This window comes from Amblyraja radiata, chromosome 10 (genome assembly GCF_010909765.2).
Source record: "Amblyraja radiata isolate CabotCenter1 chromosome 10, sAmbRad1.1.pri, whole genome shotgun sequence".
NCBI lineage: Eukaryota > Metazoa > Chordata > Chondrichthyes > Rajiformes > Rajidae > Amblyraja > Amblyraja radiata.
Genome location: NC_045965.1, coordinates 69,166,460 through 69,310,638, shown reverse-complemented (window position 1 = coordinate 69,310,638; position 144,179 = coordinate 69,166,460). Strand labels below are relative to the sequence as shown.

At 44.8% G+C, this 144,179-nt stretch overlaps 3 protein-coding genes across 4 annotated transcripts in view; 2 read left to right on the top strand and 1 right to left on the bottom strand.

The window, feature by feature from the left end:
* Positions 1–18,582, top strand: part of rabggtb (Rab geranylgeranyltransferase subunit beta) — a 33,546-nt gene extending 14,964 nt beyond the window's left edge. Inside the window, exons 4-9 of one of the 2 annotated variants that reach the window (XM_033029104.1) lie at positions 6,586–6,691; positions 8,006–8,058; positions 10,880–10,990; positions 14,191–14,316; positions 15,233–15,382; positions 17,296–18,582. In XM_033029104.1, coding sequence (XP_032884995.1) covers positions 6,586–6,691; positions 8,006–8,058; positions 10,880–10,990; positions 14,191–14,316; positions 15,233–15,382; positions 17,296–17,436 — 687 coding nt within the window. In that variant the 3' untranslated portion in view covers positions 17,437–18,582. The remainder of the gene's footprint in view (positions 1–6,585; positions 6,692–8,005; positions 8,059–10,879; positions 10,991–14,190; positions 14,317–15,232; positions 15,383–17,295) is intronic. The other variant, XM_033029103.1, reaches the window with a different exon arrangement.
* Positions 18,583–29,237: 10,655 nt separating this feature from the next.
* msh4 (mutS homolog 4) lies at positions 29,238–117,761 on the top strand. Its single transcript, XM_033027855.1, has 20 exons — positions 29,238–29,556; positions 30,867–31,058; positions 38,806–38,966; positions 44,893–45,003; positions 46,287–46,402; positions 47,963–48,136; positions 49,027–49,199; positions 50,952–51,019; positions 51,300–51,374; positions 60,371–60,435; positions 62,493–62,662; positions 68,660–68,796; positions 72,360–72,463; positions 77,856–77,980; positions 83,299–83,499; positions 96,059–96,177; positions 111,783–111,911; positions 112,359–112,533; positions 114,598–114,686; positions 116,834–117,761. The coding sequence occupies exons 1-20, from the start codon at positions 29,238–29,240 to the stop codon at positions 117,026–117,028; spliced, it is 2,898 nt and encodes a 965-aa protein (XP_032883746.1). The 3' UTR covers positions 117,029–117,761.
* An 88-nt stretch (positions 117,762–117,849) lies between these two features.
* asb17 (ankyrin repeat and SOCS box containing 17) lies at positions 117,850–127,818 on the bottom strand. Its single transcript, XM_033027854.1, has 3 exons — positions 127,430–127,818; positions 122,805–123,081; positions 117,850–118,166 (listed from the first exon to the last, which is right to left on the bottom strand). Exons 1-3 carry the CDS (start codon positions 127,816–127,818, stop codon positions 117,960–117,962), a joined length of 873 nt encoding a protein of 290 aa, XP_032883745.1. The 3' UTR covers positions 117,850–117,959.
* Between the last annotated feature and the right edge of the window lie 16,361 nt (positions 127,819–144,179).

Below are 144,179 nucleotides of genomic sequence, written 5' to 3'. Positions count from 1 at the left end.
TTCCTCGGGTATGTGGCCCAAATTTGCTCACAGCGGCCTGACCAGCGCCTTATAGAGCCTCAGCACTACATCTGTTTTTGTATTCCAGTCCTCTTGATGTACATGCTAGCATGAACTTGCCTTCCTTGCTACTGATTTGACTTGCAAATTAACTTTGCGCCTCCGTTTTCTGGATTCTCTCCATTTAGAAAATAATGTAATAATGGCCTTCTGCCATCCAGCCAACCTGCTATCCATGCTAGTATTTTCCCTTCAATACGAGGATAGGCTCTCATCTTCCTAAGCAGCCTGATGTGTGGCACCTTATCGAAGGCCTGCTGAAAATCTAGGGAAACACCATCTACAGCCTCCCCTCTGTCTGTCCTGCTATTAACTTCCTCAAAGAACTCCAGCAGATTCATCAGGCAAGATCTTCCCTTCACAAAACCATGCTGACTTCGGCCTATATTATCATGAACTTCCAAGTACTGCATAACCTCTTCCTTTATAATTGACTATAAAATCTTACCAACCACCGAAGTCAGGCCAGCCGGCCTATAGTTTCAGCTTTGCTCCCATCTTGTACAGTGAGGTGATATTCTCATGATAGATACAAAATAGACAATAGGTGCAGGAGTAGGCCATTCGGCCCTTTGAGCCAGCACCGCCATTCAATGTGACCATGGCTGATCATCCCCAATCAGTACCCCGTTCCTGCCTTCTCCCCATATCCCCTGACTCCACTATCTTTAAGAGACCTATCTATCTCTCTTGAAAGCATCCAGAGAACCTGCCTCCACCGCCCTCTGAGGCAGAGAATTCCACAGACTCACAACTCTCTGTGTGAAAAAGTGTTTCCTCATCTCCGTTCTAAATGGCTTACCCCTTATTCTTAAACTGTGGCCCCTGGTTCTGGACTCCCCCAATATCAGGAAATGTTTCCTGCCTCTAGTGTGTCCAAACTTAATAATCTTATATGTTTCAATGAGATCCCCTCTCATTCTTCTAAACTCCAGAGTGTACAAGACCAGCCGCTCCATTCTATTGATATGACAGTCCTGTCATCCCGGGAATTAACCTTGTGAACCTACGCTGCACTCCCTCAATAGCAAGAATGTCCTTCCTCAAATTTGGAGACCAAAACTGCACACAATACTCCAGGTGTGGTCTCACTAGGGCCCTGTACAACTGCATTGTGACAGTGGCCAATACAAAAGCCGGAGTAACTCAGCGGGACAGACAGCATCTCTGGAGAGAAGGAATGCGTGACGTTTCGGGTCGAGACCCTTCTTCAGGGTGATATTCTCAATTTTTACAATCTTCAGGAACCACTCCTAACTCTAATGATTCTTGAAATTATTACAACTAATGCCTCCACAATCTCTGACACCACCTCCTCCAGAACCCTCTATAACCTTCTCAATGACATGCTGACCAAAACTGAACACAATACTTCGTGGAGCTACAGATGCTAGAAAAATCGAAAGTAAACAAAAATGCTGGAGAAACTCAGCGGGTGAGGCAGCATCTATGGAGCGAAGGAAATAGGTGACGTTTCGGGTCAATGCTGAGTTTCTCCAGCATTTTTGTCTACCTACAATACTTCAAGTGTGGCCTCATTAACGTGGTGTACAACTGTAACATGACATTCCAGCTTCCCTGACAGATGAAGGCCAGTGTGCCCAAAACCACATTCACCACCCTGTCTACTTGCGACACTACTTTTGGTGAACTAAGTACTTGCACTCCAAGATCTCTCTGCTCTACAACACTTCTCTGGGGTCCTACCATTCACTGTGAAAAGGATTGTAAAAATATAAAGTAAAAAGAGGGCAGAATCTTCTTGGTGTGATCATGAGAACTTATAGAAACATATAAAATTATAAAGGGACTGGACAAGCTGGATGCAGGAAAAATGTTCCCAATGTTGGGCGGGTCCAGAACCAGGGGCCACAGTCTTAGAATAAAGGGGGGGGGCATTTAAGACTGAGGTGAGGAAACTCTTTTCACCCAGAGAGTTGTGAATTTGTGGAATTCCCTGCCACAGAGGGCAGTGGAGGCCAAGTCACTGGATGGATTTAAGAGAGAGTTAGATAGAGCTCTAGGGGCAAGCGGAGTCAAGGGATATGGGGAGAAGGCAGGCACGGGTTATTGATTGGGGACGATCAGCCATGATCACAATGAATGGCGGTGCTGGCTCGAAGGGCCGAATGGCCTCCTCCTGCTCCTATTGTTTATGTTTCTATCTATGTTTCTAACTCTCTTGACTGGTATGTTGGTGGCCTGTTGAGATAGGAGGCATCACTGGAATTGTTACGGGGAATGAGTTGAGAATTTGGAACCAAAATAAGTGGGGGGCACCTTGTGGGATCAACAGTCAGACCAGTGTAAGGATTAGAATGGGCATGGAAATGGGTCTGGACTCTATTAGAGTTCAGGCATCATCAGTGGCATGAGAAGAGATACTGGAGTCAGAGATGAGCATGCACACAGACCAGGTACAAGAAAGACTACTTCATGCCAGAGCTCACTGTGTGACCAGGGGGAAAGTATAAGTCACAATGAAGAGGCAATCGCCATATGTCGAGAAGCAGGCTGTTTATTGAAAGTCCAGAGAGGAAGTGAAAGAGGAAATGAGAGGCAAACAGGGTGTAGTACAGAAGATTAGTGGCAGATATCGATGCTTTCTATACCTTCAGTTTCTATACCCACATCTTCCCATCTCCACCCCATTCTGCTTTACGCAGAGACCGATCCCTCCGCAACTCCCTGGTCAACTCGTCCCTTCCCACCCAAACCACCCCCTCCCCGGGTACTTTCCCCTGCAACCGCAGGAGATGCAACACTTGCCCCTTTACCATAGAACCATATGACAATTACAGCACGGAAAACAGGCCATCTCGGCCCTTCAAGTCCATGCCGAACACTTATTTTCCCCTAGTCCCATCTACCTGCACTCAGGCCAAAACATTCCATTCCTTTCCCGTCCATATACCTATCCAATTTATTTTTAAATGATTACCTCCCCCCTCGACTCCATCCAAGGACCCTGACAGTCTTTCCAGGTGAGGCAAAGGTTCATGTGCACCTCCTCCAACCTCATCTACTGTACTAGATGTACAGTATCTAGTACAGTCTAAACCTACCTGATCACCCGGTTGCTCAGCACTTCAACTCCCCCTCCCATTCCCAATCTGACCTTTCAGTCCTGGGCCTCCTCCATTGTCAGAGTGAGGCCCAGCACAAATTGGAGGAACAGCACCTCATATATTGCTTTGGATAGCTTACACCCCAGCGGTATGAACATTGACTTCTCTAACTTCAGATAGCCCTTGCTTTCCCTCTCTCTCCCCTCCCCCTTCTCAGTTCTCCCACCAGTCTTACTGTCTCCGACTATAGACAATAGGTGCAGGAGTAGGCTATTCGGCCCTTCGAGCCAGCACCGTCATTCAATGTGATCATGGCTGATCATCCCCAATCAGTACCCCGTTCCTGCCTTCTCCCCATATCCCCTGACTCCGCTATTTTTAAGAGCCCTATCTAGCTCTCTCTTGAAAGTATCCAGAGAACCGGCCTCCACCGCCCTCTGAGGCAGAGAATTCCACAAACTCACCACTCTCTGTGAGAAAAAGTGTTTCCTCGTCTCCGTTCTAAATGACTACATTCTATCTCTGTCCCGCCCCCTCCCCTGACATCAGTCTGAAGAAGGGTCTCGACCCGAAACGTTGCCCAGAGATGCTGCCTGTCCCGCTGAGTTTCTCCAGCATTTTGTGTCTATCTTCGATTTAATTGAATTGAATTGAATCCTTTATTTGTCATTCAGACCTTTCGGTCTGAACGAAATGTTGTTGCCTGCAGCCGTACATATAATAGTAACAACACACAATAAACACAAATTAACATCCACCACAGTGAGTTCACCAAGCACCTCCTCACTGTGATGGAGGCAAAAGTCTTAGAGTTACTGTCTCTTCCCTCCTCTTCTCCCTCTGTGCCGAGGCGATACCCCACCGGGCGATGGTATCAGTCCCGCGGTTCAAGCTCCGCGGCCCGGGGGTGGTCGAAGCTGCCGCCCTCCAGTCCAGCGGACGCAGCTGTTGCAACAGGAGCTCCGGAAAACAGGCACCAGCCTGTGACCTGCGAGCTCCCGACATTGTCATCCACTGGCCCGCGGCCGAGCCCCGGATCCAGGTCACTGCCGCCAGAACGTCGCCTCAGCCGCCGGAGCACCGTCTCCGCCCCGCACTGGGCCGCCCACACGGCAGCGTCTCAGCCCCGCACCGGGCTGCCCCCACGGGAGCGCCTTCTAGCCGGGAGCCGGTCCGCCCTCATCGGAGCGCCTTCCAGCCAGTAGCCAGGCCACCCACACGGCAGCGTCTCAGCCCCGCACTGGGCTGCCCACACGGGAGCGCCTTCCAGCCAGTAGCCGTGCCGCCCGCACGGGAGTGTCTCAGCCCCGCGCCGTCCGCCCTCACCGGAGCGCCGAGTCGTGCCGCTACCCGGACGTCGCCACAGCTCTACCTCCGGACCCTTGAGGTCGGTCGCAGGTTGGAGGCCGCCAGCTCCGCCATTAGGGCTCAGCGCAGACGGGGGAAGAGAAGGGGGATACGACAAAAAGTCGCATTCCCCCGAAGGGAGAGACAGAAAGCCCTGTTTCACCCTCCTCCCACACACACAACACCACCTAATAACCAAAAAAATTACTAAACTAGACAAAAAAAAACAACACAAAAAAGTAAACACAGACAGACTGCAGGCGAGCCGCAGCCGTATCACAGCGCCGCCACTTCCGGAAACCTTAAACCAGCATCTGCAGCTCTTTGTTACACATGCTTTTTGTAGTGATGTAACGAGCAAGAGGAGAGATGGGGCCAGTCACACACAAATCATTGAAAGGTGGAAGGCATTGTGACAGTGGCCAATACACTATACACATCTGGGCTTGATCAATCAGAGGGACAAGGTATGGAACATAACATCTGTTGCAAAGATGATAAACTAATCTTGCCTGCCTGCACGTGATCCATATCCCTACACATATCCATCTGCCTAACTAAAAGCCTCTTACACGTCACATTTGTATCTGCATTCACCACCATCCCTGGCAGCGTGTTGCAGGCACCCACCACTAAAACCTACCCACCCATCTTTCCATTTGTGACCATAAAGCCATGCCCTCCGGTATTTGACATGTCCAATCTGGAGTAAAGGGGTCCTGCCTGTCTACCCTATAAACACCTCATCATTTAATATACTTCTAGTCGTTCTCCCTTAACCTCTGATGCGCCAGAGAAAACCTGGAACTCTTCAAAGCTGGGGGTGTGTGGTGGAGGCAGATTTATTGCAGAGTTCAAAGAGAAATCAATGTGAATGTGGTAGCAGAGTGTTTGCAGGCTGTGGAGATAGATAACCCTATCTCTGCAGCAGGCTGTGGGGACAGGGCCAGCAGGCTGTGGGGACAGGGTTAGACTGGGGACAGGGCCAGCAGGCTGTGGGGACAGGGCCAGCAGGCTGTGGGGACAGGGCCAGCAGGCTGTGGGGACAGGGCCAGCAGGCTGTGGGGACAGGACCAGCAGGCTGTGGGGACAGGACCAGCAGGCTGTGGAGACAGGGCCAGCAGGCTGTGGGGACAGGACCAGCAGGCTGTGGAGACAGGACCAGCAGGCTGTGGGGACAGGGCCAGCAGGCTGTGGAGACAGGGTCAGCAGGCTGTGGAGACAGGGCCAGCAGGCTGTGGGGACAGGACCAGCAGGCTGTGGAGACAGGGTCAGCAGGCTGTGGGGACAGGGTCAGCAGGCTGTGGGGACAGGACCAGCAGGCTGTGGGGACAGGACCAGCAGGCTGTGGGGACAGGGTCAGCAGGCTGTGGAGACAGGGTCAGCAGGCTGTGGGGACAGGACCAGCAGGCTGTGGAGACAGGGTCAGCAGGCTGTGGGGACAGGACCAGCAGGCTGTGGGGACAGGGTCAGCAGGCTGTGGGGACAGGACCAGCAGGCTGTGGGGACAGGGTCAGCAGGCTGTGGGGACAGGACTAGCAGGCTGTGGGGACAGGGTCAGCAGGCTGTGGGGACAGGACCAGCAGGCTGTGGGGACAGGACCAGCAGGCTGTGGGGACAGGACCAGCAGGCTGTGGGGACAGGGTCAGCAGGCTGTGGGGACAGGACCAGCAGGCTGTGGGGACAGGGTCAGCAGGCTGTGGGGACAGGACCAGCAGGCTGTGGGGACAGGACCAGCAGGCTGTGGGGACAGGGTCAGCAGGCTGTGGGGACAGGGTCAGCAGGCTGTGGGGACAGGACCAGCAGGCTGTGGGGACAGGACCAGCAGGCTGTGGGGACAGGGTCAGCAGGCTGTGGGGACAGGACCAGCAGGCTGTGGGGACAGGACCAGCAGGCTGTGGGGACAGGACCAGCAGGCTGTGGGGACAGGGCCAGCAGGCTGTGGGGACAGGGCCAGCAGGCTGTGGGGACAGGGCCAGCAGGCTGTGGGGACAGGGCCAGCAGGCTGTGGACAGGGAGCAGCTGGGTCACTGCTGCATGGAACTGGTGCAGACACTGGTGGGTTGGCTGCTGCATTCTATCATCTATCACTGATGTGTTTTTTACCCAGATCCTTTCTCTCTATGATAGTCTCCATGTTATTGATGTTGATAAAGTTGTTGAATATGTTAAAGGCCTCCAACAAGAAGATGGTTCCTTTGCTGGTGACAAGTGGGGTAAGTTGCTCCTGTCTCTCTCGTGTTTGAAGCTCTGCTTGTTTTGGGGCTATGCCTACATTGCTGTTCATCAACGTAATGAAGCTGTCACCTGCAGAATCTAATGCCCACATGTGGCAATGATGGTCCAACATCACTAGTTTTGTCTGGACCATTCAGTAACCTGCTCTACCAGTCAGTACATGGAGTTCCAGGCGGGCTGTCTATCTGGGGGTAGATTGAGACGGCACAGTGGTTGCTGCCTTATAACACTCCAGACCCGGGTTCAACCCTGACTATGGGTGCTGTGTGTCTTTATGGAGTGTGTACGTTCTCGCTGTGAATGCATGGGTTTTAACCCGGGTGCTCCGGTTTCCTCCCACATCCCAAAGACATGCAGGTTTTTAAGGTTAATTGGCTTCTGTAAATTGTCCCTAGCGTGTAGTGAGCTGGTGTGCGGTTGATCGCTGGTCGGCATTGACTTGGTGGGCCGAAGGGCCTGTTTCCATGCTGTATCTCTAAACTAAACTAAACATGCTGTTTGGCCACTTTCCTAAGGGTTAGCAGGCACCTTTTAATAAGGAGCGAAACAGTCCCCAGAGCCTCAGAGTCTGTTAAGTATCTCCGTGCCAACTTTTTGTATCATTGATTATTTAAGTTTGTAGCCAAGAGTAAAGATATTGTGTGAAGATCCACTTACTGCAATGGATCGGAGACTTGCTGCCATTGGTTTCACTGCCAAAGAGGGTTTGCTAGTTTGACTGTGAAGCTGAGACAGACTTAGCTACGCAATGTCAGTCGTGCAGCTGCCATGTTGAGATTGAGTTCTAACCTCGTCTCCACTAATTCTGGCCTCTGATATAATGGTCCAGCATCATAACTGTGACACGGCAGCCCCACACACACCACCTACAGTTGCCGGCCCACCCACCAACATTGACGATAGGCACAAAAAGCTGCAGGAACTCCGGCACCATCTCTGGAGAAAAACTATGGCTGACATTTCAGGTCTGAAGAAGTGTCTCAACCCGAAACGTGACCCGTTCCTTTTCACCACTGGAGTAACCTGCTGAGTTCCTCCTGCAAATTGTGTTTATCTTTGAAACCATTGATCTTGATTCACCTTCTTGTCTGCAGTGTCTTGGTCTTCAGTCAGTAATGATGCAGGTACGCCATTACTGAAACACAAGGCTGTGTCAGCACCATGCATATTTACCTCCTGTGAAGGCAGAGTGGATGTCTGATGCAAGAGTTGAGCATGGGCACGGGTTTGTTTTGCTGCTCTGTGTTCAAGGACGTGATATTATGCCACTGAAAACTCTCTTCTCCTTCCAGGTGAAATAGACACTAGGTTCTCCTTCTGTGCTGTGGCAACGTTGGCTCTTCTGGTAAGAACATCATCTACTCAAGTCCCTGTTCATACCCCCTCCTTATCACCTCTCCCACAGCTGACAATGGACCACCTTCCCTAGATCATCTTTGCTGGCCTTGATTTGTTCTTTTAATACCTTTCATTCTTTTGTTCTTTGTACCTTTTCATACCTCTACTTTCCCTCGCCCCTGACTTTGAAGTAGGATCGCAACCCAAAACGTCACCTATCCATGTTCTCCACAGATGCTGCCTGACCCGCTGAGTTACTCCAGCACTCTGTGAAACGTCACCTATCCATATTCTCCACAGATGCTGCCTGACCCGCTGAGTTACTCCAGCTTTTTGTGTCTGTCTTCTTGTTTCATTTTTGCTTGCTTTCCACGTTTTACACTCACCAGCTGCAAATTTAGCAGGAATCCAGACCAGTACCTGCATGCCTCTCATCTTGCTTGATTTCTAACGAACTTAATTACAAATACCGCCCCGTCTATGATTATAAGTGTTAACAAGGACCCAAATGCCTGGAGGTTTATCAGTGTGTTGCAGGGCCAGTATTGGACGGGAGGGAATATTGATTGTAAAGAGAGAGTGTAGTGAGACACACAAAGAGCCGATCTTCTTGGATGTGAGGAGATGTTACGCCAAGGAGAAGGTGCAAAATCAATGTTCCGGAAACTGGATGTCCAGTCGCAAGGGAACATAGAAACATAGAAAATAGGTGCAGGAGTAGGCCATTCGGCCCTTCGAGCCTGCACCGCCATTCAATATGATCATGGCTGATCATCCAACTCAGTATCCCGTACCTGCCTTCTCTCCATACCCCCTGATCCCCTTAGCCACAAGGGCCACATCTAACTCCCTCTTAAATATAGCCAATGAACTGGCCTCAACTACCTTCTGTGGCAGAGAGTTCCAGAGATTCACCACTCTCTGTGTGAAAAATGTTTTTCTCATCTCGGTCCTAAAGGATTTCCCCTTTATCCTTAAACTGTGACCCCTTGTCCTGGACTTCCCCAACATCGGGAACAATCTTCCTGCATCTAGCCTGTCCAACCCCTTAAGAATTTTGTAAGTTTCTATAAGATCCCCCCTCAATCTTCTAAATTCTAGCGAGTACAAGCCAAGTCTATCCAGTCTTTCTTCATATGAAAGTCCTGACATCCCAGGAATCAGTCTGGTGAACCTTCTCTGTACTCCCTCTATGGCAAGAATGTCTTTCCTCAGATTTGGAGACCAAAACTGTACGCAATACTCCAGGTGTGGTCTCACCAAGACCCTGTACAACTGCAGTAGAACCTCCCTGCTCCTATACTCAAATCATTTTGCTATGAATGCTAACATACCATTCGCTTTCTTCACTGCCTGTTGCACCTGCATGCCTACTTTCAATAACTGGTGTACCATGACACCCGGGTCTCGTTGCATCTCCCCCTTTCCTAATCGGCCACCATTCAGATAATAGTCTACTTTCCTGTTTTTGCCACCTCACATTTATCCACATTATACTGCATCTGCCATGCATTTGCCCACTCACCCAGCCTATCCAAGTCACCTTGCAGCCTCCTAGCATCCTCCTCACAGCTAACACTGCCTCCCAACGTCGGTGTGGGTGCAGATTATTTGGCACCAAGTGGTGCTGTACGATACAGTACCGGCTGGAAGAGACGGCTAAATCTGCAGCTGTTGTGTGTAAAACCCATGTAAGGCAAGCATAAAACACAGCAGGTCGGGTAGCATCTGGGGAGAAAGAAGTGATCAACATCTTAGATCACCGACTCTTCAGCAGGAGCTGGTTGCAAGGATCGGGCTGGAGCCTGCTGACTCGCTGCGTGGTCTCACAGTCATAGAGTCACACAGTGGAAACAGGCCCTTCGGACCAACCCGTCCATGCTGACCCATCTACACAAGTCCCACCTGCCTGTGTTTGGCCCATATCCCTCAAATCCTTTCCTATCTACATACCTGTCCAAATGTCTGTTAAATGTTATAATAAATGTTCCCGATGTTGGGGGAGTCCAGAACCAGGGGCCACAGTTTAAGAATAAGGGGTAAGCCATTTAGAACAGAGACGAGGAAACACTTTTTCACACGGAGAGTTGTGAGTCTGTGGAATTCTCTGCCTCAGAGGGCGGTGGAGGCAGGCTCTCTGGATGCTTTCAAGAGAGAGCTAGATAGGGCTCTTAAAGATAGTGGAGTCAGGGGATATGGGGAGAAGGCAGGAACGGGGTACTGATTGGGGATGATCAGCCACGATCACATTGAATGGCGGTGCTGGCTCGAAGGCCGAATGGCCTACTCCTGCACCTATTGTCTATTGTTTATTATCTGTTGTTTCATATCTAAATCTCTCTTGAAAGCATCCAGATAACCGGCCTCCACTGCCTTCTGAGGCAGAGAATTCCACAGATTAACAACTTTCTGTGTGAAAAAGTGTTTCCTCGTCTCCGTTCTAAATGGTCTATCCCTTATTCTTAAACTGTGGCCCCTGGTTCTGGACTCCCCCAACATCGGGAACATGTTTCCTACCTCTCGTGTGTCCAACTCCTGAATAATCTTATATGTTTCAATAAGACAATAGACAATAGGTGCAGGAGTAGGCCATTCGGCCCTTCGAGCCAGCACCGCCATTCAATGTAATCATGGCTAATACCCTCTCATCCTTGTAAATTGCAGAGTATACAAGCCCAGCCGCTCCATTCTATCAACATATGACAGTCCTGCCATCCAATACTAAATGTAAACCTAAAGGACTTCTTAATGAATGTTTTTTTCTGGAGCCTTCATTGCTCTATGTGGAGAAGGGCTATATATAATACTAGTGTTTGGTTGCTTTCCAGGGAAGACTTGATGCCGTTAATCTAGAATCAGCAGCAGAATTTATTATATCCTGCATGAACTTTGATGGAGGATTTGGATGCAGGCCAGGATCTGAATCTCACGCAGGCCAGGCAAGTTGCCGTTTGCTTTTAAAAGGAAATAGCTTTTAATAATTGAAACTTTATCCTGCAATATTAATTCCTTGTTTTTTTTAAGTGTTGAACATAAAGGGCTGGCATGTTGTTACCGTCTCATTTACATGGACTCATCTATTCTCCCCCCCCCCCCCCCACCTGGTTTAATCTCCCCTCCCACCACCCACAAACCTGGACTCCATCTCCCTTGCCTTGCTGCCTCGGCAAGGCCAGCAGCATCATCAAGGACCAGTCTCACCTCGGTCACTCCCTCTTCTCCCCTCTCTCCACATTCCCATCATCTACACCTCACGCTGCCTCGGCAAGGCCAGCAGCATAACCAAGGACCAGTCTCACCCCGGTCACTCCCTCTTCTCCCCTCTCCCATCGGGCAAGAGGTACAGAAGTGTGAAAACGAACGCACACCTCCAGATTTAGGGACAGCTGTTATCAGGCGACTGAACCATCCTATCACCAACTCTAGAGTGGTGCTGACCTCCCATTGGAGACCTTTGAACTATATATCTTGCACTAATTCCCTTTCTCCTGTATCTGTACACTGTGGACGGCTCGATTGTAATCATGCACAGTATTTTCGCTGACCGCAACAAAAAGCTTTTCACGGCACCACTGCACATGTGACAATAATAAACTAAAAGGCGGGAAACTCTTCCTTTCCTATCTGATTCCACCTGCCCATCATTCCTCTTTCATCATGTTCCACCTATCACATGTTGCTTGTGTGTAGACTTTCGTCCTCTAAAGTGCATTACTTCAGCCTGAGTCACATAGTCGTACAGTGTTGGCCCAACTTGCCCACACCAATCAATACGTCTCATCTACGCTGGTCCTACCTGCCTGTTTCACAATCATAATAATACTTTATTAGCCAAGTATGTTTCGCAACTTACGAGGAATTTGATTTGCCGTACAGTCATACAAATAAAAAGCAACAGAATACACAAAATACATTTTAACATAAACATCCACCACAGTGACTCCTCCACATTCCTCACTGTGATGGAAGGCGACAAAAAGTTCAATCTCTTCCCTTCTTTGTCCTCCCACGGTCGTCTCCTGCAACGGGGGGATGTCAGCTCCCCCTGCGCCGGCGATCGGACCCCGGGTCGGGGTTGGTCGAGCCTCTGTGTCATTGGAACTTCCCGACTCAGCCTCTCCCGAGACAGCGATCTCTGGGCCATATCCCTCCAAACCTGTCCTATCCATGTAACTCTCTAAGTGTTTCTTAAACATTGCCATAAAGAGGGAAGAAGATTGGACTTTGTTGCCTTCCATCACAGTGAGGAATGTGGGGAATCCACTGTGGTGGATGTTTATATTAACTTTTATGTAGTTGTGTGTCTTGTTGCTTTTTTAGTATGACTGTTGGTAATCGAGTTTCACGGTACACGTGACAATAAACTGACCGTTGAACCCTTTGAGTCCCAGCCTCAACTACCTCCTCTGGCAGTTCGTTCCATACACCCACCACCCTCTGTGGGGAAACGTTACCGCTCAGATTCCTATTCAATCTTTTCCCTCTCACCTTAAACTTATGTCCTCTGGTTCTCGATTTCCCTACTCTGGGCAAGAGACTCTGTGCGTCTACCCGATCTATTCCTCTCATGATTCTATATATTAAAGTTATCAGAATTCAGAAACAAAGCCCAAGCAGTTTAAAAAAAAGTAAAAATTAATTGCCTTGAATTAGGACTAATCAGAACTAGCGTGATTATCTGTCTGTCTCTGTTTCTCACTGTGTCTGTCTCTCTCTCTCTCTCTCTCTCTCTCTCTCTCTCTCTCTCTCTCTCTCTCTCTCTCTCTCTCTCTCTCTCTCTCTCACTCTCACTCTCACTCTCACTCTCACTCTCACTCTCACTCTCACTCTCACTCTCACTCTCACTCTCACTCTCACTCTCACTCTCACTCTCACTCTCACTCTCTCTCTCTCTCACTCTCTGTCTGTACCTGTCACTCTCTCTGTCTGTCTGTCATTCTGTCTGTGTATCTGTCACTCTCTCTGTCTGTCTGTCTGTCACTCTCTCTGTCTGTCTGTCTGTCACTCTCTCTGTCTGTGTCTGTCACTGTCTGTGTCTGTCACTCTCTGTGTCTGTCACTCTCTGTGTCTGTCACTCTGTCTGTGTCTGTCACTCTGTCTGTCACTCTCTGTGTCTGTCACTCTGTCTGTGTCTGTCACTCTCTGTGTCTGTCACTCTGTCTGTGTCTGTCACTCTGTCTGTCACTCTGTCTGTGTCTGTCACTCTGTCTGTGTCTGTCACTCTCTGTGTCTGTCACTGTCTGTGTCTGTCACTCTGTCTGTCACTCTGTCTGTGTCTGTCACTCTGTCTGTGTCTGTCACTCTGTCTGTCACTCTGTCTGTGTCTGTCACTCTGTCTGTGTCTGTCACTCTCTGTGTCTGTCACTGTCTGTGTCTGTCACTCTGTCTGTCACTCTGTCTGTGTCTGTCACTCTCTGTGTCTGTCACTCTGTCTGTGTCTGTCACTCTGTCTGTGTCTGTCACTCTGTCTGTGTCTGTCACTCTCTGTGTCTGTCACTCTGTCTGTGTCTGTCACTCTGTCTGTCACTCTGTCTGTGTCTGTCACTCTGTCTGTGTCTGTCACTCTCTGTGTCTGTCACTCTGTCTGTCACTCTCTCTGTGTCTCACTCTCTGCCTGTCTCTGTCTCACTCTGTCTCTGTCTGTCACTCTCTGTGTCTGTCACTCTCTCTCTGTATATACAGATCAGAATCAGTTTATTGGCCAAGTATGTACACATACAAGGAATTTGACTTGGTGCTCTGCTCGCACGTGGTAAAACACAATATACATCAGACATTAAAAACAAACATAATTTAAAATGTAAAAACAAATAGCAATAGTAATAAGCGGCAGCTTTGCACTATATTGTACATGTAGATATGTAAAGTATTTGGCTGAGACAGAATGTGGTGGAGTAGCGCCGCTGTTAAGTACAGCTACCACTCGTGGGTAGAAGCTGTTTTTGCGTCGAGATGTATTTAGTGTGTGCGTGTATATGTGCGTGTACGTGTATATAATTGGCACATGAAGGGCTGATCCCATTGTGAGTGGGACTGAGTGTGTGGAGTATGTGTGGTGTATATTGTCTGTGTGTTTAACGGTGGGTCTCTCTGTGGTACGAATTGTTTAACGAGCGCTGTGCTTTGCTGTCCTGTCCAGATCTACTGCTGCACGGGGTTTCTTGCTATAACAGGCCAGTTACACCACATCAACGCTGACCTGCTGGGCTGGTGGCTCTGTGAGCGCCAGCTACCATCCGGAGGCCTCAACGGGCGCCCAGAGAAGGTACCTACTCCTCCCCGCTGTCACACCTGCTCTCTTCACTTTGTTTCCCTATGGATTAGTATAGAGATACAACATGGAAGCACACCCTTCTGACCACCGAGTCCGCACCGACCAGCGATCCCCGCACACTAGTTCTATGTTCTAGAAAGTATCCCACTTTCTCATCCACTAAGGACAATTAATGGGCCTGTCCGACTATCCAGCCGGGACCAGTAAGACGCTACGACTCTTTGGGCGACTGAGGAGACGACTCACGACCTACAGGTGACACCCTGGCGACATGTTGCGGGATGAATCCTGTGCTCCTGAGTAGTCGCCCAAAGAGTCGTACCTTGTTCTGGTCACCGCTTGATTTTTAACATGTTGAAAAATTTCGGCGGCCTTCAACAACTTATGACGGGTGCCGGCAGTCGCCGAAAAAGTTGCGTAAGTGGGACAGGCCCATTAGGATACTGCAGTGCACTAGTGTTGAATGCTATTGAACGAACGTATGTACAACGCACTACACTAGTGACAACAGTACAATACACTTGGGGCAGTTTCGTTTAATTTAGTGATACAGCGTGTAAACAGGCCCTTCATCCCACCGAGTCCACACTGACCATCGATCACCTGTTCACACCAGTTCTATATTATTCCACTTTCTCATCCACCCCCTACACACTAGGGGCTATTTACAGCAGCCAATTAACCTACAAACCTGTACATCTGTGGAGTGTGGAAGGTCACTGGAGTAAACACGTGGTCAAAGGGAGAATGTACCAACTCTGTACAGGCAGCACCCGAGGTCAGGATCGAACCTGGGTCCCTGGCGCTGTGAGGCAGCGGCTCTACCCGCTGCGCCACTGTCTTGTAACATGCTTCCTAGTTGCGGGTTCTGTAAGACTGTTGACGGATCTCCACGTTGCCTCCTCAGCTGCCTGACGTCTGTTACTCCTGGTGGGTCTTAGCTTCCCTGAAGATCATCGGACGGTTGCACTGGATCGACAAGGAGAAGTTGTCCACTTTCATCCTGGCTTGCCAGGACGAGGAGACTGGCGGCTTTGCCGACCGGCCTGGCGATGTAGTAAGTAACCAGGGAAGAGATGGCGACAGGAAGTTGGGGAGCTGGTGGGCAGTAGCGAACACGAATGGTGGTTAGAATTTTCAACTGTCCGATCGTCATATGTCCCAAAATGGAACAATAAAGTTCTTCTTCCCTCAGTATAACAGAAATGTAAACATAATACTTTGTAAAACCCATAATAAACAATTAAAAAAAAAAAATATATATATATATATATTTATTTATTTTTTAAATATTTTTTTTTAAATTGTTTATTATGGGTGTTACAAAGTATTATGTTTCAATATATATTGAAGGTAAACAAAAATGCTGGAGAAACTCAGCGGGTGAGTTACAATGGAGCGAAGGAATAGGTGACGTTTCGGGTCGAGACCTTCAATATATATATATTGATTTATTTTTAAACAAAAAGTTCTATATAAGGGTCCAAATTTGAAAGTTATTAAACTATAACAAAATACCACAGCATTAAAAACGGACCGACCTATGGTCCTTTTGTGCTAATTTGTGAACAAAATCAACCAAAATTTAATACTTTAAAAATTTGGAAAAAACAAGAAGAAATTATTTATAATTTTTATTATATAAAAACACAACATATAACAATTAAAAAGAAAGAATAGTAAACACTGCCCAGTCCATCATCGGCTCTGACCTTCCTTCCATCGAGGGGATTTATCGCAGTCGCTGCCTCAAAAAGGCTGGCAGTATCATCAAAGACCCACACCATCCTGGCCACACACTCATCTCCCTGCTACCTTCAGGTAGAAGGTACAGGAGCCTGAAGACTACAACGTCCAGGTTCAGGAATAGCTACTTCCCCACAGCCATCAGGCTATTAAACCTGGCTCGGACAAAACTCTGAACATTAATACCCATTTTCTGTTATTTGCACTTTATCAGTTTTATTTATTCATGTGTGTATATATTTATATTATGGAATATGGACACACTTATCTGTTTTGTAGTAAATGCCTACTATTTTCTGTGTGCTTAAGCAAAGCAAGAATTTCATTGTCCTATACAGGGACACATGACAATAAACTCACTCGAACTTGAGAATAAATATAAAAAGGGTTACACAGCTTTTAAATTACACATTTCACACGTGGCCACAGGGATATAAAAGGACTGGACAAGCTAGATGCAGGAAAAATGTTCCCAATGTTGGGTGAGTCCAGAACCAGGGGCCACAGTCTTAGAATAAAGGGGAGGTCATTTAAGACTGAGGTGAGAAAACACTTTTTCACCCAGAGAGTTGTGAATTTATGGAATTCCCTGCCACAGAGGGCAGTGGAGGCCAAATCACTGGATGGATTTAAGAGAGAGTTAGATAGAGCTCTCGGGGCTAGTGGAGTCAAGGGATATGGGGAGAAGGCAGGCACGGGTTATTGATAGGGGACGATCAGCCATGATCACATTGAATGGCGGTGCTGGCTCGAACTTGTTCATTTACAAGGAGAGATACAAGTCTAGCAGACCCGTATAGAATGATACAGCATGGAAACTGGCCCTTCAGCCCAACTAGCCCATGCCAACCAACATGCACCATCTACACTAGTCCCACCTGTCTGCATTTGGCCCATATCATCTAAACCTGTCCTATCCGTTTACCTGTCCAAATGTCTCTTAAATAATGGTATACAATAAGTATTTCACTGTACCTTGGTCCAGGTGATAGTCTTACGGTGCGGAAACAGGCCCTTTCACCCAACTTGCCCACACCGACCAACATGTCCCATGTACACTAGTCCCACTTGTCTGCAATTTGGCCCTTCTCACCCTGTCCTATCCATGTACCTGTCCAAATGTTTCTTAACAGTCGCGCTAGTTGATCCAATAAAGAAGCCATTGAAGGCGGCCGATCTACATGTCTGACCTAGTTTGCTAACTGAAGGTTTCTCTGTGCGCAGGTTGATCCATTCCACACATTGTTTGGTGTGGCGGGACTCTCTCTGATGGGGGACCGGCAGGTGAAGGCGGTCAGCCCGGTGTTCTGCATGCCTGACGAGACGCTGCAGCGGATCGGCCTGCAGCCAGAGCTACTGAGCTAGAGGGAGCGGGAGCCCTGGCTGTGTGGAATACCATCATGGACAATGGTGACTGTGACAAGGGTGTGAACATTGACCTGTGGGCTGCCACTGCCACTGCCACTTGGTTCCTTCACTCTCGGCCTCTTGTGTACGAATCGTGTACAAGGTACTCTGCTGTGTCACTGTAGCCTGAGCAAGCATACGGTGCTGGAGGAACACAGCTGGCCAGGCAGCATCTGTGGAGGGAATGGACAGGCGACATTTCAGGATCAGGACCCCTCTGCAGACCGGGGGGGGGGAGAAAGCTGGATAAAGAGGGGTGGGGCAAAGCCTGGATACCTCTGAGGGGGCTGGATGGAGTAAGTGACAATGGCTTCCGTCTGAGCTCCCTTCCCTTCCACCATATCCCTCTCACCGGCTTAACCTTGCTCTCCTCCTCTCTGTATCTCACACCCTTTTGTCTCCTTGTCACCTTTAGTCATTGTCACTTATTCCACCCATCTTACAATCACCCCCCCCCCTTCCCCCTCACCTGTATCCACCTATCACTTGCCAGGCTTTGTCCAGCCCCCACCTCTTGTCCAGCTTCCCCCCCCCCCCCCAACTCCATCAGTCTGAAGAAGGGTCCCGATCCGAAACCTTGTCTGTCCATTCCCTCCACAGATGCTGCCTGACCCGCTGAGTTCCTCCAGCACTTTGTATTTTGATGTAGATTCCAGCGTCTGCAGTTCTCTATGTCCCAACGGGCCATTGGCAGATACTAACTATGTCCTCCACTGCACGGATTGATCCCATTTCTTTGTGACGTTGCCTGATGCTGGCATGAAGTTTGACATTACTGACAATGCCAGTGGTGGGAGTTCCTGGCTCTGCTTTGCTGAGGTAGATCATGTAACTGCCCCGCGGACCAACTAATAAAAACCTGCAGATGCTGGAAGTCTGAAATCAAAGCATAAAATGTGGACACACTCACTCACTCAGCATCCGTGGAGAGAGAAATAGTTGATGACTCATCAGTATTGGGGGAGAGGGAGAAGCAAGCGTCAGTAGCAGAGACCCACATGGTTCTCTCTCCACAGATGCTGCCTGACCTGCAGAGTGTTTCCAGCATTTTCTGTTTTTGCCAAAGACTAGAATTTAGACAATAAATCAGAGTGTTTTCTCCAGCATATTCTACTTCAATTTTATTTTTTGAGATTGGCAGAATAACAAATTGGCTCTGATTTTTCAGCTGCTCCTTGTTTGCGGAAAGTCCTTGTTTTTTTAATATTAAGTAAATATACCCAAACGTGAGATGTGAGCGACTTATCATGGCTCACACTTAAATTAGACAATGCTACACTGTGGGAGGGGGAGAGGGAGTGCCGCACTGTGGGGGAGGGTGGTCATTACTGAGGGAGCTCCACACTGTGGGGGGGGGGGTGAGGGAGCTCCGCACCGTGTGGGGGGGGCATTACTGAGGGAACAACACCATGTGGGAGGGGCATTACTGAGGGAGCTCCACACTGGGGGGGCGGGGGTGAGGGATCTCCACACCGTGTGGGAGGGGCATTACTGAGGGAGCTCCACACTGTGGGGGGGGGGGGGTGAGGGAGCTCCGCACCGTGTGGGGGGGGGGGGGGAGGGAACAACACCATGTGGGAGGGGCATTACTGAGGGAGCGCAGCGCTGTGGGGGGGGGGGGGAGGGGGTGAGGGCGTGTCAGAATGTGAAATTGTCATCTTTTAGATGAATCATTAAACTAATACTGTGTGACGTGGGGGCTGGGAGATGTTTTGGTTTCAACCTAATATTTTAACAAACTGCTTAAACACATTTGTGTTACTTTCCATAACGCTGGCGCTGCGAGGTTCACTGAGCTGTTAACACCCAAGTCCTCAGCGAGACACTGGCATAGGGGGAAATACTTCCCACATGGAAATAAAATTCCCTATTCAGTTGTCGTGTTTTATCGTGCAACTCTCCAAATACTGACTGCAGATTGGAACGGTTTCCATTTCATTTAAGGGCTTGGACACGCTGGAGGCAGGAAACATGGTCCCCATGTTGGGGGGAGTTTGTTTGTTGGGGGGAGTTTCATTTAAGGGTTTGGACACGCTAGAGGCAGGAAACATGGTCCCCATGTTGGGGGAGTCCAGAACCAGGGGCCACAGTTTAAGAATAAGGAGTAAGCCATTTAGAACAGAGACGGGGAAACACTTTTTCTCACAGAGAGTGGTGAGTCTGTGGAATTCTCTGCCTCAGGTGGACGCAGGTTCTCCGGATGCTTTCAAGATAGGAGCTCTTAAAAATAGCAGAGTCAGGGGATATGGGGAGAAGGCAGGAACGGGGTAGTGATTGGGGATGATCAGCCATGATCACATTGAATGGCGGAGCTGGCCTACTCCTGCACCTATTGTCTATTTCTTGGCATTAATTCATAGATTTTATGCCCAAAACCTCTGTGCTCTGTAATGTCACAAAGAGAGCCGCCTGTCAGTGCCGTGCTGAATACAATCACAGACTACATTGGTTTAGTTTCATGACCCGTGGGTTACACGGAGGTGCTGTGAATGTTCCCGGTTATCAGGAACAAGTCTGGGGCGGGCAAAACGTGGGCCGGGTAGCTGAGCCAAAGGAAACCAACGAGCTTTGTAAATACTGGGGCGGTGCAGTAGGTAGAGCTGCTGCCTCACAGCGCCAGAGACCCGGCTTCTCTATGTGTGGAGTTTGCACGTTCTCCCTGAGATTGCATGGGTTTTCCCCGGGTGTTCCGGTTTCCTCCCACATCCCAAAGACTTGTAGGTTACTTGGCTTCTGTAAATTGCCCCCTAGTGTGTAGGGAGTGGATGAGAAAGTGGGATAACACAGAACTAGTGTGAATGGGTGATCGATGGTCGGCGTGGACCCGGTGGGCCGAAGGACCTGTTTCCATGTTGTATCTCTAAACTAAACTCTAAAGAGGTTGAATGATTCATTTGTAAGGCTAGTGTGGGTTGCCAGGGGCATTGTGAGTCTCTCACATGCCAGAGGCGTGTAGGTTGATTAATGTGGGTGAGTGGTGGAATGGATAGGAATGTGGTGACACAAGAATCTTCCACCCCCGCTCCAATCAGTCTGAAGAAGAGTCTCGACCTGAAACGTCATCTGTTCATTTCCTTCCACAGATGCTGCCTGACCTGTTGAAAATCCAGCACTTTGAGTTTTGTGCATGGATGTGGGGAGAATAGATTACGCATGGGGAAATCAGTGGGAAATACGATTGCACAGACTTGATGGGCCAAAGGGCGGTCTAATGGAAGTAGTAAGATCACCAGCACTCACCTGCACAAAGCTGGCAACTGACTGGAATCCCTATAGGGTTCCCACAGGGTGGCGTAGAGGTGGCATGGTGGCACAACGGTAGAGGTACTGCCTTACAGCACCAGAGACCCGGGTTCCATCCTGACTACATTGTCTGTACGGAGTTTGTACCTTCCCCACGTGATCTCCGTGGGTTTTCTCAAAGATTTTCAATTTCGTCCCACACTCCAAAGACGTGCAGGTTTGTAGGTTAATTGGCTTGGTATCAATGTAAAATTGTCCCCAGTGCGTGTGGGATAGTGTTAGTGTGCGGGGATCGCTGGTCAGTGCGGACTCGGTGGGGTGAAGGGCCTGTTTCCGCGCTGTATCTCTAAACTAAACTAAACTAAGATGGAGCAGATGGACTTGGCCATCGAGATCCAGGTGATCTTGGAAGTGAGATGGGTATTGGGCAGAGCTTCCAATCAAATAGGAAGGAGAGGGTGCTTGTTTTCAGTAACAGAAGGGTGGATAAGCCACCGAAGAACCAAGGTGAGTGGCCAGGGTGAGTGTCCAGTGTGAGTGTCCAGGGTGAGTGTCCAGGGTGAGTGTCCAGGGTGAGGGGCCAGGGTGAGGGGCCAGGGTGAGTGTCCAGGGTGAGTGTCCAGGGTGAGTGTCCAGGGTTAGTGTCCAGGGTGAGTGTCCAGGGTTAGTGTCCAGGGTGAGGGGCCAGGGTGAGTGTCCAGGGTTAGTGTCCAGGGTGAGGGGCCAGGGTGAGGGGCCAGGGTGAGTGTCCAGGGTGAGTGTCCAGGGTGAGTGGCCAGGGTTAGTGTCCAGGGTTAGTGTCCAGGGTTAGTGTCCAGGGTTAGTGTCCAGGGTGAGTGTCCAGGGTGAGTGTCCAGGGTTAGTGTCCAGGGTGAGTGTCCAGGGTGAGTCCAGGGTTAGTGTCCAGGGTGAGTGTCCAGGGTGAGTGTCCAGGGTGAGTGGCCAGGGTTAGTGTCCAGGGTGAGTGTCCAGGGTGAGTGTCCAGGGTTAGTGTCCAGGGTGAGTGTCCAGGGTGAGTGTCCAGGGTGAGTGGCCAGGGTTAGTGTCCAGGGTGAGTGGCCAGGGTGAGTGTCCAGGGTGAGTGTCCAGGGTGAGTGTCCAGGGTTAGTGTCCAGGGTGAGTGGCCAGGGTGAGTGGCCAGGGTTAGTGTCCAGGGTTAGTGTCCAGGGTGAGTGTCCAGGGTGAGTGGCCAGGGTGAGTGGCCAGGGTTAGTGTCCAGGGTTAGTGTCCAGGGTTAGTGTCCAGGGTGAGTGTCCAGGGTGAGTGTCCAGGGTTAGTGTCCAGGGTGAGTGTCCAGGGTTAGTGTCCAGGGTTAGTGTCCAGGGTTAGTGTCCAGGGTGAGTGTCCAGGGTGAGTGTCCAGGGTGAGTGTCCAGGGTGAGGGGCCAGGGTGAGGGGCCAGGGTTAGTGTCCAGGGTGAGTGTCCAGGGTGAGTGGCCAGGGTTAGTGTCCAGGGTGAGTGTCCAGGGTGAGTGTCCAGGGTGAGGGTGAGATGGGATCAGTGTGGAGGGTGGTTGATGGTCGGCTGTGGAGACTGTCTGCCGTGTGACTGTCATATACACCAGGGTGTAATGAAATGCCTTGTTTGCATGAAGTTGAGGCAGGTACTATTGCAACGCTTAAGAAGCATTTAGACAGGTACATGGATAGGATGGCTTTAGAGGGATACTAGACCAAGTGCAGACCGGTTGGGGCTGCTCCCCCAACGCAAGATTCCACCACTCACCCGATCCCCCAATGCAAGCTGTTCCCCCAACGCAATATTAGACCACTCACGCATAGCCCCCAACTGCGCAGGCACGGCTCATTTCTCCTCATCCCCCAGCACTCCCTCCTTTTCTTCACCCTCCCTCTTTAATCCCTGGAAGGGGGGGTAGAGAGAGAGAAAGGCAGTAGAGAGGGAGGTGTGGGGGGGGGGGGTGCAGAGAGGGATGGGGATAGAGAGGGAGAGGAAGTGGGTAGAGGGGGTGGGAGAGAGGGTAGATAGGGAGCGGGCATCACCCTGCTCCACCCCCCCCCTCCCCATCTACCTCCTCCACACACCCCACTACCCACCCCCCATCTCCCTCCACCACCCCACTCGTCTCCCCATCTCTCTCCCTCCTCATTTCCCCCATCGTCCTCCCCTCACTCCCATTCCCTGCCCCAGGACCTACCCAGGTCGTAGAGCATCGCCAGGGCCTGGTACTCGGGCCGGCCCTGGCTGTAGACTCCATGCGTCAGCTCGGCTGCTTCCTGGGCTCCAGTGCAGGCCCCGACTTCATCTCCGGGCTCGTCCTTGGGTTCCAGCGGCGGCTTCTTTGTCGGCCCCGGTCACGGCCCCATCCCAAGCCCCGGGCTGGGCCCTCACTCCAGCTCCAGCACCAGGCTCGACTCCAGCCCAGGCCCAGTCCCCAGGCTCGGCCCGCGGCACCACCCTCCCCACCAGGTAATCGGGCGTCGGGTGCCGACAGCCGCTGCCACTCCTCGTTCACCGCGAGCGCTGGAGTGTCCCGTCCTGCCATGCAAGTGAATAGCGATGTCACCCGGGTTTTTGTTTCCGAAATGGGTGTTTTTGGGGCTGTTTTTAAAATGTGATAGATTAATAACTTCGGAAATATAGGTGGGAATGCGATGGGAAGATGTTTATCACCACAATGGGAAAAATGTGAGTAGGATATGTGGAAAATGGAACGGCTGTGGCCTGGCGTTTGGAAGAAGATAGGAAAAGCAGATTGACACATCGTGGGTACACACACACACACAAGACAAAGACTTTTAGTTATATAGAGATGAGCCAAACGCGGGCAGGTGGGACTAGTGTAGATGCATGTTGGTCGGTGTGGGCACTTTGGGCTGAAGGGACTTTTTCCATGCTGTATCACTCTATGACTCTAACTCTATGACTCTAACTCTATGGCTACTGAAACCAATGAATTGTAAGTCTCTCATAACTGTTCCTAATTTTTCTTTTACTGTGTTGAATCGTGCAAATGGGCTGACTGTCGTATACCCTTCAGTAAAATATATTCATGGCATCGACATACTGGAAAATGGAATAGGAAGGATTTCTAAGATTGTGGAATATTTTTATGATCAAGATTTTAAACTGAAAGATTAGAACTTAGTATTTATGCAAACTAAAGAATACTGCTTTAAGTTTTGTCTTTTTATCCAGTTTACTGCCATTGATGAAATATATTTATTATGTGAATGTGTAATTATTTGATCGAATATCATCATCTTGGCTCTTTGAAAGAGCTTGCTTGGTAAGGATAATTAAATAAAATGTTGTAAATCTGAGCATCGCTCTGTATTTAAATATTTTGAGTTTAATTCTATTTTGAATGAACGAATGAATGAATACATTTTATTAGCCAAGTATGTAAACATACAAGGAATTTGCCTTGGTGCTCTGCTCGCAAGTAACAACATGATGTCGGTAGACAATTATAAATAAAACATTATAATTTAAACGTGAAAAATGAAATAAAATACCAGAGCAAAAGGAGGCCACAGACTTTTGGCTGTTGAATAGAGCTACTGCTCGTGGAAAAAAGGTTGCAGCCAATAACATTCTCGGCTGATCGAGTGATGTGCGGCAGCTTGCGGATGCCATGCTTGGTGGCTGAGCCAAACCAGACCATGATGGAGAAGGTGAGGACAAACTCTATGATGGCAGCATAGAACTGGACCATCATTGTCTGTGGCAGTGATTCCCCTGTGGTTCCCAAAGAGGATAGTGATCAATCATTGTGCATTACCATCAATCTGTTCGCTCGATCAGTCTGAAGAAGGGTGTTGACCAGAAACGTCACCTGTTCCTTTTCTCCAGTGATGCTGTCTGACCCGCTGAGTTACTCCAGCTTTTTGTGTCTATATCTTTGGGAGAAACTGTCCCTGAATCTGGAGGTGTGCGTTTTCACACTTCTGTACAAGAAATAAAACACTTTTATATTGTGCCTCAATGTACGAGCAAACCGCAGTGGGTAGAGCTGCTGCCTTACAGCAGCAGAGATGCAGGTTCGATCCTGACCTCGGCGCTGTCTGTGTGGAGTTTGCACTGTCTCCCTGTGACCACATGGGTTCCCCTCGGGTGCTCTGGTTTCCTCCCACATCCCAAAGACTTGCGGGTGGGTGGGTGGGTAAATCAGTCGATGTAAATTGTTCCCTATATATGGGTGAGGGGTGGAATCTGTGTGGTGTAGATTGGAATGTGGAGAGAATAATATGAGATCAGTGTAGAAGGGGGTTAGAAGGTCAACAGGGCTGGAGCCTGTACCATGCTGTATAATCATTAGTGAAAATAGCACCCACTGCGTAAGATGACTCTTTGTAAGAACTCTGATCCACCATCTGTTTAATATTTCCCATCACAGTTCCAGAGAAAGTTCCAGTTCAGTAACTTGAGATTTTAACTGCAGCTCTCCACGGATTTGGCTTTAATTCAGCATCCAGTATTTACACTGTAACTTTAGTTTAGTTTAGAGATACAGCGCGGAAACAGGCCCTTCGGCTCACCGGGTCCGTGCCGACCAGCGATCCCTACACATTAACACTATCCTCACTAGGGACAATGTTTACATTTACCAAGCCAATTAACCTACAAACCTGCACGTCTTTGGGGTGTGGGAGGAAACCGAAGATCTCGGAGAAAACCCACGCAGGTCACGGGGAGAACGTATAATCTCCGTACAGACAGCACCAGACAGTAAGGCAGCAACTCAACCACTGTGTCACTGTGACCTCCCTAGCTCGTTTTTACTGTGCCATTGTTGTGTTGAAGTTGGGATAGAGTAGGTGCCCCAAACTCTAATGTAATGGGGACTTGGTGGGCAGTGGTCACCCCATTACAGGAAAGATGTGAAGGCTTTGGAGAGGGTGCAGAGGAGGCCTACCAGAAATGCTGCCTGGACTAGAACGTCTCAGCTCCAGCGAGAGGTTGGATAGACTTGGATTATTTACTCTATAACATCAGGGGTTGAGGAGAGACTTGATAGAAGTATATAACATTATGAGAGGAATATATGGTGTGGTGAGAAACTTTTACCAAGGGTGGGAATGTCCAAGACTAGAGGGCGTAGCTATAAGGTGAGAGGTAGTAAGTTGAATGGTGACGGGTGGGACAGAGGGTGGTGGGGTTCTGGAACACCTTTCTGGGGTGATGGTGGAAGCAGATATGATAGTGGCATTTAAGAGGTTTTTAGATCGGCACGAGGATGTGCAGGAACTGGAGGGATATGGATCACGTGTAGGCACATGAGATCAGTTTAAAGGTATCGTGATCATGAGTGGGCGCAAACACCATGGGCGGATGGGCCTGTTTCTGTGCTGCACTGTTCTGTGAACGGGACCAAAACCAAGTTGTCCAGCCCTACGTTAAAGCTATTCCCCGATATTGGATGGGATTAGGTTGTTCAAATGAAATGATGAATGTTTGTAGGAGCATGGGGAAGAGAGTTCAGACATATTCCGCTTGGGTAGTTTACAGCCCAATGGCACGTACATTGAATTCTTCAATTTCAAGTTACACCCCTCCACTCTTTCCCCTAAACCCCCCTATTTCACTGCTGTCTCTCTCACTCTGGCTTTACAAATGGACACAGGAACTTTGGGCGGTACAGTGGCGCAGCGGTAGAGTTGCTGCCTTACGGCGCCAGAGACTCGAAATCGATCTTGACTATGGGTGCTGTCTGTGGAGTTTGTACGTTCTCCCCGTGACCATGTGGGTTTTCTCTGGGATCTCCGATTTCCTCCTTTATTCCAAAGATGTACTGGTTTGTAGTTTGATTGCCTTTGTTAAAAATTGTAAAACTGTCCCTAGTGTGTAGGAAAGTGCAAGTATATCGGGTGATTGCTGGTTGGCGCAGACTCAGTGGGGCAAAGGACCTGTTTCCACGCTGTATCTCTAACTGAAACTAAACTGGTCACTTCAAGTGCCTTCACGAAGGGGGACACGAGGAGACACCACAGGACACACTGACAACACTCTGTCAGTGGTGCTCCATTTTACAAATGAATAAAACATTTGACATGGAATGTGCATACTCTGCGTTTAACATTCGTTCTACTTCAGACAAATATTCACTGCGAACAAAGTGTTGCGAAGATCAGAGTGATTAATTGTCAGATGTAGGCACAAGGAATTACAGATCTTGAAATCCTGCTTGGAACACAAAGTGCTGGAGGAACTCAGCGAGTCAGGCAGCATCTACGAAGCAGTCTGAGGAATAGTCCCAACTTGAAATTTCACTTATTCACATTCTCCAGGGATGCTGCCTGACCCCCTGAGTTACTCCAGCACTGTGTGAAACGTCACCTATCCATGTTCTCCACAGATGCTGCCTGACCCGCTGAGTTACTCCAGCACTTTGTGTTTCATTGTCATATGTACTGGCAATCGAACAATGAAAGTCTTACTGCATTTAAACAGGTCCATTAATGCAATAACATTCATAAACATGTAATAATCAATGAGACAATAATTTAATTACAGTACTAGGTGATTAGACCATAACAGTCTGAAATTAAAGTCAAAAGGGCCACATGTGATGGGTGGTCATCTTACTGGACTAGAGGGGTGGAAGGGTATGCTCCTGTCCCCCCATCACTGTTACATGTTTGTGGCATTTACTGTTTCTAATTGCAGTCAAACATTCACATGGTGGTACAGCATAGAAACAGGCCCTTCAGCCCATCATATACATGCTGGCCTTCCTGCACTACTGGACCCACACCAGGTCCATATCCATGTCTATTTGTGATGGTATCCGATTATTCCACCTTCTCTGGCAGTGAACTCCAGATATCAACCACTCTATTATCCCTCACCCCTTTCACAATTCATTAATCTCACTTTAAACATGTCTTGCTTTTGTTACCCTTACCATGTGGGGAAAATAAACTGCCTAGCCATCCTGTCTCTGCCTCTCATAGTATTATATTCCTCTGTCAGGTCACCCCTCAGTCTCCTGCACTCCAGGAAAAACAAGCCCAGCCTGCCCAATCTCTCCCGATTATTAAAGTCCTTGGTTAAATTATTTTGAAAACTCTTTTACTTAATTAAATTCCTGTCGGGTGCATAAGTTGAAACATCAGCAGTGGGATGCCGCTGAGTATCAGAATGTCTCTTGTGCAGTCTGTAGAAACTCAGCCTGACAATGCTCAACCCATGGACTTTACAGTTCCGATCAATTCATCCTGGATCTTTAGACGCAGTTCCGAATCAACAGCGGCATTGGAAGGCCATTTGACCCATCAAATCTGCTGCAATACTTGAAACACGCAGAGTGCTGGAGTAACTCAGCGGGGTCAGGCAGTATCTGTGGAGAACATGGATAGGTTGTGAAGGAGGCTAAGGGGTGACTTGATAGAGGTATATAAACAAGAGGCACATAATATATGGAAGGCACAAATTAGTTTAGTTTAAGGATACAATGTGGAAACAAGCCCTTCGTTCCACCGAGTCCACACCAACCAGCGGTTCCCCCACTATATACTAGTTGTATCCTGCACACTAGGAACAATTTACAGAAGCTAATTAGCCCACAAGCCTTTGGAATGTGGGAGGAAACAGGATCAACCAGAGGAAACCCATGTGGTCACAGGGAGAGCGTACACACTCTGCACAGACAACACCTGTAGTCAGTCAATTTTTCCCCATGGTAGCGGTGTAATAACAAAAGGGCACAGCTTTAAGGTGAGATTAAAAGATTTTTAAAATAGATCTGAAAGGTGACCTGTCTCCCAGATCTATCTCTCCCTCCTAACCCCATTGTCCTGCCTTCTCCCCTGACACCCGTACTAATCAAGAATCTATCTATCTCTGCCTTAAATATATCTGCTGACTTGTGGCCTCCACAGCCATCTGTGGCTATGAATTCCACAGATTCACCACCCTCTGACTAAAGAAATTCCTCATCTCCTTCCTAAAGGAACATCCTTTAATTCTGAGGCTGTGCCCTCTGGTCCTAGACTCTCCCACTAGTGGAAACATCCTCTCCACATCCACTCTATCCAGGCCTTTCACTATTCTGTAGGAGACGGGCCAGGAGACGTCAAGGGGTGGGTCTCAAGCGCCTCTTGGAATCAAAGGTACTAGAGGGGTTGCTCTATAATCTTGGCTTTTACTTGGAATTGTGTCCGGATTGAAGGAGGTGCCGGACTCTGTTTTTTCACACAGAGAGTGGTGAATCTGTGGAATTCTCTGCCACAGAAGGTAGTTGAGGCCAGTTCATTGACTATATTTAAGAGGGAGTTAGATGTGGCCCTTGTGGCTAAAGGGATCAGCAGGTATGGAGAGAAGGCAGGTACAGGATACTGAGTTGGATGATCAGCCATGATCATATTGCATGGCAGTGCAGGCTAGAAGGGCCGAATGGCCTACTCCTGCACCTATTTTCTATGTTTCTATGTTTCTATGGACCAGCAGTTGCCGGAAAACCGGTGGTGGCGCTGCACTGACCCTGGCCGCGCCTGCGCAGAGGGACCCGGCGGCCATTTTAGCGCCGCTTCCCGCCTTTTTGTTTACCTCAGACGATGGCGGCGACGGGCGGGGGCTCCGGCTCCGCGACCCTCGGGCTGGGCGCCCCCACCCCCACCCCCACCCCCGCCGGCACCTTCACTCCCGGTGCTCGGCCTCAGCCCCCGCACCCGCCGCCGCCCGCGCCCCGCTACGCCTTCGGGCTGCTGGAGACGCCGCGGGACCCGGCGGCGGGAGGGAGAAGCGGCGGCAGCGGCGGCGGCAACTCGTCGAGCGGGCGGCCCGACTCCAACACCGCCAACGCCACCGCCTCGGGGACGCGCGGGCCGCGGACCGCCAGCGGCTTCACTCCCAGCGGCGGCAGCGGCGCCAGAGGTGGGGGGACAACGGGTGTGGTGGGTGGGGTGGGTATGGGGTGACAATGTTGGGTATGTGGTGGGTATGAGATGGGGATGGGTATAAAATATATGGGGTGGGTATGAGATGGGCGTGGGGTGTATGAAATGGGTATGGGAACGGGAGGGGTAGGTGTGAAGTGACAAAGACCTTAAGACTTTTGCCTTCCATTACAGTGAGGAGGTGCCTGATATTAAATGTGTGTTTTTGTTATTGTTTTTATATGTATGACTACAAGGCAACAACATTTCGTTCAGACCGAAAGGTCTGAATGACAATAAAGGAAACTTTGACTTTGACTTTTGAAGTGGGTATGGGGGTGACAATGTTGGGTATGTGGTGGGTATGTGGTGGGTAAAGATGGGGTGTTGTAATATGGGGTGGTTATGTGGGTGGGTTGGGCATGTTATGGGTATGGGGTGGGTATAAGATGGGTATGGGATGATTACGGGCATGGGGTGGATATATGGCTATAGGATGGGGTGGGTATAGGGTAATTGAAGGATGGGGTGTGGGTAAGGCGTCTATATGGCGTGGGTTTGGATACAGGGTGGGAGATGGCTTTGACATGAGGTGGGTGAGAGAACGGGATAATTTGGTGGTGCGGCAGTTTGGGGACATTGGAGTTAGTTAGTACTAGTGGGGTGCTGGGTTTTTGAGTGGGGCTGGTTCAGCTGAAGTTTGGAGTGGGGTGAGGTACATTTGGATGATATTTAGGTTACTTTGGTGAGTGGATGGTAGGTGGGTTTGTGGTCGGTTACTGGGTTGGTGGGGTCAAGGAAAGAGCGTTCGCGTCGCAGCCCTGTTACAAATAAAATTGACGTTGACTTTTGGCCCTGTTTTCACCAATCTTTCCACCACCACGCATAAGAAGCACAAGAAGCACCAAGACAGACACCATTGTATGCAGATGCTGAGAAGTGTGTTCAGCTCTGGCTGAACAACTTCTAATCTTGTGTGTGGACTCCATAAGAAGAAGACTAGGATGGTTTGGGACCCACAGCCATTCCCTGAACTTAACCGCTTCACCGTCAGCTGTGCCTTCAGTTCCTGAGGCTGCAAGCTCTGGAATTTCTTGGCTCTGCCCCTCTGGTTCTCTTTCTCAACTCCATTAAAATGCTGCTCTCAACCTATGTCATCAAAAGTCACCAGAAATAATATCTTCCTTTCAGATTGAGTGTCAGATTATGTTTGAAAATTTTCTCATGATGTACTTTGGAATAGCTTACTATTAAGACAATATGTTGTTGTTATATTCAAAATCATCTTCTTGATTTTAATTTTGACAGAATCACACTTCGGTGATAAGAGTTCAAATGCAGGCTACAGAAGTCAGTTCACAATTGCCTCAGCACACAGCAGCTCTTCATTGAAGGCTTTTGATGAAAGCAAAATTAGGAAGACTCCTGTGTCCACCACCAGCAGCAGTCGCAATGCCAGGCCCGCTTCCAAGCTCCGCACTCCCCAAACTGCTCACTCAGGTTCAGATAATGATCTTTTTAATCTTTAATCAGCCAAAAAATTAAGTGTTTTCAATTCTGAGTAGTTTATAATGTTGTTTGCCTATTTCTAAATATGTTCTTTAGCTTTAAAGCACGTTGGGGCTTCCTAAAAGTGTATTCAAGTGTAGATTAATATACCTATTTCAATCTATTGTCAAAATACAAAATATACATTGGGTGACAAAGTTAGCCAAAGCATGTCATTGTAACCAGCTGTTTTCTGTAGGAATTCATACTTTATATAAGCCTCTCTCACATTATTTCCTCTTGCCCCTATCAACATTATTTTTTTGAAAACTGAAAATCATGAACTAGTTAGCAGATCTGAAGATAGTACAGAGGAAAATAGTCTTTCTTGTCTGTCAAGAGGTATGTAATGTGATCTCGATGAACCAGAAACATTAATGCTCTCCGCAAATATTTTTTTTATTGTTTGAAAGATACAACATGGAAACAAGCCTTCGGCCCACCGACCACGGCAACCATTGAATACACCTTCACACTGATTCTGTTATCTTACTTTCTCATACCCTTACTACAGACTAGGGCCAATTAAGCTACAAATTGTGTGACTATTGTGTATATCCAGAATTCACATTTTATTTCAGAATAATTATGTTAGAAGATAAAAACAAAAACTGCAGAATATGGAAATATTAAATAAAAACAACATTCTGGAAAACTCTGTGGAAGGAGAAGCGATTAACGTTTCATGTCGAAGACCTTTATCAATGTATTATTTTGGATTTCCAACATCCATAGTATTCTGCTTTAGTTGTTTCTTTAGTTGTTGGTACTTCGCTGAAAGGAAACACTTTCTCAAACCTCCTGAAAAACGCTGAAATTGTTTCCAGGGTCAGAAAAAATGATGGAAAATCTTCCATTTCTATAGTGCTTAACATATACCTATGCCACTGCCCTAAAGTAGCAATGTTACAAAATTTTGTGATTTTAAAAATCAAGTCTGTAATTTATCCCATCAGATAAAGCATAAAAATAAGTTTAATTTGACACCTAATTCACTTTCATATCTCAAGTATTTAAAAAGTTATGGCCATTTTCATACTCGGAAATGAGCATCTTGTTCCCTATTGATTTTCTATGGACATAACAAAAAAGTTGTGATCGTGAACAGTCAAAAGCCCATAACTTTCTTAAAAATTAAGAGAACTGAATGAAATTTTCAGTTATCATAGATTGAAGCATTCTGAAACAAATATAAAATAATCTTACTTGGATGACCTGAAATTAAAGCATATAATTAGTTAGTTACCTAATTGTAGCTAATTTCAGACTTCAATTACTAGATCTAAACATCTATCCATTTCTTAATAAATGATTAACATTTTTAAATAGCCTAAATGTCCAAATAATATTCACAAATAATTCACAATAAAACATGATTTTTAAATATCATTTACATTAATTTATAGGCCAAATGGAAGGAATTTAGTGTTCAATTGCTGTAAATAAATGTCCATTTAAATCAGCTTTCTAGTGGGTCCCTGTGGAACGCGCTGGTTTAGAACGTTCACATTGCGGTAGATTTGTGCCCCAAATGCCCAGAAAAATACTGCGCGATATAATGGGCCCAAAATGAGCTACTCGCAATATTAAACTTTGTATAAAGGGATCTTTAGAAGCCCTTTTTAATGTAAAAATATACAACCTACCTTCTATGGTTTGCTTTATGAGACTCTGCGGTTGCTGGCGGTCGCGGGTTTAGAGATTGATTTTTAAACTACTATAACTATTATTCAAGGCCTTTAAACCTAATAATAGCTTTTGCGACGGGGTCTTCCAGCGATTTTTCGTTAATAATTAACTAGGCTGAACATCTTCGATTTGAACAGCCTAGAGAAAATCGCGTTTTAAACCAGCCCCCTCTAAACGGCGCCAAAATCGCGCACACCCGCAGCGACAGATTTTCAAAGACGCTTCAGGTAGGCTTTGCAACATACCTACCTAAAGCATTTCACAGGCAACTAATTACTTCTGAGCTATCGTTACCATCATAAATCAGAAATGCAGCAGCAAGTTTGTGCACAGCAAGGTGAAACAAACAGCAATGTTAAAAAGACTCAATTTAATATAGTGATTGATGGATTGAAGCTGTTTGCGAGAATTCCTATATTTTCTTCAAGAAGAAAAATCTGAAGATGTGTTCCGTCGTGAAACGTTGCCTACCATTGCCTCCGCAGAAGCTGCATGACCCACTGCAGCACTTTGTGTATTGCAAAAGATCTGCTTGAACATAGTAGCTTACATGATTTCACAACGTTTGAACATGCTTTGTGGCCAACTAAACACTTTTAGTAAGGTTGAGTTACAGAAACAGGCCCTTCAACTCAATCCCTCCATGCCAATCAAGGTGCCTACCTGGTCTGCGTTTGTCCCACATCCCTCTAACCCATGACTACGCATGCACTGAATGTCTTTCAAACATTGTAATTTCTCCCTCTGTTGTACGCTCACTACACCTCTGGTAACTTATTCCCTGATGAATCGGGTTCAAGATTATTATTATCGCATGGACCACTGTACAATGAAAACTTTGTTTTTCATGCTATCCAAACAGATCATACAATCAAGTCAAACTCAAACACAATAGACGATGTCAAAGGGAAAGAAGCAGAGTGCAGAATATAGTTCTCAGCATTGTAGCGCATCAGTTCAATAGACAATATCCAACGTGAATGGAACAGTACCCTCGTTTGTGGAAGGATCCTTGAAAAGCTTTAAAGAAGCTATTCTTGAGTCTGGTGGTGCACACTCTCAAGCTTCTGTATCATCTGCTGGACGGGAGCAGAGAGAAGAAAGAATGACCAGGGTGGGACAAGTCTTTGATTATTTATTACAGGTATTTCTTGATTTCTTAACTTTGGATTTATGCATTTGCATCATTATACTATGGACTCTAGGGTAAGTACCTTCAATTCATGAAACTGCTTTTGCTCCGATGAAAAGTGCTCTAACCTCCATATATATAGCCTTTCTTCCCACACCATTTTGACTTGGTCAATATCCCGTTGCTGTAGCTTGTGCTCCATTATCAGAATGTATTCTGTGAATCCACTAAGATAGCTGCTGCAACAACAACAACAAGCATTACATCTCTTCTAGGAAATCAATGGAAACTATAACTATTGATACTAAGCTGGATGTAATTCATCATAGTGTACTTCACCAATATGATAGGGTACTGTCCGATTCACCTCTACCTCATTGTGGACATGAGACCTTCTATGGAACTGATGTGCTGTAATGCAGACAACTATATTCTGCACTCTATCTTCCCCATTGCTCTATCACACTTGAGTTTGACTTGATCGTATTCATGTCTGGTATATTTGAACAGTTTGAATAGCATTCAAAAAAAGCTTTTCACTGTACCTCAAACACGTGACAATAAAAAAGTAAACTTAAAAAGTAACAAGTGATTTATTATTGTCAGCTGTTTGGTGAATCTTGCAGCATCCTTTAACCATGTAGATATAATTTGTGCCCATAGTGTTATAACTGAAAGTGCATTGTGCATTATGAAGGATAGAAGTATTTTAATGAGGAAAATGAAAAAGGGACAGGCGTGTGATTTGACATTTTGAATCGCTGGCATGAGTCCCTGGATTTTTATCATGATCCAAGAAAAAGTAAGATTAAAGATAAGACTTGAAAGAAAAGTGATGGAATTTCCGTAGGTACTAATACATTTAAGGCTGTCTGTGGCTGGCTTGAACCTTTCAAGAAACATGCAAACCTGCAAAATATTAGTCTTATGAAGAGGAGGGAGCAAGTGAAAATATCGTGGTGACAGAACATTTTCCCAAGGAACTGAATGAATTATTGTGTCAAATTACTATTTTTAAAACATTTTTAAACATAGCTCTTTCAGAAGAGAATACCCAGATGATTATTGGTCTCAAAAGATGAGTAAACTGCTTCAAGTTACATTATTCTCCTTGGAGGCAATCCCAAGGGTCACTCTAAGCCTCTGCCTCCATTCAAAGAACTGAAGTATTCAAAAATCAATCTTTCAGCAGAGTGGCAATCTGACTAAGATAATATTATATTATGTTGTTTCTACCTTCATCACAATTTTGTAGAAGGAACAAACTGGATAACAACCGTGCTTAACATAGAAACATAGAAATTAGGTGCAGGAGTAGGCCATTCGGCCCTTCGAGCCTGCACCGCCATTCAATATGATCATGGCTGATCATCCAACTCAGTATCCCGTACCTGCCTTCTCTCCATACCCTCTGATCCCCTTAGCCACAAGGGCCACATCTAACTCCCTCTTAAATATAGCCAATGAACTGGCCTCGACTACCTTCTGTGGCAGGGAGTTCCAGAGATTCACTACTCTCTGTGTGAAAAAAGTTCTTCTCATCTCGGTTTTAAAGGATTTCCCCCTTATCCTTAAGCTGTGACCCCTTGTCCTGGACTTCCCCAACATCGGGAGCAATCTTCCTGCATCTAGCCTGTCCAACCCCTTAAGAATTTTGTAAGTTTCTATAAGATCCCCTCTCAATCTCCTAAATTCTAGAGAGTATAAACCAAGTCTATCCAGTCTTTCTTCATAAGACAGTCCTGACATCCCAGGAATCAGTCTGGTGAACCTTCTCTGCACTCCCTCTATGGCAATAATGTCCTTCCTCAGATTTGGAGACCAAAACTGTACGCAATACTCCAGGTGTGGTCTCACCAAGACCCTGTACAACTGCAGTAGAACCTCCCTGCTCCTATACTCAAATCCTTTTGCTATGAAAGCTAACATACCATTCGCTTTCTTCACTGCCTGCTGCACCTGCATGCCCACTTTCAATGACTGGTGTACTTGGTGGTGCTTGGTGTCAACAATATTCCTGAAGAAGGGTTTTGACCCGAAACGTCCCATTTCTTCTCTCCAGAGATGCTGCCTGACCCGCTGAGTTACTCCAGCATTTTGTGTCTACCTTCGATTTAAACCAGCATCTGCAGTTCTTTCCTCATTACAATTTCATTGTTGTAACCCATGTGATATTGCTTTCAAGGCTTTCTATCTGCATGTATAATGAGACGTTATTATGGAGTTGAATGAAATAATAAACTCACCTGTCAGAAAATTTGGAAGAGTTGCAATTTCAAAATAGGCATACACCGCACCTGTTCCTTGTGGGATGACATAGTCCGTCTAATTGTGAACGGTGTATGGAGCAAATTATAACCAAAATTGGTGCATCTCTCCCATATGTTTATGAGCATGAAACATCTCTGAGAAGATATTGTCAAATTGACAAGAAACCACTAACATGTCCCAAATAGTTCACTATGAGAATAATTTCAGGGGGGTTCTTATACATTGTATAAGTGAGCCATGTTGAAACACCACAGTTCCAACATGGCGTGCAGCACTTGGTGGTGGTGACCGCATGATAGAAAAAGCTGAGCTTTACTCAAGACCACAAGAAAGTAGGAAATGGACTGGGCTATTTGGCTCCTCAAGCCTGCTCTGCCATTTGTATCACTGGCTGATGTCAGTTCCCTATCCTCAATGATATCAACTAAATACCCCAATTATCTAGTCTTCACAACCTTACAGGTTAGAGAATTCCAGAGATTCTGCAACTTCTGTGAGAAGAGAGCTGTCTGGATTTCCATCAACATACTAGTTAAGCTTCCATCATCAGTCTTACAATGAACCCTTGTTATCAGTGTCACAAATTCAGGTTCACCAGCATCCCAAACCTGTTAGCCCAAAACCAGTGACATCTCTGCCTCTTACCTCTCTACTGCCTCCTTGACATGGAAAGTCCATCTACATCTGGCGATATAAGGAGTCCTTCAAGGAGCCATTCAGTTCCTTGATCTTGTTCTGCGTCAATGTCATGGTTGGTCTGATTGCACCCTGAACTGCATCCCGCCTACTCTTCATGTTCATAAATGATAGGAGCAGAATTAGGCCATTTGGTCCGTTGAGTCTACTCTGCCAATTAATCATTGGCAGATCAATCTTTCCCTCCCAACCCCACCCCCCTGCCTTCTCCCTTACACCCTTACTAATCAAGAATCTCAATCTCCGCTTTAAAAATACCCAATGACGACCTTCACAGCAGTATATGGCAATGATTTCCACAGATTAACCACCCTCTGACTAAAGAAATGCCTCCTCATCTCCTTTCTAAAGTTATGTCCTTTTATTCTGAGGCTGTGCACTCTGGTCCTGGACTCTCCAACTTGTGGAAATATCCTTTCCATATCCAGGGCTTTCACTATGCGGTAGGTAATCCATCACCCCTGTGCTTATCATGTTCCAAAGACTCGTTTGCAAAGTTTCACCTAATTTCTACTTTAGTTAGGTGACCTTCAGGATCTTGTATGTTTCACTTGATGCGTACACTGAGACGGTACTTTATGTGTATTTTTATTTTATTAATTTGACATTTAAGTGTTTGAGATCTTTTGATCAAGTTTGTTGAACTTTGGAAGGCAATCAAAAGTTTTTACTTTGAACCTAATGGAAAACACTTTCTGTTTCTGATTTTTCACTTAACAAAATATTTTCCTGGAAGTCAACCTCCATAAATCAAAGAATACCCACTCTTGTCATTACTGTAGAAAATGTGACAGCCAATTTGTGCACAGCAACACTTACGCACAGCAGTGAATCAAACTGCATTTGTTGAAGAATAAATATCACTCAAGTCTTATGGGGAAAACTCAGCGGGACAGGCAGCATCAAGACGGGTCTCGACCTGAAACGTCACCCAATCCTCTCCAGAGATGCTGCCTGCCCGCTGAGTTACTCCAGCTTTTTGTGTCTATCTTTGGTTTCAACCAGCATCTGCTGTTCCTTCCTACTCATGGGAAAACTACCACTTTTACAGTTTATGAAGAAGTGTCATTGGACCTTTTACATTTATCTGAGATAGCAAGGAGGACATCTCATCCAAAGGATAGCCCTCAGCCAATGCAGTACTCCCTCTGTACTGGAAAAGTAATATAGATGTTTGTGCTCAAACCTGAGATGGGACTCAAACTCATAACCTTTTCGACTCGGGGAAGATATCACATCTGAAGTTGTCAATGTGATGTTTGGATTTTGCAGTACACACATTAATTTATTTTGTTAGTACATTGAAAAAGTGACTACGTTTCTCAAGACTGGTCATTGAAATGCCAAGAGAGTCAAGAGTTTAATTGTCATATTTTCCAACACAACAATGAAATTCTTACAGCAGCATAACAAACCCTTAAATGCGACACACAAAGATAAAATTTAATAATAAAAAAACAATTTAATAACCATAATTAATTGGTGTGCCGTGTTCAAGGGCCTGATGGTTGATGGGAAGAAGCTGTTCAGTCATCGATTTCAGGTTTCTGAAAAATGAACACGAGGGCAATAATAGGAATTAACTTTTATCCAGAAGCCTTGCATTATTGTGGATCAACTACTACCCCACCCAAAACCATACTCCATACAACCTTACTTTAATCCATCTTGTGAAAAACTGCAATGAAGGAGTTTTTAAAATGCAAACATATATTGGAAGAAGTCTGATCAATAGTCCACATTCGAGTTGGATTTCTTCCTGTTCAGTTTGTTTTTTGTTGGTATGTAGTTTTATCACATGAATGCCGAGATAAAATAACTTCTGGTTACAACTGCAAGATTGTGGAGAGTTTAGTGGATAATATTATTTCAATGCTAGAATCTTAATGACTTTACATATTTTTCACACAGTTACATCATCTTCTGCGGTATCAGTTCACGTTGCCTCTGTAATTGTGGCAGTAGTAGAGGGACGTGGGCTTGCTCGGGGTGAAATAGGAATGGCCAGCCTCGACCTGAAGACTCCAGAATTAATATTATCCCAGTTTGCAGACAACACCACATATGCTAAGGTAATAAATACGATCATTAGTCTGGGTGTCAGTGGTTACGGGGATAAGGCAGGAGAATGGGGTTAAGAGGGAGAGATAGATCAGCCATGATTGAATTACGGAATAGACTTAATGGGCTGAATGGCCTAATATTGCTCATGTCACTTATGAACCTATAATTAGCATCTCACAAGCACTCACATAGCTGCTACTCTGCTCTTGAAGTTGATCCACCACCTACCCACATAGGGTAACAAGGGATGGGCGATAAACATGACATTGATGGAGTGCTGCAGATGTTTCCTGGGAGAATCTCCCATGTTCTGAGAAAACATGTTCAATCATCTAACATATATAGCAAAACCTATTGAGAAACTACTTCCTGTAGACAGAGGGCCAAGGACCGAAGTACCCCGATTCAAAATTTAGAACCAAAGCGCCTTTATGGCCAACTTAAGACTAATTAACAACTTTGAACTTGAATGGTACAAGATGGTATCTGGAAATATGGCACAACTTGTGTACTGCCTCAGTGTAATCCACTGTCCTTACATTCTTACCATTATTTGAATGGTGGCCGATTAGGAAAAGGGGAGATGCAACGAGACCTGGGTGTCATGGTACACCAGTCATTGAAAGTAGGCATGCAGGTGCAGCAGGCAGTGAAGAAAGCGAATGGTATGTTAGCATTCATAGCAAAAGGATTTGAGTATAGGAGCAGGGAGGTTCTACTGCAGTTGTACAGGGTCTTGGTGAGACCACACCTGGAGTATTGCGTACAGTTTTGGTCTCCTAATCTGAGGAAAGACATTCTTGCCATAGAGGGAGTACAGAGAAGGTTCACCAGAATGATTCCTGGGATGGCAGGACTTTCATATGAAGAAAGACTGGATAGAATCGGCTTGTACTCGCTAGAATTTAGAAGATTGAGGGGGGATCTTATAGAAACTTACAAAATTCTTAAGGGGTTGGACAGGCTAGATGCAGGAAGATTGTTCCCGATGTTGGGGAAGTCCAGAACAAGGGGTCACAGTTTAAGGATAAGGGGGAAATCTTTTAGGACCGAGATGAGAAAAACATTTTTCACACAGAGAGTGGTGAATCTCTGGAATTCTCTGCCACAGAAATCTGCTAGATTTAAGAGGGAGTTAGATGTGGCTAAAGGGATCAGGGGGTATGGAGAGAAGGCAGGTACAGGACACTGAGTTGGATGATCAGCCATGATCATTAATGTAATTTAGTATGATTGTGCTTATGTATAGTAAGATTTTATTGAATTTAAGCAAAAAAGGAATTTCACTGTACCTAGGTACGTGACAAAGTACGATTGAAATGGGAATTATTTCTTACACAACAAGCTGTTGTGATTTGAAATGTCAGTGAAAGCAGACTCAATCGGAATTTGGAAAGAGAATTAGATGAATGCAAGAAAAGGTCAAATTTAGTGGGCTAGGGAAGAGTGCTAATGAAGCAGATGGTTCTTTGTGGCAGTCTGAATGTTTTCATAATTTCCTCTGAACAAATGCTTTGAATCAGCACAAGAACTTGTCATTGTAGAGCGTGGACTGATAAATCTTTGGGCTGGGGTCACCATCTCTATAAATCCAGTAAAAAAGTAACAGGTGGCACAATAGACAATGAATAGAACTTTATAATCTAGGCCTAATATTGTGAATTATATAATTCAATTGCTAGGCTATAGTATATACCGCGTTTTAAGCTAAAATAATGCTTGACAAAAAAAATATCACAAATGGAGATGGGTGGCCTGTGAAAGAGTTCCTATCACTGACTGATGCCGAGTGTATCGTACACAAGTAAAGTACCTGCACGGATTTGTGGTCCTGGATGTATGTGCGAGTTGTTTATTTGACGTTATGGGTATCTCATACCATATAACAGCACAGAACTGGGCACTAAAATTAGAATACTGTTAGAACTCAATATGCGAGACAGTATTTGTGGAGGAAAAAAGTATAAGTTTGTGTTTTGGTTTGAAATCCTACACAAGGACTGAAGGGAATAAAGATTGTCAGTATATAATAGTGCCAGAATCAGGGGGAACAAGGGTGGTGGGAGGTGGAAGGTGACAGGTTTGACTATATAGGGAAGGGATGATAGGCAGAAGGAACCAGGGGGGTTGGAAAAGAAAAGATGAAATAAAACTAGCTGGGCAGGTGAGTGTGTGCGCGCGCGAGGAGAGCACCGGAGGCGTGTGTTATGAGAAATTGAAACATCGATTGTTCATTCCATTGGTTTATAAGCTACCCTGGCAGAATAGGAAATGTGGTTCAGGCCTCTCCTGGCCTTCCTCACCCCGCTATACACATCTGGAATTATTGAACGCTTACAGCACCTTTCGGCCCATTGTGGCCACATAGCTCTCCACCAGAACAACTCTTCCGTTCCATTGCTGGCCTCCATAGTCTTGCGAATTACTCCTCACATTATATTTACACAGTTCTTTCATTAAAGGAGCAATTGATCTTGGTTTCACTACTTCTGCAGTTAATCATCTTAACTGAATCTAATCTGCCTCAGATCTAACTGAATCTAATCTGCCTCTGCCTAATCTTTCTCCTGCACCACCATGGAACTCGGAGAGATCCTGTTGAACACAGTCGGGGAGGACCGAAGGCAAGTCTGGAAGGAGTTGATAGAAAACACCAACATGACCAATAACAGCAGGAAGGCATGGGCCACAATCCGCCACCCCGGTGAAGACCATACCACACCGCCCACGCTCACAACAGTCACAGCAAACTCAGTTGCAGCACAGCTGGTGGCAAACGGTCGTAGCCAAAACCGGCGCAGACCCACAGGAGAATACCGCCGGACAGCGGTAACAGACCGCCTACAACCAGCCAGCGCTCTCACCAAGCCCTTCGACCTAGAAGAACTCGAAGCTGCAATGAGCATGCTGAAACCTGGGAAAGCAGCAGGAATCGACGATGTACTGACGGAAATGATACAGCACCTTGGACCTAAAGCAAAGACCTGGCTCCTAGCAATGCTGAACTCATGCATGGCACAGAAAACAACCCCACCTGTATGGAGAAAGGCCAAGACTGTCGCAATTCCCAAACCTGGAAAGGACCCATCATCCCCAAAGAGCTACAGACCCATTTCCCTCCTCTGCATCACCTACAAGCTCTACGAGAGGCTACTACTCCAACGCCTTATGCCACTTATAGAGCTTACTAAAGATCAAACTGGCTTCCGCCCTGGCCGCTCCTGTGCCGGGCAGCTACTGAACCTCACCCAACACATTGAGGACGGTTTTGAGTGCAAACCCATCACCGGAGCAGCTTTCATAGACCTCACCGCTGCCTACGACACTGTCCAGCGCACCATGATCAGGAAACTTTTTGACATGACTGGTGACCTCGAACTGTGCCAAGTCATCAAAAGCCTTCTCAACAACAGGCGCTTCTTCGTTCAACTAAACGACAAGAAGAGCAAATGGAAAGCCCAAATGAATGGCCTACCACAAGGCAGCGTACTGGCCCCCCTCCTCTTCAACATCTATACCAACGACCAACCACTTCCCCCACAATGCCGCCGCTTCATCTATGCTGATGACCTCTGCATCACCACCCAACAGGAGAACTTCCAGAAGATCGAGTCTGTCCTGGAAAGCGCCCTCCAAGAGATGACAACCTACTACAATAACAACCACCTGAAACCCAACCCATCAAAAACCCAACTATGCAGCTTCCATCTTAAAAATCGAGATGCAGGAAAACAACTGAGCGTCTCATGGGATGGCCACAAACTCTCCAACCACTTCCACCCCGTGTACCTCGGAGTCACACTCGACAGGACACTTTCTTTCAAAACCCACCTTCAGAACACCAAAGCCAAGGTCAACACACGCAACAACATCCTGCGCAAACTGGTAAACGCAAAGTGGGGCGCTGATCCACCAACCATCCGTGCAACTGCCCTAGCCCTGTGCTTCTCCACAGCTGAATACGCGTGCTCAAGCTGGAGCCGCTCCCACCACACCAAACTGGTTGACACAGCCCTCAACGACACCTGCCGCATTATCACGGGATGCATAAAGACAACGCCAGTCCCGTGCCTCTACGCCCTAGCTGGTATTGCCCCCCCCCCCCCCCCATATCAGACGATCCATCGTCGCCCAAGACGAGCAGAGAGCACAGGAGATCGATACCAGGCACCTCCTGCACGGACACACAGCACCTCCACCCCGACTGAAATCCAGAGCCAGTTTCTTGCAGACAGTCCCACCTCTCCAGACAACCAAAGAAACAGCAAGGACCAACATCTGGAAAGATGAATGGAACCAGCTCAACACGTGCCCACGACTGGATGGAGAGAGGAATCACTCCGACTGAATGCCTCGCCAGCGGGCACGACCTCCCATGGCCAACCTGGAAGACCCTCAACAGATTACGAGTGGAGCAGGGGAGGTGCAAAGCACTTATGAAAGCATGGAACTACCAGGCAGAAGACACATGCAGCTGTGGAGCAGTACAGACAATGTCCCACCTACTGGAGTGTGACGACGCCCCCCAGTGCAGCCCCCAGGACCTGGCTGAACCGACCCGACCAGCTGTGACCTGCGCCAGATACTGGCAGAACGACATCTGAGATTGCAACGGACTCGAAGAAAAAAAAATCTGCCTCAACTACTCCCTGTGGTATTAAGTTCCGTATTCTCAGTGGGCTCTGTAAAAATTATTTTCAGTTCCTCATTAGATTCTTTAGGGACTATTTTATATAGACACTTTCGGTCTAAACTGGAGGTAACTGTGATAGTGCTTGCACACATCACTTCCTATAAGGTAAAACCAAGTAGCTCAAGCGACAGTGATACAACACGCCCAGATGAGCTCATTCCTTTCTGTGTTCATTTCGAAAGAAAGAACAATAATGTACCTTCACGAGCCCCAACAGTCCCTGACCACATTATAGTTTCTGAGGCTGACTTCAGAGGATCCACCTTGAGGGTGAACCCATGGAAAGCTTCCAAACTAGATGGTGTACAGTACCTGCCATGTTCTTTAACTGCACCATGGCCATCTTCAAAATTTTCTCTTGACACTACATGCTATACTATTGTATAGTAAGAATTGACTGGATAGCACACATGGCTTTTTGTTGCAATATACAAAATAGGGAAAAACAGTTAAGACTAACATAAGAAAAATAGTTCTTATATAACATGGAATCAGAAATGCACTGCTTACAGATATGAAAGAGGCAGGTCTATTGTGGCCTTTGAGAGAGAAATGGATAAATATACATTGGAGAATCATTTGTGAGACAATGGAGAAAAAACCGGTGTGTTGAACCTGAGGGCTGTTAGGGAGATGAGGGGGTGTGGACATGAGGGGGTGAGTGAATCTTCGAAACATAGAGTTCAGAAACTGACCCCTTCAGCCCTCCACGGCCATGATGCCTACCTATGTTAAACCCATTTACTTGCATTAGGCCTATATTCCTCTCTGTCTTTCCTGTCAGAGTATTCAAATAACTCCTGTGTTTAGTTTAGAGATACAGCGCGGAAACAGGCCCACTGTGTCCACGCCGACCAGCGATCAACCCGCACATTAAAGCTATCCTATAGACGCTAGGGATAATTTACACATACACCAAGTCAATTAACCTGAGAACGTACAAACTCCATACAGAAAAGCACCTGTAGTCGGGATCGAACCTGGGTCTCCGGCACTACAAGCACTGTTAGCTCTATCATCGTGCCGCCCCAAATGGTGCTGTAACCATTCTATCATTCATTGCTATGCTGCTCAAGGATGTGGATCATTTATACATTAAACTTTGGGGTCTTTGCCTATGGATTAAACATATACAAAATAAAGTAAGTATTAAACATTCATACTTTTCAAAACCCAATTGATTTGAATTACTATTACATTGCACAAGAACATGTACATTGCACATTCTGTTTGTGTTACAGGTCATTACAAAACTGCAGATTTTATCTCCTCTTGAAATTATAATGCCAAATACTACTTGTGATAAAGGAGGTGGGACCAAACTGTTTACTCTTGTCACAGAAAACTTTAAAGTAAGCATGATGTAGAACTTCTCAACAATAATTTGGGTCTATGATTTGCATAATGTAATCAATAATAATTGTGTTTTTAATAGTGTTTTTATATTCCTTTGAGATCTCTGTGTTCCTCCATTTCTGACTTTTATATGTTTTTAACTTTCCATCACCTCTGGTAACCATCCTTTCAGCTACCTGGATGTTACCTTCTGGAATTTCCTTCTTTAACTTTTCCATATCTTTCTCTTCCTTTAAGAATGTCCATAAAACCTATAGACTCTCATGTCATGGAGCATTAATGTTGTTGGCTTCCCTCTTACAGCAGCAAGCACCAATATACATTTATAATACCCCTTTAAGTGTGGCTCAAAGAACTCTTCAAAATGTCTGTAACGTTTGGGCTAGTTTGCCTGGCCACTTCATCAATGTAATTAGGCCACATTTATATTTGGAGGGAAAAGTTGGTTTGATTGCACTCGTGCAATAAGGTCATAAGTGATAGGAGCAGAATTAAGCCATTCAGCCCATCAAGTCTACCCAGCCATATAATCATGGCTGATCTATCGCCTAACCCCATTCTCCTGCTTTCTCTCCGTAACCCTGGACACCCGTACTAATCCAGAATCTATCTATCTCTACTTTAAAAATATTAATTGACGGCCTCCACAGCCGTCTGTGGCAAAGAATTCCACAGATTCACCACCATCTGAATAAAGAAATTCCTCCTCATCTCCTTCCTATGCTATGATTATGGTTTGATTGGATGGCATTGTATCTTGGTACATGTGACAATAATAAACCAATGCAATGCAATAGTAAACATAACATTGGCACTTGAACAGAACTGCAAACAGCTTTTGTTTGTGTAAATAAACTGGAAAGTTGGTAAGATTGAGTGGAGATTCCAGAGTTTAAGGCCCAGGCACAGTTGCCAATGGAGGAGCAGTCAAGGTAAAATGATTTGGTGTGAGAATTGGACATAGAAAGATGTCAAAAGGTTGCAGGGTGGGATTATGTTATGGAAGCCGATATCTTGGATATATGATGGAAGATGGCTCCTGGAGGAAAGTTAGACACATGATGATTTATGATTATTTGGAAGTACTTGAAATTAATGCACTGGAGATCTTATGCCGATTATGCACTTAAAATTATATCATAATATGTTTTGCTTCTGTGGAAACAGTGATGCTAAATCTGATGGAAACTTTGTGGGGAAGTACTTGGGATTATGTGAAGAAAGAAATTCATGTATTCTCACGAGTTGTAGCGGAATGTTTTATTTTCTCTTCCCACAGAATGTAGCTCTCAGTACTGTTCAGAGGAAGTACTTTAATGAAACGAAAGGCCTGGAGTACATTGAACAGCTTTGCACGCCCGAATTCAGCACAGTGCTCATGGAAGTTCAGATGAAGTATGGAATTAAGTTTTGTATTTAAATCATCTGAACCTCTGTTCATTTTTTGAACTGCAAAATATTTTTGTTGGAAAAAAACAAATGTTTGTTGCAGCAAAAAAATGATTTTAGTCGCCTTTCACCTTCTATCTGCTTTACAGCAATTAAAGCAAATCTTTTGTCCCTTCACATCTATTGCATCACAGTCCACGTGCAAACCTCACATTTGTCTGTAGGGGTGGCTGGATAATGGGTCCGAGTTTTTCTGGGCATTCTCACAACAGTAGCAGTGCCTTCTCAATCAGCAGCTGATTACTGGTGAATCTGCCTTCTCACTTGCTACTCTGTGAGGAATAACCATGTGGAGGTCATCGCCGTTGTGGCCACCCTGCTTAGCCGTACAGCATGAAAGCAGTCGATCCATTGCATCCACGCTGACCACCAAGCACCCATCCATATCAGTCTAGTCCCATGCCAGCGCAGAGACAAAGTGCTAACTCCAGCTCAACTCTGCCTGTCCCGCTGGGTTAACCGACATCCGTGGACTGACGGGACACCGGCCTGGAGCAGTGGCGGCTCAGGCTTACAGTCAGCGCGGAGAAGAAGCGCTAACTTCACTGCTCCGGGCCAGTGTCCCATCAGTCCAGGCCTGTCTGTTAACCCGGCGAGACAGGCAGAGTTGAGTTGGAGTTAGCCATTCTTCTCCGCGCTGGCTGTAAGCCTGGGCCGCCACTGCTCCGGGCCGGTGTGCCGTTAGTCCAGGGTCACCCCGGACATCTCCGGCTGCCCCCGGACAGGGATGGGAAACTCGGGAGGGGACGGGGACGGTCCAGTAGCAATTCAACAGCGCCTGAAACCCGGGTTCGATCCTGACTACAGATGAAATGCAGGTCTGTATACATGCAGCAGCACAGTTGCCGAGAATGTTTATCGCAAGTGACCTTTGACAAATCCCATGATTCCTTGCGTTTTTCAGAATACCGAACTCGCTTATAAAGTATCATCATCATTGTCACTATCTCAAAATTAACCTCATATTATGCATTTGTGTATCTTTACTGGTGCAGTAAAATGTTCAAATGTGGTTCTCTACGATCTTATTAAACAAAATGTTACATCATTAATAAAGAGATTTTCAGTGTTGAGGAAAACTTTGATCAGACTTCTAAAGGAAGAGAGACAGATGTAAACATGGTCTAGGTAGCTGAAGTCAGGCTGACTTGCATGATTACAAGTGAAATGCACAAGAGGTTAGAATTGGAGGAGCCAAAAGGTGATTGATTGATTGATACTTCATTGTCAGTTGGTACAGTGAGATTATTTGTTTGGATACAGTACAAGTATGCAAGATTCATCACGTAAAGGCCGCTGACAAATTAACAAAATTATTCTTCCCTCTCCCCCACCGTTACCACCCTCCCACCCCCAGTACTTATTTGTTCTCCGCCGCCCCCCCACCACGCCGTTCTCAGCGGCTCCCAACGCCGGGTCCATCTTTTGTTCTCGTCGGCGCATCCTCCACCAACCGCCAGGATTCACGCAGCAGAACTCGGTTGATGATTTTTCTTACTTCTGCAGGTACTATAGTTTGGCAGCAGCTGCAGCCTTGTTGAAGTACGTTGAATTCATACAGAATATGGTTTACGCTCCAAAATCCCTTAAAGTCATCTTCAAAGGAAGCGAACAGACAGCAATGATAGATTCAACTTCTGCACAGCATCTCGAACTGACTATTAACAACAGAGACCCCAGGTACATAGGCATGCAATCTATTTGAAGGATCTGTCTCCATGGTGACAATGAAATAGCTGACATTGAAATATCTTTAACAGGAAGAAATTTGATGGAAAAAGTTAGGTTGTACTTTTGTTCAATATAAATTCATGGAACTTGAGAATGATGTGGCATAAAACAAAAGCATTTGGAACAACACTGGCTTTAAAAAGAATTGTCTGGTGTTTCTCCATACCCTGGATTTACATCACTTCAAGTATTTATGAAATTCCCTTTCAAAACTTACTAATAGTGCTTCCAATTCAATTTCAAATAGTGCAGTTAGCACAATAATTCACTATATAAATTAAGTAAAAAACTGCATACACTGGAAATCTGAAATCAAATCAAAAATGCAAAAAAAAAGCTTTTCACTACCTCACATAACATTAATAAACTAAGCAGTAAATAGACATCATGTGTGGAAAGCGAAACAGTTAACGATTTGGGTAAAAGTCACCTTTAGAATTATGAAACAGATAAAACAGTTAATCTCTCATTGTTTCCTCTTATTTCACAGCATCATTACTTTTAATAACAAATAATCTCTGGTATCCGCTGCATTGAATATCATTTTTTTCTGCTTTTTCCATTTCCTTTTATTAGCTGTTTATCTGTATCACCATCTGTCGCTGCCAAAGCATCTACCTGATAAAACCAACCCAATTGGTTCCTTCCCTCTGCAACAGGATTGCCCTTGAGACTCCAGGAATTGAAAAATAATTTTCAGGATTGGCCTGTAGGCAAAAAAAGAAACAAAAAGAAGATATATAAGCTTGAGAAGCTGACTGGCTTCCTGCTCCTCGCGCTTCATTGCTTTATTATTCATTTCTTTCTAAAGTAAAAAGCTTTGTCATTTTTTGTTGCAGAAATAATCACACGCTCTACGGAGTCCTGAATTACACAAAGACAGCTGGAGGGAGTCGCAGGCTTCGCTCAAATATATTGGAGCCTCTTGTGGACGTTGAGACGATTACCACAAGATTGGACTGCGTCCAAGAATTACTAGAGGATGAGGATCTCTTCTTCAGCCTTCAGTCAGGTCAGCCAGTGTACTGTTTAATTGTTCGAGGCTTGGAATAAACTGTGGGATCTGGCAAGGTCACAGGGTTGCAGACACATTACATGAGAGGAATTTATACCACTTAATATGATACAACTCTGAATATATGATGTTTATTTCAGGAGTTTGATTTTGGGCATACAACCACATCAGCGGTGGTTCACAGGAGTTTTATCAGACTCATACATAGGGCAGGCAACCGAAAGGGTGGGTTTTCAGAGGCATTGTCATGGAGATAGGGAGTCTCCCGGCGAAAACAGCTGGATATCATTGCCTGTGTTGGAGAGAATAAACACAAAACGCTGAAGAAAGACACAACCACCATCTGCATTCCTTCTTACACATTTGGAGGGAATTAACTTAAGAATAAATAATAGACTAGAATTGGAGGTGCAAAGAGCCTGGAAGGTTGCAGTTATTTCTTTGCCGGATGGCAGTGTTTTTCAGGCGGAATTCTGGCACAGCGGCAGAGTTGCTGCCTTATGCCCCTGTCCCACTTAGGAAACCTGAACGGAAACCTCTGGAGACTTTGCACCCCACCCAAGGTTTCCGTGCGGTTCCCGGAGGTTTTTGTCAGTCTCCCTACCTGCTTCCACTACCTGCAACCTCCAGGAACCGCACGGAAACCTTGGGTGGGGTGCAAAGTCTCCAGAGGTTTCCGTTCAGGTTTCCTAAGTGGGACAGGGGCATAACAGCGCTTATAGCACCAGAGACCTGGGTTCGATCCTGACCACGGGTGCTTGTCTGCATGGAGTTTCTACGTTCTCCCCGTGACCTGCGTGGATTTTACCCAAGTTCTTTGGTTTCCACCCACCCACCAAAGACGTACGGGCTTGTAGGTTAATAGGCTTGGTATAATTGTAAATTGCCCCTAGTGTGTAAATGTGCGGGGATCGCTGGCCGGTGCGGACTCGGTGGGCCGAAGGGCCTGTTTCCGTGCTGTCTCTCTAAACTAAACAAAATTGACAAGCAAAGGAAAGGCTGTCTTGGGGGAAAAAATCAATCTAGGAAAAAAAAGAAATTTTCCACGTTACCTCCCTGCAGTAATCAGACACCATTGTCTCTTAAGAATACAGCTTGTCAGTTTCACTAGAGGCGGCCATTGAAATAAACAAACTGTCACTTCTATTGACACGTATAGAGTCATAAAGTCAAACAGCTTTGTGTATCCCTTCGGCCCAACTTGCCCACACTGACCAACCTGCCTCAACTACCTCCCCACGCAGCTCGTTCCATACACCCACCACCCTTTGTGTGAAAAAGCTACCTATGAAATCTTTCTCCCCCTCACCTTAAACCTATGTCCTCTGGTTCTCGATTCCCCTACTCTGGTCAAGAGACTGTGCGTTTAGTGCAAAAGTACCCGATTACATAATGTAACATGCAGCGTTCACTATTTTTTTGCATGCAATAACAAAAATAAACCTATTGCAATTAAAAAAAACTTTTTTGAAAATTCTGCAGAAAAATATCCCCGTTATTGCGAGTGTAATTATAAATGAATCATCTTTTTCCTGGGTAGCCCTTCACCCATTCCTTCTCTCCAGTCCCGGTGAGTTACTCCAGCATTTTGTGTCTACCTTCTCACTACGAAATTGACTATTACAATATTGATATTGTCTTCTCATGATAATGTATTTGTGAGCCATAGATTGATATTATTGTTAAGTTCCATTACTGCATTGTTGAATATATTGTATTATAGCAGTATCCTTATGGCTTTTTCTACAGTAATTTCACGGTTCTTGGACACTGATCACCTCCTGTCTGTCTTGGTGCAAATTCCAAAGCAAGATACCGTAAGTTCCCTGTATTATTTTACTTGATTACTACTTGAGAGATTTCTCTTCTAATGTACATTGTATTAATGAAACCTGCAATTAGATCTTAAATGTTTTGACATTTAATTAACATAAAGCTTTGAAGCACTGACTCTAAAGTAGCAGAGAGTAATATTTTATATTGTTTATGACTTCTGGGAATACTTCTGGATGTATTTGGTATTTTTTAATTTAATTTAATTAAGTATCAGTTTTGCCTAAGTGACATCTATTACAGAGCATCATGTTTATTTCACAGATACAGGCAGCTGAATCCAAGATCACAAACTTAATTTACCTGAAGCATACATTGGAATTGGTGGAGCCACTTCAGGTATGGCATATAACAAATATGAATGTCAAAGTGTTGAGATTAATTTTTAAAAAGCCATTGTTTAGAGATACAGCATGGAAACAGGCTCTTTGGCCCACTGGGTCCATGCCCACCATCAATCACCCATTCACACTATTTCTATGTTATCCCACTATCTCATCCACTCTAAACACAATAGGACAATTTACAGAGGTCAATTAACCGATAAACCCACACGTCTTTGGGATGTGGGAGGAAACCAGAGCACCTGGAAGAAACAGTGAGAACAAGCAAACTCCACGCCGACAGTGCCCGTGGTCAGGATTGAACCCGAGTCACTGCTGGTGTGTGGCAGCAGCTGTCTACCAGCTGTGCCACCATGCCACCCATCTGAGGAAAAGTGTAATGGCTGTATGAAGACTGCTAATGCAAGATCATTTCTGTAGTAATGTGTGGAGTAAGCAGAAAGATTACTCTCACATTCTGCTTGGGTAGAGTCGCCACTCCTGCATCTTTCCCTCAATATTTTTCACTGGTGGTGAGAAGGCTTTTCATAATACATAGTTGGAGTTTCAGTCCCACTGAACATTGTCTTGAGGTGGCTGTGACCATCACATGTCTCTCTCTGGGGTGCATGCCTGCCAAGAAGATCTGGGATGGGGAGTAGTAGTTGATGAAGAGATCCATCCTGGGCAGCTTTGATACAGGGGACACAATGCTCTACCTACAGGATCTTCTCAGGAACAAACTAAAACAAACATTTACTGCAACTGGAATAGTGGTGAACTTGCTGATCAATGCAATGCCTGGAACGTTGGCCTTCCAATTCTAGGAGCTGTCCACAACTAAATGCTGCAGACTGGTTCAACAAGGTGCAAGACTACGTGCAGTGAGAATCACAGGTTCTGCAGAGGCCCTATCATTTCTTTGTTTCGTTAAATTTAGTTTTGAGATACAGCACGGAAACAGGCCCTTCGCTTCATCAAATCCGCACTGACCAGCGATCCCAGCACACTAACGCTATGCTACACACACTAGGGACAGTTTTTACATTTATACTAAGCCAATTAACCTACTAACCTGTACATCTGTGGAGTATGGGAGGAAAACTAAAGATCTCGGAGAAAACCCACGCAAGTCACGGGGAGAATGTGCAAACTCCGTACAGATAAGCACCCTTAGTCAGGATCAAACCCAGGTCTCTGGCACTGAAAGGCAGTAGCTCTACTGCTAGGCCACTGTGCTGCTTTGGATGGGCTTCAAACAAGACTGCATTAAGGCCCAACACTTGTCCCAATCTTTCCTTTCTAGGTTGCACTAGGGGCTTTGTGCATTGTAGCTGGAGTGTGGCGGCGCCTAACGGCAGCGGCTCGTCTGCAGTCCGTCTGTCTTTTTTTAATTTTGTCTCGTTAAATGTATGTTTTTGATTCTAGTTTTTATTATTTTTTAGCTGTGTATATGTGGGGGGTGGGGGAAACCGTTTAATCTCTTCCTTGTACGGGGACCTGATTTTTTCCCTGTCGGGTCTCCGGTGTTGTTGGGCCTAACATCGTGGAGCCGGCAGCGGCCTCCAACCGGAACCAACTTGAGGGCTCCAGTCGCGGAGCCTGCGGACTCGCCATCGCGGAGCTGGCCGACTTCGGAGCGGGAAGAGCTGTGGTGGCGCGCGGCTGCAACCCGACTTTGGAGCTTCGGCCGCAGGCCCTGTGGACAGGAACATCGGGAGCTCGCAGGTCCCTGGTGGGAGACCGACCGCTTTTCGGAGCTCCCGCAACGGCAACTTCTCCCGCTGGAATCACGGGGTTTAAAGGACTCGGAGCGGAGCCTAACATCGCCCGGCGTGGCTTAAACGGCCGCGGGACTTACCATCACCCACCGGGGGCTTTAACATCGTGAGCCCCAGTCGCCTCGACACTGCAGTCGGACTGCTGGACCGCGGGAGAAGAACATAGGGAAAAGAGATAAGACTTTTGCCTTCCATCACAGTGAGGAGGTTTTGGTGATTCACTGTGATGGATGTTTGTGTAAATTGTGTTAAGTCGGGGTCTTGGTTTTTTCTGTAATGTAAAAGACTAGGAATGAAATTTTGTTCAAACCTTGTCTGTTTGAATGACAATAAAAGGTATTCTATTCTATTCTATTCTATTATATTGTTTTTTAAAATTTATTGAACTTTTTTTTGTTTGTTTATTATACTGAATGTATTGACAAACCTCGTGCTGCTGCAAGTAAGAATTGTATTGTTCTGTTTCAATACATATGACAATAAAACATCCATTGCTTTACCCTCAACCATCTCTTTTGTTACCTCAAATAAACAAAGTTCAGTTTGTAAGACATGACTCGCCTTGTACTAAGTTATGGTGATTATCCATTGAAAATCCATGGTTTACTAAATGAAAGGAAATCTTATCCCTGAATCCACCCCATAGCTTCCCTCAGTAGTTGAGCTGCAACAGAGGACAACGTTCGAATACGAGACCATAGAACTTTACTTATCCCAGGAGGGAAATTGATCTGCCAGCAGTCATAAAACACAAGATACATGAAACATGAAATTAAAGTGACGAGCGGAAAGGATTGGGGATGTGCGAAGATTGGGGAGGGGGGGAGTCGGTCTACCCCACGACAGAAGGGGGAAGAGTTGAACAGTTTGATAGCCACAGGGAAGAAGGATCTCCTGTGATGTTCTGTGCTGCATCTTGGTGGAACCAGTCTGTTGCTGAAGGTGCTCCTCAGGTTGGCCAGTGTGTCATGGAGGGGGTGAGCTGAATTGTCCAGGATGCTCCGCAGTTTGGGGAGTATCCTCCCCTCCAAGACCAACCTCCCCGTGAATCCAACTCACCCGCAGGACGGAGCCAGCCTTCCTGATGAGTTTGTTGATGCTGTTGGCATCCGCGGCCTTCGCCCTGATGCCCCAGCACACAACAGCAAAGAAGATGGCACTGGCTACCACCGATTGGTAGAACATCTGCAGCATCTCACTGCAGATGTTGAAGGAGCGGAGCCTTCTCAAAAACTACAGCCGGTTCTGTCCCTTCTTGTACACACTCAATGGCTTTGCTCCAAACCATGGTTTTCTGTCACGTTTCACATTTCTTTGCATTTCTATTTCCCCTCTTTGTTAATTATTTATCATTTGGCTCAGCTACTCTTACACCTTGCGTATAGAGCCCTATATTTAACATGTAAATTTGCCTGTCGCATTGGCTTCCTTTGTTTAAGCGCAGAAGGTTAAGGGGGGGACTTGATAGAGGTCTTTAAAATGATGAGAGGGATAGACAGAGTTGACGTGATCAAGCTTTTCCCTTTGAGAATAGGGAAGATTCAAACAAGAGGACATAACTTCAGAATTAAGGGACAGAAGTTTAGGGGTAACATGAGGGGGAACTTCTTTACTCAGAGAGTGGTAGCGGTGTGGAATAAGCTTCCAGTGGAAGCGGTGGCGGCAGGTTCGTTGGTATCATTTAAAAATAAATTGGATAGGCATATGGATGAGAAGGGAATGGAGGGTTATGGTATGAGTGCAGGCAGGTGGGACTAAGGGAAAAAAGTTGTTCGGTACGGACTTGTAGGGCCGAGATGGCCTGTTTCCGTGCTGTAATTGTTATATGGTTAATGCGGAAAAAGGAGCTTATGTCAGCATCTTGCTCAATGTCAGTGGTTTAAATTCACATCATCCATATCTGACTCCTTTGTCACCTTAAATATATTAGTCCATGATTGCTCCCGGTTGTTTTCTTAAGCATGATTTTTCTATTCATCCAGCTTCTTGAGACTTTAGTCTCACCAAAATGTCATTCCAGCGTTTTCCTGTTGCGTGACCCAAATGACTCATATTTCACGATCTTGATATCTTTCCTGAGAATCCATCAATGTCAGGGCAAAATATTTTCCAACATTCAATCTGAGTCATCAAAACCACACAATGCTCACATTTAAATTGCATACTTCACAATCACTTACTCTGCAAAAATAGTTTGACATATTGTTGATGGGGTATTCAAGATTTCTATCATCTTTTTGCATGAAAAGGTGCTTCCTTATTTCAATACTAAATAACTTTGGTCTTATTTTAAAATCTCTTCATGTTCTCCAGTCCCCCAACATGTGACTTCCACATTTTTACCCCTTGTTTTCAAAGCACTCCATGAGCTTACCACTCGTTTATCCTCCTGCTCTACTCTGTTCACACCCACGACTGTGTGACAGCTCCAATGCCATCTATAAATTTGCCCTTCACACCCCCTGCTGTGGACCTTGCTGGTCCCCCACTCAATATCAATAAGGACTTCAGAAAGGGGGTTGGGAGACTATGTGCCAATTCTCATTGGTGTGTCGGTTGTGGAGAGAGTTACCAACTTCAAATATCTGGCCGTTAACATCTCAGATGACCAGTCCTGGGCCCAGCAGCTGAGGTAATCGCAAAGAAGGAGCGGCAGCACTTCTGCCATCTTGGACGTTTAAAGAGATTCGACCTTTCACTGAATACTCTTATCAAACTTACTACAGATGCACTATAGAAGGTATCCAGACAGATTGCTTCATGGCCTGGAACAGCAATTCCAGTGCAAAGAGGAGGCTGCAGAGAGTAGACTCGGCATGGTCCACCACAGGCACATTCATCAGAAGCATCTACATAAGGCACTGCCTTAAGATCTATCATCAAGCTTCCCTGCTATCTGAGCCGTGCCCTCTTCTCGCTGCTACCATTGGGAAGGAGGTACAGAAGCCTGAAGATAGACACAAAATACTGGAGTGGGTTGTCACGGTGACGCAGCAGTAGAGTTGCTGCCTTACAGCGAATGCAGCGCCGGAGACCCGGGTTCCATCCCAACTATGGGTGCTGTCTTTATGGAATTTGTACTTTCTCCCCCTGACCTGTGTGGGTTTTCTGCGAGATCTTCGGTTTCCACCCACACTCCAAGGACGTTAATTGGCTTGGTAAATGTCACCATTGTCCCCAGTTGGATAGTGTTAACGTGCGGGGATCGCTGGTCGGCGCGGACCCAGTTGGCCGAAGGGCCTGTTTCCCGGCTATATCTCTAAACTAAACTAAAGTAAAACTCCGTGGGACAGGCAGCATCTCTGGAGGGAAGGAATGGGTGACGTTTCGGGTCGGGACCCTTCTTCAGACCCGAAACATCACCCATTCCTTCTCTCCAGAGATTCTGCCTGTCCCGCTGAGTTACTCCTGCTTTTTGTGCCTATCTTTGGTTAACCATTACATTCTTGAACCAACCTGCACAACACTAATCCTATCTCAGCAACGGAACATTGCGGACCTCCTCTTGCACTATTGTGCACTTATTTTCTACTTGTACTTTTGCACTGATATCTTGCTATTGCACAGTATTTTTCTTTTTGCTGTCTAGAATAATTTATGTATAGTTTATGTTTCATGTGTTTTCACTGAATAGTTATAACTCAATTTAGATTCAGAACTAGAAAACCTCTTAAAAACTATCTTGTGTATTGTCTATTGAACCTTTATTAAACAATGTAACATACAGCCTTTGGCATTTTTAACTTGCACAAACAAAGATAAACGTATACTATTAAAAAATCCTTTCTTTTTGAAAATCCTGTGGAAAAATTAATGTTGTTATGGAAGGTCATGTTTAACTAATCTTCTTGAATTTTTTGAAGATGTTACTCGGGAAATTGATGAGGGTAAAGCAGTGGATGTTGTGTATATGGACTTCAGTAAGGCCTTTGACAAGGTTCCTCATGGAAGGTTGGTTAAGAAGGTTCAATGGTTGGGTATTAATGGTGGAGTAGCAAGATGGATTCAACAGTGGCTGAATGGGAGATGCCAGAGAGTAATGGTGGATGGTTGTTTGTCAGGTTGGAGGCCAGTGACGAGTGGGGTGCCACAGGGATCTGTGTTGGGTCCACTGTTGTTTGTCATGTACATCAATGATCTGGACGATGGTGTGGTAAATTGGATTAGTAAGTATGCAGATGATACTAAGATAGGTGGGGTTGCGGGTAATGAAGAAGAGTTTCAAAGTCTACAGAGAGATTTATGCCAGTTGGAAGAGTGGGCTGAAAGATGGCAGATGGAGTTTAATGCTGATAAGTGTGAGGTGCTACATCTTGGCAGGACAAATCAAAATAGGACGTACATGGTAAATGGTAGGGAATTGAAGAATGTAGGTGAACAGAGGGATCTGGGAATAACTGTGCACAGTTCCATGAAAGTGGAATCTCATGTAGATAGGGTGGTAAAGAAAGCTTTTGGTGTGCTGGCCTTTATAAATCAGAGCATTGAGTATAGAAGTTGGGATGTAATGTTAAAATTGTACAAGGCATTGGTGAGGCCAATTCTGGAGTATGGTGTACAATTTTGGTCGCCTAATTATAGGAAGGATGTCAACAAAATAGAGAGAGTACAGAGGAGATTTACTAGAATGTTGCCTGGGTTTCAGCAACTAAGTTACAGAGAAAGGTTGAACAAGTTAGGGCTTTATTCTTTGGAGCGCAGAAGGTTAAGGGGGGACTTGATAGAGGTTTTTAAAATGATGAGAGGGATAGACAGAGTTGACGTGGAAAAGCTTTTCCCACTGAGAGTAGGGAAGATTCAAACAAGGGGACATGACTTGAGAATTAAGGGACTGAAGTTTAGGGGTAACATGAGGGGGAACTTCTTTACTCAGAGAGTGGTAGCTGTGTGGAATGAGCTTCCAGTGAAGGTGGTGGAGGCAGGTTCGTTTTTATCATTTAAAAATAAATTGGATAGTTATATGGATGGGAAAGGAATGGAGGGTTATGGTCTGAGCGCAGGTATATGGGACTAGGGGAGATTATGTGTTCGGCACGGACTAGAGGGGTCGAGATGGCCTGTTTCCGTGCTGTAATTGTTATATGGTTATATGGTTATATGGTTACTGTGAGTCTGAAACTTTCTTACTCTTAACTCCCTTATTCCCATTGACACAACTGTTGTTAAAACACGATTTAAGATAAGGTGAGGTTCCTTAGAAATGCTACCACCACGTTGTGGTACAACTTAATGCACCTGTGCTTCACTGTACTTTATCTCTGTAATTCCATTAAAAAAACATTCTACAATTTCTGTACTGCTCAAAGTTCTTGAAAATGCCATAATAGGTAATGAATTTCAGACACCAGATAGGGGTAGGACATACAGCAAATTGTAAACCACTTAAAAGACACTTAGCTGGGAAATAGATTATAAAAGTTGGGATGTTATGATACAAGTTTACAAAACATTGGTTAGAAAGCATTTGGAATATTGTGTGCATTTGTGGTCGCCACATGCTGGGAAGTAAATGACTGCGCTGTAGAGAATGCAGAGGAGATTCACTAGGATGTTTCCTGGAATGGAAGACTGGATCGGTTGGGCTTGTTTACTCTTGGGAGAAGGAGACTGAGGGGCGACCTGATGGCGGTAAAGATTTTGCGAAGCATAGATATGTAGATAGTCAAAATCTTTTTCCCATGGTAGCGATGTCAAAAAATAAGAGGGCATAGGTTTATGTGGGAGGAAGGAGTTCAAAAGAGATCTGAAAGGTAAGTTTTTACACAGGGAGTCATTGATATCTGGAATGTACTGCCAGATGAGGTGGTGCAATCTGCTACAATTGGTTTGTATAAGAGGTATTTAAATAGTCAAGGTTATGAATGTTACAACCCTAACGCTGGCAATTGTGATAAGGGTAGATGGGGAAAGGATCAACAAAGTTGTGGTGGTGAATGTCTCTGACTATGACAGGTGACATCTGGGCCTTCAGCACACTGGCAACGATGCTCTGGAATTACCTCCATAAAACTCTCATCATTCTTTATCATGTTGACTTGGCTTTAACTCATCTGTCCCCAAAATGTTATTCTAAGTCAAATTGTATTAGTTATTCTCCTTTGAAGCAATTAGTGCCTTTTTTTGCCATATACCAGATCCCCAAACATGTTAAGTGCCATTTTAAACTACGGGACAGATAGCCAGCATTAGACGAAAGGTGAAAAAGCACAATGAGAGTGGCGAGGGAATGTCCTTACTCTTGAAATTATGTCATATCCATGAAATATTCTTCACCAATACAGACTACAGATGCTCCATGCAAAGCATCCTGTCCAGCTTGGTGTAGCAACTGCTTTGCCCATAATCAAACAAAATTGCAGAGAGTTATAAATGAAACCCAGTCCATCACGCAACCAACCTCCCCCACATTAACTCCATCTATATTTCATGCTGCTTCGAAAAAACAGTGGAGGACCATTCTCACCCTGATTATTCCCTCGTCTCCCCTCTCCTGTCAGCCAGACACAAACGCTTGAAAGCATGTACCACCAGATTCCAGAACAGTTTCTTCCCTGCTGTTATCAGACTACTGCATTGTCCTTACATAAACTAGGGTGTAGTCCTGATCTTCCAACCCACCTAATTGCAACCCTTGCACTTTTAATAATCTGCACCATCTCTGCAACTACAACACTATATTCTGCATTTCATTGATTGATTGAAAGATACAGCATGGAAACAGACCCATCGAGTGCATGTTGAATCGATCACCCATTCACACTAGTTCAATGTTATCTCACATTTGCATCCACTCCCAACACACTAGTGGCAAATTACAGAGGGCTAATTAACCGACAAACCTTCGAGATGTGGGAGAAAACTGGAGCACCATGCAGCACAGGACGAACATGCAAACTCCACACAAATAGCACTCAAGGACAGGATCAAACCTGGTTCATTGGCTCCGTGAGGCAGCAGCATTATCAGTTGTGTCACTGCGCCACCGTATTCTTATTTATTTTCTCTTTTGCAGTATCTGAAGTACTCCTGCATGACATGATTTGCCTGTCTGTAGTTTTTGTCCGTATCTCGTAGCCATAATAAATTGATAACAACACCAGAATAGCAATAGCTCGGGATGTGGGTATATTCATGCCAGAAACATGACAGATGTTGGGAACAAGGGGAAGAAATTAACATTTTTGAGGATTGCATAATCATAATTTTCTGGCAATACGTTCTTGTTTTTCAGGAAATTCTGAAAAGCTGCAAAACACCACTCCTGAAGGCTTATTGCAGTTCACTTGGAGATAGCAGGTAATTACAGTATAGTGAGCGTTGGTGAACTTGGCACATTGTCTAATACCCCCCTTCAACTGTGCAATATCTGTAAAAGCTGCACATATGTATTGTCTCATAAGTACACCTGAAACACTAGAATAACCAGAGATCTTCACACTGCACTCGATCCCACCTCCTTCGACGACCGACAATTGGGAAGCCTGCATTGTATTCATTTAGTGTTGTATTGTAAAGGGCCTGTCCCACCAGCATGCGATTGCATGTGCGTCTAGCGCGACCAAACGTGGTCGCTTGAGCCGTACGGCCTCGCGGGGCCGGTCCCACTTCGATCGCTGGAGCCGTATGGAGTTGTGCAGGGCTGGTCCCGACATCGCACAGGGCTCCGAAAAATTGACACTGTCCAAAAATTCTGTGCGGCAATGGCCTGTCGGCCCGCAGCCGCATTGAGGCCGTACGCAGCACCTCGACGGGTGTACGCTGCGTCTCGACGCTGTGGCGTTGCGCAATGACGTCACCGCCTGGTGTGCCGTTGCGTGATGACGTAACCACCCGACGCCGTGCGACGTCCAAATTCAGTCGGCCCGCCTCCTGCCCAGCTGATTGGTGAGTATGATGTCGGGACCAGCCCCGCACTACTCCAGACGGCTCCGCGGTTGGAAGTAGGACCGGCCCCGCGAGGCTGTACGCCTCAAGCCACCACGTTTGGTCGCGCTAGATGCATGCAATCGCATGCTGGTGGGACAGGCCCTTTAGAATACAACATTTAATTTCACTTTACTCCAGGTACTCAAAATATTTTACTGACCAAAGTAGATTGGTCTCCCCCTTGCCCTTAAACTCTTCATGTTAACAGAGTTCAATATCTTAGGCAGGCAAAAATGCTGGAGAAACTCAGCGGGTGAGGCAGTATCTATGGAGCGAAGGAATAGGTGACGTTTCGGGTCGAAACCCTTCTTCAGAGTTAAATATCTTGGTTGGTTTCTATCATTTTCAATCCATTTTTCTACAAATATTTCAATTCCTTTTTGAAAGTTGCTATTGCACCTGCTTCCATGAGCATTCCTGTTTACAACTCATTGGGAAGAAGGGAATTGCATTTATAGAGCACCTTTCATGGCCTCAGAAGATCACAAAACACTTCTTATCCATGAGCAAATTTTTAAAATATGCTCACCATGTTAATGGGGAAAGATGGCAGTCAATTTATACATAGCAGACTTCCACACAAGGCATGGTGATACTGACCAGGTAACCTGTTTTTTTGATGATTTTAAAAATATGATTTTTACATCAGGTTGTTTTCTCAGATACATTATTTGTATGTTCATACGTTCTAGGAACAAAATTAGGTCATTGGGCCCATCGAGTCTACTCCACCATTCAATCATGGCTAATCTATCTTTCCCTCTCAACTCTATTCTCCTGCTTTCACCCCGTAATGCCTATCACCCATACTAATCAATAAAGGGGTGCTCAGTGGATAAGTCAGCATCTGTTTTTATTTTAGATTTCCAGCATCTGCATTCTTTTGCTTATCATTTATCTTCCTTGGATCTCTGGCTATCAGTTTCAAGCAATGTATCCTTATTTAATGACAATAAATGTGAACTTCTCCGTTAAAACTTCTTTGCTCTGAGGAGAACAAACCCTGCACTCACAATCACTAAACAAAGTTGTAGTCTGACTTCCTTTGCAGTGTAGATGAGGTCCATGCATCCTTCCTGGGATCCTGGGCACAGTGCCTCAGATACAAATCAACATGTGGTTAATATATGTAGGAAGGAACTGCAGATGCTGGTTTACTACAAAGATATACACAAAATGCTGGTGTCATTCAGCAGGTCAAGCAGCATCACTGGAGATAAAGAATAGGCGACGTTTCAGGTCTTGACCCGAAACGTCACGTATCCTTCAGATATGCTGCCTGACCTGCTGAGTTACTCCAGCATTTTGTGTCTATGTAGTTAATATGCATGGTGTGTTTGCCCCTAGATTCACTGAGCGATAAACTAATTCCTAACAGCACGTTGAATAATTCATTGTGTTAGCTATTTTTGTATTAAAAATTGTAGATTCGGCCTTATTCTGGAAGAAATCAAGACCGTTATCAATGATGACACCAGGTACATTAAAGGCTGCTTGAACATGAGGACACAGAAATGCTATGCTGTCAGGCCAAACATCAACGAGTTCCTTGATATTGCTCGACGCACTTACGCCGAGATAGTAGACGATGTAGCAGGTACCATTTCCATCATTGTTTTGAATGGTCAATGAAGATGAAACATTTGCAAAAGGCTGCCATTAAAAAGTGTGATGTTTTTGCTTAATACTCAGCACTGGACAGTTCAAATTTCCACAAAAGGTTATTGTAAAACACATATGTTAAATTCTGTGGAAACCAACAAAATTGATAATGAAATTAACCATTGTTTTCACATTAGTATGTATTTCCACTGTACTCAGAGACGTGAATTGGCCAAGATTGACTGGCAATTAATTCTAAAAGGGTTGACGGTGGATATGCAATGGAAGACATTTAAAGACTGCATGGATGAACTACAAAAATTGTTCATCCCAGTTTGGCAAAAGAATAAATCAGGGAAGGTAGTGCATCCGTGGATAACATGGGAAATCAGGGATAGTATTAAAGCGAAGGATGATGCGCACAAATTAGCCAGAAAAAGCAGCATACCGGAGGACTGGGAGAAATTCAGAGACCAGCAGAGGAGGACAAAGGGCTTAATTAGGAAAGGAAAAATAGATTATGAAAGAAAACTGGCAGGGAACATAAAAACTGACTGCAAAAGTTTTTATAGATATGTGAAAAGAAAGATTAGTTAAAACAAATGTAGGTCCCTTGCAGTCAGAAACAGGTGAGTTGATCATGGGGAACAAGGATATGGCGGACCAATTGAATAACTACTTTGGTTCCGTCTTCACTAAGGAAGATATAAATAATCTGCCGGAAATAGCAGGGGACCGCGGGTCAAAGGAGTTGGAGGAATTGAGTGAAATCCAGGTTAGCCGGGAAGTGGTGTTGGGTAAATTGAATGGATTAAAGGCCGATAAATCCCCAGGGCCAGATAGGCTGCATCCCAGAGTACTTAAGGAAGTAGCTCCAGAAATAGTGGATGCATTAGTAATAATCTTTCAAAACTCTTTAGATTCTGGAGTAGTTCCTGAGGATTGGCGGGTAGCAAACGTAACCCCACTTTTTAAGAAGGGGGGGAGAGAGAAAATGGGGAATTACAGACCAGTTAGTCTAACATCGGTAGTGGGGAAACTGCTAGAGTCAGTTATTAAAGATGGGATAGCAGCACATTTGGAAAGTGGTGAAATCATTGGACAAAGTCAGCATGGATTTACAAAAGGTAAATCATGTCTGACGAATCTTATAGAATTTTTCGAGGATGTAACTAGTAACGTGGATAGGGGAGAACCAGTGGATGTGGTGTATCTGGACTTCCAGAAGGCTTTCGACAAGGTCCCACATAAGAGATTAGTTTACAAACTTAAAGCACACGGCATTGGGGGTTCAGTATTGATGTGGATAGAGAACTGGCTGGCAAACAGGAAGCAAAGAGTAGGAGTAAACGGGTCCTTTTCACAATGGCAGGCAGTGACTAGTGGGGTACCGCAAGGCTCAGTGCTGGGACCCCAGCTATTTACAATATATATTAATGATCTGGATGAGGGAATTGAAGGCAATATCTCCAAGTTTGCGGATGACACTAAGCTGGGGGGCAGTGTTAGCTGTGAGGGGGATGCTAGGAGACTGCAAGGTGACTTGGATAGGCTGGGTGAGTGGGCAAATGTTTGGCAGATGCAGTATAATGTGGATGAATGTGAGATCCATTTTGGTGGCAAAAACAGGAAAGCAGACTATTATCTAAATGGTGGCCGACTAGGAAAAGGGGAGATGCAGCGAGACCTGGGTGTCATGGTACACCAGTCATTGAAAGTAGGCATGCAGGTGCAGCAGGCAGTGAAGAAAGCGAATGGTATGTTAGCTTTCATAGCAAAAGGATTTGAGTATAGGAGCAGGGAGGTTCTACTGCAGTTGTACAGGGTCTTGGTGAGACCACACCTGGAGTATTGCGTACAGTTTTGGTCTCCAAATCTGAGGAAGGACATTATTGCCATAGAGGGAGTGCAGAGAAGGTTCACCAGACTGATTCCTGGGATGTCAGGACTGTCTTATGAAGAAAGACTGGATAGACTTGGTTTATACTCTCTAGAATTTAGGAGATTGAGAGGGGATCTTATAGAAACTTACAAAATTCTTAAGGGGTTGGACAGGCTAGAAGCAGGAAGATTGCTCCCGATGTTGGGGAAGTCCAGGACAAGGGGTCACAGCTTAAGGATAAGGGGGAAATCCTTTAAAACCGAGATGAGAAGAACTTTTTTCACACAGAGAGTGGTGAATCTCTGGAACTCTCTGCCACAGAGGGTAGTCGAGGCCAGTTCATTGGCTATATTTAAGAGGGAGTTAGATGTGGCCCTTGTGGCTAAGGGGATCAGAGGGTATGGAGAGAAGGCAGGTACGGGATACTGAGTTGGATGATCAGCCATGATCATATTGAATGGCGGTGCAGGCTCCAAGGGCCGAATGGCCTACTCCTGCACCTAATTTCTATGTTTCAAAGGAAAATGATAGTTGAGAGAGTTCACCTTTTACTGTCAGTCTCCACATACAATGGACTATCTTCAATCAATTCTGTCATTTCAATGGGATTCAGCCACCACAAATCTCTTCCTTTCCCTTTCTCATTCAGAATTCTGAAACGATCTTCTCTTTGTGTCTTCTGGTTCCATTCTTATGTCCTCATCAATTCCTCTTCTTACAGTGCAACGTTTCTCCTTTGACCTCATGACTTCTCACCATACAAGTGAGAGGAGTTTGCACGTTCTTGTTTTTTCTCCGGGTGCTCCGGTTTCCTCCCACACACCAAAGACGCGCAGATTTGTAGGTTAATTGGCTTCTGTAAATTGTCCCTAGGATGTAGGATAGAACTAGTATACGGGCAATTGTTGGTCAGTGTGGTCTTGGTGGGACTAAGGGCCTGTTTCCACGCTGTATCTCTAAACTAAACTAAACATGGCTATTTCTAAAGTAATTGCTATCTTGACACTTTGCTCTGCTTCCTCTGTTCTTTCCACCCTCGCTCTCTGTGCATCTTGACACACTTGCTTTCCCACCTTTTCAGTTCTGATGAAAGATCTTTGACCTGTTTCTCTCATCACTGATGAGGCTTGACCAACTGTGTGCTTCTGTCATGTTCTGTTTCCAGCATCAACAATTTCTTTACTTCAGAAATACTTTGACACATGGATCAAGTTCATGTTTATTGTCATATGCAAGAATGCAATAAAAAATCTTGCAATAGCTTAGTATCAAATGAAAATTAATTGCTTTGAATATTTCCTCATTCTCTTTAGACAGGAGGCACTTTTTATTTGATTTTAGACTAATCGCATCCTATTTAATTTGGATTTTGAGGTCCAAGTCTATGATTGACCTAAGCTTCCAAGACCATAGTTACCTGAAAGCACAAAGGACAGGGTTGTGAAGAAGTCATTAGGGTATGCTTGCCGTCATAGATTGGTGCATAGAATAGAGTTTGGATCAGTTCCCGTGGACTGGAGGGCAGCCAATGTAGGCTTCAAGACTTCAAGGCCAGTTTATTGTCATATTTACCAACGAAGGTACAGTGAAATTTGATTTACCATACTATGTGAAAAGCAACAAGACACACAACCACATAAAAGTTAACATATACATCCATCACAGTGGATTCCACGTTCCTCACTGTGATGGAAGGCAATAAAGTTCAACTTCTTCCTCTTTGTTCTCCCGTGGTCGGGGCAGTCAAACCATCCTCAGTCGGGGCGATCAAAGCCCACTCAGCCAACGATCGAAACCCCCGTGGGGGTGATCGAAACTCCCGCGTCAGGGCGGTTGAAACTCTCCGCGGCATTGAACTCCCAAGTCGGCTTCTTCTTACCAGAGACCGCGGGCTTCACGATGTTAAAGTCCACAGGCCCCGCGGTTGAAGCTTTGATCCCCGGTAAAGGGATCGCAAGCTCTGTGATGTTAAAGTCCCACAGACTCCCGCGGCCTAGAGCGCTGGGTCGGTCTCCAGGAAAGGCCGCCAACTCCACGATGTTCGGCCGCAGTGGGGACGGAGATAAGATACGGAAAAAAATCACATTTCCGTCGAGGTAAGAGATTGAAAAAAAGTTTCCCCTAACTCCCCATCCCCCACATAAAACATACCAAGGAACACTAAAACATACTTTTAACATATACTTAACATAACAAAAACAGAAGAAAGGACAGACAGACTTGGCGAGGCTGTCCCAGAAAGGTGGGAGAGAGAAAACGGGGAATTATAGACCAGTTAGCCTTACATCGGTAGTGGGGAAGGTGCTGGGGTTGATTATTAAAGATGTAATAGCAGTGCATTTGGAAAGCAGTGACGTGATCTGTCAAAGTCAGCATGGATTTATGTAGGGGAAATCATGCTTGACATCTGGTATTTTTTTAGGGTGTAACAAGTAGAATGGATAAGGGAGAGCCAGTGGATGTGTGTATCTAGACTTTTAAAAAGCCTTTGACAAGGTCCCACACAACAGATTAGTGTGCAAAATTCAAGCACATGGTATTGGGGGTAGGGTATTGACATGGATAGAGAACTGGTTGGCAGACAGGAAGCAAAGAGTAGGAATTAACGGGTCCTTTTCAGAATGGCAGGCAGTGACTAGTGGGGTGCCGCAAGGCTCAGTGCTGGGACTACAGTTATTTACAATATTAACGATTTAGACAAAGGAATTAAATGTAACATCTCCAGGTTTGCGGAAGACACAAAGCTGGGTGGCAGTGTGAGCTGCGAGGAGGATGCTGGATATTATGAGGCTGCAAGGTGACTTGGACAGGATGGGTGAGTGGGCAGATGCATGGCAGATGCAGTATACAGTAACGTGGATAAATATGAGGTTATTCACTTTCGTGGCAAGAACAGGAAGGCAGATTATTATCTGAATTGTGTCAGATTAGGAAAAGGGGAGGTGCAACGAGACCAGGGTGTGCTTGTACATCAGTCACCGGGTGGAGGTACAGCAGGCAGTGAAGAAAGCGAATTGCATGTTGGCATAACGAGAGGAGTAAGAGATCCTTCTGCAGTTGTACAGGGCCCTAGTGAGACCACACCTGGGGTATTGTGTGCAGTTTTGGTCTCCTAATTTGAGGAAGGACATTCTTGCTATTGAGGGAGTGCAGCGTAGATTCACCGGGTTAATTCCCGGGATGGCGGGACTGTCATATGATGAAAGAATGGGTCAACTGGGCTTTTATTCACTGGAATTTAGAAGGATGAGAGGGTATCTTATAGAAACATAAAACATTCTTAAGGGATTGGACAGGCTATATGCAAGAAAAATGTTCCCGATGTTGGGGGAGTCCAGAACCAGGGGTCACAGTTTAAGAATAAGGGGTAGACCATTTAGGACTGAGATGAGGAAAAACATTTTCACCCAGAGAGTTGTGAATCTGTGGAATTCTCTGGAGGCTGATTCACTGGATGTTTTCAAGAGAGAGTTAGATTTAACTCTTAGGGCTAACGGAATCAAAGGATATTGGGAAAAAGCAGGAACGGGGTACTGATTTTAGATGATCAGCCATGATCATATTGAATGACGCTGCACTTGGAGTATTGTGTGTAGTTCAAGCTACTACACTATAGGAAAGGTGTGGTTAGATTGGAGCGAGTAAAGAGGAACTGCACCAGGATCTTGCCTGAATTGGAGGATTTCAGCAACGGGGAGAGACTGGATAGGCTGGGCTTGTTTTCCCTCGACCAAAGGAAGCTGAGGGATGACCTGATGGAGGAATATAAAATTATGAGTGTCATTGGTGAAATAGAGTGGCATAGGGTGCAGCTGGGTTTCCTGCAGGTACTCCGGTTTCCACCCACATCCCAAAGACGTCTGCTTTTGTAGCATAACTTCCCTGCAAATTGCATCTGAGAGTGTTAGGAGTGGATGCGAAAGTGGAATAACAAAAAATGAGTGCGCGTGGGTGATCAATGGTCAGCATGGATAAGGTAAGTGAAAGGGGCTGCTTTTGTACTGTTCACTCCATGACTCCATGAAGAGTGTGTTAATTATGCAGTAGGGTTGAGTTGGGCACTTTCTGGATGCTTAATGAGTGTTCACATTTTCCTCTTAACCTGAGTAGGAATGATAGTGCAGTTGGGAGAGAAATATAACCTGCCTCTGAAAACCAGCTTCAGTACTTCTCGAGGATTCTTCATTCTGCTGAGCTGTGAGGGAGCTTCATTTCCAAATGGACAGCTTCCTTCTGAGTTTATGAAGGTGTGTATCTTCAATTACTTTTGCTGCTATCTTTTAACCCATGCTGTTAAATTCTGCAATTTTGCAACATCTTTGTTTGGATAGCAAACTCAAATTGAAATTATAATCAGGTACTTCCCTGAGCATAATTTTAAATAATTGACGATAGACACAAAAGTGGAATGTCATTGGTGTGGGGAAGAACCTCTGACACTCAGCGGGTCAGGCAGCATCTCTGGAGAAAAAGAATATGTGAGGTTTTGGGTCGATACCGTTCTTCAGACTCGACCTGACCTGAAACATCACCTATTCCTTTTCTCCAGAGACCCGCTAAATTACTCCAGCTTTTTCTGTCTATCTTCGGTTTAAACCAGCATCTGTAGTTCCTTCCAACACTTAAAAAATTGACATTGAGCTAAATGTTAAACTACATGAAATAGTGGGGCAAGTGAACTAGAGCTTAGTATTCTGAAGCTTAGGCTGCCTGATGGTGGTTGTGATGAAATTTAAAATGCACAAGAGATCAGATTGGCAGAGTGTGGGAGTCCTTGAGGGATTGGTGGAAGTTATGGAGAATCTTCTTTTGAGCATGATCCATAAAACACTATTCTGGAATCCTGCTGGAGCATTAAAAAAATCCTTTGTCATTTTTACTGAATTGCTGTTGGGCCCAGTATTGACGCCAGAGGACACAACACCTATTAATCCTGGGCTGCAGGAGCTACACATGATGCATTGGGCAGATGGGATGCCACCAAATTTACCTTGTAGTTAGTTTAGTTTATTGTCACATGTACCGAGGTACAGTGAAAAGCTTTTGTTTGGTGCTAACCAGTCAGCGGAAAGACTATACATGATTACAATCGATCCATCCACAGTGTACATGATAAAGGGAATAACGTTTAGTCAAGTCAAGTCAAGAGAGTTTATTGTCATGTGTCCCAGATAGGACAATGAGATTCTTGCTTGCTGCAGCACAACAGAGTATTGTAAGCATAAATACAGAACAGTTCAGTGTGTCTATATAGCATAGACCATATATATGTACATAAATAAACAGATAAAGTACAATAGGCTGTTATAGTTCAGTTTGATGTTGTGTTTAATAGCCTGAAGGCTGTGGGGAAGAACCTCTGACACCCGTACTAATCAAGTCTGTGGTGTGTAGGATAGTGTCAGTGTATGGGGTGATCGCTGGTCAGCGTGGACCCAGTGAGTTGAAGGGCCTGCATCTACACTGTATCTCTAAAGTCTATGAAGATACGCTGGAGGCAGGAAACATGTTCCCGATGTTGGGGGAGTCCAGAACCAGGGGCCACAGTTTACGAATAAGGGGTAAGCCATTTAGAACGGAGACGAGGAAACACTTTTTCTCACAAAGTGTTGTGAGTCTGTGGCATTCTCTGCCTCAGAGGGCGGTGGAGGCCGGTTCTCTGGATACTTTCAAGAGAGAGCTAGATAGGGCTCTTAGAGATAGCGGAGTCAGGGGATACGGGGAGAAGGCAGGAACGGGGTACTGATTGGGGATGATCAGCCATGATCATGTTGAATGGCGGTGCTGGCTCGAAGGGCCGAATGGCTTACTCCTGCACCTATTGTCTATTGTCTATAAACTGTTCCTGAACCTGGATGTTCCAGATTTCAGGCTCCTGTACCTTCTACCTGATGGCAGCGGAGAGATTAGTGTGTGGCCAGGATGGTGTGGGTCCTTGATGATATTGGCAGCCTTTTTGAAGCAGCGACTGCGATAGATCCCCTCGATGGTGACAGATAAAGTCCAGTAAAGTCAAATTAAAGATTGTCCGAGGGTCTCCATTGAGGTAGAGGGCAGCTCAGGACCGCTGTCATGATCTATGTAGGAGAATATGTCATGTTCATGTATCCATGTCTGTGCTGGTGGCTCAGTGGTACATTCTCCAGTCTTCATTTGCAGGTTGTGGTTTCACTCCTTCTTCTGATAGCCCTTCAAGTATTATACTCACCTAGCTTTCCAACCCAGCCCATCTCCTTGTAATCCCAATCAAGTCCAGGTCCCAATCCACATTCAAAACCCCACCCATACTGCCTACTGATCTCCTGGCTTCATCAACATCCCTGACCTTCTGCCCCAGCGATCTTGTCTCGCAGATGACCCTCACTTGGACCACTTCTCCCAAAATCCTCAAACACACTTCTGTCATGACTCATCTTGCCAACTACCAATGGGCCTCTCCTGTGGGCAATTCATCTTCTCCTCTTCCCCTCTACCACCCTTCTCTGCAAGTCTTCCATGAGATGATTTTCTCTGCATGCCTCACAATGCCTGGGTATGCAAAAGCAAGCCTGTTCCTTCTGCAAGATTTGTCCTGTAGCCTATGACCTTGGACCTTGGGCACTGGTGAATTTTCCTGCACCAGGGCCTTAAATAATATATTTGCTAGCCTGCTGTTTGCTGGGATTCAACAAGCTTAAAGCGACCCCACTCCATTTCTAGGCAAGTTACTAGCCCTAAAGCCATTGCAATTTTGTCAGCTTTACTTTGTCCAAGTTGGCTATTTGTTGAACAACTAGGGCTAACATAAAAAGAAGGGACAGTCTAGGGCAGGGCTGAAGAAGGGACACGACCTGAAATGTCACCCAACCTTTTTCTCCAGAGATTCTGCCTCACCTGCTGTGTTACTCCAGCACTCTATCTTTGGTATAAACCAGCATCTGCATTCCTGACATTTCTGTAGGGAAGAACATTGAGATAATATTCAGTACAGTTTGGAGATCAGTGGTGAGCTAACAATGCTCGCTGCTAACCACAAAATCCAAGGAAATGGTGTCTGTTGAATGAGCCCTGGAACAAATCTCCTTGAGTCATTCAGCCAAGGCACTGCTGTATATTCTGTATGTTAATAACCCAGGTTAGCAAATGGGCCTTTTTCCTATGTGACGATCTCAAGCGTCATCTATCCATATTCTCCAGAGATGCTGCCTGACCCACTGAGTTACTCCAACACTTTGTGTCTTTCTTCCCCATGTACATAGTCGTGTTCAGTGTTGGCAACCTTCCAGTACAACAGAGAATTTATTCCACCTGCGAAAAGATTGAATGGCTTAGGGATTTCCTAAAGTTATTGAAGGTTCGAAATAGTTATTTATTTTTCCATACTAATGGACTATGCGCATCTGCCAAAACTAAATCAGAAATGTCATGCTAAATCCTGCAGACAAAACGACAAGTGAACATAATCCAACAAAGGTAGACAAAAATGCTGGAGAAACTCAGCGGATGAGGCAACATCCACGGAGCGAAGGAAATAGGCGATGTTTTGGGTCCAAAACGTCGCCTATTTCCTTTGCTCCATCGATGCTGCCTCACCCGCTGAGTTTCTCCAGCATTTTTGTCTACATTCGATTTTCCAGCATCTGCAGTTCCTTCTTAAACATAATCCAACAAGGGTGGATATAGAAATACAGCAGGCCTGGTGGAATCTAGCCAGTTAGCTACAGCTGGCCATGAGGCTGCTTAGTGTTTATATGGAGCTAGAATATCCTGCAATATCTTTCCCATGTCTATTCTATCCTGACTTACCCCGGAATCTTACATTTCTCTCCAGGTCACCGTGCTGAAGAATAGTTATAACTTCACCACTGCCGATCTAATTAAAATGAATGAACGGTGCCAGGAGTCTCTCAGGGAGATTTACCACATGACTTATCTGTAAGTATAAGGGTTAATGAAGTACCAGTTATTTTATTCTAGCTACAGACGACATTTCAAGGATAACATATTAAATTTAGTAGACAAGCAGAGAAACACTGATTACAAATTGCTTCTCTAAGGTTAGACATTCTGATACTTTCTTATCTAACAATAGAGCCTTCTTGTTTCTGCAGCTGTCTATAAACTCCTTAACACTCCCTAATAACTCCCATGTACTCCTTAACACAATTAAAGTAACTCTATTATGTCTCTTTGCAACATGACTTTTTTATGTGTCAATGGAAAAATACTACATGTATCTTAAGCTGTTCTATTAGGTATAAATAGAGCTGGTACTCCTTTGTATTCCTTGAGAGAATGGTAGCAGGCGCTTGGGTGAGCTAGTGTTACACGCAAGCTGCCTGTGTTTCTCTCCCACCTAGGTGATTCTAGTAAAGACATAAGACTGAGACTTGTGTCTTTTGATTTATTTTAACAGTTTAAGGTTATCGGACTTTCACATCAGGATATTACCAATATTCATAAAACAACTTTTAATCCTTAAAACATACCCTGGCATATTCTGTTATCAAAGATGATTAGGTCAAGAGTGTTATTAAACTAAGAATTACATTTTGCCAATGGGTTGGCAGTCATGGATCTGTGGATCCTGCCTCTGGGGCAGGATTACCAATCCAGACATGTGAGGCTGACATTCTCAGAGCAGCAAAACCACAAAATGTGCTGAAGTAACGCAGCAGGTCAGGTAGATCTTCTGGAGAACAGACTGGTCTGAAGAAGGGTCTTGACCCGAAATGTCACCTATCCATGTTCTCCAGAGATGCTGCCTGACCCGCTGAGTTACTCCAGCATTCTGTGAAACGTCACCTATCCATGTTCTCCACAGATGCCTGACCCGCTGAGTTACTCCAGCACACTGTGAAACGTCACCTATCCATGTTCTCCACAGATGCTGCCTGACCCGCTGAGTTACTCCAGCACTCTGTGAAACGTCACCTATCCATGTTCTCCACAGATGCTACCTGACCCGCTGAGCTACTCCAGCACTCTGTGCTGTTTTGTTTGTTAACCTGTGTATTAATTCTTTCTCAGAACAGCACCAGACATTAAAACACATAATTATCATTAACTTCCCCCAAATTCGACCACTCACCTGCACATTAGAGGTAATTAGCCTACCTCTAAATGTTTTGGGGATGTGGAAGGGAAACAAAGGGCACCCAGAGGAAACCCACATGGTCACAGGGAGAAGGTGCAAACTTCGATACAGACAGCACTGGAGGTTAGATCGAAGTTGGGTACAGGAGTTGTGATATGACACCACTACTAGCTGTGCCATGATGTTCTCCAAATTACTGTCACCAAATTATCAATTATATAACCATATAACATATAACCATATAACAATTACAGCACGGAAACAGGCCATTTCGGCCCTACAAGTCCGTGCCGAACAACTTTTTTCCCTTAGTCCCACCTGCCTGCACTCATACCATAACCCTCCATTCCCTTCTCATCCATATGCCTATCCAATTTAATTTAAATGATACCAACGAACCTGCCTCCACCACTTCCACTGGAAGCTCATTCCACACCGCTACCACTCTCTGAGTAAAGAAGTTCCCCCTCATGTTACCCCTAAACTTCTGTCCCTTAATTCTGAAGTCATGTCCTCTTGTTTGAATCTTCCCTTTTCTCAAAGGGAAAAGCTGATCCACATCAACTCTGTCTATCCCTCTCATCATTTTAAAGACCTCTATCATGTCCCCCCTTAACCTTCTGCGCTCCAGAGAATAAAGACCTAACTTATTCAACCTTTCTCTGTAACTTAGTTGTTGAAACCCAGGCAACATTCCAGTAAATCTCCTCTGTACTCTCTCTATTTTGTTGACATCCTTCCTATAATTGGGCGACCAAAATTGTACACCAGACTCCAGATTTGGTCTCACCAATGCCTTGTACAATTTTATCATTACATCCCAGCTTCTATACTCAATGCTCTGATTTATAAAGGCTAGCATACCAAAAGCTTTCTTTACCACCCTATCTATATGAGATTCCACCTTCAAGGAACTATGCACGGTTATTCCCAGATCCCTCTGTTCAACTGTATTCTTCAATTCCCTACCATTTACCATGTACGTCCTATTTTGATTTGTCCTGCCAAGGTGTAGCACCTCACATTTATCAGCATTAAACTCCATCTGCCATCTTTCAGCCCATTCTTCCAAATGGCCTAAATCACTCTGTAGACTTTGGAAATCCTCTTCATTATCCACAACACCCCCTATCTTGGTATCATCTGCATACTTACTAACCCAATTTACCACACCTTCATCCATTGATGTACATGACAAACAATAAAGGACCCAACACCGATACCTGAGGCACCCCACTAGTCACCTGCCTCCAACCCGACAAACAACCATCCACCATTACCCTCTGGCTTCTCCCATTCAGCCACTGCTGAATCCATCTTGCTACTCCTGCATTTATACCCAACAGTTGAACCTTCTTAACCAACCTTCCATGAGGAACCTTGTCAAATGCCTTACTAAAGTCCATATAGAAAACATCCACTGCTTTACCCTCATCAATTTCCCTAGTAACCTCTTCAAAAAATTCAAGAAGATTAGTCAAACATGACCTTCCAGGCACAAATCCATGCTGACTGTTCCTAATCAGACCCTGTTTATCCAGATGCTTATATATATTATCTCTAAGTATCTTTTCCATTAATTTGCCCACCACCGAAGGCAAACTAACAGGCCTATAATTGCTAGGTTTACTCTTAGAACCCTTTTTAAACAATGGAACAACATGCGCAGTACGCCAATCCTCGGGGACTATTCCCGTTTCTAATGACATTTGAAATATTTCTGTCATAGCCCCGGCTATTTCTACACTAACTTCCCTCAATGTCCTAGGGAATATCATGTCAGGACCTGGAGACTTATCCACTTTTATATTTTTCAAAAGTGTCAGTACTTCTTTTACTTTGAAACTCATAGTATCCATAGCTACTCTACTAGTTTCCCTTACCTCACATAATTCAATATCCTTCTCCTTGGTGAATACCGAAGAAAAGAAATTGTTCAATATCTCCCCCATCTCTTTTGGCTCTGCAGATAGCTGTCCACTCCGTCTCTCCAATGGACCAATTTTATCCCTCGTTATCCTTTTGCTATTAATATAGCTGTAGAAACCCTTTGGATTTACTTTCACCTTACTTGCCAAAGCAACCTCATGTCTTCTTTTAGCTTTTCTAATTTCTTTCTTAAGATTCTTTTTACATTCCTTATACTCCTCAAGCACGTCATTTACTTCATGCTGCCTATAATTATTGTAGATCTCCCTCTTTTTCCGAACAAGATGTCCAATTTCCCTTGAAAACCAGGGCTCTTTCCACTTTTTACTGTTTCCTTTCAACCGAACAGGAACATAAAGATTCTGTACGCTTAAAATGTCCCCTTTAAATGTCTTCCATTTCTCTTCTACATCCTTCCCATAAAACAAAATGTCCCAGTTCACTCCTTTTAAATCATTTCGCATCTCATCAAAGTTAGCCTTTCTCCAATCAAAAATCTCAACCCTAGGTCCAGTTCTGACCCTCTCCATAATTATATTGAAACTAATGGTATTGTGATCACTGGACCCGAAGTGCTCCCCAACGCATACCTCCGCCACCTGTCCCGTCTCATTTCCTAACAGGAGGTCCAACACTGCCCCTCCTCTAGTAGGTACCTCTATGTATTGCTGCAAAAAACTATCCTGCACACATTTTACAAACTCCAAACCATCCAGCCCATTTACCGAATGTGTTTCCCAGTCTATGTGTGGAAAGTTGAAATCTCCCACAATCACTACTTTGTGCTTACTACTAATATCTGCTATCTCCTTACATATTTGCTCTTCCAATTCCCGATCCCCATTTGGCGGTCTATAATACACTCCTATGAGTGTTGCTACCCCTTTCCCACTTCTCAGTTCCACCCAAATAGCCTCCCTAGATGAGCCCTCCAAACTATCCTGCCAAAGCACTGCTGTAATATCTTCCCTGACTAGTAATGCAACACCTCCACCTCTTGCCCCTCCAATTCTATCACACCTGAAGCAACGAAATCCTGGAATATTTAGTTTCCAATCACAGACCTTCTGCAACCATGTTTCACTGATCGCCACATCATACTTCCAGGTGTCTATCCAGACTCTAAGCTCATCCACCTTTCTTACAATGCTCCTAGCATTAAAATATGCACATTTAAGAAACCCTCCACCTCTTATTCTCTGTTTATTTCCTTTTTTTTCTTTCTCCTCTTGTGCCCGAGTGCTTCCGTTTTCTGCTTCCTGCCTCCCATTCTGTCTACTAGCTTTCTCTATTTGAGTCCCTCGCCCCAACCGTTCTAGTTTAAAGTCTCCCCAGTAGCCTTTGCGAATTTCCCCGCCAGGATATTGGTCCCCCTCGGGCTCAAGTGCAACCCATCCTTTCTGTACAGGTCCCACCTTCCCCAAAAGAAGTCCCAATGATCCAGAAACTTGAATCCTTGCCCTCTGCACCAGTCTTTCAGCCACGCATTTATCCTCCACCTCGCTCCATTCCTACTCTCACTGTCGCGTGGCACAGGCAGTAATCCTGAGATTGTTACCTTTTTGGTCCTTTTCCTTAACTCTCCTCCCAACTCCCTAAATCCTCCCTTCAGGACCTCTTCCCTTTTTTTACCTATGTCATTGGTACCTATATGTACCACGACCTCAGGCTCCTCTCCCTCTGATTTCAGGATATCTTGGACGCGTTGAGACACATCCGAGACCCTGGCACCAGGGAGGCAGACCACCATCCTGGTCTCCCGACTGCGTCCACAGAATCGCCTATCCGACCCCCTAACAATAGAGTCCCCAATTACTATTGCCCTCTTCTTTTTGTCCCTACCTTCAGGAGTAACAGGGCCGGTCTTTGTGCTGGAGGCCCGTCCGCTCTCGCTACCCCCGGGCAGGCTGTCACCCCCATCCGTACTCAAACAGGAGTACTTATTTGCAAGGTGTACCGACATTGGAGTACTCACTCGTCCCTGCCTCTGCCCATTGCCCTTCCTAACTGACCCAGTTTTCTGTCTCCCGTGGTCTTGGAGTGACCACCTCCCTGTAACTCCTTTCTATGACCTCCTCGCTCTTCCTGAGCAGACAGAGGTCATCGAGTTGCTGCTCCAGGTTCCTAACACGGTCCCTTAGGAGCCCCATCTCGACGCACCTGGCGCAGATGTGGACGTCTGACTTCAATGTTTATTATACTGGGACTCGGTGTGTTTAATGCTATTCATTTTTTCAGAGACTAATGAGTAAGAAAGTTTTGAATCACTGACATTTAACTAAAATGTCTGGCTTTCCTTAGGGTGGTTTGCAAACTCCTGGCGGAGATCTACAAACACATCCATTGTCTATATAAGCTGTCTGATGCAGTCTCTATGTTGGACATGTTGCTATCCTTTGCACATGTCTGTACACTTTCTGACTATGGTAAGGGGTTTCCATATTGTTGCTTGCATTTATTTTTATTTATTTCTTTTTTTAAAATTTATTTATTAGAAGTAGACATATTATACAATGTAGTTACATATTATAGTAGAAAAAAAACTTTTCATATACATCAGTCATACATTATTAAAATTTTCCATTATCAATTACTTCTGCTTCTAGTATTTTTATTTTTTATAGAAAGCGAGAAAAAGAGGGTAGAAAGTTACAAATAAAAAAGAAAGCAAAAAAAAAACACAACAGAAAAACAAGGGAGGTGGAATGGGTTACCTGTGATACATCAATGGAGATAGGTTCGTAGGTTATAAAGTATAGAGTATAGTTTTTCATCTGTCCCTGAGTTCAAGTTTCAGCTGGGTCCTCGTGCTGTGCCAGTCTATCCCTTCAGATAGTTAATGAATGGAGCCCAAATTTTATGGAAAAGATCTTGTTTGTCCATTAAGACAAGTCTAATTCTTTCTAAGTATAGGGTCTCCGACATTTCCGTAATCCACATTTTGATTGTGGGGGTTGTAGGGCCTTTCCAAAATTTTAATATTAATTTTTTTCCGGTTATTATACTGTAATTGAGGAAGTTTCTTTGGTTTGTTGTGAGTGTTAAGCTTTGTTCTGATATTCCAAGTATTATTAATTTTGTGTCTGGGTCCAGTTTTGTATTAATAACTTTTGAAGTTATTTCAAAAATATCTGTCCAGAAATGTTTAAGTTTTATACTGTTGCTTGCATTTAATGTCAGTATTTAAAAGTATATCGAAAGCAAAATGGACATTATGTTTTAACAAAATATACAAATTCATATGCAATTGAATGCAATTAACTAAATTGCATCTGATTCTGTTTTCTTAATAGTAAAGTTAAATAATTTGTGGATCTTTAGGAAGGAAAAGGATGAGATAATTTGGCAAGAGGAGTTCAAGATAATGAAATGTTTCAACATCACACATTGACCTCCGGCCTTGGTTGACCGCACAATGTAGATCTGATCCTTTCTTCTATTTGCCACTGCAATTTGCACCTCACTGACTAAATGTTGACAGAGGGGGTAACATCATAAATCGACAAATAGTCATCGTTCCCACCCAGTGAATTCTATTTGCAAACACTTGCATGTTTTGACACCTTGTATCGGTATTGATATTGGTTTATTATTGTCACCTGTACTAAGATACAGTGAAATGCTTTTGTTACTGTGCTATCCAGTCAAATCGAATCATTCAAGTACAAGTACAACAGATAAAGCAAAGAGAAAAGTAGATGCGCCCACACGTGAGGGCAACGCTGGTATTGGGAAATTGGGAAGGGCAAGTTAATGAAGTGCATCCCTGGAGGAGTTTTGGGAACTAGGGAGTAAACTGAAAAAAGAGATCAGAAGAGCAAAAAGGGGCCAGGAGATAGCTCTCGCGGGTAGCATTAAGGACAATCCCAAAAGATTTTATAAATACATAAAGGGGAAAAGGGTAACTCGAGAGAGAGAGTGGGACCTCTCAGGAATCAAAGCGGTCACCTCTGTGTGGAGCCACAGGAGATGGGCAAGGTCCTCAATGAATATTTCTCCTCTATATTTACTGGATGGAGGGAATTGGGGCAGTCATTGGAAGTATCTTGAGAGCAGTCAGTGTTACTGTCGAAGAAGTACTGAAGATAATGTCGTGTATGAATGAATGATCAATCTCTTTATTGTCATTGCACATGGTACAACAAAATTTAAAAGTCAATCCCATGTATGAAGGTAGATAAATCAGATATATCCGAGGACATTGCGGGAAACTAGAGAGGAAATTGCGGGAGCCCTGGATAAAATTTACGAGTCGTCCTTAAATGCAGGAGAGGTTCCAGAAGAATGGGGCGCCGCAAATGTTGTGCCTCTTTTCAAGAAGGGTTGCAGGGGAAATGCTGGGAACTATAGGCCGGTGAGCTTAGCATCTCTAGTTGGAAAGTTACTAGAGAGTATTCTGAGGGATAGGTTATACAGGCATTTGGATGGGCAAGGGCTGATTAGGGATTGTCAGCATGGTTTTGTATATGGGAGGTCGTGTCTCACAAATCTGATTGATTTTTTCGAAGACTTGACCAAAAAGATTGATGAGGGCAGAGCTGTAGATATTGTGTACATGGACTTCAGTCAGGCGTTCGACAAGGTTCCGCATGGTAGGCTGCTCTGGAAAGTTGGATCGCATGGGATCCAAGGAAAAATAGCTGAATGGATAGCAAATTGGCTACATGGAAGGAAGCAGAGGGTGATGGTGGAAGGTTGCTTCTCAGACTGGAGGCCTGTGACTAGTGGTGTGCCTCAGTAACGGTGCTGGGCTTGTTCCTGTTTGTCATATACATCAATGATTTGGATGAGAACATACTGGGCAAGATTAGCAAGTTTGCTGATGATACAAGAGTGAGTGGTTTTGCAGATAGTGAAGATGGTTGTGAAAGATTGCAGCCGGATCTGGATCGATTGGCCAGGTGGGCGGAGGAATGGTTGATGGAATTTAATATAGAAAAGTGTGAGGTGTTGCATTTTGGGTCGTCGAACAAGGGCAGGACCTGCACAGTAGACTATAGACAATAGGTGCAGGAGTAGGCCATTCAGCAGCAGTGTCATTCAATGTGATCATGGTAGGCCTCTGGGTGGTGTTGTGGAGCAGAGGGTTGCAGGTAGATAAGGTGGTCAAAAAGGTTTTTGGCACTTTGGCCTTCATCAGTCAGAGTATTGAGTATAGAAGTTGGGAGGTCATGTTGCAGTTGTATAAGACGTTGGTGAAACCGCATTTAGAATATTGTGTTCAGTTCTGGGCACCATGTTATAGGATAGAAACAGAGAAACATAGAAAATAGGTGCAGGAGGAGGCCATTCGGCCCTTCGAGCTAGCACCGCCATTCATTGTGATCATGGCTGATCGTCCCCTATCAATAACCTGTTCCTGCCTTCTCCCCATATCCCTTGACTCCACTAGCCCCTAGAGCTCTATCTAACTCTCTCTTAAATCCATCCAGTGACTTGGCCTCCACTGCCCTCTGTGGCAGGGAATTCCATAAATTCACAACTCTGGGTGAAAAGGTTTTTTCTCACCTCAGTCTTAAATGACCTCCCCTTTATTCTAAGACTGTGGCCCCAGGTTCTGGACTCGCCCAACATTGGGAACATATTTCCTGCATCTAGCTTGTCCAGTCCTTTTATATCCCTGTGGCCACGTGTGAAATGTGTGATTTAAAAGCTGTGTAACCCTTTTTATATTTATTCTTTCTTTTTAATTGTTATATGTTGTTTTTATAAAATAAAGATTATAAATATTTTTTCTAGTTTTTTAATAATTTTATTGTCCCAGAAAGATATTGTCAAGCTCGAAAGGGTTCAGCAAGGATTTACGAGGATATTTCCAGGACTAGAGGGTGTGAGCTATAGGGAGAGGTTGAGTAGGCCAGGTCACTATTCCATGGAGTGCAGGAGGATGAGGGGGATCTTCCTCCTGTAGGTATACAAAATCATGAAAGGAATAGATCGGGTAGATGCACAGAGTCTCTTGCCCAGAGTAGAGAAATCGAGGACTAGAGGACATGGGTTCAAGGTGAAGGGGAAAAGAATTAATAGGTATCCGAGGGGTAACTTTTTCACATAAAGTGTGGTGGGTTTATGGAACAAGCTTCCAGAGGAGGTAGTTGAGGCTGGGACTATCCCATCGTTTAAGAAACAGTTAGACAGGTACAGGCTTGGATAGGACAGATTTGGAGGGATATGGACCAAGCGCAGGCAGGTGGGACTAGTGTAGCTGGGACATTGTTGGCCAGTGTGGGCAAGTTGGGCAGAGGGCCTGTTTCCACACTGTATCGCTCTGTGACTCCATGACCAGAGTGCAGAATATAGAGAAAAAATCCCCAGACTTTTTAGCTTTACTATTAGCAAAAGGGCAACTGATTTATTTAATTGTCAGATATTCAATTACATTTGAATCTGTATAATTGTGTCACAATAGCAGAAGCGTCCACGTTACGGGGCTGGAAACTGGAAGTATCCTGAGCTAATTCTGCTACCACCATCATCTATTGTGACAAGTGATGGCTCCCACTGATTGTCGCCGGAAGCTTGCGTCCTTTTCAGGACGGACGATGACAGCGAGGATAACATTTGTAACAAGATGGACACGAAAAGAAGAAGACAATATGCTGTCTATTTGCTATCGATATACTTTTGATATTTAATATTATCTTCCTTGTTCATTTGCAAGACCACTAAATAGGAAAGAATTGAACAACCCCGTCAAAGTGAATTTGATGGACCAAATGTTTTGCAGAGCCGCATCAGGGACTGTGCATTTGAATGGCAACTCTGAACGCAGCAACCTTTGGCAATTAATAATTAGGAATTTAGCAAGATTCCTTATGCAACTAGTGTTACTGTTCTGAAGTATCGCACCCTAGCAAATTAGTCCTATTTTTCTTTGAGTTCGATAAAAGCTCTTTCACCTAAAAATTGAATGAAAATAATTCTAAGCATAAATTGCCCATAAAAACCCTTTTGTGTTATTACCATTTCTGTCCTTCTTTGTGACTATTTCTTTCCTCTCTTCCTTTCTGCTTCCAAATTTAGCAATTATACATTAAAGCAAAGGCTAATGGTCATAAGGTCATGTGATAGGAGCAGAATTAGGCCATTCTGCCCATCAAGTCTACTCCAACATTCAATCATGGCTGATCTACCTCGCCCTCCTAACCCCATTCTCCTGCCTTCTCCCCATAACCCCTGACACCCACACTAATCAACAATATATCTATCTCTGCCTTAAAAAATCCATTGACTCGGCCTTCACAGCCGTCTGTGGCAAAGAATTCCACAGATTCACCACCCTCTGGCTAAAGGAATTCCTCCTCACCTCCTTCTTAAAGAAACGTCCTTTAATTCTGAGGCAGTGGCCGATAGTTCTAGTGGAAACATTTTTTTCACACCCACTCTATCCAGTCCTTTCTCTATTCGATGTGTTTCAATGAGGTCCCCCTCATCCTTCTAAACTGCAGCGAGTTTAGGCCCAGTGTCGTCAAATGCTCATCATATGTTAACCCACTCTTTCCTGGGATCATTCTTGTTAAACCTCCTCTGGACCCTCTCCAGAGCCTGCACATCTCTCCTCTGATATGGTGCCCTAAAGTGTCTAACTGTCCATTAAATGTCCGTTTAATGCCTTGAAAACAGATAAAATTCCATTTCAAGGCTGGTCTCCCCATTGTTAGTATTGTGACTCCCTGACCAGGTTCAAGGAGTTAATATTGAAGTCCGATCTGACTTTTACTAATGGCACTTTGTTTTGTCCCAGTTCGTCCAGAGTTTACTGACACTTTGGCTATAAAGCAAGGGTGTCATCCTATTCTCGAAAAGATATCAATGGAGAAACCTGTCGCAAATAACACCTACATCTCGGATGAAAACAACTTCATCATTGTCACAGGGCCCAACATGAGTGGGAAGTCAACCTACCTGAAACAAATCGCTCTTTGTCAGATTATAGCCCAGATTGGTGAGTAGGAGATGGCTGGAGTAACATTGCAGGATGGACAGAAGTCATTTGAATCTCCATAACAGGCAGTCCTAGAAAACAGTGCATGTCGCAAATTACCCTAACGCAAAGCCACGTCATCTGTGCATGCATCAAAAACACAAAAAATACCATTTTGTATTTATGTTTTTCATGGAAATTCCCTGAGCAAATTATATTCCGCTTCTCAAATTTTGGAGTAGTGATTTATGAATTCCATAAGGGCGAATTTCCTTTACGTGACTGGCAGCAACATGGGGGTCACCGGTGGTGGAGAAAATCGGAAAGTCTGCTGCTGCACCAGAGGACCTAACACCCTCGACCACTGCTACACCACCATCAAGAATGCCTATCGTTCTATCCCTCGCCCTCACTTCGGTAAATCCGACCATACCGCGGTGCTGCTTCTTCCTGCCTACAAGCAGCAATTAAAGAGCGCACCCCCAGAAGTGAGGACAGCACAGAGCTGGTCGGGGGGGGGGGGGGGGGGGGGGGGGGGGCAGGAGAACAACTCCAGGACTGTTTGGAGTCTGTAGACTGGGCAATGTTCAATGACTCGGCAACGGACTTGAACGAATATGCCACAGTCGTTACAGACTTCATAAAGAAATGTGTGGAGGACTGCATCCCTACAAAAACCTTCCGAGTGTTTCCCAATCAGAAACCTTGGATGAACTTTGAGATCCGCACTCTCCTGAAGTCCAGACACAGGGCATTCACCTCCGATGATACAGTGGCCTACATGAAGACCAGATACGACCTTGGTAAGGCCATCAAAAAGGCCAAAAGGGACTTCTGCTCCAAACTGGAGGACGAGACAGATGTTCGGCAGCTGTGGCAGGGTCTGAATGCAATCACCTACAAGGCAAAACCAGGAGGCAGCTCGAATGCCGGTGTAACATCACTCCCTGACGAGCTCAATGCGTTTTACGCACGCTTTGACAGGGAGAATACTGATGTGCCTTCCCGATCCCCCATTCGCTGCGATGGCATTTCAGTCTCAGTCACAGAGGCCGATGTCAGGAAATCCTTCAGAGGGGTGGACCCCCGAAAAGCACCTGGTCCTGATGGTATACCCGGTCGTGTTCTAAAAACCTGTGCGGACCAACTGGCGGGAGTTTTTACGGACATTTTCAACCTCTCACTTCTGAGGTCTGAGGTCCCCACCTGCTTTAAAAGGGCATCAATTATACCGGTGCCCAAGAAGAGTAAGGTGACATGCCTCAATGACTATCGACCAGTGGCACTAACGCCGGTGGTGATGAAGTGCTTTGAGAGGTTGATCATGGAGCAAATCAACTACATCGACAAAAACCTGGACCCACTGCAGTTCGCGTACCGCCACAACAGATCAATGGTGGATGCGATCTCGCTGGCCCTCCACTCCGCACTGGACCACTTGGACAACAAAAACTCATATGTCAGGCTGCTATTCATTGATTACAGCTCGGCATTTAACACAATCATCCCCTCCAAACTGGTTACCAAACTCGCAGAACTGGGTCTCTGCGCATCCCTCTGCAACTGGATCCTTGACTTCCTCGTCCACAGACCACAGTCTGTTCGTATTGGTGGAAATGTGTCAGCCTCAATAACAATCAGCACGGGAGCACCTCAAGGCTGCGTGCTCAGCCCCCTGCTGTACTCACTCTATACCCATGACTGCGTAGCGAACCACAGTGCGAACTCCATCATCAAGTTCGCTGACGACACCACTATTGGGCGTATCACTGATGGGGATGAGTCAGAGTACAGAAGAGAGATCGAGCAACTGTCCATATGGTGCCAGCGCAATAACCTGGCCCTCAACACCAGCAAAACCAAGGAACTGATTGTGGACTTTGGAAGGAGTAGGAGGGGGACCCACAGCCCCATTTATATCAACGGGTCGATGGTTGAAAGGGTTAAGAACTTCAAATTCCTGGGCGTGCACATCTCTGAAGATCTTTCCTGGTCCGAGAACACTAATGCAATCATCAAAAAAGCACATCAGCGCCTCTACTTCCTGAGAAGATTACGGAGAGTCGGATTGTCAAGGAAGACTCTCTCTAACTTCTACAGGTGCACAGTCGAGAGCATGCTGACCGGTTGCATCGTGGCTTGGTTCGGCAATTTGAGCGCCCTGGAAAGGAAAAGACTACAAAAAGTAGTAAAAACTGCCCAGTCCATCATCGGCTCTGACCTTCCTTCCATCGAGGGGATTTATCGCAGTCGCTGCCTCAAAAAGGCTGGCAGTATCATCAAAGACCCACACCATCCTGGCCACACACTCATCTCCCTGCTACCTTCAGGTAGAAGGTACAGGAGCCTGAAGACTGCAACAACCAGGTTCAGGAATAGTTACTTTCCCTCAGCCATCAGGCTATTAAACCTGGCTCGTACAAAACTCTGATTATTACCAACCACTTTCTGTTATTTGCACTATCAGTTTATTTATTCATGTGTGTATATATTTATATCATGGTATATGGACACATTTATCTGTTTTGTAGTAAATGCCTACTATTTTCTGTGTGCTTAAGCAAAGCAAGAATTTCATTGTCCTATACAGGGACACATGACAATAAACTCACTTGAACTTGAACTTGAACTTACGGCTCTGGATCTCACTAATGGAAGCAGAAATCTGCACTATATTTATAAAGTACTTGGATGCGCACTTAAAGAGCCACCTCCTGGAGGGGGACCAAGTGCGTGAAAACTGTTTATTGTGACTGGACCTGATGAGGCATGTAGCTTCTTCTGTCAAAAACTTTGTATGATAGACATAAAATGCTGGAGTAACTCAGCAGGACTGGCAGCATCTCTGAATGGGTGACGTTTTGCGTCGAGACCCTTCTTCAGACTGAGAGTCTGGAGAGGAAATGAGAGATATGGAAGGTGTGAAAAAGGAGAGATCAAACCTCATCTACAGTATCCGCTGTTCCGGGTGTGGACTCCTTTATATCGACGAGACCAACCGCAGGCTCGACGATCATTTCACTGAACACCTCTGCTCAGTCTGCCTAGACCTATATGGTCTCCCGGTTGCTAAACATTTTAACTCCCCCCTCCCATTCCCATACTGATCTTTCTGTCCTGGGCCTTCTCCACTCTCAGAGTGAGGCCCAACACGAATTGTAGAAACAACACTTCATATTTTGCTTGGGCAGCTTACAACTCAGTGGTGTGAACATTGACTTCTCTAACTTCAACCCTTGTTTTCCATCTCTCTCCATCCCTCCCCCATCCTGGTTCTCCAACCAGCGTGACTGTCCTCCTGATTACATTTTATATTGTATGCCTCATTGTCCACTTCCCCCAGCTAATAATGATCTATTCTACATTTTCCTTGATCTTCATCCCCTTTAGAAACATAAAAACAGAAAAATAGGTGCAGGAGTAGGCCATTTGGCCCTTCGAGCCAGCACCACCATTCAATATGATCATTGCTGATCATCCAAAATCCTGCTTTTTCCACATATCCCTTGATTCCTTTAGCCCTAAGAGCTAAATTTAACACTCTCTTAAAAACATCCAGTGAATTTTCATTATGTTGAAAGATTACTGCCTCTGTGGCAGATAATTCCTTTGATCTCTCGTTTTTCACACCTTACCCTTTCATATCTCTCATTTCCCTCCCACCTAACTCATTCTGAAGAAGGGCCTCGATCGGAAATGTCACTCATTCCTTCTCTCCAGAGATGCTGCCTGTCCCGCTGAGTTACTCCAGCATTTTGTGTCTACCTTCAGTGTAAACCAACATCTGCAGTTTCATACTACACAAAAACTTTGTATGATTCTATTTCTATAGTTTACTTCTTATGATATATCATATTAGAATTTAACTGTGCCCTCCATATCCATACACATTCCAAGGTTTTTTCAATCAATTTTGAATGTACCCGTAATGTAACGGGTAATATTAGATGGCTTGCTGCCAAACTTTTATGATACATTCCAATGAAGAGCATTTGGAAGGTTTCATTATGTTGAAAGATTACTGTTTTTACATCTAAACCAGTTACAAGGGGGTTCAAGTAAGGTAACTCAGCGGGACAGGCAGCATCTCTGAATGGAAGGAATGGGTGACGTTCCGGGTCGAGACCCTTCTTCAAACTGAGAGTCAGGGGAGAGGGAGACATAGAAATATGGAAGGATAAGGTGTGAAAATGACAGATCAAAGGAGACGAAGTTCAAGGGAGATGTAGAATGGATCATTGTTTGCTGGGGGCAGGTGACAATGAGGCATACAATCAGTAAAATTTAATCAGGACAGTAAAACTAGTCGGAGAACTAGGATAGGGGAGCGATGGAAAGAAAGGGAAAGCAAGGGTTACTTGAAGTTAGAGAAGTCAATATTCATACCACTGGGTTGTAGGCTACCCAAGCAAAATATGATTTGCTGCTGAGTTACCCCAGCATTTTGTGCTTATCTTTGGTGTAAGCCAGCATCTGTGGGTTCCTTCCTACTCAGTTCAACTAAGGTGTTCACTGCGCTTTGGATTGGAACAAGAAAGGTCTTAATGTCAAAACATAAAAAATAGAAGCAAGAGAAGCAGAAGCACAGGTAATTGTGGATTTCAGGGAAGGTTGTCCAAGATTACAGCAGGATATAGATCAGATTGGGCGGAGTGTTTGTAGATGAAATTTAATCCTGACAAGTGTGAGATGCAGCATTCTGGTAAATACAATACAATACAATACAATTCAATTTATTGTCATTTGGACCCCTTGAGGTCCAAACGAAATGCCGTTTCTGCAGCCATACTGGCAGAATCAGATCAGATATAGGGATATGGCAGAATCAGATCAGGGTATGACATATACAATAAATGGTAGGGCACTGAGGAAGCTTGATGAACAGAGGCCGTGGAGATCAATCCGTAATTCCCTAAAAGTGGCAACACAACTAGATAGAATGGTAAAGAAGGGATATGGCATAATTGTTTGCATAGGTCAGAACCAAAGAACACAGGAGCTGAGATCTCATGTTGCAACTTTACAAAACACTCTTTTGTTCGCAGTTGGAGTATAGTGTGCGGCCCAAGTTACCACATTCTTCTACGGCTATGTAATGTATTCATACATATTCATGTATATGTTAATGAGTTGGTGTTCAATATAAGCAGGGAATGTTGGGGAATAAATCTCTCTCCCGTGATCCAGGCAACCTGCGTGTAAGTTGTTATTCATACTGCCGTCCGGAATATAACAAAATTGGCAACGAGGATGGGATAGAGTTTGTGAACTCATCCTTTAAATACAGTGCAGGACTGTTTTGCAACATGCAGTATTGTTTAACATTTTAAAAAGTAAGTAAGTTTATTGGCCAAGTATTCACATACAAGGAATTTGCCTTGGTGCTCCGCCCACAAGTAACAACATGACATACAGCGACAGTTACGAATGACTCAGAAAACACTAAACATTAATAATAATAAAACATTAATGATAAAACACCATTGATCAAGCATGTGAACCAACAAAATACCAGATCAAAGGGAGGCTACAGATTTTTGGCTGTTGAGTAGAGCAATTACTCGTGGATAAAAACTGTTTTTATGTTTGGCTGTGGCAGCTTTGACAATCCGGAGTCGCCTTCCAAAGGGAAGTGATTCAAAGAGTAAATACGGAGTTGTGTCGCAGTTGTTTGTGAGCTGGTCACGATAGCCCGCAGATCCTTCTATGCAGGGCACTGTAGTTTAAAATCAGTCTGAAGATGGGTTTCGACCCGAAACGTTGCCTATTTCCTTCGCTCCATAGATGCTGCCTCACCCGCTGAGTTTCTCCAGCATTTTTGTCAACCTTCGATATTCCAGTATCTGCAGTTCCTTTTTGAACAGTTGGACAAATCGTCGAGAGTTTGTCAGGCTATCTCTATCTTGTGTCTACGTGGCAAGATGCCGTCTTTGGGATTGTATAAGATTTTTGTTTTTGTCAAGTTCCTCAAGCTGAATAGCATTTGTACAGCTAAGTTTTAGATGAATTGTTACACCAGAACAGACAGGAAATCGGGGTTTTCGAACGGACTTGAAAAAAAAGAGAAGGACACGATGGCAGCATCCACGGGCTACATTGGAATCCTTGGCACTTTTGACAAGAGTAGCGAGCCGTTCAGCTCCTATATGGAGAGAGCAAACATGTTTTTCACGGCAAACAATATATTGGAGATTAGTGCTGAAGGAGAGATAGTGGCTGAAACAAATAAGGCCGTTTGCGAACGCATGAAAGTGATTCTGCTCACGGAGATCGGTCCTGAAGTGTACGGCACACTCGTGAATCTCCTTGCGCCCATAAAGGCAAAAGACGTGCCATTCAATAACATTATGAAGAAGTTGGAGGAGCACTTCAACCCAAAGCCTCTGGAAATTGCAGAAAGCTATAAATTTAGCACTAGAAACCAGAAGCAGAATGAGACAATCAATGAGTACATTGTTGCCTTGAAAAACTTAACTTTGCACCTGGTGTAACTTTTGGAACCTTTCTCGGACCCGCTCTACGCAAAAGATTTGTTTGTGGTCTAGTGGATGAACAAATTCAGTCCAAACTCATGAACACTCCAGATCTTACATTCGAGAAAGCATGCAAGATTGCTAACACAATAGGGATGGCATCAAAGAATGCTCGCGAGTTTCGTCCACCACGGACTGCAGTGGCCGTTTACAGTCACAAGGCAGTGCCTATGGCCAAACCAAGAGGCGCTAAACGGTAATCACTCATCCCAATTTTGTCAGTTCAAAATGGCCATGTGCTATAACTGCCAGAAGAAAGGCCATATCGCCTCAGCATGTCGGGCCAAGCTTAAAACAGGAAACCAACAATCTGCGGGAATCAAGCGACAACACCAGAGAGGACTTCACAACTTGGAGATGACCCCAGATGTAAATGAACTTGGGTTATACACCATTTATGCAACCAACATCGATAAGTCTACAACCAGCCAAGGCAAGGACTTTCAAACTAAACTATTGATAAATGAACAGTTAATCGATATGTGTATTGGCACGGCAGCAGATTGTTCGAGCATGAGCAGAGACCTGTACGAAACAAAGTTCCCACAGATACCATTGTTTGAGAGCAAGGTCAAGCTGAGAACCTACTCGGGCGAAGTTTTGGAGACATGTGGACAAATGAACTGTAAAGTTCAGCATAATGGTCAGTCAGTAACACTGCCCATCATAGTGGCCAGCTACAGAAATAAACCAACCCTCCTTGGAAAGGATTGGCTGAGTAAAATAGAGTTATAATGTCATAAGCAAACATAGAAAATAGGTGCAGGAGTAGGCCATTTGGCCCTTCGAGCCTGCACCGCCATTCGATATGATCATGGCTGATCATCCAACTCAGTATCCCATCCTGCCTTCTCTCCATACCCCCTGATCCCTTTAGCCACAAGGGCCACATCTAACTCCCTCTTAAATATAGCCAATTAACTGGCCTCAACTACCTTCTGTGGCAGAGAATTCCACAGATTCACCACTCTCTGTGTAAACATTTTTGCTGACAGTTACACGGGAATAACAGGGTACTCTGCACACATTCGACTTAAGCAAGATGTGAGACCTGTGTATTGTCGACCAAGACCTGTACCATATGCACTAAAGCAACAAGTGGAGGAAGAAGTCGACAGGTTAGAGCGGAATGGAGTACTCGTGAAGACAGACCAGAGTAACTGGGCAACGCCAATTGTGGCCGTACCCAAGGCTAACAAAACTGTTCGACTATGTGGTGACTACAAAGTCACAATCAACCAAGCTGTTGATGACGAACAATATCCGTTACCAACCTCGCAAGATATGTACACAGAACTTAGCAGAGCAAGAGTCTTCACTAAACTGGATTTGTCTCACACTTAAGCCCAACTCAATGTTGACAAGGAAAGTCAGCAGTACTTGACTATCAACACACATAAGGGCTTGTACTCATGTACAAAGCTGCCCTATGGTGTGAAATCCTCCCCGAAAATGTTCCAGTCTGTCATGGACAATATGTTACAAGGCATTCCGCGCTGTGCGTGCAACCAGGATGACCTACTGATATTCACAGAGGGCATGGAACATCTGGAAATCCTCGAGCAAGTTCACACGACTGAATTGCCACAATGTCAAACTGCAACAAAGTAAAATGTGCATTTGCGCAGTCAGAGGTGGTCTACCTTGGACTCAAAGTAGACGCCAACGGACTTTGTCCTGTGAAGGCGAAAGTTGAAGCAATAGTGATGCTCCAAAACAATGTGTCAGAGCTACGATCATTCCTTGAGATGGTGCAGTTCTATGCACGATTCCTTCCAGAATTTGCAACTGTGCTAAAGCCACTACATCATCTGCTACAAAAATATGTGAAATGGACGTGGGGAAAGGAACAGCAATGTGCATATTACATCTGCAAGGATAACTTGACAAGTGACAAACTCCTTGTTCACTACGATACGACTCGCGAGATGAAACTTGCTTGTGATGCTTCAAGTTATGGTGTAGGTGCAGTGATCTCCCACGTAATGAATGACGGACAGGAAAAGCCTATTGCTTTTGCATCCCGCACCCTATCACCGAGTGAACGCAATCGTGCACAGATAGAAAAGGAAGCACTCAGCATCGTGTTCGGAATCAAGAAATTCCATCAGTTTCTTCTCGGCAGACCATTCACCCTATTGACTGATCACAAGCCACTACTAGTGATACTTGGTCCCAAGTCGGCTATACCTTCCATGGCGGCATCAAGGATGCAGTACTGGGCAATTTTGCTGTCCCAGTATGACTACAATGTGGAGTACAGAAGCTCCAAGTCCAACGCAGTTGCAGATGCGTTGTCCCGGTTGCCCCATGAGAACTCTGACGTGGGAAGTGAGAACTCAATGTACACACAGCAAGTTGTAGATGAAGACTTTCCAGTGACTGCAACAAAAATTGCAGCAGAAACAGAGAAACACACTGCTGAAGTGGGTCTATGAACAGACATTAAACGGTTGGACTGAAATCGATGGTGGATTGAACTCGGTTCTGAACTCAGAGCTGAAGCCTCGCCATGAATTATCATGTGAGCAGGGATGCATTAAGTGGGGTTACAGAGTGGTTGTACCAGAGTCTTTGAGAAACAAAATTATGAATGAACTTCATGCCGAACATCCTGGCATAGTAAGCATGAAGACAATTGCCGGAAGTTTTGTGTATTGGCCTGGTATTGACAGTGACATCGAGTCACTGGTGAGCAAATGTAGCGTCTGCCAAAATTGCCGGAGTAAACCACCAAAAACACCACTGCAACCCTGGTTATGGCCAAGTAGACCTTTTCAGAGAGTTCATGTAGATTTTTGTGAAAAGGGTAATGATCACTTTCTGGTACTAGTAGATAGTCATTCCAAATGGATTGAGGTTAAGCATATGGGGTCAGGCACTACTACTGAGTGTACCATAGATGAGTTGAGATCAATTTTTGCATGCCATGGTTTACCGGAAGAACTTGTTTCTGATAACGGGCCTCAGTTTCGTTCAGAACAGTTCAAAGAGTTCAAGCAGCGGAATGGTGTAAACACACACTTATTTCCCCATACCATCCAGCCTCCAATGGGACGGTAGAAAGGTCTGTTAGAGTTGTCAAAGATGCTCTCAAGAAACAGGTTTTGCAGGGTAATTCAAAGCTCAGCATGAAACATCATTTGGCTAGTTTCTTGCTGAAGTACAGAACCACACAACACACAACAGGTCACTCACCTGCAGAACTGTTGATGAAGAGAAGGCTAAGAATATGCCTAAGTCCAGTTCAACCCAATTTGGCCGTGAGAGTTGAGCAAAAACAGTTGTCAAAAACGCCATATGGACTCCCACAAAAAGGAGAGGTACTTCAAGCCAGATGAGCAGGTTCATGTTCTCAGTCCTCCCAACAAGTCCAGTTGAGACAAATGGGATGTTGGGAAAATAGTGGAAGTGCGTGGCACAAAAAGATACTTAGTTGAAGTTAGAGATTGTATCAAAAGTGTTCATGTTGATCAAATGATTCCAGCCAAAGATGAATCAAAAACTGAGCATGAAGTCTTAATCCCTGAGTTTTTATCTGAAAGTGAGTTGGAAGAGACCACTGTAATTGAAAAAACAAAGTTCAGGTGGTACAGACAAAGAAACAGATTCCTCTGGTCAAAGTCAGGGTACTAAAACAGAGCCAAAGAAGTCTACAGTTGAGTCAACATCTAAACCTGTTACACTTGTTACTGTTAGACGATCAGGCAGGATCCGTAAACCAGTAGTCAGGTTAGGTTTGTAAGTTAAGCAAAACAAAAATGTGTAGATATGTAAAATAAATATATTATATTTATCATTTAAGATTTCATAAATACTGGTTTAAATCAAGTATCACCAAAATTGTAATTGAGTACTTAGATTTAATACTTTAAAAAAGGAGAGCAGTGTAATGTATTCATACATATTCATGTATGTGTTAATGAGTTGGTGTTCAATATAAGCAAGGAATGTTGGGTAATAAATCTCTCTCGTGATGCAGGCAACCTGCGTGTAAGTTGTTATTCATTCTGCTGTCCGGAATATAACAGGCTATGATTGCACCGCAGAAAATTTTCACCGGAATGTGTCTAGGTTGGACGACTTTAGTTATGGGGAGAGATTGGACAGGCTGGTTTTGTTTACTCTGAAGCAGAGGAGGATGAGGGGTGACCTGAAAGAGATATAAAACAATGAGATACATAGGTCGGGTAGGTAGTCAGGTAGAGGTGTAAAAAACAAGAGAATAAAGGGTTGAGGTGAAGGAATTTGAAAAGGAAACGGGAGGGACTTTTGTTTTCCAGAGAGTAGTTGATATCTGGAACTCGCTGGCAGTGGAGGAGGTGAAAGTGGTGTCACAGGTAGACACGGCAGTGAAGGGGCATTTGGCACACTTACCTTCATTGGAGAGGGCATTGAGTCAAGAATGTCACGTTACAACTGTACAAGGTGTTGCGACACGCACCCAGAATATTGTGTGCCGCTTTGGTCGCCATTCTCTACGTATGATGCAGTTAAGCTAGAGAGAGTGCAGGAAAGATTGACAAGAATGTTGCCAGGATTTGAGGGCTGCAGTTACAAGGAGAGGCTGGATAGGCTGTGATTGCTTTCCCTGAAACAAAAGAGTGAGGCTTTAAACAGATTTATAAAATCGTGAGAGGCAAAATGAGTCAAGGTGAGCGAGGAAAGATTCATAAGGGAGCAGAGAGGCAGGGTTTCACACAGAGGGTGGTCAGTATATGAAAAGAGCTGCCAAAGTAAGTAATAGAGGCAGGTACAATAACATTTAAAAGATAATTGAACGGGTTTGTGTTTAGGAAAGGTTTAGAGGGATATGGACCAAATGTGAGTAAATGGGACCAGTTGAGGAAGACACTTAGGTCGGCCTGGAGGAGTTGGGCCAAAGAGCCTGTTTCCAGGCTGCATAACTCCATGATTCTATAACTCTGACGCTACATGCTAGATTCACATACCTGTCCACTCATTGTCACACCATCCCATCTTGATTTACACTTCTAAAACACTTAATCTGAGCGATGTGACTGCAGAAGTATTTAATGAAATGCACAGCAGCGTGTAGCAACTGTTGACAGCTTTACTGACAAGTTATTTATCCTGTGGTTTTGCACGGACTTGTACAATTGAGCACCTCAGTATATGACTGGAGGGGGTTGTCACTCAAATGCAGAACTGATGATTAAAAAGATTACAGGATACAAAATTCTTAACTTCAAACCTAAATCTTTAATTATAGTAATTTATCTTGCTTCCTTCCTCAATACATTGTACAACGTCATTTTGCATGAGTACCGTTAGCAAGTGTTAAAACACATGTTGTGATGGCTGTGTTGTCAGATCTTATTCTGGTCTCTGATTGCCTTTGTTCTGCAGCAGATGGCAATGAAATTTCAGCCAGTTACCTGGAATGTTTCAGGCACAAATCTCAATAGAAAAGAGAAGCTGGATGTCTAGTTGATACCTTTAAAATAATAAAAGGTTTTGATATGGTAAACTTGCTTATACTCATTGGATTAAGCAGGGACTGAGGGTCATAAATATAACATGGTCACTAATCAATCCACGAGGGTCCACATGGTCACAAATAAATAAACGAACAGCCTCTTCACCAAATGGCAATGGGAATATAGAACTTGCTGCTCTAGGCGGGAGTAATTGAGACAGATAGCATTGTTGCATTTAAAGGGAAGTTGGAAAACATTTTTGGGGGAATCTAGACATCACTGGGATGGTGACATTTTTGAAATTCTCAGGAGTTTTAATCAAGGCCACGCGATTGCAAATCCGTGAACTCAACCAATGTACCACTGGAGAGAGAAATAGAGAATATGATTATAAGGTGGGATGAAGATGAGTGGGAGGGGGCTCATTTGCAGCTGGCCTGGATCAGTGGGGCAAAATGGTTTTCTTTCTCTGCAACTGACATACAACTGGAAGTAGTTTGTAATAAGCATTTTTAAATTTAAATGGAATAGTGCAGATTATTTATATTCTGAGGTATGTAGAGATTTTGGAGCCATTGATAAAGATTGTTGTCATTCCTCCTCTAGGTTCCTTTGTTCCAGCTGAATACGCCTCATTCCGAATAGCTGATCAGATCTTTACCAGAATAGGTGTAGACGATGACATTGAAACCAACTCATCGACGTTTATGAAGGAGATGAAAGAGGTGCAGTTTTATTTTAGATTGGTGGGTATATGGAATGAGCTGCCAGAGGAGGTAGTTGGGGCAGGAACTATGACAACATTTAAAAGACATTTGAATGGGTACATGGATGGGAAAGGTTTAGAGGGAGATGGGCCAAATGTGGGCAGGTGGGATTTGTCTCGATGGAGCACCTTGGTTGGCAAGGACAAATTAGGCCGAAGGGCCTGTTTCTATGCTGTATGAATCCATGACTAATAGAATACCAAAATGTTTTCATTATGAAACTTAACATTTATTGTCGAAAGTGTTCGGATCCTCTAGAAATGTTTGGACATTTTACCTTATGGCTCCATAAGTTATGGCATTGTTCAATTCATCTCTACCTCATTGGGGACATTGGACTTTGTAGGGAAAGCCTTGCCATCTACAATAGGGGAAAATCATTGCCAGGGCCATCCTCAACTACCTGCTACAGGTGCACAACCTTTTATCCGAAAGCCTTGGGACCAGACACTTGTCGGATTTCGGAATTTTTCGGATTTCCGAATGGAAGATTTTTAGCGTAGATTAGGTAGGTAGCGCGGGCGGCTTGAAAAGTCTGGAGCGGCTGCCTCCTCCCCGGAGAATCATTGCATAAATGTTAGTCAGTTAGTTTGGAGGGATTTTATGTTGGGGGTGGGGGGGGGGGGGGTGAAGGGGGAAACTTTAATTCTTAGTCCCCTACCTGGTCGGAGAGGCGGGGAGCGGGTAATGCCTTACCGGGTCGCCGTGCAGTAAGCTCCAGAGCACTATGGCCGCCGACTCCCAACATCGCGGAGCTGGGGGCTGCGGGCGTCCGGCCGCGGGCGGCGCCGGTTGGAGCTCCGACCCCGGCAACTCTACCCCTGGCTGCGCGGCGCTCCAAATCCAGCGCCGCCCGCGGTCGGACGCCCGCAGCCCCAGCTCCGCGAATGTTGGGAGTCGGCGGCGTCGCAGCGCTGGAATACCAGCGGGGAGCGGGCAATGCCTTACCGGGTCGCCGTGCGGTAAGCTCCGGAGCGCTGTGGCCGCCGACACACAACATCGCGGAGCTGGGGCTGCGGGCGTCCAGCCGCGGGCCGCGCTGGATTTGGAGCGCCGCGCAGCCAGGGGTAGAGTTGCCGGGGTCGGAGCTACAACCGGCGCCGCCCGCGGCCGGACGCCCGCAGCCCCAGCTGGGAGTTGGCGACCACAGCGTTGCGGAGCTTACTGCACGGTGACCCGGTAAGGCATTGCCCGCTCCCCGCCTCTCCGACCAGGTAGGGGACTAAGAATTAAAGTTTCCCCCTTCACCCCCCCCCCTTCACATAAAAGCCCTCCAAACTAACTGACTAACATTTAAGCAATGATTTACAGATGTTTAAGTGTCTCCCCGGTCTCTGGGGAGGAGGCAGCCGCTACAGTAGTACAGACCTGGGTTGACCGTGGGTCGTTTCGGGTCAAGTTTGGCGCCAAACGCGTGCTTTGGTGTGCAGACGACATCCTGGAAAAAATGGCCGGTTTTCGGAGTTTTTCGGTTTCCGGAACTCCGGATAAAAGGTTGTGCACCTGTATTAGCATTCAATGGCTGTTCCCTGTGATTTTCATTCATGTTAGAGGCACTTTGGATGTGAGTTTAAATTGCATAACAACTCCAGGAGAAATGTATTGAGCACTGCAGACCACTATTCATGTTCTTTTTCAACCACACTCCATCATGGGAGGTAGTGTATTCCACTCTCTTCAAGTTGAAATTTGTCACCATGTTATATTTGCTCCTTAATGCAAGAAACCCATGATTCCATCCAGCTTGTTGACAACAGATCAATATCAGTGAAGACCAGTGCCAAACAAGCCTGAGTTATTGTCCCAACGCTTTACACCATCTTTCTAGCTAGAGTGCTACATTTCACCTCCAGTAACCTCCCCACAGGAGCGAATCTAGGAATCAGAACTAACAGGAACACATTATACCTGCAGTAACTACACTCCACAAGCAAAACCTCTACACTACACTACACTCCAACCTCTAATTGGCTCATGGAAGCATAGAAGACATGCCAAAATACTTCCACATCTGTAAGACAACAGAACTACCAGCCTGGTCCTGTTGCACAAAGTACAATCTGTGGTAGAGGCGTGAGGTTGAATTGTTGGGTATGTGGGAGAATAAAATATAGGAATACTGTAAATGTGGCTGGTGGCATAGTCCCAGTGGGCTGAGCAGTCTATTTCCATGCTGTATGCCTTTCATTCTAAAATTTATCCTTCAACCAACATCAATAAAGGCAAACGACTGTTTCGCCCAACACTTATGCTAGGATCACCCGGTTGCCAACTATTTCAACTCCCCATTCTAAAACTGACCTTTCTGTCTGGGCCTCCTCCATTGCCAGAGTAGGGTCACACGCAAATTGGAGGAACAACAGCTTACAAACCAGCGGGTATGAACATTGAATTCTCTGATTTTATGTAACTTCATTTCATACTCCACTCCCCTCCTGTGTAAAGTGCTGTTAACACTGAGTCATAGAACTTCATCATAAGTACTTTAATAAGAATACATACAGAGACCATAGCAATAGGTACTGTAGGCTCCAAGTCGTAGCTTAAAACTGAAAGTACGTTGCTTACATTGGATGGCACAGTGGAAACACGACATGCATTACTGATCGGGTCCGCAATAGCAAAACCAGACATGGATCAAATCAGCAATAGTGATTGATCTACATCCTCCTTCTTAGCCTTTGCCCATGGGTTAAATACAAAGCATGCAAAGACATAATATATAAGGATATAAAGTTAACTATCAGCTCCAGCGAAGCGGTGGAGGGTGCAATATGAGTAATGTCAAATGTAGTTAGAGTCCAATATTTGCCTGTAGCCAAAGTCTTTGTATCTTATCACAGGCTGCACGTGTTTGGTACAGCCCCTCAGCAGTACTCTTTACAGGTGATGCCGCCACTGGTATAACCTGCACAAGGAGTTTCTTAGCAGGCGACGCCTCAACCAGCACAGGTTTCACGGGGCACTTTTCCACGAACCTAACGGGAGATTTTACCATCAGCACCGGCCCCACTGGCGGTTCTTTCTCAGGTGTAGAGACAAAGTCCTGATCCCAGGACCGCTCACGGTCTGCTCTCACATGCCCACCGGAGGCGTGGGTTTGCATCCCACTTCTGACACCATGTGTAAAGTCCTGTTAACACTGAGTCGTAGAACTTCATAATAAGTACTTTAATAAGAATACATACAGAGACCATAGCAACAGATACTGTAGGCTCCAAGTCGTAGCTTAAAACTGAAAGTATGGTTGCTTACATTCTACAGGATGGCATAGTGGAAACCCGACATGGATTGCGGATCGGGTCCGCATGGATCAACTCAGCAATAGTGATTGATCTACACCTCCCCTCTCCCCCTTGCTCCTTCCCTTCCTCTTCCTGGTTGTTTTGCCTGTTCCACAGCTCTCCACATTGTTTCTGGAGATCACACCTTCCCTAGCCAACAATGGACCAACTAGGCAATGGTTGTCGTGGTTTACAAGACTCAAATGAAAGATAAGATGACACAGACACGGAGAATTCTTCAAGAAGACGAGAAGCCTTTAATTTGCCAAATCTGGGCCTGGAACATTCAGAGATAGTACAGCTTGGCCACTCTCCAAATGTTGTCTGATCCATAATTTCAAGCAGCGTTTTATTACAATTTCAGTTCTTATCTTTGGCTGCTTAGCATGCATGTTTTTACTAACTTTAACCTCTCACTGTCCTTGCCCTTTATCTCCAATCTCTGAGTTACCATGATGTTCTAAACTAAGCAATAACATGTTTTTGGGCCTTGACTTCTGATCACATAAAAATAGCTGACATCTGCGAGCTTTACTAAATGTTTTAAGTATATTGGTAAAATTTAAGAAGTAACGTGTTTCTTCTATATACATTCTATATGACTTCCTTCTCTGAGACTTTACTAAGTCTCAAAAGACAAAGAAAACTACACACACATCCCCCAAGTCAAATCACTCATATAGCCCTAAAATGCAGGCTCGTTTAATTTATTTTACGTAATGCTGTGTAATATTCTTTCTCTGGCTCCTTGAGAAACTGGGCCAAAAACCCACCCTCATTACGTGAGGCAGGAAAAAAGATCCAGCTTCCCTTACAGGCTACATTTAACATTTTCCTAACAGTTCTTCATCGTAGTAATAATAATAATAATAATAAATTTTATTTAATGGGCGCCTTTCAGACATCTCAAGGACACCTTACATAGATTAATAGGAATAAAAACATATAATCAGAATAAAATAAGTAATAAAGACATCACAGAGACACAAATTAAAAACAGAATTCAATCCAAAAACAGAAAATCAAAAACACAATGTGAAGAGAGAGCAGCGGCAGCCAAAGCGCGCCAGCGTCCACTCTCTCTTCACGGCAGTCATCTTGGACATAGACTTACAGGATTACAATAGACAAAAAAATCATCCCCCCACAATGGATACCACTGTGTGGGAAGGCACAATGACCAGTCCCCACCCCACGTTCACCCCAAAGTCAGGCCTATTGAGGCCACCGCAATTGCCTCTACGGAGGCCCGATGTTCCTGGCCGTTCTCACCGGGTGGTCTTGCCCCGGCATCGGGAGAGTTCTCTCGGCGGCTAGGCCACCTGGAACGGCCGCTTCCTGGTTGGAGACCGCGGCTGCCGAAGCCGACAAGGCCGCGCCGGTTTGGAGCTCCCAGGCTCCCGATGTTAAAGTCGGCGCCGCCTCTCCGCACTGCCGCCTCTCCGCTCCGCAGACCCGCAGCCCGGAGATGTTGCTCTCGGCGGTCCAGCTCACCAGAGCTCCAGCGCGGCGACCCAGGCAAGGCATCGCCCGCTCCACTCCGCTCCGCGATAGCGCTCCAGCGCTGTGCCACCACCGAGGCCGAGGTGCTGGGCGGTCCCCGCCAGGAAACGGCGCTCCAAGCCTGCTGGTAGGCCACGAGGACGGGTCGACGGGCAGCCCGGAGAAAAAGCTGCCACACAGACCAGGTAGGGACCTAGAAATAAAGTTTACACCTACCCCCCACATTAAAAAATCCATATCCCCTACAAACAAAAAACAGGACTCACTAAAAACTATTTTAAAAAAGGGATTAAAACGGACGGCTGCTGGCTAGCAGCCGTTCACCAAGATGGCTCCTCCTCCTCGACTTCTGATCACATAAAAATAGCTGACATCTGCGAGCTTTACTAAATGTTTTAAGCATATTGGTAAAATTTAAGAAGTAACGTGTTTCTTCTATATACATTCTATATAGAAGAAACTGGGTGATAGTAGTATTCTATCACCCAGGTCCATTTTCCTTTAGGGCTGGATTCGTCTGCACCCGTTATCATTGGCAGTTGTTTCACAATATCTTTCACCAGGAGGGACTTAATACTGGGGAAAACACAGCACAACATTATTGCCACTACATGTAGTATGACCCCAATGGTCAGACCAATTTTGAATCAGCCATTCTCCCCAAACCCCCCAACATCCTCTACAGCCACCCACACAATTGATGTCTTAACTCTACGTTTCTTTTAACCTTACTCCTTAGGTTTTTAACTTATCCATGGCTTTAGTGAAAGACCTCTCCGGGCTAGTATTATTATGTATGAAATTGAAACATTGTTTCCCACACAAGACACATACACCCGTTATTCTGACCTTATTTACACCAATTTCATAGTCACTAATGTCTCCAAAAAAAACTCACATTATCTTAACCATATAACAATGACCGCAATGAAACAGGCCACCTTGGCCCTTCTAGTCCTTGCCGAACACTTACTCCCACCTAGTCCCATCTACCTGCACTCAGACCATAACCCTCCATTCCTTTCCCATCCATATACCTATCCAATTTATTTTTAAATGATAAAATCGAACCTACCTCCACCACTTCCACTGGAAGCTCATTCCACACAGCTGCCACTCTCTCAGTAAAGCAATTCTCCTTCATGTTACCCCTAAATTCTGTCCCTTAATTTTCAAATCATGTCCTCTTGTTTCAATCTTCCCTACTCTCAACGGAAAAACCTTATCCACGTCAACTCTGTCTATCCCTCTCATCATTTTAAAGACCTCTATTAATCCCCCCTTAACCTTCTTCCTCTCCAAAGAATAAAGACCTAACTTGTTCAACCTTTCTCTGTATCTTAGTTGCTGAAACCCAGGCAACATTCTAGTTAATCTCCTCTGTACTCTCTCTATTTTGTTGACATCTTGCCTATAATTTGCCTACCAAAATTGTACACCATACTCCACAATTGACCTCACCAATGCCTTGTACAATTTTAACATTACAACCCAACTTCTATACACAATGCTCTGATTTATAAAGGCCAACACACCAAAAGCTTTCTTTACCACCCTATCTACATGAGATTCCACCTTAAGGGAACTACGCACAGTTATTCCTAGATCCCTCTGTTCAACTTCATTCCTCAATTCACAGCCATTTACCATGTACGTCCAATTTTGATTTGTCCTTCCAAGATGTATCACCTCACACTTAACAACATTAAACCCATCTGTCATCTTTCAGCCCACTCTTCCAAATGACCTAAATCTCTCTGTAGACTTTGAAAATCTACTTCATTATTCACAACACCGCCTATCTTAGTATCATCTACATACTTATTAATCCAATTTACCACACCAACATCCAGATTATTGATGTACATGACAAACAACAGTGGACCCAACACACATCCCTGAGGTACCCCTCTAGTCACTGACCTCCAACCTGACAAACAGCCATCCACCATTGGTACACAAAATTGCTGGGGAAACTCAGCGGGTGCAGCAGCATCTATGGAGCAAAGGAAATAGGCGACGTTTCGGGCCGAAACCCTTCTTCAGACCCTGAACACCAGCCACCATTACTCTCTGACATCTCCCATACAGCCACTTTTTAATCCATCTTGCTACTCCTTACTAAACCTTCTTAACCAACCTTACTTCCTTATTGAACCTTGTCAAAGGCCTTACTGAAGTTCATCTAGACAACATCCACCACTTTACCCTCATCAATTTCCCTAATAACCTTTTCAAAAAATTCAAGATTAGTCAAACATGACCTTCTAATCACAAATCCATGCTAATTCTTCCTAATCCTACCCTATTTATCCAAATTCTTATATATATTATCTTTAAGTATCCTTTCCATTAATTTGCCCACCACTGATGTCAAACAACGTTCTTGTTAAAACTCTACTCTTTTCTCACTTCTTTGTCCTCCTGTTCACTTACCTCAGGGCTATTATCTATTTGTACCTGCGGGACAGCCCTCATGTAATGATTGAAATGGTACCAGGTATATCAACCTTCTACCTGAACATCGGTCGGTGGTTTGGAAAGCTCATACATACACCTTGTCTTCAGGTTTAAAGGGTCCTTCCTCCTGGTCCACCTCCAACAGCTTTTACTTTACGTGTTCATAAATAGACTTGTATATCATAATTCATTGTTGCATATACTTCTTAAATTCTATCCCTAATTGTTCCAAACTCGGTCCCTTGTAAGGACCTCTCCATTGTGCCACCTACATAGGTCGGCCAATAAACATCTCATGTGGTGTTATGTGAGTTATTCGGTTAGTTTGCATGCAACATCTCTTCAGTGCCAATGGCAGGGCATCGATCCAATTCAACTTTGTAATTACACAAATCTTATTTATATTAACCTTCAATGTTCCATTTATTCTTTCCACCATGCCTGTGACTGCAGGTGTTACACACCCAAATCTGTGTTTTACTCTAAGGGCCTGTATCGCCAACTTGATTACTCCCTAAATGAAAACAATCCGTTGTCAAAGCTGATTTCTGTAGGTCTACCAAACCTCTTAATTACCTTATTCATCATAAACGACACTACAGTGTTCATACCTAAATCTATTCAAACTTACCCTAGATGTAACAACAGCTTATCCTCCAGATGCTGTTCTGGATGCTTCGTCTGCACTTTAATTTCCCTTCTTATGTGCTTGACATTTAATGACAGCTAGTGCCCCTGACTTCAATATTGCTCTTATCAGGTCTAACTTTACTGCTAACTTTTGGTCTCCGTTTTTCTCAAAGCCTTTCTATTTCCCTACTGCTCTAAACATATGACAAACTCCATAATCATATGCTTAGTCGGTATAACCTTCATCTTTCTCACTTTCCCTCATGTCACATGCTTCTCTTAAAGCCTTAATTTCTGCCAACTGAGCTAAGCAAGGTTACAGGCTTCTAATTTAATTACCTTAAAGTCTAATTCATCCTTATACACCATTTCAAACCCTACATACTTGCTATTATGATCCCTTTTAACAATAAACAATCACAAACAAAACCTTTTTGTCTCCATCATTCAAAAGTTCTAACTGTAAAACATTCTTTAGGCTTGTTTGTCCTTCTTCCTTCATTATCTTTCTTAATGACGTCGCAATTTCAACATATTTTCCAATCTAGTCTGAACTATATCCTGCCTTTCCCAAGGTCATCATCCTCTGTCCTACATTCTGAATTTTTTTAGACTTACAATGTCTCTCTCTCTTACATTGCTTCTCACTTGTGGAACAAACCAACAAATCATCCACATCCACATCATCAAATACTTTCTAAGGGTACACCTTCCAACTCTGCCTTTATCATCTGATTAAAACATGGGGCTAGTATTCAAAACCCTACCTCATCCTAGCCTTTCTTGACATCCTCCTTTAAATCCCTCCCTCTCTTGGGGACACCAGTCCTGTTAGGGCTTATATCCAGATTAATTTCACTCCATTTTTATTTTTTTTTAAATGTTTTTTATTTTTTCCTTTTTTTAAATTTATTTTATTTTATTAGAAGTTAATACAGTACAAAACAATACAGTGGTACCTCATTTTAGGTGCCAACTATGTCATAACGTAATACATTCTATGTACAACCTCTAGTTTTATGTTTTTGAAAAGGAAGTAAAAAACCCCAAAAAATAGAGAGAAGAAAAAGAGGAAAAAATAGATAGTAGAAAATAGAAAAACGTGAAGTGTGTATATAAGAAAAGAAAAAGTAGGAAGTAGAAATAGGAGAAAAAGACCTTTATAAAATAAATTTTCAAATCTTTGTTCGGAGATGTAAATCTATCCACGATGTGAGCTTAAATCAGTAATCTTTACGGTACCGCTGCATCACATGATTCCAAAAAGTCGATGAAACGGGACCAACTCCTTAAGAATTGGTCATATTTATCTATTAGGCGGAGTCTCATTTCTTAAAGGTGTGCTATGTCCATCATATTCCTAATCCACATTTTAATAGTTGGTATAGCTGTATTTTTCCAAAATTTATGTATCAATTTCTTTCCAATTATTAACCCATAATTAAAGAATACTTTTTGGTCTTTGTTTAAATTGATATCTTCTACTATTATTCCAAATATAACCCATTCCGTATTAGGTTCTATTCTTGACTTGAAGAGCTTTGTAAATATATCAAATATATCGCTCCAAAATTTATTCAACTTTGTACATCCTACAAATGAATGTGTTATATTGGCATTTTGAAACAAACATTTATCGCATCTGGGAGAGACGTTTGGGTAGAATTTATTCAACCTCGTTTTTTAATAATATAGTATGTAATAATTTAAATTGAATTAAATTATGTCTTGCATTAATGGAACAATTATGTGTGTTCATCAGATACTTTTCCCATCTATCTTTCGGGATCTTTATCATTAGTTCATGTTCCCAATCTTCTCTTAGTGCCTCTGTTGAGGGTAATTCTCTATTTAATATACTATTATAAAAATATGATATTAGTTTTTGTGAATCAGCCTTAATATTCATTGCTTCTTCTAAAGGGTCTAAAAATATAGTTTGAAATCTATGTATATATTTCTTCATAAAGTCACATATCTGTATATATTTAAAATATTGATTAACATTCAGTTTAAATTTTGATTTTAATTGTTGAAATGATAACAATTTGCCCAATTCATACATATCTCCTACTTTCCTAATCCCCAGTCTATCCCATTGTTTATATGTTTTGTCGATAAGAGATGGTTTGAATGCAGGATTGTTCAATATTGGGGTTAGTATAGGTTATTTCATTTCAAGGATAATTTTATTTGTTTCCAAATTCTTATTGTATTGTGAATAATTGGGTTCTTCTTATATATTATACTATTCAATTTTATCGGTGAGAACAAGATCGTTCCTATATCGTACGGGAAACACTCCTCTTTCTCCATTCTTATCCACTCCGACTGGTGAGTGGAACTATCCAACCAGTACATTATGTTCTTAATATGCACTGCCCAGTAGTAATACGTAAAGTTAGGTAATGATAAACCCCCAACTTCTTTAGGTTTACACAAATGCTTTCGTTGAATTCTGTGTGCTCTATAATCCCATATAAAATTAGTGAGATTAGAATCTAGTTTTTTGAAAAAATATTTTGGAATATATATTGGGATCGCTTGAAACAAATATATTAATTGTGGTAAGAAAGTCATTTTTATAGCGTTAATTCTACCTATCAATGAGAGCAGGAGCGTTTTCCAAAATTTAATCATAGCATTCAGTTTTTTTAATAGTGGCATAAAATTGGCGCTAAATAATGATTTGTGTCTTCTCGTAATTTGAATACCCAAATACTTGAATTTTTCTGTTGCAATTTTGAAAGGGAATTTTAATAAGTGTCTCGCATCCTGTGGTTTTAAAGACATAATTTCGCTTTTATTCCAATTTATTCTATATCCTGAAAAAGAACCAAATTCCTCAATTAGTGTTAATAAGGTGGGGATACTCGTTTGTGTATTAGTAATATATAAAAGAATATCATCAGCATATAATGAAATTTTATTCTTTGAGTCCTTAGTATAATAATATCCGTGAATATTCAGATGATTTCTAATCCTTTCAGCCAGCGGTTCTATCATAAGGGCAAATAGCATTTTGCCGTAGGTTTATCATAAAGTAGTTTAACCCATCTAATAAAAATCTCTCCCGTATTAAATTTTTGGAGTACCTTATATAAGTACTGCCATTCTACCTGATCAAATGCCTTCTCTGCATCCAGCGTAACGACTGAAATATCTTCAATGTCCTTTTTGTGAGAGTACATTATATTGAAAAGCCTTCTCAAGTTATTAAATGATTGTCTTTTGGGTATAAATCCCGTTTGATCCGGGTTTACCAATTTGTTTATATAATTATTCAGTCTTCTTGCTAGAATCTTTGCTAAGATTTTCTGATCCATATTTAGATTAAAAACTTTATTAATCCCCTTATTCATGGGAAATTCTGATGTCCTTGCAGCACACTAATAAAAATACAACATAGATTCAAAAAGAAGTTCAACACAAAAACATCCCCCCACAGTGATTCCCACTGTGGGGGAAGGCACAAAGTCCAGTCCCCATCCTCTTGTCCACCCAAAGTCGGGCCTATTGAGGCCTCCACAGTCGCCACCACGGCGCCCGATGTTCTCCACCGCCGCCACCGCGAATGTATGCCTTAAAGGTTTCCCATAATAACAACACAGAAATACCCGGCATCTCATTTATCTTGAAAAAAAAATTTTGTTTGTTCTTTTATATACTCATAACCCTGCGGGTTATTTAATATTTGTGCGTTGAATCTCCAAAAAGGTTTTATACCCGGCATTCCCTCGATTTTAAGTATAAAAGTCAGTGGTGAATGATCGGAAATAATACTATTATGGTATGATGGTTTAGTCGTATACGGGATTAATTTTGTATCCAATAAGAAATAGTCAATTCGTGAATAAGTTTTATGAGCCGATGAGTAAAACGAATATTCCCTTCCAATTGGGTTTGCTATTCTCCAAACATCAGTTATGTTATTATTTTTTATATATGTATTTAAAAATTCACAGGTCTTAGTTTTAAAAGACGCTTCCCTACCTTTATTGATTGATTTATTTAATTTCACTCCAGATAGGACATTTTGAGGAAACGCTCCCCCAAAGACATTTATTATTGGCATGTAATTCTCTGGCCCTGCTTGGTTCTGTCATAGGACTCACTTTGTGTCAGTTCATCACTTATTTCAGTCTTTTCAACCAGGTCCGTTGTTATTGACAACATTGTCTTTCTTTTTTCACGCTCTTTCTTTTTAAGCTCTTCCTGCTGGTTTGCAAGTCTTTCTCCTATCTTTGCGATATTTCTCGACCGCAGAGACCAACTGATCGCTGAATCGGGGGTGGGAAATAAATGACAATCCCATCACCTCCTCCAATCTAGGCTTGACTTTAAGAGGAATGACATCCACCACAGTAGTTCATAATATAATGTTCATTAACTGGTTGCCTTCTATTTCTTGTTCATTTTCAACTCTCCACCTTTTCAGCTGGTTTTCCAGATAGGCTGCAGGATTATTTGCCCCTCCCAGTGTATCTCCCCTTTATTCTTTAGGGTTCACCTTAAGTGGGTAACATTGTCTCAGGGCCTGCCATACCCTCTGCCTGACTGTGTCAAACAGCATGCCATTGCTTATTACATGGTTCGCATCATTTTATACCATCCATCTTCCGTAGTTCTGTCAGTTTAGTGGTTCCTATCACTTTCACCAACAGTGCCTTCAAATCTCCCATAGCCAATAATCGTCCCACGTTCTCCTCCTCCAAAGCCCATTTCCTCCCCCATCAGGGATATAGGGTGAGGTATTTTTTAGCCCTCTCAGTTTACGGGTGCCCCAAGGGATAATCTGTGTCTGTCCTGCTCTTTTCTTTTTTAAAGCAGTCTCATCAATTTATCCCTATGCTTCCCACTTTAATCCTTTCTGGTATGCCTTCTTTCTTATTCTAAACTCAATTTCTTGCTTCTCAAATATTCTAGCCTCCTTGCAAATTCATTCACCTTTCTTTTTAAATCTTCCACTGACTCCTGCTTTATTACTTTCACATCTGTCATTTCTTATTTCTGTTATCTCCTAACTGCCTCTCTCTCCTTTCTTTCTAAACTGCATAAGTGTATCTAATTCCTTTCCTTTCCGCTTTTCCCACTTTTCCAACTTATCTGTGGCCATATAATTCATAATTAACACTTTCATCTTGTCACACATTTACCTTAAAAGTTCCTTCCTTGGGTCACTTCCTCAAATCTCAGCAAATTTTTAAAATCTCAGCAATCAATACCCTTCTCCAACCAGAATGTTTACCATAGAAAAACAAACCATAAAAACTGGTCATGTTTCATCAATTAACTTATTTCCAATTATTTAAAGGAACATACACCTACCCACAGTGGACATTTTTGATTCTGCTGTGGGGGGACGTTTGTGTTCAACTCTATAATTTGTTGTGTTCCATTTTCTTTTATTTATTTATTTATTTATTTTTTAACCTTTTTCTCTGGTTATGGAAACTTATTATCTATTTTATGTAAAACACTTTGGTGTCAATGCGAGTTGACTCAAAACGTGCTATATCAATAAAACTTACTTACTTACTTACTTACCCTTACAATGTGGTCTACAAATACAATAAACAAAATAATTATCACATATATAAACTTCCTCATTCATTCAAAACCGTTTTTTACACACAAATCACATTCGTTCCATTCTTACTTCAAAGAAATTATTCAATTTTCTACACGTATTAAAATTTCAAAATTAACATTTATATAATTCTTATCTCCCTCCCAAGCCAAAGTAGGATGATCCAATCCTCCATCAGTCAGGTTCCCAAACGCTGTGATTGGACATTGATTCAGATCATGACCAGTCAGACTCACCGTCACTCAAATTCTAACCACACCCCACTAAATCACAACCAATCAAAATCCTAGTCACTCAACATCTGACCACACACCACTCCCATTAATTTATAGACAAAGGAAACACATTTATTTTCTGATCTCTCAGCTTAAAGAATGCTGAAAGCTTATCTCCACAAACAGTTAAGACACTCAGTCCTTAAACCATACACTATTATTATTGCTATTCTACTTTCTGCTATTCTAGAATATTCTATCACTGTGTACACCTTCTGCCACGCACCTACCCCAAATTCGTATTTTGCCTGGATGACCCCTGGTCATCCAAGGCGTTGTCCACACAATACCTGCCTTGCCCGTGCAAAACCCCTGACCTCTCAGGGTGGTAACCACGAAGTCTTCTTGGACTCCTTTTTAGAACAATTTAGTGCCAGATTCTTGGGTCGGAGAGACCTTCTAACTACCTAGGCACTTCTGTGTCCCCAAAGGCTTATCATGAACAACGGGTTATTAGTCCAAATGAAGCGGAAAACCGCATAGTTTTTAGGTGGCCACCTTTGTCCTGTTGTCCTTAAGAGCCACATTAGGGGCTGGGAAGGCCCTGGGCTACTTGTCTTTTAATTAATGGTCTCTTACCGACCCTGCTCCCAGCGCCAATTTGTCGTGGTTTACAAGACTCAAATTAAAGATAAGATGACACAGACACGGAGAATTCTTCAAGAAGACGAGAAGCCTTTAATTTGCACAAATCTGGGCCTGGAACATTCAGAGATAGTACAGCTTGGCCACTCTCCAAATGTTGTCTGATCCATAATTTCAAGCAGCGTTTTATTACAATTTCAGTTCTTATCTTTGGCTGCTTAGCATGCATGTTTTCACTAACTTTAACCTCTCACTGTCCTTGCCCTTTATCTCCAATCTCTGAGTTACCATGATGTTCTAAACTGAAGCAAAATAAACTAAGCAATGACATGTTTTTGGGCTTTGACTTCTGATCACATAAAAATAGCTGACATCTGCGAGCTTTACTAAATGTTTTAAGTATATTGGTAAAATTTAAGAAGTAACGTGTTTCTTCTATATACATTCTATATAACTTCTATATGGTCCTGGTCTTTTAACGTCTCTAGCTCTTCACCTCCCCCACCCCCCTAGCCCCAGTCTGAAGTAGGGTCCCGACCCGAAACGTCACCCATCCTTTTGCTCCAGAGATGTTGCCTGAGCTGCTGAGTTACTCCAGCACTCTGTGTCTGTCATTAAAAACACATCAGTCAGTCAGTCACTGTCACACCATGTGGGACGTGCTGTTTGTAATTAGCTGCCACATTTTCATATTTATAAGAGAGCGTGGATTTCAGAAATGTTATATTGACGACAGTCATTTCAGTTATCCTGAAGTGTAAATGATGTGGATATTTTTCATTTTAACCAAACAGAGCTTTTGCCGAGCTTTGAAATAATCTCATTATCTCCACCAAATTGAAGCCCACTCAATGCATTTGATTCCTTTGGAGCAGAACACCACATCTGAGTATCTGAGGAAATTGTAGTTAGTAGAGATTCCTGCTGAATGTGAATTAATCCAGAAAAAAGGGAATTGTAATAAGCACAAGGGAGAAAGGAACAGGTGGTTCTAATGATAAGGAGAGATGAAGAGTGATGGAAGGTTTGATAGAAGCATGAGCTGCGTTAACTGTGAACTACTTTGAAGCGAGAGTGGTCGTAGCCCTGTGATTGACTGAGGCTTGCTGTCAAACGTGGATCTGCATATTTATTTTACACAATTTAGGATTCTGTCAGGCAGCAAGTAAGATTATATTGTCTTTGCATTTGATGATTAATTAAAGAATCTTTGTTTATCTCCATCTCTCCCTGCAGATTACCTACATAATGCACAATGTTACTGATAAATCTTTGATTATCATCGATGAATTGGGTAGAGGAACCAGTACAGAGGAAGGAATTGGTGTTTGCCATGCAATTTGTGAATTCCTGCTCAGTTTCAAGGTGAAGTATTTGATCATTTTAATGTCTTAAATGAATAAACTAGGATTTTGGGATGAAAGAAATATTCATATTTTACACTGATGGTGATTAGATTTCTGATTCAAAATGGATATATACAGTAAGAGTGAGAGGGTGCGGAGGTATGGAATATCTGATGGGCGCTCTGGCACAGCTTCCACATATATGCCTTAAATCGCTTCCTCAAATCTGCTCTTCTTCAAATCAGTTGAATCGATAGTAAAGAAGGCAAACACAATGCTAGCATTTTATTCAGTCTGAAGAAAGGTCTCGACCCGAAATGTCGCCAATTTCCTTCGCTCCATAGATGCTACCTCCCGCTGAGTTTCTCCAGCATTTTTGTCCATCTCTTTACTAGTCTCTTTGTTTGGAAATATTTGTCTTGTGTTTGGTCATTTTCAACCAGCTGTTTGCTTTGTTTCCATTCAGGCATTCACGCTTTTTGCCACTCACTTCCTGGAGATCTGTCAGCTGGATGCTTTGTATCCCAACGTAGAAAACAACCATTTTGAGGTTCAGCACAACCGAAGCAACACTGGGAGCTACAATAAAATCATTTACACATACGTTCTCTCTAAAGGTTGCACCCAGGAGAAGAACTATGGTAAGTTATGTTTTGGATAGCAAGTATAAGGGACAGGAGAAAACCATTCATCTCTTCACACTGAGTTGGATGATCAGCCATGATAATATTGAATGGCGGTGCAAGCTCGAAGGGCCGAATGGCCTACTCCTGCACCTATTTTCTATGTATCTATGTATCTAACTGTGCCAGGACAAAGGCAACTTATAATCTTTGCAATGTGACAATCGTTGACATGCACGTCAAGCCCATCTTGCCCATTTAATATCCCTTCCCATCAAAAATATGGCAAAAATGCAAACCAAATAAAGGTTGTACAGAGTCATAGAGCGATAGTGTGGAAACAGGCCCTTCGGCCCAACTTGTCCAACATGTCCCAGCTGCACTAGTCCCACTGCCTGCATTTGACCCATAACCCTCCAAACCTGTCCTATCCATGTACCTGTCCGTTTCTTAAATGTTGGGATAGTCCCTGCCTCAGATACCTCCTCTGGCAGCTCGTTCCATACACCTGTGTGAAAAAGTTACCTCTCAGATTCCTATTAAATCTTTTCCCACTCACCTTAAACCTATGTCCTCTAGTGCTCAATTATCCTACTCTGGGCAAGAGACTCTGTGTATTTACCCGATCTATTCCTCTCATATACACTTATACACTTCTATGAGTTCACCCCTCATCCTCCTGCGCTCCAAGGAATAGAGTTCCAGCCTACACAACCCTCTCACTATAGCTCACATCCTCTAGTCCTGGCAACATCCTCGTACATCTTCTCTGTACCCTCTCCAGCTTTCCAGAGATTTGATGTAAATGTAGAAGAAATATGAACTGAGGGATTAGAATGGGGTAAAGGCAGAAGCTTTTCCATTGATGGTTAATGTGTTGAAAGTGATAGGCAAAAGATAAGAATGTGTGGTTTAATTAGAGAGTAATATTTAAAAAAAAATATATTCATTTTTCGGGTCTAAGTGTGACTTGTAAACCCAGCATTTATTGGTATAGCTTTATTATTGTTATGTATACTGAGATACAGTGTGAAACCCTATTTGGACCATTTATGGATCATTCCTAATTGCCCTTGTTGGTGCTGGTGCTGGTGCTGCAGTCCTTGATGAAGGTGTTCGCTCAGTTGGGGAGTTCCAGGATTTAGACGCAGTAATGACATGGGGATTGGATGATCTATTCCTCGTATATGTTGCAAAACATACTTGGCTAATGAAGTATGATTATAATTATGATGTGTAATGTAGAGAGAAACCAGTAGGTGAGAATGTTCCCCTACTCTTATTGCCCTTGACCTTCTCGGTAGTTGAAATTGGAGGTTTGGTGGGAGTTGTGGGAGTAGCTTGAGTGAGTAACTGCAGTGCATTTTATAGTTGGTACTCTGCAGCCACTGTGTGCTGTCGTGGAAGGAACAAATATATGTGGTGTTGATGAGGTGGCAATCAAATGGGCTGTATTGGCCTGGATGCTTTTGAACTTGCAGAGAGTTGTTGGAGCTATACTCATGCAGGCAAATGAAGAGCATTTCTTCAGTGGTTCAGTAATACTTTACATGTTACATGTGGCTAGATAAAGTGAAACTCAGTAAAATATTAATATACATAAGTGCAACCATAACTAAGTACAAGAGTGTTAAAGATTGTAGTGTAAGAATAACACCCAGGCAGATTCACCATGTTTCTGCAGCCATTTTGTATCCTTCAGATTTCGAAGCTCTTAAACATATAGACGTCATCTTGACCTTCGTTCTATCTAAATATCACACTCCTTATGCCTTTGGAGAATTTTTGGCATGTCAGGAGACAGCAGTGGTGTACAGAGAGATCTTGGAGTCCAAGTCTGTAGCTCCCTGAAAGCGACAACACGTAGACAGTCTGGTTATGGCATGCTTGCATTCATCGGTTGGGGCGTTGAGTATAAGGGTCAGCTATTGATGGCATTATCGTAGTTCTATTAATTCATTGTCCCATGGGCCTTATGTGACATAGGGTGGTGGAGTCCACATAAGGCCCATTGGTGGAGTGTGTTTGGCTGCTGTGTGAAACCTCAGTGACATCATGTCTTTTTGATATCTTTTACACAAGGTTTAAAAGCTGCTGAGGTTTCCTCACTTCCCCCATCAATAGTCCTTGATGCTAAGGATATTGCATCCCACATCACCAAACAAATATGGGTAAGTACCTAAAACCCAGCTTACAGACCAGCGTTTGTTGCTTGGTGGAGGGTGTTGCAGCAGCAAAACGACACGTAGCAATCCCTGCAATACCATCAGTCTTGTCAAAGAAGGTTTTAGGGTTACCCAGACTGGTTGTAAGGGTTACTGGTTGTTTGTGTGCCTGAAAGTTTAAAGTCCATTTCTTCATTGCCAACCACCCTCTCTCTCTCTACCCTCGCCCTTGTTTGCAGGGCAGGATCATCTCGCAGTGCCTGCCCCAAAACTCCTACCTGATATCTCATCATCATACAGCCTTCCCAACCCAAGCGTAAGTGAACAGGCTCTTTGTTATTTGACCAGATATCACGACTAGCAGGTGGAGAGTAGATTCTCACAACTCTAAAGTTTGTTCAACCAACTCAAATAAAGTGTTCACATTGTTTCTTGGTAGGCGTGACAATAATAGACCAATACCTTTTCTCCTGGCTGCTCTTCCAAGAAGTAAAACCAAGAGGTTGCAGGCTTTTGTGAGCATACACATTTCCAACACTAGAGCATGCAATCGTTTTTCATATTGTTGATTGAGGGACAGGCTTTATGGAGGATTCATAAACATCATACAGCAGCACGGTGGTGGAGTGTGTTTGGCTGTTGCCTCTCATCTCATAGAGATATACAGAACGGAAATAGGCCCAACGGCACAACTCGTCCATGCTGATTTAAGCTTGTGCCATTTTGTCCACATCCCGCTAAACCTTTCCTATCCGGTGACCCATTCCAGTTTTGACCTCCATAGCCGTCAGTGTCAAGTCTACACATTGTCTTTCATGACTTTCCTCCCACATCTCAAAGACAAGGTTAATTGGCCACTATAAATTGTCCCTGGTGTGGGTCAGTGGAAACCATAGGAGAAGGTGTTTTTGGGCACATGGGAATAAATAACAGGGAAACCGTGGAGAAATCGCACTGAAGAGATTTGTCTGAGAGCCGGCATAGACTTGATTGTCCAAATGGCCTCCTATGATATACAGAAATATGAGAAAGATGGATACAAGCTGTTCCTCAAACAGTTGCCCTGGGATACTTTTATAGCCACCTGAGGGGGGCAGGCAAGGTCTTGTTAAACCCTTCATGGAATGTGTGTTGCATTCCCTCAGGAACGTGAACTGGATCATTAATGTCTCCAATCATCTTCTGACCCTTGGAACTACCCACTGAGCATAGCTGACACAAAAGACTGATTTGTCTTTCAAAAGACTGGCGGCACGATGGCGCAGCGGTAGAGTTGTTGACTTACAGCACCAGAGACCTAGGCCGATCCTGACTACAGGTGCTGTCTGTACGGAGTTTGTACGTTCTCCCCGTCACCTGCGTGGGATTTCTTCGAGATCTTCGGTTTCCTCCCACACTCCAAAGTGTTAATTGGCTTGGTATAATATAAAATTGTCCCTAGTGTGTGTAGGATAGTGTAAGTGTGCAGGGATGGCTGGTCGGTGTGGAATCGGTGGTACAGAAGGGCCTGTTTGCGCGCTGTATCTTTAAAAAGGGCGGCACGATGGCGCAGAGGTGGAAGATCTTCGGTTTCCTCCCACACTCCGAAGACATACAGGTTTGTAGGTGAATTGGCTTGGTATAAATGTAAATTGTCCCTAGTGTGTGTAGGATAGTGTTAATGTATGGGGATCGCTGGTCGGCGCGGACTCGTTGGACCGAAGGGGCTGTTTCCGCGCTGTATCTCAACGAAAAAAAACTAAGATATCTTTTAAAGGCACGGACAAGGTGTGTGCCGTAGGGCCTGTTTCCGTGCTGTATGTCCCTATAAGATGAGAGGCAGCACCCATACCTACACCACTCTGCTCCCCCACCCTAGTTCAACAACTAGTTTCACTGTCCTGATTAAATTTTACCGATTGTATGCCTCCTTGGCACCTTCCCCTCAGCTAACAATGAGCCACTCTACATTTTCCTTGACCATCGTCCCCTTTGCTCTGTGTTTTCACACCTTACCCTTCTATATCTCTATGTCCCCCTCTGCCCTGACTCTCAGCCTGAAGAAGGGTCTCGACCCAAAACGTCAACCATTCCTTCTCTCCCAAGATGCTGCCGCTGAGTTACGCCAACATTTTGTGTCTATCTTCTTGATTCTTATTCACTTGGTTTTACAGCGTAAACAGAGAAACACAGCTGAGTCTGTACAGCAGAGAGCCATGCATCATCTAGCCACCAGACTTATCCAGGCAGCAAGAAACTCCTGCCTTGATCCAGATCGTTTGCGGATGTATCTAACAGGCCTCAAGAAAAGGTATGAGGCCGAGTGCATCACAGCCAGCCAGTCTCCACAGACAGATACTTCCCACTGAAGAACATTTTACAGCCTGTTAGTAATCCAATGTTTTTGTTGTTTTGAAAGAAAATGTTTTCACAGGTTTCGCCACAATATAAAGCCATTGTAACGTTAATCTTCCAACAACTTGCAGTCAGGATGGGATGTGCAGTGAATTAGTGATGACCAAGAGTTGGACCATTATTGCTAATCTGTGGTTGACAATATCTCACCCTCAGCTTCCCTGTCAGTTCCACAAACTTGTATTTGGACATTAAATACAAACTCAAATTAAGTGGTGGATCATAATTGCACAATAAGTCTTTTTAAATGGAATATTTATATTTCTGCAATTCCTCAAAATATCTTCACTCCTGTATTTTTTTCTTTGATTTTGAAGCTTTCTTTTTGTTTTCTGCTATTTTTCACCTTCAATCCATTTACTTTCCTGCCTCATCAATTTAACCATGCCAGTATTTCTTTTTTCCCCTCCCTGTCATCTCATTGATTGAGGAATGGGACACTTGTTTATTTTCATTCACTGCCAGAGCCTCTTGCCCTCTTTGTGCCACTGTTAGTTCACTCTTCCAGCACATTACGTGGCCCAATGGGGTCGATTCTTACTCATTGGGTATGTGCAACAATTTTGTGCCAGTTTTATCAAAAGTTGGATTTATTTAAAATATTTAAAGTTTGTAAGTGTGTAAATGCAGTTCCTGTGTAAAACCTTGAATACTGTTTTTTTTTAAGGAGTAAAATTATTTTATCGAGATTGCTGCAAATTCTGAGTTTATTGCGTGTTGTGAAGTGATAGAACATGATGTTAAAACACACGCTGTAATAATGAATCGGTTCTGATTTTCTCTCCTGAAGGGTTAGGGTTTTCTTTCTCTTTCTGTTGTCCCTGTTCCCATTCTGTTAAACAGGCCTGCAGCTAAGGGAGAGGTGGGTGGGGAGGAGGGAGATTGTTATCTTTCCAAGTTCAAGTAATTCTGAAGTGATTTGGGAAGCGACAGTGAGGATATTCCACTGGGCAGCAGGCTGTTGGTTAGCAGGCAACTTCTAATAGACATTCTGCAGAGGTGTACGAGCTCACAAGGCTCTTGATATCTTCCCACAGGTATGCAATCCAACCAGTTAGAAATGAGAGGTTGCCCTCTGATTTTGACTTGTTCCTGAAAACAGAAGTAACAAGTGCATTATACTGATGTCTATTTCTCAGTCACACCCACAATTCAAGTACATTTTCCACTATTGTGATCAGGCAGTGCAGAATTGTAATTCTTGTGTTCAAATCCCACCAAACCGCAACCCTCCGTCTCAGTTGTCTACTTCAGTTCTTTACGTTCCAGTAGAAACAAGGAACGGAAGATGTTGATTTACCAATGAAAGACACAAACTGCTGGAGTAATTTAGCAGGTCAGGCAGCATCCCTGGAGAACATGGATAGATGATGTTTCGGGTCCAGACCCCGCCGCAAGAAATGCAACACCTGTCCCTTCACCTCCCCCATCGACTCCATTCAAGGACCCAAGCAGTCGTTCCAGGTGCGACAAAGGTTCACCTGTATCTCCTCCAACCTCATCTACTGCATCCGCTGCTCTAGATGTCAGCTGATTTACATCGGGGAGACTAAGCGGAGGTTGGGCGATCGTTTCGCCGAACACCTCCGCTCAGTCCACAATAACCTACCTGAACTCCCGGTGGCTCAGCACTTCAACTCCCCCTCCCATTCCCAATCCGACCTCTCTGTCCTGGGTCTCCTCCATTGCCAGAGTGAGCAACACCGGAAATTGGAGGAACAGCACCTCATATTCCGCCTGGGTTGCCTGCGTCCGGATGACATGAATGTTGAATTCTCCCAGTTTTGCTAGCCCTTGCTGTCTCCTCCCCTTCCTTAACCCCCGAGCTGTGTCCTCCCATCCCCCCCGCCCTCGGGCTCCTCCTCCCTTTTTCCTTCCTTCTCCCCCCCACCAGTCTGAAGAAGGGTTTCGGCCCGAAACGTCGCCTATTTCCTTCGCTCCATAGATGCTGCTGCACCCGCTGAGTTTCTCCAGCATTTTTGTGTACCTTCGATCTTCCAGCATCTGCAGTTCCTTCTTGAACCCTTCTTCACATCTCTGCCTGTTCTCCAGGGAGACTGCCTGACCCACTGAGTTACTCCAGCATTTTCTCTTTCTTTATCTTCCAGTCCTGAACTTTTGCCCACCACTCACTTGACAGTGAATTACTCAGCTGCCAAAGCCCAAGTGTCTTGAAACTCTTTCCTAAGTCTCTCAGATTATTGTTTTATTTGACCATTTAGTTGCTTAGCCAAATATCAAATTGCAGTCAACATTTTTTATCCAATAGCCATTCCCTTAAAGCATTTTGTGATGTTTTCCTGTGTGTAAACATGTAGATTTTATCTTATGTTCACTATTTTTGACAATATTCATGGGCATGTCATCATACACACTGCAAGCCCTTTAATTGATGTCTTATTGCTGATTCCCCATCCATGATCACGTCTTTCCCTCATAACCCTGCAAATAAATCTTCCACCTACTCCTTGAATTGCCTTCAATAGTTCCTAAGCAACCTGATTTCAGCATTCTTTCAGATAAGTGGATTTCAGATCAAAAGAGCACTGTGAAAAATTTCTACTCATAATTCTTGAGCTGTAAATTTAAAACCTTTGACCTCTGGTTCCCAGTCTATTTTGTAAAGTTATCAGCTTCTCTTAACATAGTCTTTCAAGCTTCTCACTGTGAATACTTTGATGAAATTACCCCCTGTAACCGTCTGGCATAGAAATCAGAATCATGGATTCATACAGCATGCAAACAGACTATTCAGCCACCATGCCCCACCAACCAGTGGGCACCCATCTATATTAATCCCATCTCCTGCCACTTGGCCTATAGCATTCAATGCCCGGGTGATTCACATCCTCATCTAGAAACATCTTAAATGCTTCAGCAACTCTGTTCCTTAGCTACTTCCAACCAGTTCGGCAGTAAGTTCAAAGTTCTCTACTTGAGCTATAGGGAGAGGTTGAGCAGGCTGGGACTATTTCCTGGAGTATGAGGATGAGGGGTGATCTTATAGAGGTGTATGAAACATGAAAGGAATAGATCGGATGGGCGCACAGAGTCTCTTGTCCAGAGTGGGGGAATCGAGAACCAGAGGGCATAGGTTTAAGGTGAAGGGGGAAAGATTTTATAGGAATCAGTGGGGTAACTTTTACACACAAAGGGTGGTGGGCGTATGGAACAAGCTGCCGGAGGAGATAGTAAAGGCAGGGACTATCGCAACATTTAAGAAGCAATTAGATAGGTATGTGGATAGGACATCTATAGGGGGTTCATGGAGTCAATATCACCAACAATTTCTTCTGGACCACCCATATTGAAGCAACAAGAAAGCACACCCAACACCTCTACTTCCTTAGAAGGCTTAGGAGGTTTGGCATGTCCCCTACAACTCACCAACTTCTACAGATGCGCCATAGAAAGCATTTTATCGGGATGCATCACAGCTTGGTCTGGGAACAGCTTCATCCAAGACCGCAAGAAATTGCAGCCAATTTTTGCACGCAGCCCCCAGACCATCAGTAAAATCAACCTCTCTTCTATTGAAGATAGACACAAAAAGCTGGAGTAACTCAGCGGGACAGGCAGCATCTCTGGAGAGAAGGAATGGGTGACGTTTCGGATGGAGTCTTCAGTCTTCCCTTCTATTAACTCCATTTATACCTCACGCTGCCTCGGCAAAGCCAGCAGCATAATCAAGGACCAGTCTCACCCCGGTCGCTCCCTCTTCTCCTCTCTCCCATCAGGCAAAATATATAGAAGTGTGAAAATGCACACCTCCAGATTCAGGGACAGTTTCTTCCCAGCTGTTATCAGGCAACTGAATCATCCTACCACAATCACAGGGCAGAGCTGAACTACTATCTACCTCTTTGATGACCCTTGGATTGTCCTTGATCTGACTTTGCTGGCTTTACCTTGCACTAAATGTAATTCCCTTATCAGGTATCTGTACACTGTAAATGGCTCGATTGTAATCATTTATTGTCTTTCTGCTGACTGGATAGCACGCAACAAAAGCTTTTCACTGTACCTTGGTACACGTGGCAATAAACTAAACTGAACTGAACTGGATTGACCCTAACCCTAACTGGATATGGACCAAATGCAGACTAGTGTAGATGGGACATGTTGGTCGATGTGGGCAAGTTGGGCTGAACGGCCTGTTTACATACTCTATGACACTACTCTCTGAGTGAATAAGGGCAAGCTTGGATCCCCTCAAAATCTCTTCCTCCGTAACTTCCTTTGCTGCAGGGAACAGAGAGATGTCCTGTTTACTCTCTCCTGTAACTGAAGTGTCCCATCCCAGGTAACATCTTGGTGACTCTCTCCTCTGGATTAGTCCACTTGCACGTGATTTCCAAGCTTCACTCATGCATTAAAGATGTTTACTCAGGTTAGATTGCAGTGACAATTACTTCTAGGTAGAGCTCAACCACCAGGAATTATATTACCGAGGGATTCATGGCCCTTCTTTCAAAATTGGCAAGAGAGCAAGTGTGGGCTTTGATGCCTGAGTTGCTGCGGAAAGGCCTGAACACTTTGGTAGAGTGGATGTGGAGAGGACGTTTGCATTAGTGGGTCCAGAGATCATAGCCTCAGAATTAAAGGAGGAATTTGAGGCTATATATGGTACTGATCAGGCCGCATTTGGAATATTGTGAGCAATTTTGGATGCCGTATCTGTGGAAGGATGTGCTGGTTCTGGCGAGGGTCCAGAGCAGGTTTACAAGAATGATCCCAGGAATGAGTGGGTTAAAATATGATGAGCGTTTAACAGCACTGGGCCTGTACTCGCTGGAGTTTAAAAGAATGAGGGAGGGACCTCATTGAAACGTACAGAATAGTGAAAGGATTGGATAGAGTGGATGTGGAGAGAATGTTTCCACTAGTGGGAGAGTCTTGGACTAGAGGTGATAGTTTGAGGGACGTTCTTTTAGGAAGGAGATGAGGAGGAATTTCTTTAGTCAGAGGGTGGTGAACCTGTGAAATTCTTTGCCAAAGAAGGCTGTGGAGGCCAAGTCAGTGGGTATTTTGAAGGCAGTGATAGATAGATTCTTGATTAGTACAGGTGTTGGAGGTTAGAGGGTGAAAGCAGGAGAATAGGGTTAGGATGGAGAGATAGATCTGCCATGACTGAATGGCGGAGTAGACTTGATGGGCCGAATGGCCTAATTCTGCTCCTATCACTTATGATTTAATGACCCCAAAGACGTGCAGGTTTGTAGGTGAATTGGTTTCTGTAAAGTTGCCCCTAGTGTGTAGGATAGAACTAGTGAACAGGGTGATCGCTGGTCGGCGTAGTCTCAGTGGGCCAAAAAGCCTGTTTTCATGTTGTATCCCTGAAACTCAAACTGAAATCATCACCTTCTTGGGAGCAGCTAGAGAAAGGCCTTGTCAGCAACATCCAGAGTGAATAAAAAATAAGGTGGAGTTTTGAAGCACAACAGATTTAACAGTAGGGAGACAAAATTGCTGGAGAAGCTCAGCGAGTGAGGCAGCATCTATGGAGCAAAGGAACAGGTGACGTTTTGGGTCGAGACCCTTCTTCATCCTATTCCTTCGCTCCATAGATGCTGCCTCACCCGCTGAGTTTCTCCAGCATTTTTGTCTACCTTCGATTTTTCCAGCATCTGCAGTTCTTTCTTAAACATAGATTTAACAGTGGTTGCATTGGTACATACAATACAATAAACATGTCTCAGATTATCTTGCATAGTTAATTGGAAAACCTACCTTAATCTTTGCGACATGTATGCGACACATCACTCTAAAGCATAAACTGAGGCATAATTTTGCCTCCTCTATTGTTTCTGTGAACTCTTGGTCATTCCCCCTTGTAACAGGTGGGTAGAAGAGAACGATGAGGACTGTGGACATGGGTCTGTGCTCCCTCTCTAGTATCCCATACTGGAGTAATATCTTCAGAATGCCCGACTGCCTGCATTGAGCTACATATTGTAAAGGGGTCACACCTCTCAGTGGGTTTGGATTGTACACTGGTGAGAAGGTTCTGAAATGCAAACAAGGAATTCAGAAACCTATTTAGTAATGAGACATCAAACGTAACCTCCAAGGTACAATGTTCATTTCATCATTTTAAAATGGTGCATATTATTATAATGTGAAAGCCCTGGGAGGACAAAAGTAGACAAATAGCTTTGTTTCAGACCATTGAACATGGTGATGATGGTGGTCAATGTTTTCTTATAAAGTCACAATACTTGTTGACATCATTTGAACCACACACAAAAGAGGAATTAATTTGATCATACAGAGTTTTGGTTTCCTTAGTCATGGCCTTTGACCATGACCTTCCAGTAAGTCATGACAGCTCACATTTATATAATACCTCCCAAATCATGCAATGATGTAGCACAGGATATGGCTGGTTAAGTCGATTTAGTGCACTTCCCGACATCCCATATCCCTTCCATTCTTTCTCACTGAAAGTTTTATCCAATTCTCTGTAAAAGGATAATGATAACTTTATATCCATTTCCTTATTAGGTGGTATACCCTTTTATTCCTTATACCCATTCCAAATTCCAGTTATTTGAAAATTATTTCACATAATAGTCATAGTCATATGCCCTTTGGCCCAATTAGTCCACGTTGACCTGGGTTCCTTCCTGAACTACACCCATTTACTACACGCGTAAAGTCCCTACATGTAGGAAGGAACTAGTTTTACACCCAAGATAGACACAAAATGCTGTAGTAACTCAGCGGGACACGCAGCATCTCTGGAGAGAAGGATTGGATGTCATTTTGGGTCGAGACTGTCGATCTGTCTGACGAAGTGTCTTGACCCCAATCGTCACCCATTCCTTCTCTCCAGAGATGCTGCCTGTCCTGCTGAGTTACTCCAGCATTTTGTGTCTATCTAAAGTTTCTACGTGTTGTTGTTACTTACTCCTTCGACAGTGCAGCACTTTATTCTGCTCTCCAGCATTGCAAGCTCTCCCTCAGTACCACCTCTCCATTGTGTGGCACTCCCACAGTACTGAGGTGGATAGGTGGCTTTAAGGGCTATCTCATGCTATGCATAAAGACCATAAATAGAACAAGTGGAATTGGCAAGTAGAAGTGACAAAGAATTGGTTAAGAAATGTTATTTTTCAATTTACTGTTGATTAATATATGGAATGAGCTGCCAGAAGGGGCAACAGAGGAAGACTTATTTGGAACTTTTGAGGGGAAGTTTGTAATTTCTTGGAAGGATATCATTAATAGGACCATTGGAAAAAGCAGGGGAGTTAGTCTTTAGGTTTAGTTTTAGAGATACAGTGCAGAAACAGGCCCTTCGGCCCAACGAGTCCATGCAAACCAGGGATCCCCTTAGATTAACACTACCCTACAAACACTAAGGACAATTTTACATTCATACCAAGCCAATTAACCTACAAACCTGTATGTCTTTGGAGATAGACACAAAAAGCTGGAGTAACTCAGCAGGACAGGTGGCATCTCTGGAGAGAAGGAATGGGTGACATTTCGGGTCGAGACCCTTCTTCCGACTAGTTAGAGAAAAGGGAAACAAGAGATAAAGATGATGATGTAGAGAGATAAAGAACAATGAATGAAAGATATGGAAAAAGGATAAAGGAATCAGGCCATTGTTAGCTGTTTGTGTAGGAAGGAACTGCAGATGCTGGTTTAAACTGAAGATAGATACAAAATACTGGAGTAACTCAGCGGGACAAGCAGCATCTTTCAAGAGTAAATTAGATTTTCAAGAGTTAGATTTAGCTCTTAGGGCTAAGGGAATCAAGGGATATGGGGAAAAGGCGGTACGGGGTACTGATTTTGGATGATCAGCCATGATCATATTGAATGGCAGTGCTGGCTCGAAGTGCCGAATGGCCTACTCCTGCACCTATTTTCTATGTTTCTGGAGAGAAGGAATGGGTGACGTTTCAGGTCGAGACCCTTCTTTAGACTGAAGAAGGTTCTCGACCCAAAACGTCACCCATTCCTTCTCTCCAGTATTAGCTGTTGTTGGGTGAAAACGAGAAGCTGGTGCGACTTGGGATAGAGAGAGAGGGAATGCCAGGGTTACTTGAAGTTAGAGAAATCAATATTCATACCACTGGGCTGTAAGGTATCCTAGCGAAATATGAAATGTGAGTGTGGGAAGAAATATGAGTGTGGGAGGATACTGAAGATCTTGGTGGAAACCTACGCAGTGAAGGGGAGAATGTACAAACAGACAATCACCCGTAGTCAGCATCAAACCCAGATCTCTAGCGCTGCAAGGCAGTAGGTCTACCGCTACGCTATCGTGCTGCCCCATTTATTCATTGAGAGTTCTCTTTAAGGACTAGCACAGACGCGACAGGAAGAGCGGCGATTGGTTTGCTCTTAGTTTAAACAGTGCGGGGGAGAGAAGGAGTTACATTGCCACTTGCCCAAAAACCTACATAGCTGGTAGACACAAAATGCTGGAGTAACTCAGCGGGACAGGCATCGTCTCCGGAGCGAAGGAATGGGTGATGTTTTCAGTCTAATTTCAATTTAAACCAGCACCTGCAATTCTTTCCTACACCTACATAGCTGGCTGTTTCCAGAAACTCTTCATGTGGGTCAGGAGCAACATGACCACAGAGCCTTGCACTGAGCTGAAGAGTCCAAGCAAGATACTGGCTGGAAGTCAAATCAAAAAGCTCCTTCTTTGATACGGAATAAAATGCAGAGCCAATCTCCCATGCTCGGAGCTTTCATGTGTTTTGGATGGTGAGTGCGATTTGTTTTACATTTCTTGGATTCTGAAAGCCACATCTTCCCATCTCCTCCTCTTTCGGCTTTCCGCAGAGACCGCTCCCTCCGTAACTCCCTGGTCAATTTGTCCCTTCCCACCCAAACCTCCTCTGGTACTTTCCCTTGCAAGCGCAAGAAATGCTACACTTGTCGCTTTACCTCCCCCCTTGACTCCATCCAAGGACTCAAGCAGTCATTCCAGGTGAGGTAGAGGTTCACCTGCACCTCCTCCAACATCATCTATTGCATCCACTGCTCTAGGTGTCAGCTGATCTACATCGGTGAGACCAAGCGCTGGCTTGGCGATCACTTCGCCCAACACCTCCGCACAGTCCGCATTAACCAACCTGATCTCCCGGTGGCTCAGCTCTTCAACTCCCCCTCCCATTCCGAATCCGACCTTTCCGTCCTGGGCCTCCTCCATGGCAAAAGTGAGTCCCACCGCAAATTGAAGGAGCAGCACCTCATATTTCGCTTGGGTAGTTTACACCCCAGCGGTATGAACATTGACTTCTCTAATTTCAGGTAGTCCTTGCTTTCACCCTCCTTCCCCTCCCCTTCCCAGCTTTCCCACAGCCCACTGTCTCCACCTCTCCCTTTCCTCTTCCCTCCCCCACCACCCCCACATCAGTCTGAAGAAGGATCTCGACCCGAAACGTCACCTATTCCTTCGCTCCTTAGATGCTGCCTCACCCGCTGAGTTTCACCAGCATTTTTGTCTATCTTCGATTTTAAAGAAAAGACAGATCAGTCACTTTTGTACAGGACGCAGATTTCCAATTTCCCAACAGGGGTCTTTGAATGTAGGCAATCAAGTTTCCAGTTGGGTGGGAATGAATTAATGACAAAGTTATCAATGGAAAACACGGGTGGGGCAGCTGTAGAGTTGCTGCCTCACAGTGCTGTCGGTACTTAGTTTTGTACGTTTTCCCCATGACCACGTGGGCTTTCTCCGGGTGCTCCAGTCTCCTCCCACATCTCAAAGATGTTGGGGTGTGTAGGTTAATTGTCCCTAGTGTGTAGGATAGAACTAGTGTACAGGTGATTGCTGGTTGGCGTGGACTCGGTGGGTCGAAGGGCCTGTTTCCACGCTGTATCTCCAAGCTAAACTAAATAAAATATATAAAATCAGTATTGAAAGCATGGCCAAAAAAGCCTTTGTCAAATGATGTGAAGGCTATGGTCAGTTATAGATTGTCTCAGGTAGAAGGTTGTTTCACCACCCTTAAGAGCACTCAACATAAAGGTGTAAGTGGAAGGTGAGGGAGTGTAGGAGCTGTCAAAGTTGCACTGAACAGCTAAAGCAACATTGCTGGGCAAGCACAGAAGGTTGGGCAATACTTAGCAAGAACGTAAGGGCAGTAATGTGGAAGTGATACACTGCCAGAGGGGCAGTACTGTGGGAGTGATACACTGCCAGAGGGGCAGTACTGTGGGAGTGATACGCTGCCAGAGGGGCAGTACTGAGGGAGTGATACACTGCCAGAGAGGCAGTACTGAATTGTTAAAGTGGTTCTGAGGGAACACGGCACTGTTGGTAGTCCCAGACTTTTGGATTGGGTGACAGCTTTCAAATGTCTCAAAATAGTCCAGTGAATTACCTCCAGATTAGTGACAAACAGCTGTCCTTGTCTCCCAGGTAGCTGATGGTTCTCTCCAGCAGTTTCTGCACTAGTGGCGGGCTGGTTTTACGGGCAAACAGCCAGTATAGGATGGTGTTGACACAGATCTCTGTGAACTGGAGGTAGTAATCGAGGTACCTCTTATTACTGGGCCGATGGATGAAGGCGATGTATTCAGTGAGGAGGCAGTTGAACCCAAGCGTGTCAATGTGGCGGAGAACTTGTGACAGCGAGTGATAAACCAGTGGCTCCCACTGGTGATATACTGGACCTACCAACCGTCTGACTGCCACCTTGTCCAGAAGCTCTCCAAACAGAGTCTGCCGCGTGCACAGTTTTTCACAGCACCTCTCTATATCGTCAGACATGCCCCTCCAAAACACACACATAAATTAGGCTTTGTTTGCCCCAAGTATCTGTTCACAGCAGGCAGCAGGATCCAACTTGCAGCATTTCCTAAAGGTCTCAAGCCAATTATGACACCTCCTTTTGTTACATAAACCAGACAATGACATAGTCTACCGGGTCACAGAAGCCCTGGTGAGACCACACCTGGAGTATTGTGTGTAGTTTGGTCCCCTAATTTGAGGAAGGACATTCTTGCTGTTAAGGGAGTGCAGCGTAGGTTAATTCCTGGGATGGCCGAACTGACATATGATGAAAGAATGTATCAACTGGGCTTATATTCACTGGAATTTAGAAGGATGAGGGGATCTTATAAAAACATATAACATTCTAAGGGATTGAACAGACATTTTCATCCAGAGAGTTGTGGAATTCTCTGCCACAGAAGGCAGTGGAGGCCAATTCATTGGATGTTTTTAAGAGAGAGTTAGATTTAGCTCTTAGGGCTAATGGAATCAAGGGATATGTGGAGAAGGCAGGAACGGGGTACTGATTCAGGATGATCAGCCATGATCACATTGAACGACTGAAGGGCCGAATGTCCTACTCCTGCATCTACTTTCTATGTTTCTAATATATCCTCAAGAAGAAACTTATTTTCCCAGGGAAGTGGGAGGTGAGGGAAGAGATTTAAGAGGGACCTCATGGGCCACTTTTAGAGGATGGTCTGTATCTGGAATGAGTTGGCATGAAAAGCTATAGAAGCAGATACCATTATGACTTTGAAAAGACATGATCTGGACAGATATGGATAGAAATGGTTTAGAGGCATGTAGACAGAATGCAGGAAGCCAATATGCCAACTTGGTCAGTATGTTGTGCCCAATATGCCAACTTGGTCAGTATGTTCAGCCCAATATGCCAACTTGGTCAGTATGGATGAGGTGCCAACGTGCTTGTCTCTTGCTATATGATTCTATGACTTTAATCTGGAACTAGTTGTGGCAATCAACTTTGATGCTTGTAAGAAAAAGCCAGATAAACATGGAGAGAGAGAAACAGAAGGATATTTACAGGTCAGGTTTAGAGGGATATGGGGCAAATGCAGGCAGTGGGACTAGAGTAGATGGGACATGTCGATCGGCATGGGCAAGTTGGGCCGAAGGGCCTGTTTTCATACTGTATCACTATCACTATATGTCATAGAATGTAAGCATTTGATGTACAGCGCTCTGAGGTAGAGAATTGCAAAGAATTACAGTTCTCAAAGGAAAAAAAATCCTCATCTTTTTTCTTTAATCCACTTAAACTCTCCGTATCTCTCTGTGTCCTCACCATTTAGTCATGCACATATTAAGTCAGTAAGTCATTATGATCAGCCATGATCATATTGAATGCGGTGCTGGCTCGAAGGGCTGAATGGCCAACTTCTGCACCTATTGTCTATTGTCTATAAGTCATGAGTTATCATTAATTGTACTGACAATGGAACAATGAAATTCTTACCTGTTGCAGTTTAACAGGCCCGTAATGGATAACACACAGATAAATAGTAGTAGTTGGCCGCCCTCGGTCATGATTGACCATGCGTGAAGCATCCTGGTCGGATGCAAGCCTGGGCAATGTCATATGGAGTACAGGCTGTTGCCCATGCAGCACATTCCCCCCTCTCCACGTCGCTGATCGATCCAAAGGAACAGCAGGGCCGTTACAGTTTGGCACCAGTGCCGTCGCAGGAGCTGTCAGAGCGAGGTTCTAGACAACGACGAACTGCCTTAGGGGGCTCCGACTCCGGATTTTCTTGAGATTTACTCCTGGAGCCTTTTCCATGACTGGATATGGCCACAAGGCAGTGGAGGTTTTAAATCAGAGTTTTCCCTCACCTAGATGGACTGCCTTCCCAGGCTGACGAGCTCCATCTGCACGATTGATTATTATAAATATATAATAATCAATAATTCAATAAATTAAGAACCGTAATTTTGGGCAACCAAATCGTGCAAAGTGTCAAATAGTCCATAGTGCAAACAAAGACACAGTCGCTGAAGTAGAGTTGTGGTTAGTGTTCAAGTGGTTGCCGGGAAGAAACTGTTCTTGGTCACGGTTTTCTGACTCCTGCTCTTTTTTCCCAATGGCGGCAGCGAGATGAGAGCGTGACTTGGGTGATGTGAGTCTTTCATGGTATTAGCTGCCTTTATGAGGCAGCACCTCCTGTAGATCTCTTAGATGGTGGGTAGGTCAGTACTGTGATGGACCTTCGATGGTGGGTAGGTCAGTACTGTGATGGACCTTCGATGGTGGGGGGGTCAATACCACTGATGGGCTGGGCAGTGTTGACCACTCTCTGCAGTCTCGTTCGTTCCTGAGTTACCGAACCAGGCCATGATGCAAATAGTCAGTATACTATAGTTATTGGAGCCACAGAATTTATTCTCAAGTTCTCCGCCTGGCAACAGCTTTACAATCTGAAACGTCCTTTTTGCCCATATACTTTTTAACTGTATGTTAACCCAGTTCTCTATGTTTGGCGATATATTATTCTCACCATCTTTGTACAGTGACCTTTCTGTGACTTTATCAAATCGTGAAATACACCAGATCCATTGCCTTTCTTTTTGTAACTTGCTGCCTACATTGTTCAAGAGCTCTGAAAGCTTCATGAAATATTGTTTATTGAGACAACTATTCTTGTTATGTTTTCCTAAGTACTCTGTTGTCATTTCATTAACCGTGGATTCCATTAGTCTCCCAAGAACACTTTTCTGTCAACATGTTTCCTGCCTCTAGCGTGTCCAAACCTTTAATAATCTTATATGTTTCAATAAGATGCCCTCGCATCCTTCTAAATCCGAGAATATACAAGCCCAAAGGTCCGCCTTTGCCTTGTGGATGTTATGTGGAAAGGCCCGCTCTCGGGAGTCGGCCATTCGGCCCTTCGAGCCAGCACCGCCATTCAATATGATCATGGCTGATCCAAGGCATACAGTGAAATGAATCAGGACAGTGAAACTATTTGGATAACTAGGGTGGGGGAGGGAGTTTTCTGCAGTACCTTGTATCTTAATTTGTGTTTTCAGCACTTTGTTTTTATGTTCGATCTCCAGCATCTGCATATTTAAAAATTCAAGCATGATGTTAGCTTTCTTATTATATCAGAATATTGATTTTGGTCTTGCTTTTGCCTGGGACTTAATTCTTTCCTGTCTCTGCCGGTGCTGCCTGACCTGCAGAGTGTTTCACTTGCTCTTGTGCTACAGTGCCGGCTCCAGTTTGTTTCTGAAACAAGTTTTAACTTTGGAGTCAGGGCGAGTGAAAGAGATCCGCGCCTTATTGACGTCAGCGGGTTGGCCCGACTCCGCCCACGGTCGTCTCGCCCCGCCCCCTTGTTAATAAGCATCACATGGGCGCTCCCAGAATGCAGCGCGGCCCCGACAGTGGGGGAATAGAGCGCTTTCCCCGCCGAGCGGCATTGTGGGAAGGAAGCGCTGCCATGGCATGCCATAGAGGTGTATACAATTATAAGAGGAATAGATCGGGTAGATGCACAGTGTTGGGGAATCGAGGACCAGATGACATAGGTTCAAGGAGAAGGGGAAAAGATTTAATAGGAATCAGAGAGGTAACATTTTCACACAGGTGGGTGTATGGAACAAGCTGCCAGAGGAGGTAGTTGCGGCTGGGACTATCACAACGTTTAAAAAGCAGTTAGACAGGTACATGGATGGGCAGGTGGGACTAGTGGAGCAGGGACATGTTGACCGGTGTGGGCTGAAGAGCCTGTTTCCACACTATCACTCTATGACTCTAGACATGCACACAATGTTCCATATGTGACCTGATCCAAGTGAGTAGAGATGGAGCATGGGGACCTGGGTACCTATAAGCTGAAAGATTGCATGGGAACGGGAGCACCAAGGTGTTAGAGGAAGCACAGAAACTGCGGCCCCAGCAATTTGGAAGACAGCGTTGGGATTGAGGCCCTGGTTGGTGGAAAGGGAGAGAGAAAGATGTTACCCAGTGAGCCAGATATTGAACCATTGGGATACCTACATTGTAGATAGTCAGAGTTGCACTGTGTATTACATCGACCATGACAAAACTTAGACTGATGAGCTGCATTCTGGAGGTGGAATGGCAGTTCAGTTTAGTTTATTATCACATGTACAGAGGCACAGTGAAAAGCTTTTGTTGCATGCTATCCAGTCAGCAGAAAGACAAGACATGATCACAATCGAGCCATTTACAGTGTACAGATACAGGATAAGGGAATAACGTATAGTGCAGGATAAAGCCAGCAAGGTTCAATCAAGTATAGACAATAGACAAATAGGTGCAGGAGTAGGCCATTCGGTCCTTCAAGCCAGCACCGCCATTCAATGTGATCATGGCTGATCATCCACAATCAGTAACCCGTTCCTGCCTTCTCCCTATATCCCTTAACTCCGCTATCTTTAAGAGCTTTATCTAACTCTCTCTTAAAAGCATCCAGAGAACCAGCCTCCACCGCCTTCTGAGGCAGAGAATTCCACAGACTCACAACTGTGTGAAAAAGTATTTCCTCATCTCCATTCTAAATGGCTTGCCCCTTATACTTAAACTGTGGTCCCTGGTTCTGGACCACAGATAGTCCAAAAATCTCCAAGGAGGTAGATTGTAGTTCAGCACTTCTCTCTGGTTGTGGTAGGATGATTCAGTTGCCTGATAACAGCTGGGAAGAAACTGTCCCTGTATCTGGAGGTGTGCGTTTTCCCACTTCTGTATCTTTTGCCTGAGGGGAGAAGAGGGAGTGACCAGGGTGCGACTGGTCCTTGATTATGCTGCTGGCCTTGCCGAGGCAGCGTGAGGTGTAGATGGAGTCAATAGAAGGGAGGTTGGTTAGTGTGATGGTTCTTGCCGTCTTGGATGGAGCTGTTCCCTAACCAAGCTGTGATACATCTGGAAGTTTCTGAGAGTTGTAGGGGACATGCCGAACTCCCTAAGCATTCCAAGGAAGTAGATACGTTGGTGTGCTTTCTTGATCATTGCTTCAATATGGGTGGTCCAGGATAAGCTGTTGATGATATTGAAAGTCTTTGACATCAACTCAATGTTTGACCAAGTGTGGCGTCAGTAAGCCCTAATAAAACTGAACTCATTGAAACACACGCCCTGAATTGGAATCAAATCCCACAATGCGGAAGATGGTTTGTGCTTTTCACAAATCAATCGGTTTGGCTCCAGTTAAAAATTGTTAGAAATTCACCCACCACACTCGCCTCCCTTGTGTGGATAGGAAAGGTTTAGAAGGCTATGGACCAAACGTGGAAAAATGGGACTAGTGTTGATGCGGCACTTTGGTCGGCATGGACAAGCTGGGTTAAAGTCTATGATTAACTTCCTCGGCCTCAAACATCAGCAGCTCCAACAATGACCAAAGATAGACAATAGGTGCAGGAGTAGGCCATTCGGCCCTTCAAGCCACCGCTGCCATTCAATGTGATCATGGCTGATCATCCACAATCAGTACCCCGTTCCTGCCTTCTCCCCATATCCCCTGACTCGGCTACCTATTAGAGCCCTATCTAGCTCTCTCTTGAAAATATCCAAAGAACTGGCCTCCACTGCCCTCTGAGGCAGAGAATACCACACTCACAACTCTGTGTGAAAAATTGTTTCCTCATCTCCGTTCTAAATGGCTTACCCCTTATTCTTAAACTGGCCCCTGGCTCTGGACTCCCCCAACATCAGGAACATGTTTCCTGCCTCTAGCGTGACCAAACCCTTAATAATCTTACATGTTTCAATAAGATTCCCTCTCATCCTTCTAAACTCCAGAGTGTACCAGCCCAGCCACTCCATTCTCTCAGCATATGACAGTCCCGCCATCCCGGGAATTAACCTTGTAAACCTACGCTGCACTCCCTCAATAGCAAGAATGCCCTTCCTCAAATTTGGAGACCAAAACTGCACACAATACTCCAGGTGTGGTCTCACTAGGGCCCTGTACAACTGCAGAAGGATCTCTTTGCTCCTATGTGCAGGCATGTAGGTTATTTGCCTTCTGTCAATTGGCCATAATGTGCAGTTTGGGAAAATGGGATAACATAGAACCAGTGTGTGGGTGATTGATGGCTAGTGTGGATTCAATGGGCCATAGGCCCTGTTTCCATGCTGTATCTTGGAACTAAACTAAACTAATCTCTTTGTGTTGGTAACTATCGCTGAAGTCATCTTCTTTTGGTGTCCTGAATATTGAATGTAGTCAGTTCCACCTCCTCTGTCTCCCTCTATTGGTGTCTCAGTTACAGTATAAAATAGAGCAGAGCAGCACACGGCCTCTTCAGTCTATATGGCCTCGCAGGAGGTGGCCAGTGATCTTATAGAGGTGTACACAAGCAAGGTGAACGCACAGGGCGAACATCTTTTTTTTAGGGTATGGGAATCAAGAACCACGGGACATAGGATTAGACAATAGACAATAGGTGCAGGTGCAATAGACAATAGGTGCCATTCGGCCCTTCGAGAAAGGGGTACTGATTGGGGATGATCAGCCATTCAATGTGATCATGGCTGATCATCCCCAATCATTACCCCGTTCCTGCCTTCTCCCCATATCCCCTGACTCCGCTATCTTTAAGAGCCCTATCTAGCTCTCTCTTGAAAGTATCCAGAGAACCGGCCTCCACCGCCCTCTGAGGCAGAGAATTCCACAGACTCACCACTCTCTGTGTGAAAAAGTGTTTCCTCATCTCCGTTCTAAATGGCTTACCCCTTATTCTTAAACTGCGGCCCCTGGTTCTGGACTCCCCCAACATCGGGAACATGTTTTCTGCCTCTAGCGTGTCCAAACTCTTAATCTTATATGTTTCATTAAGATCCCCTGTCATCCTAAATTCCAGAGTGTACAAGCCCAGCCGCTCCATTCTCTCAGCATATGACAGTCCCGCCATGACGGGAATTAACCTGGTGAACCTATGGTGAGAGGAGAGAGATTTAATAGGAACCTGAGGGGGAATATTTTCCACTCAGAGTTTGGTGGGTATATGGAATGAGTTGCCAGAAAACGTAATTAAGGCAGGTACTATTACAGTATTGTATAGACATTTGGACAGTTATGTGGATAGGAAATGTTTCGAGGGATATGGGGTGGGACCATCTTACATGGGGCATTTTGGTCAGCATGGATGAGTTGGGGTGAAGGGCCTGTTTTCCTTGCTGCATGCGATAAGAGTTGTCAATTTAGGGGTGAGAGGAGGAGGAATTTCAGTCTTGTGAAGATCATGAATTCTTTGATCCTGACGGTTCTGTGTGATCAGTCATCTAAGACAGAGAGTGAAATAATTTTTGGCATTTTCACCATTTGTCAGGTTCTTGGCTAATCTTTTCCCTCAGCCCCTCAAGAAGAATGAAAAAGTAAATCAGCGTAAACGAGTGCTTAATGTTAGACACAAATATCTGGAGAAGCGCTAGAATCGCCAAGGTGCACAAGGCTCTGGTGCAAGTGGGAATAGTATAGATGGCTGCCTCATGGTTGGCATGGACATTGAAGGTAGACAAAAGTGCTGGAGAAACTCAGCGGGTGCAGCAGCATCCATGGAGTGCAGGAAATGGACATGATGGGCCAAAGGGCCTGTTTTGGTGCTGTTTGACTCTCTGGCTGGCAATAGCAGCAGTGTGTGCGTGTAGATTGTGAGAAAAGCAAGACGTCAGCATTGTGTGCCCTTGGTTCTACAGACTGTGCTTGTTGATGAGGTTGTGGTTACAATTAATATTATGCAGAGTCAAGAATGTTTCATTGTCAGATGTGCCGGCAAAGGAACAAGCTTGCTGCAGCTTAACAGCCCCGTTAACATAATGACACACAGATAAATGTGTTCATAACTGTAATACTAGGTAACCATACAGAGCAATAGTGGTGGCAAGGTGCCACAGCGGTAGAGTTGCTGCCTCACAGCGCCAGAGACCCGGGATCCATCCTGACTAAGGGTGCTGTCTGTACGGAGTTTGTACCTTTCCCCCATGACCACGTGGGTTTTCTCCGGGTGCTCCGGTTTCCTCCCATGCTCCAAAGACGTGCAGGTTTGCAGGTTAATTGGCTTCACTAAAGATTGTATATTGTCCCTCGTGTGTAGGATAGAGCTGGCGTCCGGGGATCGTTGGTCAGCACGGACTTGGTCGGCTGAAGAGCCTGTTTCTGCTCCGTATCTGTAAACTAAACTAAATTAGAATAATATGAACACCTAGACCCACTGATGTTTAAGAAACATTTAGACAGGTACATGGATAGGAAAGGTTTAGAGAGATATGGGCCAACTGCAGGCAGGTGGCATGTTGGTCGACATGGGCAAGTTGGGCTGAAGGGCATGGCTCCACAATGTGTATTGCAAGTTGGTCCTGTCCCACAAGTGGTGTTATTCCATCCAAAAATAGCAGCCAGCGTGCATCAATTATGGACCATGTAGGGCTTAAAATAAAAAAACTAATGTGATACGATTCCGTTTCCTGGCTAGTGTCTTCCATCAATATTCTTTGTTGTGGAATTAATGCAGATTTGTGGTCTTAATTTAACATTCACTACTGCATCTGCTGCGCGCCCTTTGGCCTGATGTATGGTTTAATGGATCCTCACATTATTGCCACATGTTTGAGAGTAAACATGGAGCGGAGCCTGTCCTCTTTAGATGCATGCTTATGTATCTGACTTACACTTGTCAGCTGGACATTCCCAACAATAGAGGGACTCAACATCAAAAAGTAATCCTCTGGGCCCGAGGCCCTTTGAACATCGTCAGGATATGACAGGGAATGCAGAAGAGCACCAGATGTTTCAGACATCTGATTCTACCACTGGTTCACAAAAACACATTCTATTCTCCATAAGAAAGCTGTCTTTACTACATCTGGACGGCACAAAACCGCTTTATAGCTGATGAAATATTTTTGAAGTGTACTCATAGAAAACTACCACAAATAGCAGTGTTTTAATGAGCATAAAATCTGTTTTTGATGATGTTGATTGAGGAATAAATACTGTGTAAGCTTCAGGACCTGGAAGGAGGTGGAGGGGGGGAGATGGAGAGGGGGGGAGGGGAGATGGGGTTGGGGGGGAGATGGGTGGGGGGCTCTTAGAGACACAGAGACATAGAGTGCAGAAAGTTTAGTTCAGTGTAGTTTATTGTCCCGTGTACCGAGGTACAGTGACAAGCTTTTGTTGCGTGCTAACCAGTCAGCGGAAAGACAAGACATGATTACTATCGAGCCGTCCACAGTGTACGGATACAGGATAAGGGAATAGTTGAAGAAGATCATAGTTAATGTGAGAAATGTTGCTCTAGGAGTAGAGATTGAAGAGTGTGGAGTGACTGTAATTTGTGACTGTAGATCTGCTTCCTTGGCCAGCACACAAAGAGTCGCAAATAGAAAAGGCCGTGCTGTGGGGACGGCTGATAGACGTATATAAAATGATGTGAGGTGTAGATAGTGGAGATGGTCAGAACCTCTTCCTCAAGGTGGAAATGTCAATGACTAGAGGGCATGGATTTATGGTGAGAGGGGGAAAGTTGAAGGAAAATGTGTGGGGCCTTTATTATACTCAGAGAGGTGGGAGTTTGGAATGGGCGATATGCGGTACCTGGAATGGTGGTGAAGGCAGATACAATAGTGGTGTTTAAGAGGCTTCTAGATAGGTTGATGGTTGTGTATGGAGGGATATGGATGACGTGCAGGCAGAGGACATGAGTTTAATTTGGCATCATGTTCGGCACAGACATTGTAAACCAAAGTTCCTGTTCCTCTTCTATGTTCCGGGCCACAGTGATGACCCTAGGCCGCCTCTGCACGCGACCCCCCCCCCCCCCCCCCTACCGGCTCGAACACCACACTCTGCTTGCTCCCTGGAGCTCGGCCTCACATCCCACACTAACAAGTGGGGCACATGGCCAAGATCAGTGTTTGCCAATAGTAGTTGAGTTTAGTTTAGAGATACAGTCTCTTCGGCCCATCGAGTCCACGCCGACCAGCCATCACCCACCCGTTCACACTATGATGCCATCCCACTTTCCCATCCAGCCCACAATTTACAAACAATTAACCGACAAACCTCCACGGCCTCTGGATGCGGGAGGAAACCAGAGCACCCGGGAGAAACTCACACGGTCACAAAGAGAACATGCAAACTCCACACAGACAGCAGGCAAGGTCAGGATTGAACACGGGTCTCTGGCGCTGTGAGGCAGCAGCTCTACCGCTGTGTCACTGTGCCGCTCTCTGGACTCTCAGAGATTTACTGAGCTAGTTACCACTGTTAAATTTACCAAAGAAATTTATATACTTTAGAGATAAAGCGTGCAAACAGGCCCTTCGGCCCACCGAGTCCGCGCCGACCAGCAATCGCCCCGTACACTAGCACTATCCCACACACTAGGGAAATTTACAATTTACAAAAGCCAATTGACCTACAAACCTATATGTCTTTGAAATGTGGGACAACCGGAGCACCCGGAGCAAACCCACGTGGTCACAGGGAGAACATACAAACTCCATACAGACAGCACCCATAGTTAGGATTGAAGCTGGGTGTCTGGCGCTTAGAGGCAGCAACTCTACCGCTGCACCACTATGCCATCTTGTCAATGACTGAAAGACAGCTACCTGTGAGTTATAGGTAACTTGACTTTGTGAACACCTGAATCAGACCATTCGGCCCAATGCTCAGTGCTGGTAGGAATAGCCCTCTACAAATTCTCATCTCAGTTCTCTCCTTCCTATTCCTTCTTCTTCCTCGTGTCCGGCCATCTTCCCTATCACGTCTTCCCGGTCGGTCAGTGACGGTTGACGGTCGGTGGTTGCAGAATTGGCCACTTCAGTCAGCCACTGTGGTACAGTTTCTGTTGTCAGTATTGCCCGGGATGCGCCACGTGGAGGCTTCTGCTTGCATCCCTTCCTATTCCTTTCAGATTGTTCATTTGAAATGGTGGCACTGTGGTTATGCTGCTGGTTTAGTAAGTCTAGACCAATGATCTGGATATATAGGTTGATGTCCCACCACAACAGCTGGCCTATCTAATTAATTCAACCTGAAATATCAAGATGGGGCCAGCAATGGTGACCATATTAACCAGCAGGTTCTTGTCAAGAACCCATCTCATTCACTTACATCATTTGGGAGAGGATGTCTGTTCTCCATGCTTGGCCTTGCCTTCATTAGTGGGAGCCTGGACAATAAAGAGCAGCAGGTTATGGTATAAGTTTATAAAGCATTAGTTAGGTCACAGCTGGAACACTGTGTACAGTCTGGTCACCACATGACACAGAAGGATATGATTGTGTTGCCGAGGGTGGAGAGGAGATAGACCAGCATTTTGCCTGGATTTAACTTCTCAGTTGGGTGGAGAGACTGGGGCTGGTTTCTCTGGAGCGGAGTGGTGGAGGCTAAGGATCGAAGGTATACACAATTATAGTTTTGGCCCAAATTGCCCATGCCGACCAAGTTGCCTACCTGAACTATTCCTATTTGCCCATGTTAGACAATAGAGCCAGTTTGGCCCTTATCCTTCCCAAACTTCTCACTCCATGAATCTGTCCAAACGTCTCTTAAGCGTTGTAATTGCACCCACCTCCAACTCTTCCATCAACCCAACACACTCTGCGTCAGAAAGTAAACCTTCGCATTTCCTTTAACTTTTAAGTTCAGTTTAGTTTATTGTCATGTACAGTGAAAAACTTTTGTTGCGTGCTAACCAGTGAGTCAAGCGTGTTGTATTATCCGATGTCCCAGATGGAACAATGGGCTGGTCTGAAGAAGGGTCTCGACCCGAAACGACACCCATTCCTTCTCTCCAGAGATGCTGCCTGTCCCGCTGAGTTACTCCAGCTTTTAGTGTCTATCTTCGGTTTAAACCAGCATCTACAGTTCCTTTCTTCACAAGGATGCTACCGGGTTCAATGATGCTTTGATTGTCACATGTGCCAAGTGCAAACGCACTTCAATTTAAATTATTTTCTTACAAACAGTCCAGTCAAGTATTGCCGTACCCAAGCACATCCCTGATTAGCAAGCGTACAGAAATAGTCCACTGATTCTGCATGTTTCCGTGCCATTAACTCAAGCCATGTAAGGCCTGGTTATAGATCAGTCTGAAGAAGGGTCTCGACCCGAAATGTCACCCGTTCCTTCTCTCCAGAGATGCTGCCTGTCACTGAGTTACTGCAGCTTTTTGTGTCTAACATCTTTGTGAATCTTTTTTGCACCCTTTCCAGATTTTATGACATCTGTCCTATAGCTGGGCGACCAGATCTGTGCACAATACTCTGTGTGGTGGTCCTATCATTGTCTTCTACACGATGTCCCAACTTCTGTCATCATCGGCCGTCACTCGAAACCAGTATGACTGTCCTCTCATGGAGGACACCTGCCTGTGCGTGACTTTATTTAACGTGGTGCACAGACAGCCACCCCATGGTCCTTGACAGATCTGAGTCAGGATCCAGTGGCATGGAGTCCAAGACGACCGGAGACCCTTTTCTGCTGCTGCCTTCATCCGCCTTCCCAGCCCTTGTGATGCTCCACTAAAGTCAGCCATCGTCCTCCACCTGTTCCACCGTTGAGGTCTTGGTTGGATCGCTCTTTGTCAAAGACCTCCCCCTCGACCTTACCGCCATGGGTGGCCCTACCAGGAGCATAGCTCCAGACGGCATCGCTCTCAGGATCTCAGGACCACACAAGCTTCACCACGACAAGGTGACAATCCACGGAGAAGAGATATGGGCCATTCAATAGATGGATAACAGCGGGGAAGAAGCTGTTCCTGAATCTGGTGGTGCGCGCTTTCAAGCTTGTGTATCTCCTGCCTGATGGGAGAGAGGAGGAGAGGGAATGACCGGGGTGTGAGTGGTCCTTGACTATGTTGGCTGCTTTCCTGAGGCAGCATGAAGTCTAGATGGAGTTGATGCTGGCCAATCTGATCTGTGTGATGGACTGGGCTACATCGACAATGGTGGGGAGTGTGGTGTGTGTGGGACTGGGCTACATCTACAATGGTGGGGAGTGTGGTGTGTGTGGGACTGGGCTACATCTACAATGGTGGGGAGTGTGGTGTGTGGGACTGGGCTACATCTACAATGGTGGGGAGTGTGGTCTGTGTGATGGACTGGGCTACATCTACAATAATAATAATAATAATACATTTTATTTAATGGGCGCCTTTCAGACATCTCAAGGACACCTTACATAGTAATCGGAATAACATATAATCGGAATATAACAAGTAATAAAGACATCACAGAGACACAAATTAAAAACAGAATTCAATCCAAAAACAGAAAATCAAAAACACAGTGTGAAGAGAGAGCAGCGGCAGCCAAAGCGCACCAGCGTCCACTCTCTCTTCACGGCAGCCATCTTGGACACAGACCTACAGGACTACAATTAGACAGAAAATCATCCCCCCACAGTGGATAGCACTGTGGGGGAAGGCACAATGTCCAGTCCCCACCCCATGTTCACCCCAAAGTCAGGCCTATTGAGGCCACCGCAATTGCCTCTACGGAGGCCCGATGTTCCTGGCCGTTCTCACCGGGTGGTCTTGCCCCGGCGTCGGGAGAGTCCTTTCGGCGGCTGGGCCACTTGGAACGGCCGCTTCCTGGTTGGAGACCGCGGCTGCCGAAGCCGACAAGGCCGCGCCGGTTTGGAGCTCCCAGGCTCCCGATGAAAAAGTTGGCGCCGCCTCTCCGCACTGCCGCCTCTCGGCACTGCCGCCTCTCCGCACGCCGCCTCTCCGCACTGCCGCCTCTCCGCACGCCGCCTCTCCGCTCCGCAGACCCGCAGCCCGGAGATGTTGCTCTCGGCGGTCCAGCGCGGCGACCCAGGCAAGGCATCGCCCGCTCCGCTCCGCTCCAGCGCTCCAATGCTGTGCCGCCGCCGAGGCCGAGGTGCTGGGCGGTCCCCGCCAGGAAACGGTGCTCCAAGCCCGCTGGTAGGCCACGAGGACGGGTCGACGGGCAGCCCAGAGAAAAGGCTGCCACACCGACCAGGTAGGGACCTAGAAATAAAGTTTACACCTACCCCCCACATTAAAAAGACCATATCCCCTACAAACAAAAAACAGGACTCACTAAAAACTATAAAAAAAACGGATTTAAAACCAAGATGGCTCCTCCTCCTCCAATGGTGGGGAGTGTGGTGTGTGTGGGACTGGGCTACATCTACAATGGTGGGGAGTGTGGTGTGTGTGGGACTGGGCTACATCTACAATGGTGGGGAGTGTGGTGTGTGTGGGACTGGGCTACATCTACAATGGTGGGGAGTGTGGTGTGTGTGGGACTGGGCTACATCTACAATGGTGGGGAGTGTGGTGTGTGTGGGACTGGGCTACATCTACAAGGGTGGGGAGTGTGGTGTGTGGGACTGGGCTACATCTACAATGGTGGGGAGTGTGGTGTGTGTGGGACTGGGATACATCTACAATGGTGGGGAGTGTGGTCTGTGTGGGACTGGGCTACATCTACAATGGTGGGGAGTGTGGTGTGTGTGGGACTGGGCTACATCTACAATCGTGGGGAGTGTGGTGTGTGGGACTGGGCTACATCTACAATGGTGGGGAGTGGTGTGTGTGGGACTGGGCTACATCTACAATGGTGGGGAGTGTGGTCTGTGTGATGGACTGGGCTACATTTACAATGGTGGGGATTGTGGTCTGTGTGTGGGACTGGGCTACATCTACAATGGTGGGGAGTGTGGTGTGTGTGGGACTGGGCTACATCTACAATGGTGGGGAGTGTGGTGTGTGTGGGACTGGGCTACATCTACAATGGTGGGGAGTGTGGTGTGTGTGGGACTGGGCTACATCTACAAGGGTGGGGAGTGTGGTGTGTGGGACTGGGCTACATCTACAATGGTGGGGAGTGTGGTGTGTGTGGGACTGGGATACATCTACAATGGTGGGGAGTGTGGTCTGTGTGGGACTGGGCTACATCTACAATGGTGGGGAGTGTGGTGTGTGTGGGACTGGGCTACATCTACAATCGTGGGGAGTGTGGTGTGTGGGACTGGGCTACATCTACAATGGTGGGGAGTGGTGTGTGGGACTGGGCTACATCTACAATGGTGGGGAGTGTGGTCTGTGTGATGGACTGGGCTACATTTACAATGGTGGGGATTGTGGTGTGTGAGACTGGGCTACATCTACAATGGTGGGGAGTGTGGTCTGTGTGATGGACTGGGCTACAGCCACAATGCTCTACAATTTCTTGCGATCTTGGGTGGAGCAAATTGCCAAACCAAGCTGTGATGCATATGCAAAGGTTGGTAAGAATAGTTGGAGAAATGCCATGTTTGTTGATTGAATCACTGAATTTAACAGTAATAAATCCTGTCGTCACCCCTCTTGCTTTGTAGATGCTCAATTAAAACAGCTTTTAAACCCATCATTTAGAGTCACAGAGTGACACAGTGTGGAAACAGGCCCTTCGGCCCAACTTGCCCACACCGGCTAACATGTCCCAGCTACACTAGTCCCACCTTGGTCTATATCCCTCCAAACCTGTCCTATCCATGTACCTGTCCAACTATTTCTTAAACGATGGGATAGTCCCAGCCTCAACTACCTCCTCTGGCAGCTTGTTCCATACACCCACCACCCTCTGTGTGAAGAAGTTACCCTGCAGATCCCTATTAAGTTTTTTCCCCTTTTACCTTAAACCTATGTCCTCTGGTCACGATGGCGGCGCCTCACGGCAGCGGCCTCTGCAGTCTGTCTGTCCTTTCTTTCTTTTTGTCTTGTTAGGTGTATGGTTTGGTTTTAGTTTTATATTATTTTTAGCTGTGTGTATGTAGGGGGGAGGGGGAAACTTTTTAATCTCTTCCCTGTACAGGGGCCTGACTTTTTCCTTGTCGAGTCTCCGTTGTCGTTGGGGCTTAACATCGTGGAGCCGGCGGCCTCCAACCAGAATCCACCTGGAGCTCCAGTCGCAGAGCCTGCGGACTCACCATTGCGGAGCTGGCCGACTTCGGAGCAGGGAGCACTGTGGTGGCGCGTGGCTGCAGGCCCTGTGGACGATAACATCGGGAGCTCGCGGGTCCCTGGTGGGAGACCGCTTTTCGGAGCTCCCGCACCGGCAAACTTCGCCCGCCCGAATCGAGGGGTTTAAATCGACCCGGAGCAGGGCCTTACATTGCCCGGCGCAGCTTAAACGGCTGCGGGACTTACCATCGCCCGCTGGGGGGCTCTAACATCAAGAGCCTCGATCAGCTTGATGCAGCAGTTTGACTGCTTGACTGTGGGAGAAGAATAAAGAACAGAGAACAGGGAAGAGATAAGACTTTTGCCTTCCATCACAGTGAGGAGGTGTTCGGAGATTCACTGTGATGGATGTTTGTGTGGAATTGTGTCAATTGTGTGTTTTGGTG

What these genes read in the sequence shown, in the direction of transcription:
- msh4 (XM_033027855.1), top strand. Translation starts at nt 29,238, where the DNA reads ATGGCGGCGACGGGCGGGGGCTCCGGCTCCGCGACCCTCGGGCTGGGC. An exon ending in CTGTACACTTTCTGACTATG is followed by an intron (nt 77,981 to 83,298) that starts GTAAGGGGTTTC and finishes GTTTTGTCCCAG; the next exon opens with TTCGTCCAGAGTTTACTGAC. An exon ending in ACATCACCAAACAAATATGG is followed by an intron (nt 114,687 to 116,833) that starts GTAAGTACCTAA and finishes TTGGTTTTACAG; the next exon opens with CGTAAACAGAGAAACACAGC.
- asb17 (XM_033027854.1), bottom strand. Translation starts at nt 127,818, where the DNA reads ATGTCTGACGATATAGAGAGGTGCTGTGAAAAACTGTGCACGCGGCAG. An exon ending in TGTTTGTCACTAATCTGGAG is followed by an intron (nt 123,082 to 127,429) that starts GTAATTCACTGG and finishes TTTGCATTTCAG; the next exon opens with AACCTTCTCACCAGTGTACA. An exon ending in TACATGTCGCAAAGATTAAG is followed by an intron (nt 118,167 to 122,804) that starts GTAGGTTTTCCA and finishes TTCTGTTTTCAG; the next exon opens with GAACAAGTCAAAATCAGAGG.